At 42.6% G+C, this 144,179-nt stretch overlaps 1 protein-coding gene and 1 pseudogene across 1 annotated transcript; both read right to left on the reverse strand.

The window, feature by feature from the left end:
- Positions 1-5,974: 5,974 nt before the first annotated feature.
- On the reverse strand, positions 5,975-6,575 carry LOC147453136 (mitochondrial import receptor subunit TOM9-2 pseudogene; annotated as a pseudogene).
- A 26,533-nt stretch (positions 6,576-33,108) lies between these two features.
- Positions 33,109-74,752, reverse strand: LOC147453137 (pentatricopeptide repeat-containing protein At3g12770-like). The gene is made up of 2 exons (XM_086518622.1): positions 74,355-74,752; positions 33,109-36,483 (listed from the first exon to the last, which is right to left on the reverse strand). Exons 1-2 carry the CDS (start codon positions 74,585-74,587, stop codon positions 34,089-34,091), a joined length of 2,628 nt encoding a protein of 875 aa, XP_086374748.1. The 5' UTR covers positions 74,588-74,752; the 3' UTR covers positions 33,109-34,088.
- Between the last annotated feature and the right edge of the window lie 69,427 nt (positions 74,753-144,179).

The following is a 144,179-nucleotide window of genomic DNA, read 5'->3' on the forward strand; positions in this document are numbered from 1 at the left end:
ATATTTGTGGAGATACTATGAGTGGCATGAGAGAGTGTATGCTCTTGTTTTTGTGGTTTTTTTATTTTGGTATATTTAATACATGCACACACAAGGCAAGTCGACTCTACAGTGTCAAATTGGCTACTCAATATATGCGCTCGTAAGTTTGTTGTTTGAGGTGCTTCATGTAAATAAGTGAGATTTGAGTCATAAGCAAGAAAGGGGGATCCTTATTATCAAATTTCTTCAAGTTTTGGGCCATGGTAGCTATCAGTTTTTGCCCTCGACTAGCCTTCTCTACGGGTGATTGTGCTATGGCAACCTTCTGTTTGCACCAATTTTGCACATAGTTGTGTGAAACTTTGATCTGTTCATGTTCGATGGTTTTGTTACAAAGACTGCAAATAAAATTTCAAGCTTTAAAGGACCCCTCTAGGAGTTGTGGTTTAGAAGGCACAATTTGTTTCTCATATTGTACAAGACATGGCAACCCGTAGACAATTTGGTGTAAACAAAGTTATGGAACCATACATGTTTTTTTGAAGAAGCAATTTGTGAAGGGGGAAAGTCCTTTACTCAAGTGCATTGCTTGGTGTGTGTCATAATGTTGTGCCACAATAGGTGTTTCCTAGCTTTCGTGGTGGCCTTTTGGGTGGGTGTTCGTTAGAAAATCCCTGAAGGACTATTGGTATTGTGTGTAGCTAAGAGACACTTGCACATTACGTTTATGAGCTACACACCTAGTGCAAAAAAGCACCCCGCAAGAAGATGTAAAAGAACTTGGGATCAAAATGGGAATATCAAAACTACATAAAGCACAAGCACCTAGTGCATAAAAGCACCCCTCTAGCAGCTGCAAAAGAACTTGGGATTATCAAAACTACTAAACCACATGCCTTGATTTTGAAATTCCCAGTTATGGAGAAAAGAAGACAACTCTCAAGGAATTATTATTTTTTCTAACCAAAGGTCTTACACCTACACAAGAAGCACACACGAAGAAATTATGTCAAAGGTGTAGGGTAAAGGGGCCAATATAAGCCCACTTAAAACATGGGGGCCAATAGAGGGACATTCAATGTTGAACGATATGAATTATTTAATAGGTTTGACAGTTTTCAATGAAATTGATACAAAAAGATAGCTCATATTAAGCTCTTGCCATTCCCAATGCCATCCCAATCATAATTCTCATATTTTTTGGGGGTATTTTCCATTTACTTTGAAGGTGGCCTTGTTTTGGACCTCGGTTCATTATTGGCCCCTTTACCCTACAAGGGAAGACAAGGAAAGTGGACTCTCGATAGAGATAGGATGGTGATCAATATGCAACATTGATCAGCATGACAAAACATAACGCATGCAACCCTAAAAAGGATAGGAAGAAGTTGATTTCCAGATACATTTTGAGATAGAGGCATCATAGACACTACTCCCATGAATATCCCTGCACTTCCGAAAGGTGACTCTAAGGCTCTTCCAACACCTTGTGCAAAAGAAGCACAATTATCTAGACAAGCTTGATACAAGGGCGAGTGAGCTATTCTTGAAGCAAGATTGTAAGATGGCAAGGAAAAGGTTCCAAATCACTTACCCCTCAAAATGCGTGATATGTGGCTTGAGTATGCTACATCTTTAAAAGATGTATCTGACTTGCCCCTTGTTCAACTTCCCCCTCAGTAAAAAAGAATGAAATCTTTGCAGATGCCTACTCTCTTATAATTTTCTTGTTGCCGTACATGACTCCAGTTGTGGCAACATAAATTATTGAGCATCAACATTCATTATTTAGCCATTGTGTCAACATTGTGCAAGTAATCTAAAGCAAGTACTCGCTCTGGCAATAGGGAAAGGGGATCCTTAAGGGTGGTTGGGACCCGACATGCACCGACGTCTCTCTCTCTCTCTCTCTCTCTCTCTCTCTCTCTCTCTCTCTCTCTCTCTCTTTTATTGTATTCATTTCTCTCAAGTGAAGTAAAGTGACCTTGTATTTGTGCGAAGTACTTGACCTAAGCTACAATCCTTAAACCCTTCCGCTACACTTGACGTGCTAAGGAGCCTCCCCAAAAGCTCATATTTAAAGGCCACTGGCCAAAAGCATCAAATACAACAAGCTAGTGCTGGTTGCAAAGCAACTACTAATCTTGGCCCCCAGAAGCTCTTCTAGAATTGCGGCCAAGCTGCCATGTCAACATCTATATATCGTGATACATTCTGCGAACATCTGCTCAACTTGCCATGTCATCAGTTGTGATTTTTTAGCTCTTCCTTCAATAAAGTTGCCATGTCATCATTTTTGTGACAACACTCCTCCATCGTCTACAAGATGAAAAAAGATGGTACTCACGGTTTCTTTGCAACAATATCGCTAGAGTTTCATCCATCGCTGCGTCATGGTTCTTGTGTCACGTGCACATCTATCCCTATGTGTACGTAGACAAGCTACTTCATGACATGGGTTTAGTTCAATTAGATTAGGAAGTGATATGGCACTTTTGTGAGTCTGTTCGCAGACCGTGCATGTCCAAACACTTAGAGTAGATGCAAATCCTCTAGTTGCAGACAACATGACCATCATATTACAATCAAGACCCACCATGAGCATTTTTACAGTGCATAGACCTATTTTTCCTATTTTAGCCAATTTTCACTTATTATTTTTAAGTGACTTTTGTTGAAAACTGGGTAGGGCAATTTTGATAAGCAAGTATTATAAGAAACCTAGCGCTAGTACTTTCTGGCAAAAGAGGCAGTAGGAACCTTGTGTTCATCAGGCACCTTCTCAGCAAGACCCCCCCACCGAAACTCCTAGCGTTTTCAGCCTTGCAAAGCCTCCAGCATTGCAGATCCACCTGGTGACAGCAGGACACATCAGGACCTAGTGTTTTTGCATCAAGAACTCAAAACCAACCCTAGCATTTTTGGATCAGCAAGCAAGCTTAGTGTTTTGCAGATTCATCGCTACAGAACTCACATCTAGACCAGTGTTTTCAATTTTCAACATAGACACATCGCACTAGAAGTCCCAAACCTCGCAGATCTCACCTTCCTACAGTAGATCCTCGTCGCTCGGTCAGATCCAACATAGTTTGCAGATTCAGCTTGAAAAACGTAGATTTCAATATCTGCCTTTTCACTGTGTCGTCGTCGCATCGTCGCCATCAACATCGTCACCGACATAGAGTCAGAATTCAGCAGATAAAGATTTGCAGATTTCAGCCCTTAACGTTTTCAGATTTCAGCTCGTCTCGTCGTCGACGACATCGTCGACAAGTCCCAAGCATTGTAGAGATTTGTGCAATCAATAGTAGACCGCTCTCACCATAGAGTGGGGCCTTCGGAGGAGGGTTTGACAACATTCTTGTGTCATATTCTTCTCTCTATCTCTCAGTCTCAGTACCTTTATTCACAGTGTTTAGTACTTGTTTGTGATCACTTACGCTCTCTCTCACTGAAGGAACGGAAGATTCTCCCTTTCGTAAGTAAACCGAACCCTTGAGCATAGTTCGGAGTACTCATCTTGAGCAAAGTTCAACATTCACTTCCGTTGCACCTTAGGACTAGCCACCCACGGCATTGCATGTAGGATGCACGGCCAAACACTTTCAATTTGGTCTGATCGATTCTAGGGGCGTTTTTGCTCTCAACAACACCACCTTAGTTTCAACATCAGAAGACCGCTTGCATTGGAGGGAATCCGTTGAGCCCAAGGTGGAAAAGTACGTATTACATAGTATTTAGTACATGTTTATAATGTAAGGTAGATAGTACTAAACTATATGATTCTTGCAACAAGTGAAAATTCGTATCATGTTCCAAAAAAACTAACTTATGAAGTTGTTCAAGATATTCATAATGTTTTAAGAAACATATAAGAAAACAAACCATCACACAATTCTTGACGTGGAGAAGTACTCGAGTTAAATGAGAAGTCTCTAATGTCTTCTCTGTAAGACAATTGTCTGGATTAACATATACAAGTCTCTTTCGACTATTATATAAGACCTCCAATCCATTGTTGGTAGAACATGGTGCTTTTCTAAGCTACTAAGAGTGAGAAATGGTCAAATTCGTCATGGTTTTGTAATGAGATGTTTTAAATGTACCCACAGACAATAAGATTCGATGTACGGATAAACATGTCATATGAATGGATCTGTAAGTTCTACAACCTACCTTGATCAAGAATGCACTCAAACGCGTACATATTAGTCTTTACATACCTTACGATAAATACCATTGTAGTATTCAATACTTCACGTACTGGTTGTTATTCATACGCACACACAAACAGAGATACATGAATGCATGCATGTATGTATCTAGAGTTGTCTATGTATGATGTATACATGCATCCAAGTATGTATAAGTAGACATGTACGTCTGCACAACATGTTTTGACGTTTTTTTCGCACCACGCTTATTGAACTTGTGCCTTCTAGGGAGTCTTTCGTGGAAAAATTGCCCATTCAGTCTGGCATTTGCGGCGCTTGTAAGTTAAGAAAGCAACACACAAAGGCATGCTACCTCGAATCAAGCTTCGAAGCCCCTTGTCCTTACCATGCACACTTGTGTGGACCTTCGTATGTCTCAAACATTAGTGGATCCCTAAGCATGTTTGTGCTTCTAGATAATTTCAACAAGTACAATTGGGTTTTCTTCCTAAAACTCAGGTTGGAGGCTAGGTCTAAAGAAGTCTCTCCGACGAGCATGCAAACAAAGATCGTCCACCTGCTGGCTCAAAATCGCAACCACAATCATCCCTTCATGCGCTCCAGATCCACTAGGCATGGGACAAGCCTAGGTGTGGTCACGCGGAAGGCGAGAGAGAGAGAGAGAGAGAGAGAGAGAGAGAGAGAGAGAGAGAGAGAGGGTTGTGAGGACTAACTTTGCTATCACAAGAGACTACAAGGCTCGCACAATTTGCCTAAGTGGGACGCCCTCTCTCCTATATAGGTCTCACGATCTCTCCACATACCCCATAACCAACTAGGGAAAATGAAGCGGCACTCCAAATATATATGGCCCACAAGTGGCAATCCAAAAAAAATATGGGAAAATCCCCTATCATGCCTAGACTCTAAACAAGCTTCACAAGACCGACCACAGCCACAAACTAGATCTACATGAGAAACCCAAGAGATGACCTCCAAAACTCTTAAAAACAATAGGCAAGCAAGCACAGAACACACTCACCCATGCCACAACATAAGCAAACATGTAAAACACACGCCACAGAGCCAGACAATCAGCCAGGTAAAATTGACCGAATAAATTTGAGTTAGACAGGATTCCGGTGAGGCGAGTCATGTTACCCAAGCTGCAGCTCACACACTTGGTTCCTCTACCTTCATCTTCACCAAATACTCTTAAAAACTTGCCAAAGGAAAGCAAACTTGCTTGATTTCTTTTGCGGGAGGTTGCAACTTCTTATCTATGGACATGATAACTGCATCTAGAAATGTGCATTGACTCTCCACATGGTGAGAGATGACTTTTCACCTGTGTCCCGGTGCTCTTGCAACACATTGTCAAAAATCAATCAATCAAGCATTCAATCTTCAATTTACTTTCTAATTCAAGTTTAAGTCTCGAGCATGAGTAATAACACTTAATTCTAGAGCTAGTACAATTAATCCTCACTCAAGGTGACTCCAATGCCCCATCACTAGTTTGTGATGAACCCCTATACTTTGTTGTCTAAGGTCACTAGCAAAAAGGACTTATCTTCCAATTCCGCCACGAGATTACCACAAGATATTCCATACCACCTTGTTAATGTGAAGTGTTATCTCCAAACTTAACAAATACAAGCACTTGAGAGCGCCCTCAAGCTAATCTTAATAAAACAATTCATCTACACACACGATACATACAATGAGAACAATTGGGCTGCAGAGAAGACATGCTCCGAGCCCAGTAAGACACAATGGATGTCTAGAAGAAGTTGTGCCCTTCAACAACTACAACCATCACATAAAAAACACAACCAGACAGCAAGCTAATTACTTTATCGGAGGACGAGCAAAAATTTCATGTACAGATACATATCTCGCATAAAACTATTATGGTAATAGCTCTAGGGTATCTCCACTATACAAGACACTCTAGCACCCATGAAGGCAGAATAATCCATAGCAAAAAACTGACCAGAATCTAGCTTTGCTCCTTGTTTCATCTAAGCACACCAGGGGGCTGAGAAGGGGCACCAAGCAAGGTCGCCTGGTGACCTTCAAGCTCAGCGAGTTGGGCATCTCGGTCGAGCTCGATGATGAGGGGCACAACGAGCACAAGGACAGAAGTACCTGCAATCCACGCCGCCTTGCCGGTGCTCAATAGCAGCTTCTTTCCATAACCTGAGGCGATGGAGTGCACATACTGGGCTGTTTCGCGAACGGCGTTGTTCATGCGCTTGATAATTCCATCGTCTCCGCTTGATGCTTTAATGGCTGGCACATTGCGCTTGTTGCTGCGAGGTGGCGGCATCTCTCTCTCGCGCGCGCTCTCTTTCTGTCTCGCCCTCTCCTCTCCTCAATCTCTCGCTCTCCTGCACTCTTAAGGCCCGCACCTTAGGTTTTCCCTTGATGGAAATTCTGTGGAGATTTCAACTAATTTGTCCATACGATAATCTTTCTTAATCGTATAAGTTGGCAGCACCATGGGTAGCAAGCTAATATTTCTCTATTCCGCATACTCGTTCAATTGTAAAAAAATTCATTTCTCGTAAGATTCTCCTCCCCTACCCATTTCTCTCCCCTACCCTACAATGCTCTCATGTGTATCATACCCGTGGACCCTCCTTCCAACCCGCCTTCTCTATCTCCTCCTCCTCATACATCTCATGTAGTATGGCCATGGAGCAGCTCACTCAGAGACACAGAGAGGATGCCTCATCCACAGAGACAGAGAGAGAGTAGCTCGCACAGGAGCAACTCGTGCGCAGAGAGAGAGAGAGAGAGAGAGAGAGAGAGAGAGACTCCTTCACCGCTCTCTGCACTTTTGCCTCTTGCGAAGCTGGCATTCAAGGTGAAAGCATAGGCGATTGCATCTGTCGAGAGTCAATGACATGTGGAGTCGTGGACTGCTGGAGAGAGAGAGAGAGAGAGAGAGAGAGAGAGAGAGAGAGAGAGAGAGAGAGAGAGAGAGAGAGAGAGCATTGCCGTGAAAAAAGCAAACGTCGCCATGCAAAAGGACTAGAGAGAGAGAGAGAGAAAGCATCCGAGTAGATTCTCACGAAGTTCCATTTTTCAAAATGGTAGGCACATACTCTCTCCCTCTTTATCGCGTGTCTCGGAGCCACTCTTATTTTTGGAATCTAGCCTTCATCTCGCAGCTTGCGCCACATATACAGGGGACCCTTCCGCCATATTATGTTAAGTAGATAAGGAATGAACCAAGGGGAGTTGGCCTAGTGGTAAAGGCGAAGGGCTTTAAGCGTGCCCACTATGGTTCAACCCATTCTGACACACATGTGTGGGTGTGTGGATGCAATCCCATAAACTAGTCGATGTGAAGCATATGAAAAAAAAAAAGAGGATAACGGAACGAATTCCATTGAAGTAATAGAACACGTGGCAGCAAATGCCATGTCTAACCTTTCCCTCTCTCACCTCGAAGTCATCGATGATCCACCAAGTCATTGTGTTTGCACCCTCTCCCCTTCTCAACCCATTTCTACAACTTGCAAAACAATGATGACGATCCCTCCCATCACATCACGTACATCATCGATGCCACTTCATGCCTTGGCATTTCTGATGATGTTTGTGTTCTACACAGCAAGAGTGTTTTGTTAAGGGAGGTAAACTCTACCTTGCTTAAACTCGCCCCCATACAAATTGATAAGCATGCATTGCCTGTACAACCCCGAGCCACAAAAGCCCCACTCCTACCTTCTCTCGCCATATATACATGTAAGCCTTTACAAGCTTCCATTGATTGGTGCTTTTTACCAATAATGGGCATTGCATGTTGCCTCTTGCTCTTTAGTCCTGGATATTGTGATGAGTGCAGCAATCCTACAGTCTACCCTCTTTGCAATGGTAAGTAGTTTAGGATCACATGGAATGGGTGGTCCATATTACCCTAACTAGTTTATGGTCACTTGGAGTGGGTGGTTGATGATGGGTCTACTTACCATTGGTTAATATTTAGAATTTCTATTGCCCATTGTAGGAAAAGCATTCAAGAGCTTGAACTCTGCCTCCTTTAGATTTGCATCGTCACCTTTGCTCTACTCATGCAGCCTAGCTTTCCACCAATTTGTGCATGCAAAGAGATGGCTCATGCATGGTGCAGGCATGCTGCACGTTTTTGTGCACGCATGCGTGTTGTAAGAATTACTATCACTTTATACACCGTAGCCAAACCATCGTAATAAGAATAAACCAAAGCTCATAAAAAAGTGAGACCAAATACGTCACATATGACAAACCTACTACTTAATCCATTGATGCATCAAGCTAGAGTACAATGAAGCTTAAGAGAAAATAAAACTATTGGATCAATGTTCAACATGATCATGAAGTTGATGTTGAACTAGGTAGTAGCTTTAGTGAGAAGATCATCACCATGATGCCATTCGAGGGAAAAAAGCTATCCCTGTCACCATCCGACACACAAAACACCATGTCAGAAACCATGTTTGCCTAAAGGGAAGGCAAGTGTCACCCCCTTTTCCCACTTGTTATTGATGTCAAGTTTTGTAAATGTCAATAGCAAAGATAAATGGAGGTATAAACGTAAAATTCCGTGAATAATCACAAAGCTTGATATCAAACTAGCCATAGGTCCTATTCAAGCATAATTATAACTAAACAAAAAGAAGTATCTAACCCAAATGAATCTTAGCCAGTAAGTAGAGTCATCTCGAACACTAGCTTGCTTGTTGGCGAGATCTCGTTTTGTAGCATGACTCAACGGCTTGGAGTAAGACTTCTATGCTCACACTTGCCCTTAAGAGATGACAGAAATTCACTTTAAATTTTCGTAAATGAAAGAGCATTTTTCACATGCATGTGACTTAAAGCATCAGCATATAAACCACCACTTTTGTAAATCTCATTGTTCTACTAGTTCATTCTCATTGAGTATGGATCATTGCCTTTTGTCAAGCGCTCTCTCTCTCTCTCTCTCCGATGAGAGGCGCACCACATATCTCATTGGAAAATATTTTAACTTTGACCGGCCAGTGTGGGCGACCATGTGTGAATGGGCCAAACCCATATGAAAGGGCCATTATGACCTAAATCCCTCATTCTAAAGGGTGCATGCTAAAGAAGAGCGCTCTTGTCCTATCTCTATCTCCTTCTCCATTGTGTGCTCACGAGTGTGTGTGTGTGTGTGTGTGTGTGTGTGTGTGTGTGTGTGTGTGTGTGAGAGAGAGAGAGAGAGAGAGCGCAATTGAGCATTGCGGCGACATTGGTGGTGGCAAGGTGGTTGGGCGCGACGACGGCGACTCCCTGCGGCGAGGAATCCTTCATGGAGATGACGAGCGTAGAGCGATGAGTGACACACCCTTGCTCTCTTTGAGCTTGCTAGGTTAGCTTGGTTGTGTGCTTGCAGCCATCCGTGGCTCGCATACGGTGCTCGACAAGTCCCTAGCTCTGACACGTCAAGTAGATGTGCAGATTTTTGGCGGTGTTGTCCCGAGGAGTTGCCCTGCACCAAGCTCGAGAAGCACTTTGTGTTGCCTCGTGAAGTCACTCAGTGCATGTAGAAAAGATAGAGGAAGGTGCGTGTGTGTGTCGTGGGTACAAGTCTATTAAGAATAGTAGTTCTATTCTGTTCTATTAAGCTTTGTGCTGTTTTGTTCAGTTAAGCTCTATGTTGTTACGCTCAGTTTTAGTTTGTTCTGCAGTCCGTTCTGTCCTGGTTCTATTTGGTCCTTGCATGCGGCCGCTCAGTTCTGTGCGCGACACACACTTTTGTGCGCGTCGAATCTGCGTGTGGCTAGTGACCACCTTATCCTCAAATTTAAAAAAGAAAAAAAGAGAGAAAAAGAAAGCAAAGCGTGTATTCAAAAAAATGATCGGGATCATTGCCCAAGCCCAAGCCAAAGCCTCAATCCTCAGTCTTATGATATAATATAGACCCAAGACTATATATATATAGTCTACCCCTACAAGAGGGTGTGAGGGCATGTGGGACAAGTCCTCCACCCTCCCCTTCACACTTGCACCCTTGGACTTTCCATTTTAAGCTTTGTTCCTAACTAGAAATAGACTATTTTGAGGATTCCGAGGACATAAAGTAACCAAATCTTGGGCTGTAAAGCATGCCATGTCCCTCTGAACCGAGACGCTTATTTTGAGCTATCACACGCTACATTCCATAGCTTGGTAAAAAAAAAGGACCAGAGAGTAAAACCGGGTTGCAAAACACCCAAAAAACTAGGTGAGCGGGCTTCACGAGCACTCGCCAACACTTCTAGGGTGTCAACATCACATGCACCTACGCTCTGGTCGTGTGCTAGAGCACGAGCATATAGAGAGTGCTTCTATTTACACTAGCATCGATTATCCCTCCACATTAGGCTCTAGGCCCTTAGCGGGAACCCAAGGTAGTACTACCCAAGACCCCCACCTAGCAGCTAGTGACTCTTACTCTGACTCAGACGTGATGGAAGGTTATCCTATACAAAATCCTGAGAAAGAAGGACACGTGCCCATCGAGGCTTCACAACCTAGTGCTAGCATGTTTAGTCATTTTATGGAGACATTTAGTAGAGCTACTCGCTCCGAACCCGAGGTCAATGAAGTGTATGAAGGGGGTGGGGAAGTAGATTCTCTATTCACATCTCATGTGGACCCCACACCCCCTGAGAGTATCCATGTGGATGTTCTGTCTACCTCCTTCAATGCACGCCCTATCGAGCTACCTCCCTTGGAAGTTTCCTCTAAAGTACCGACCACGAAAGACAAAACCACGGGGAGCAACATTGCTTCCACTTCACAAGGGACCTCTAACACGTCAAGTCTAGAAGGGGTATTCCTTAATGAAAATTGGAAATATGACCTCCACACTGAGATGTTGACGGATCTATACTCTGGCCACTCATACCATGTAGGTTGGGTACAAATTGTACAATCCACATCTAGCGCCATTAATATTGAGGAGCAACAAAGAATGATTTGTGATGTCATTCATGGCATCATCCACTCGGAGAGGCAAAATCAAGGCGTAAACAAACCCTCAATCGGCCCCATGAGATTTTTGGATACGAGCAAGGCCAAACAGCCTACTCTATCACAAATGGAGACTCCTATCATGAGTCCCCTCATCTGTCATTTTGTATGGAGTCCCGATGCAGTCCGAGCCCACGAACAACAACTTTAGTTTTCTTAGTTTAGCTTGGGGGGAGTCCTTACTCATATCAGTATTTCGGATTCCTATCCTCTTAATTTTCCTTCCTGACATCTCAACTCTTTAGTTGAGGGATTGTATATACATAGCCTTATACTTATACTAACAAAACAAAAACAAAGACAAAATCAAAGACAAAATCAAAAAAGAAAGAAAAAACAAAAACAGTAAAAGAACAAGAGCGACTAGCAATGAGAGTGCACCCTATCCGATCTATCACATAGCCCAAATTCACCATATCACACCAACATCACAAGAAAATAACCCTTATGTTTTAAAGACCTTACCAAATCTATCTGTGTTCCCAAAGATGGCTAGTTCACCAGAGAAGTGCGCATATCACACCAACATCACAAGAAAATAACCCTTATGTTTTAAAGACCTAACCAAATCTATCTGTGTTCCCAGAGATGGCTAGTTCACCAGAGGAGTGCGCTTCTATTTTTTTATGAAAGGTACCCCTTTTATTTTTCTCAAGTGTTTCACATATGCTACCCTGAACTTTCTTGTGAATGGGATTTGGTAGAGAGATTCACGTGTGAGAAAAATTTTGAGGAGTTAGAATGGATGATACGTTTATAGACTACTAGTGATCCCTGCTCAGTAGAGAATGTTTCTTCAGTGAGTGACAGAAGCCTATTCTTTTGCACAAGATGAGTGTTCACGCATAGTGAAGTTCTTGATTAACATATGTGCACAAGAAGATGATGAAGAATCAATAATAGAGACCGAGGAAGACTATGGCCTCACTGAAAATGATTTTGTTTATCTACATGATGAGGATAGAGTCCTAGGCTTAGGGATGCCACCCGGTCTATATAATATGCTCTTCCCTTTATTCCATGAGTGGTGACAGATAGGTAGGTTAGGGGTCTAGATTTTGTTTCAGCTTGTTTTCCTTGAATTTTTTGTCTCTTCACACTAACATACCTCCTTGAGGTATAGTGCCTTGTTGCTGGATATTGTTGTGTAGGAGCATTGAGAAAACCTATATGAATCTCCATCCACATGGCTGAGGACATCTTCTTCAACAAAATGAGCTACTCCATATAGGAATAGGTGTAATTCTTCCATGATTGCATTCCTATTTTCATTGCCATTTGTTTTATGTGTATATGCTGCTAGTATGCCATGATCATATATTGTGAAAATATATTGCTACTTTGCCACATAGATTGTGGCTATTTATATTTGTTGATTGTGGTTTTTCATGGTTTGATTGAGTGCATTTAGTTATGTTTTGTTTTCTGTCATTCTAGATGTATAAATTTGTCTTTGCTTGGGTTGATTGAACTAGAGTTTTAGTCTTATAAATGAGCCTTGAGGTAAAAAGGCTATGACTTTATGTAACTCATTTACTTGACCAATAGTCCTAGTTGGTAAAATTATTGCGTGTTTTTGAGATCTTAAGAGTATTTTAGGCATAGAGAAGCTTGCTCACTTAAACAAAAAAAGACACTAGTGAGAATACAAAGGAAATGGAAGCAAAAAACAAAAGTGCCACAAATGTAAAATCTTAAGCTGGAAGAGAAATCACGGCTTGATTTGGTACTTCACTCACATGTATTGTCTATGGTACTAGAGCCCTAGAGGTTTCGAGTGTGGACGCTTTTCTTTGAGAAGCAAAAAGCCTTGGGCATACAAAATAAGCACACACGTCCATTAATTTTGAACCAAAGTGAAAGAAAGAAAAATGAAGTAAAAAAGAAAAAAGAAAATAGAAAAAAGACATGAAAAAGACTTCCATTGAGCTTAAAGTGAAAAATTCAAACTTTTGTTTGGAGTTGTGAGAGTTAGTTGGCTAATCAAAGCTCAAAGGCACAATTAGGAAATCTTGCATTTAGATAATCTTCCTAACTTAGCTAGTACTAGAGTAGTTGTTTTAACCTTAGTCATAGCTAACTAATCGATAGACTTATCCATAAGCCCAAAAATCTTGATTGATTAATTTCATCAAAGTGCAATTTATTTGTCCTTAATGGCAGTGTAGCATTTCATAATTCTTTGCATTTACTCATTTCCACATGTACTTCACATTCCCCTCATGATTTATTACCTTAGTAGTTGTGGGAGTTAGTTGGCTAATCAAAGCTCAAAGGCACAATTAGGGAATCTTGCATTTAGATAATCTTCCTAACTTAGCTAGTACTAGAGTAGTTGTTTTAACCTTAGTCATAGCTAACTAATTGATAGACTTATCCATAAGCCCAAAAATATTGATTTATTAATTTCATCAAAGTGCAATTTATTTGTCCTTAATGGCAGTGTAGCATTTCATAATTCTTTGCATTTACTCATTTCCACATGTACTTTACATTCCCCTCATGGTTTATTACCATATAGTTCAGCTTGCATACTCTCACTGTGACTTTGCCTTGCAGACATTCTACCCCAGATGACAGCCTTCACCTCACTAGCTTCCAAGGATGAAATCTACATCAGGAAGGGGGGAATGTTAACCGATGATGGATGCCTTAGCGCATTGTTTTGAGTCATTGGCCGGGCTTGTCGGTCCTATAGATGCTTGGGGGATCGCCGATGAGAGGCACCACATATCCCTTTGGACAATAATTTTACTTTGACTAGCCAGTGTGGACGACCATGTGTGAATGGGTCAAACCTATATAAAAGGGCCATTGTGAACTAAATCCCTCATTCTAGAGGGTGCATGCTAAAGAAGAGTGCTCTTGTCCTATCTCCATCTCCTTGTCCATTGTGTGCTCACGAGTATGTGTGTGTGTGTATGCTTGAGAGAGAGAGAGAGAGAGAGAGAGAGAGAGAGAGAGAGAGAGAGAGAGAGCATTGTGACGGCATTTGTAGTGGCTAGGTAGTTGAGCGCGTAGGCGGCTCCCTCTTCTTTGTGGCAAGTAATCCTTCACGGCAATCAGTGTTCAGCGGTGAGTGACACACCCTTACTCTCTTTGAGCTTGCTAGGTTAGCTTGGTTGTGTGCTTGCTTTGTGAAAATATAGAAAAAAATACTACTGAATCCACATGATATGCATTTTTTTATTGTAGTGACCCCCCAAGGTGTTTCAAAACTTACCAAGATTCTTTTGTTTCTCTTATGGGTCAACATAGATATACACATTCATTGCTCGGATAGCATCATTTCCCACTAATTTATGCCGTGCCGTATTGTCTACTGTCACTTTCATCGGCGCATGCTAGAAGTAGCCAAAGGACTAGTGATATATACCCCTGGAGTTCACTGCTTCAAAAACTTCATAATACTCCAATCTCCAACATGAAACATGAAGATTGTGAAACATTGTAAGTATCTGGAGTTGTAGATCTTATTGAAGGTGTAAAAAGAGGCATAGGTGCGTGGTTTGAGTGTGTTGTGTTGTGTGTGGGTGTGGGTGGCTTCTAGCATGATTTGATTGTAGTGCTTAATAAAGGAGTAAGTATGTGTGAATGTATAAAATGTAGTGTGTGTGTGTGTGTGTGTGAGAGAGAGAGAGAGAGGGAGAAATTGTACACAAAAGAAATTGGTTACGTGTACCTTGTATCTTGGGGTTGCGTTTTGATGTATCGAAAGGTACTTGTGGTATTTTTCTAACGTTGTAGATGTCAGTTTAGTAACAATTGAACAAAGATCTCCATTGTTTGCTTCTAGAAACATCTCCAAAATGAGTGTCGTGGCTATGTGTTGTGAGGATGATTGGGTAGGTGATGGGAGATTCAGTTCATACAAGATTGACTGTACATGTGCGTGATGCGAGCCTCAGTTTGTGCAAAAATCCCAATTAACCTCTTCTACTTGTAAGAAATAAACTCTACTTGTTCATCAAAGGTAAACAGTAATGCAAGACAAAAGCTGGTAATTACCACAATCACAAAATCGAGAAACCTTAGAATAGGTAAGAGGCATCTATCAAAACCAAACCCAACATAATAATATTGAGTAATCCATAGATGATTCTCAAACCCACAATGTACTTGGTTCTCAATATGAGAAAAAACAAGTTCAAAGTTAGTTTGAGGCAGTAAAGCAACCTTAGAAAACTGATATTAGTAGGGATTCAATTATTCGAGACCCTGACATAAAATCCATTAGTGTCAGTAGATACATGCATGCTATATTAGTAAAATATTTAGTAGGATCCATGAGGAAGAAGTGATATCAGCCCATCAAAAGCCTAAATGCCAAGTAAATCAATAAATTGAACATGAAAGTTCCACCGAGATACACAATATGAAAGTTCCACCAGTGCCATATCTATGGCAAGATGATAGCAATAAACCATTAGATTGGGGACATGAAAGCTCCACCAAAGCTATATCTGAGCCAAGGTGAATATAGTAAACCATCAGGTAAGCGAGCAAAAACAAGTGAGACGCAACCATCAGAACCACACTAGGTATAACAAGCAAGCAACACAATTTCCCATGACCGTAATCCACTAGATTCACAACAGGAGCATCCTATGTCCAAAGTCACAAGTAGGCCTCATAGTATTCATATACATTTAGCAAGGCCCTAAGAGCTAGACACTATATAAAATACTATCTACTTGCCAACACATTTTTTTATGAGAGGTAGGAGCCATAAGATAAATAAGCCCTCAAGGATTAGAGTTACAACAGAAAGTCGAAGGTATATCATCATCACCAGGTAAAGTTCTAACATTCATGGCCTAGTATACCGATTTGAGAGGAAGCTCTCAAAGCCCTTTAGTGAAATTAGTCCACACAATCCTCAAAGGACCCCAGTCTTTATTTCCAAAATGCTAGTTTGATGAAAAACCCAATTCAATACGTCGAAGTTCTTAGTAACCGATACCTGAAAGTGTAATTTTAAGCTGTTTAGAATACACATTGAAAAGCATACAGCTTAAACATGATGTGATCTTACATTGAAGGTAGCAAGAGGAAAAATGTCGTGCACAGATTGCACACTAAATCTTCTAGGGTCATCCGGTCCAATGCTTGCATCCAGGCCTATGTTCATGAGTGTGATTGTGACTCGCTAAACCTTTGATTCTTTTACAAGCTCGCACTCATCTAGCTTGATGACAAACTTTAGGACACCATTGCACTCCGAAGAACTGTACAATGTATGTCTGCAAGGCAATCAAATCCTAAAAAATATTGTTATACTTGTTATATACCACTTCCTCCACTTTTGAAAATATGTATATCGATTCAATGTGAAAAGGATTTGCCAATGTCTGAAGCACCTCCTTGTTCACTTTTCGTCTTGTCTTTTGAATAAAGAAAGGGTTTGGACATAGCGTGTGCTTGATGTGAATCTTTTTTATTTATTTTTGCACATACCTAAGTAGGAGGAGTCAAAAAGCCAAACCCTTTCCCAGTGGAATAACACTACAAATGACTCTATATACTTATAAATGGAAGCATATCCTTTATTCAAAATACTGGCTTCATCCAAAATGAACCAAATGTCTCATGCATAGAGTCGATTCTCCTTCAAAAAGTTGTCAAGCTGATTGGCATTGATCTTTCCGTTTAAAGCGCTTGTCATCCAAGAGACCAACAATGTTTTTTTAATTCATTATGAGGTAATTGTGTTGCACTCCACTTCCTTGTCTGGGTGTATTGAAGATTTGGGAATGCATGCAAAAAGTAAGAGATATGTCTAAGAGCTATGAATTTAAACTTAAAAAGGATAGATGGACTTGATGGATTGCACTCTTTTCTTAATTCCTCCCGAGTCAACCCTCAACCGTGGTCTATTTTCTCTTTGTCGAAGACCTAGCGCTGTTTTTTTCCTCTAAGTTGTTGTGTAAGCTCTATGATGGTCTCCTTATTGCCTTCAACTTGTTGAGCACATTGCACACTTTTTTTGGTGTGAGCGGCACATCCTCGTTGCATGCAATGTCTCTCTCTCACTATAGAACATCATTTCTTATGGTCAATTGCTTGGTGTAGCCATACAAACCATTGTGAGTATCTCCCACATAGTTCACCAAAGAGGTTATATCCTTGAAAGGTGGAGTGGAGTTTCTGACGGGATGCTTAAGATACATTCTTCCATCCATCCAAAGGTCCACATTTTTCATGCTTTGTGATATGAACTTCTCTTTTGAAGCTTCAAAAATGGTGTTTTGCTTGCTTTTGTTGCAGAGGGCTCAAACTCTCATGAGAGCTCTTTGTGCATATGATACATATCTCTCCGATTTCTTGTAGAAGTTCTATGTGGAGAAGCTATAAGCGTTGATTGCGACATGACTAATGGAAACTGAGTGCAGAAGGAGGTGAGGGCAATGGAGGAAAGAACATGTATTCACACGTAAGAGCGTCTAGGAGAAAATGAGGGGGAAGAATGAGCTAAAAAAGAAGAGCTTAGTTTACGAAAATGCAAAAGATTGAGATATTCGACATTGAATTCTTAGCTTTTACAAACACTAAAGTGCTATCCTGATTGGATTACTTTTTGGATTTTTAAAATAAACGTACTTGTAATGAGGATGGTATTTGGATTTTTGAAAAACATGTATAAAAAAAGGAGAAAATGAGTTTTCCATTATCTCTCTCTCTCTCTCTCTCTCTCTCTATGATGACATGGCATTTCTTACAAGGCCCAAATTTGAGTCCAAACTTACACCTTGAAACAAGACAAACAATACCCAAATATAGGAACCATTTTATGTATAAAGTGTTAGAGAGAGGGGGAAAAAGTGAAAAGTAAGCACAACCCTAAGATGCAAGCAATTCAAGTAGCATAGTGAGTGAGTGAGTGTGAGAGTGTGTGTGTGTGTGTGTGTGTTGAAGATATGTAGTGTTGCTCTTGCACCAACTGAGTGCCTCACGACTTGCTCTTAGGGATGTGCACTCCCTTGTGCAAGAATGATGAGTTGTTATTACTAAGACTATTTTTGAGCCACCAACCAAATTGGGTGGGAGCACTTCATGTGCATTTAAATTTTTCAAGATGGCTCTTACTAATTGCATATCTTTGAAGGTGAATTTCCCTAAGATATACTCCCTCTTTTTAAGTATATAGGCTTTGTATATGTAAAATATTTAGCTAAGAGCGAAAGAATTTATTCCTCATCTAGTGGTGGGATTTTTAAAATAGAGAGTCATCATTTCACATAAAATGATCATAAACAATATAGGTGTATAAAATCTAAACAGATTATGCTTGTGAAAAGTGATATTCCCCGAACATTTGCTCCTTTTTTTTTGGGTGTGTTGAAAAACTTTGCCCAATTGAAAGCTTGCTAAAGTGGGTGTACGATCCATTAAAGTAGGCATTATAATGAGAAAATTATTTGATATGCTGATCCGATCTGTAAATACTAATATGGAGTAGGAAATAGTGGACCATTCCTCGGAATGCAGGCGACCAAGTTGGCGACCAACAGAGGCTGAGAGCCAACCTTGGGAGCTTGATTTCAGGGGAATGGTGACTGACAGACCATTCCCATCCGTCAGAGGTCCAAGGAAGGGGGGCAAGCTACTGAAGATTGGAGCATGTACAGAGGACACTAGGCAATCATTATATCCCTTGTGGTGTTGACCTGCCAATGTGGACCTCCTCCTTTCATGCACACGTCGCCATTCCCAATGCTAACCTAGATGATGTGGACTTCTTCTTTCATGGAGACGTCACCATCGATTATTCCCACAGTTGACATGGAGTATCTTCCTTCACGCACAAGTCACCATCGATCGTTCTCAAAGCTGACTTGTCAGCAACAACAAAATTGATCCCAGCCTATTCCACGATCTCACAAGTCAAAACAAGCGTGATTTTAGAGCCCTTTTGATTGGACAAACACAATGAGATTATTGGGGCTGAGCTATCAAGCATCAACAATGTTTGATCGTGGATTACGGCAAGGAAAGGTGTCCAGATGGATGGCCTAGATCATCATCCCCTCGACCCTGGACTGTGTGACGATGTAGGGAATGGTCGTGAAGTGACCATTCCCTAAAATAACGGATGATGACATGGTGACTGACGAGGGAGGTCGAGAGCCATGGTGGGAGCATGTTTTTCAAGGAATGGTCATTGCACGACTATTCTCGACCATCACAAGTCGGGGGGCTAGCTAGTCGGTTCCAGCTCTGCTGAGGCGGAAAGACTGTAGAGTAGCCAACAATGCAGACAACAACAAAATACTCCATGCACTAAGGTGGCAGTAGTTCCAGCCGCTGACCTGGATAAATATCATTGGCAAGCATGCATAAAATTCTAGATGCTGACGTACTTATAACTCGTTGTATTACTAACTTGGAGTGGCATAATTGGCTTGCAATCTATACAGGTTCTAGGAGCTGACATGGTGGCCATCCATCAACTCCTCACTAGGATTCGTGCTTAGAATGGACAGTAGATGGAGGGCGTAAATCTACTGCCCCCCAACCCCCCACTGTGATGTGTAGGGAACGGTCTGTTGGTGACCATTTCCCATAGATGGAGAGTACATATCTACTACCCCCCAAACCCCGACTGTGACGATGTAGGGAATGGTCAGTCAATGACCATTCTCTGTAATAACTATGACCGCATGGAGATCGATGGGGAGCCAGGAGCCATGGCGGGAGCATTGATTGCGAGGGAATTGTCATTGACGGACCATTCCTGACCGTCAAGTGTCGGGGGAAGGGGGCCAAGAGTGAAGCAGGGTTGATAGTGCATCAGGAAGTGAATGGGGTATAGAAGGGCCTCTTTATTTGGCAGTTTAAGGGAATTTTTAAATCTTAAGCCAAGTTTGACCAAGCCTAAAAGAGAGGGAAAAAAGGCCTATGCCTGGATTTACAAAAATGCCATTTTCATATTTTGTCTTTGAGGTGGGTAAATGAATTTTAAAATGTCTTTTTCCCACCCCTCTCCTCTCTCTCGAACATATAAACACTCTCTCTCACTCAGATCTCATTAAAGGAAGCACTCTTCAGTCCCCTATTCAAAAAGCAAAATTTTCACATTGTCTCACTGTATTCTCTCTCTAAAACATGAGCCAACACTCTCTCTTTCTCCCCCTTTTCTCTCTTGTCACTTCCCCCTCCCAATCATTGAGGGGACATTCTTTGCTGCCTACTTCTGACAAAAAGTACAGATCCTCCAAGGTTGCAGATCTACTCTCTCTCCCAGTCTCTCTTCCTTTATTCTCTCTCTCTCTCTCTCTCTCTCTCTCTCTCATGCTTCTCCCACTCGAGCTCTAGATGAGAGCAATGGAAAACTCCATTACCTCTGTGTGCAACAACATTTCTCTCTCTACACTCATGATCAACAATTTGAATTCAAAGGAGATTGAGTTGCACTCCCTCTCTTTCTTCCCTCCACAACATAATCCTTTTCTCCTATCTCTGAGTACTCTCCACTTCTTCCCTACATAGCCAACTTCACCTACTTGTATCATGCAAGTACCTACCGATTGGGGGGCACCACCTGGTGAATTTTTTCAGAACCAGGTGACCAGGGGGGAGGGGGGGAGAGTACGGAGACAGCATGACAACCACGGTGCACGGTGGGATCGAACGGCACAAAAAACCCCCTATGCCTTTGTACATCTCCCCTCCGTTGCCAAAAATTCTCCGGGCGGTGCCTCCAGTCGGCAAGTGCTTGCATGGTCGAGGTTTTGTGCACGCGTTTGAGAAAATGACATTTATTGGAGAATATGAAAAAAAAACAAGTACAGAATGTTGACAAAAATCGATAGAATAGACAATTATTATGTATTGCTTTGGATATTACATCATAGCCGATTAGTTTTTCTACAAATTACCTATGTGGGTATGGCGCGAATGACTGACTTGATGCCAAGGGATTTTATAATTTTCTTTGGGTTTGTCACCCCTTGATCTAGTCTCAAGGCATAGTGGGAGAGGACTGCCTTAGGGTACTTGCCTGTAAAGGAATACAATGCCGCCTCCCGGTCCACCACTATACATTTGTGAGCATTAAGGGTGAGGGAATTTTCAACGATTATGAAACTTAATGCTTTGCACTTGAGAAGCTCCGCAGAACCATGCTTGGAGAACTTTGTGTGAGCAACTCGAAGAATCAATGGCCCCAGGTGGCTCAGGTAGTGAAGAGCGACCTATCCCTACCCATGGGCACATTGTGAGAACCTCCAGTACGCATTGCCAACTTATCAACATGGTATGCCATCTGCAAAGCATTTTAAACCATTTTAACACTTGTTGTAAGGAACAAATAGACAATCGACCAAGTTAAAAAATGTTATCTCAGTTTCTTCATCCATCATCACTTCAAGATTTTTCCTTGTAAGGTCGATGCTAGAGCGATCATCTCCACCCATAGCGATCAACGGTTTGTGTGGATGGAAAGCGCCTTCTGGCATGCTTTCGTAAAATGAGGCACATGATTTGATTTCCACAAGTGTATAACTTGCCACCATTTACACCAACTTCCGTCGTTTTCATTAAGGAGGAAAGAGAAGCTTGCTGGGAGACCTTGGTCTTCAAAGTCAATATGAAATTTGACTTTCTCTTCTATTCCCCTGGGATTCTTCATGCCCGCATAGACAACAAGCACTAAGAGCGACTCATCTTCTTTGAGTCCTAGAGTTTTGGCAATGTTGTCAAGGAACAAAAAGTGACGATCATCCATCACCACCACATGCAAAGTGAGAACTTGGAGGTCAGGGACTTCCTCCAACACCTCATCTCCCTCTATCATCCGATATTCCTCCTCAGTGGAGCTGGGCTCTTGCAATAGGACAAGTGCAATAGATGCTTCAGTCTGCCCATCAACCTCTTTGATAACTCATAGGCGATTTTTGGCTGGCCTTTTCCTTTCATTTTTCCTTACCCATGCCCTCAAGCACAAGTAAGGCCAGAACCATGTCCCAAGAAATGAATTGGGTGCCTATGCACCCCATGCCCAAGTCTATGAGATCATCCTCATCCTTTGTCCTGTAGTTCCGTTCAATGAGCCATCTAATAAACCTCAACAAGCCAAAGTAAAAATTTTTGTCGGTCGCATAGAGATGTGTAAAGAAATCCATTGATAGCTACGCCGTGTCAGATCCCTCAAAGACTAGGTCATATTTGTCCATGTGATACGCCATGTAGTCAAGAAAGCATTTGAATGCCTTTGTATGAAGGTTTGTCGATTGTCCCCTCGAACACATGGACTAGTTCATGTGCTCGATCCGCAACTCCTACCTTTTCTACTTGTATGAAGTGCATTAGAAGACGTTGCCGTGGGTTTGTTCGCAAAGAAGATAAGAAGAGAGCTTAGAGCTAGAATTTTGCAAATGCAAAAAATGAAGTTTAAAACCTAAAAAGTCACTTATATACCCAAGGTCACTTTTTAAAAAACACTTAAAATTAACGTCAAAATAACTTAAAACATAATTTTAAACAAAATCACGCGACAAAGCATTGAAAGACACGAACATAGAAAACATTTGCACTCCAAATCAAAGACATTGCACATTTCAATAAAAAACTTAAACAAATTGAGAATGAACAAGTATGCGCAGAGATGAGATTTAAAACATCGTATGTATTAATAAAAGTGAAATCCGCGTCAATTACAAGCTTTTACAAAAATACATTGCAGAAACAAAATATTCTCATACAGAAAGCTCTTCTGATTTCTGGAGTGAACAACCTTTTCATTGATTATAAAGAGATATTTCTTAGATAAAGTATGTTTGAGATTAAGATACTCAAGAAGGTGACTGAGATGCAAATCGTTATCCACTTTAATGTCGTGCACTGCATCATCGTGGAGACATATTTGCAGGTCAACTAATTCTCTAGCAGCAACATCAGAGTCTAGTGCCTCCCATTCTCCCATCACCAGCTTCCATCTTCTGTAGGAAAAGACCATTGACAAGCTTTGCTTCGCAATATGGTATCTGAACACCACATTCTCAGTAACTATAGAGCACTTGATTCTATCTCCCTAGAGGTTGACCACCTTAGTCTTTCATCCAACTGCAAGGAATCTGTTGATCGCACTTCTCCCTTTGCAAGTTGTTGTCCTGTTGAACACTCTGAGTCGAAAGATAAAACACAAACACATGAAGAGACATAAACCATGTTACCGTGGCTTTGTGGAAACCATAGGTGCACTTCATTGATGTTTGCACATCCGTCTCGATTCTCCTGTTGGTTGCTACAATCAATGCACGGTCTGGCTTAGGCCATTCCAAACTTTACAAGGTTGGCGAGTTAACTGGAGAAATATTACCATACCCATTTCGCTTAGTCGTGACATAAGTATGGTTGTAAAAGAAATTGTCCCGTGAGACAAGCTCAAAGGATGGACAGCCAGCATAGAGCAACTTACCAAGGTTAGCATCGTCAAAAGTGAAGGACTCTATTGGCTCCCACTCTACAAGACGCATGGGAAAACATCTGCAAACATGAACAAGCAATGAAAATCTTACAGTTATCAAAAGCAATGTACACGACAGAAATAAAAAATAAAAAATATAGAAACTTGATAGAAGAGTAAAATTACAATTTGCAGGAAACCTCGATGGAGCCACTGTTGTCTCTAGCTTCAATCACCTTCGCAAGCAGCTTGCCGTCTTGTGTTTGCTTGAACTCCATGATTCTTCCCTTTCAATGATGTGCTCGAGAAGCCATGTGTTTCCTTGAGACCTTGTGTACACCTCTTGAGCTTCGGCTGCCTTGTCACCCACATCAATCGTTTGAACTCCATTGTTACCCAACATCCGCGGTCATCTTGTACATTGCTGCATGAAATGGGTCAATGACACTTCAAGGTCGTCAACTACCTGATAATGTCATGGAAATAGTGGCACAATCTATAGACACACTTATGATTAATCATTGCAGATCCATGTTCTCAGTTATATAAAGAGCAAGATTCTTGATGGTACAAAGATGATTGATGCCACTTACTGCTATACTACTCCACCTGCTTGTTGGCTTAATGGGGAAGATAATGTTGCAAATCTTGAGAGGGAAGTAGATCCTCTCTAGAGAACTTAATGGAGAAGGAGCAAGAAACGTGTTGAGGAAAGAAAGAGGGAAGCTCTAGCAGAAGGATATGCTGCAGATCTTAAACATTAGGTAGAGGTGTTTAGTGAGGCTCATGGAGAAATGGAGAACTTCAATTTGAGGAGAATGCAGCAAGCTTGAGGAGGGAAAGGAAGTTTAAACTTCTGCTGGAGAGCTTTTGGGAAGGAAAAGTGAAAGGAAGGAAAGAGAAGCAACTTGCAAGGTGAAGTGAAGAAAAGTGAGAGATGGTACAATAGAGAAAGCGAGGGAGGGAATAGTCAACATGTTTTTGGAGGGACCTCCTTTTAGGAGAGAGGGGGGGAGAAAATGGCAGCCAATAGAGAGAGAAATGATTAGTTTTTATCCAACTATTTATAGAAAAGTTTAGCTTTTTGAATTTATAGGAGATTTTCTCTTTATATTTTATAAAAGAGTACAAGTTTGACCACTTACTTTTAGGCACTGTTATACCCACCATTTCAATCCACATGGCATCCACCCATTTGTCCCTTCCATAATCTCCTTTTTAATCCCATTGCAAATAAAGAGGCCCCCTTAGACCCCATTCCCTTTCTAATGGATACAAAAGCTAAACATGCAGTGGGACTAAGCAAAGCTGGGGAGAGAGAAGCAGGTGTTGAAGCTGCCTGTCTCACCCTAAAAAACTACCATCTCGTCCATGACTGTCTCCAGGGCAGTTGTGAATGCAGAGTACGTGGCGGCCTCCAAGTATGAAAAGGTCATGCTGACGTCAAGGTTATGTCAAATGACACAGTTCTGGTGAATGGTATGTTTTATTAGTGGTATGTATCTTTAGTAAAAAGGATAGGTTTACAAAGCTAGTACAAAAAGAAATGTCGCTATAAAATAATACACCGGATCATATATCAGAGCCAGTGTTGGGCTATATTATTGTAAAAACTAAAAAGTTAACACAAAAAGTTGATAGCGGTCTTTGCCAGGAGATGTCGTTACCTACATCGTATCATGGGATGATTTTGAATGTCTGTAATTATATGGAGATGCAAATCGTAATGAAGGTGTAAATGTTGGTATGAGAGGTTGGTTTCAATGTTTGTGTGTGTGTGTGTGTGTGTGTGTGTGTGTGAGAGAGAGAGAGAGAGAGAGAGAGAGAGAGAGAGAGAGAGAGAGATCTTATTTTGTAATAGTTACACTTCCATTTCTTGTGTGATTTCATGTTGTCATGGGCATCTTGCTAATGCTAGGGTCAAGTTTTGATTGCTCTCATGTAATATAGAGAGGTTTTTTTGTTGAATTTACACTTTCATATGTATGCGCAATGAGATTTTCAAGCATACATATGCATACATCAACACAAATACTGTAGAGAGTGAGGTTTGAACTCTCATGGGTTGTAAAAGTTCTTTTCTTTGTGAGGGTCGTCCTAGGCTAAATGCACATCCCATGGAGTGAGGGCAAAGTACCTTTTCTGTGAGGTGGGTCTGTAGAGCTTTGCTTGTATTTTGTGGCATGTGACTGAATTTACAAGATTGTGGAAGTCATTTAGCAACACTAGAGCTATATAGGCTCAACTTGGATACATATTGAGCCTTGTACTCGAATCAATGCAAACTCACATCCACAATGTGCTACCACCTTATCCACGTGTGTTTTCATCTCCCTTGCAACTGCTCATATGCATTCGTATGTTGCATATCGTTCCCATGCACTTTTTCCTACCATGGTCCACTTGCCCACATACATCCCCCTTTTTCTCCATGTTGAATTTGCATTCCATTCCCCACACTTAGTATCCTTAATTAGAGTGCCAACAATTTTGGTTACCTCAAACATAAGTGTATGGACGTTATACCCCTCTACTTTGCACTCCACCTTGTGACTTCCAATTCTTGAGATGTATTGCCACTTGATGAGAATTCAAAGCTTGCAATTCCCAATTTCTCGATGCTCTATTCTTGTCATGTTTTGGGCTTGGTGCTTTGGATTCACTTGATCATTTTGGTACATTCTCTCGAGTCCAACCTGTACTCAAAGCTATTCATAATTGTCGAGATCGGACTGAACGTCGTAAGTGATGGGTGATCACGTGCAAAAGTACAACCAGCCTCCATTGGGTTACAATTAAGTGTAGGTACCTTAATTAACTATAAACTTGAGTTCAACTGAGTTATGATTTAAGTATATTTGGTCTCAATTGTACTCAACTGGGAGCAAAAACCTATTGAGCTCAATGGGTCCAATTGAGGTGCAATTAGTTCCAGCGGGTTCGACTGAGTGCAATTGAGAGAAAATTAAGTGAAATGAATTCAATGCAAGTGCAAGCAATGAGGTCCATTTTCGCTCACTTGTGTGAAATTGAGTAAAATCGAATGCAATTGGTTTCACTTGAGTGGAAAAGAATCTAATTCTTTACATTTGGAAGTAATTGTACTTAGCAGCCTCATTGGCATGCACTCTTTTTTAAGATGTTTGGTCATGTATTTAACCACCTCTGGCTTTGTAACATGTTCTTCGTTTATCATCAATTAAGAAGGCAGATGCTAATGTTTTCCCGTGAATTTCTATCAAAGTTCTTACTCTTAATGGTTTTTTATGTTCAAACAATGCCCTAGTGATGTTGACAAAGTAGACCAAAGTAGTTGAAATGGTGTCTATGTGGAAAGATACCTTAGAAAAAAGATGCACGGTTTACATGCATGCTTTTCAGGCATGCTTTTCCAGTTCTTCATCTATAGAATTATAATGGGGGAAGGGATTCCGGCCCCTCCCCCCGGACACGTGTCAGTAGGACCTTCAACCGGCAGTGTCCCCTGTAACGCGCGCGCGCGCGCACGCACGCACACGCACACACACACACACACACACACACACACACACACAGAGATAAAATAAAAGTACTATGGGATCCTAAATGATAAGATGATAAAATAAAAGTACTATGGGATCCTAAACTGGTAGGTGTGAACTAAGCAGCTAGCTGAGATAGCTAAATCACAAGTCACAAGAAATCCAACATTGGTCGCTGTGGCAGGTCTCATCAATCTCCTCCCTGGACAGTAGTCTGATCGGGCGTCGTGCATGTCGGGCCAAAGTGATCCGAATCCTTTGATGTAGCCTCCGTCGATGCTGTGTAGTCCTCCGCAGTCGTTGGCGTCTGGATCTCCCGAGCTCAATCGTTCAATCGATCAATGTGCCTCTAGTGTGAGGCAACAAGATCTGCTGTGGTAGTAGCTCCTCTGGGTGTCCAGTGTCTGCTTTAAAGAAGTTTGTGATGTGTCTCTGAGACTGGCTAGCCTCTCCTCTCATCAGGCTCTCTCTGTGTCTGCGCAACTTGAGCAGGAACAAACCCAGGCATCTCTGATCCTCGGACCTCATGACTCTGGAGAGTGGTCCAAAGCCCTCTCTGAACAACAGTAGAAGCGGCCTCGTATCTCGTAGTAGACGGGGCACTGGCAGGTGTAGTGTAACTCTGTCTCAGGCTCCATGTCACAAAGGGTGCATGTCCTGGCCTCTGTTGGCACCCCGTTGTATCTCCCAGTCTCGATCCGCAGCTAGTGTGAGGATGTGTGTATCTGGCCAATGGTACACCGTATCCCATGAGACAATTGGGTGTCCATGTATCTGGGACACGTCACAAAACCGTTCGTCGTAAGCTGGAGACGATGCTCTCTGTAGAACTCCATTTTCGTGCCAGCTCCTGTGCTGGTTGTACCCATGTCCTCGTGGTGTGTAGATGAATCAGGTCCTAGCAGATGAGCCTGTGGTCTCGGATTGTGTAAGAGTCAGAGAGGGTGCATCCAGTGAGTACTGGAAGGGGGGCAATCTGTCTACACTGAATCCATGTGCGTGGAACCATGAAGTCATCTCCCCATACCAACATGTTGTGTCTCCTTGCCTGGCTAACTTCGAGAGGACTCAAGTGCAAGGTGGGCGTATGTGTCTCTGGGAAGTTCCCACAAGCGGTGTAGGAAGGAAACAAATATGGTGAGCGCCTCAACTACTAGTGGGGGGGGCACCTAGTTCTGCTCAAATGGCACGTGGTATTGAAGCCTTGGCTCTAATGAGCCGCGAGATCATAGAGACCAAGGCTTCTCCATGTCCCCCCATCCATCAATACAACCTGTTCTCCCGTGATGATCCAATGAAGGCCCCAAGTGATGTTGCATCCCATCCGGAGAGTCAGAGATCAACACAATATGATCAGCATATAACAATAGCGGAATCCATGTCCTTGCCAGCGGTGCACCTCTATCACCATCTCTCTCAATGTAGTCAGAAACCTCATCCACATACATATCAAATAGAGTAGGAGAGAGCGGGCATCCCTGCTTCACCCCAATAGTGGAGTGAACCTGTGTAGATAGACCCTCTGAGGTGCGTACATACCCTACTACTGATCTGTACAGTGCCATGATCCTCCAAATGAGCTTTGTGGGTACTCCCATCTCTTGTAATCTACGCATCAATATAGCTCTGGGTACTGTGTTAAATGCTTTGCGGAAGTCCACAAAGCTACAATAGATCCGTCTCCCACGGGATCTACCTTCCTCGATGATGGCCCTGAGTGTCAAAATATGGTCAGAGTAGAAAAACCTCTCTTGAACCCTGCCTGTCCAACAACACACATCCCCTCCCTCTTTGCCCATCTACTCAGTTGCTGCTCAAGAATGGATGCGTACAACCGTGCCAATGTGTGTCCAATCATGATAGTGCGATAATTTCCAGGCTCCATAGGGTCTCCTAACTTGAAGATAGGTACGATCGTAGACAAGCTCCAAGTATCAGGCAAGCCCTCACACATGGCACGCTTAAACGTAATTGCTAGAAGCTCTACTAGTAGATCTCTGGCATGCATGAAACGCTCAGCCACTAAGCCATCATGATCATCTGCTCTCCCAGTCCTCATCCTGTCATGGCCTTCTTCACCATCTCAGTGGTGAAAAAGGCACATGTGTGTGGGCATGGATCGGGGGGGTCGGGAAGGGGCTGTTGTCCAGAAACTGTGTACAAAGATGATGCGTACTGACCCCAGGTCTCTGTAGAGGTAATGGCAGGGGGGGAGACTGCTCATGAAAGAGCCTCCATGTCTCACGCGAGTCCTGACTCAAGAATAGCTGGTATAGATCCTAATCTAGTCGAGCCAAAAATGCCTTCTTCCGCCGCACTAGGCGTCGGAAGTCAATCTGTGACTGTCTGTGTGCGATGTCCCCCAAAAGCACTTCCCTCTAAAGTCTAGCTCTAGTCTAACGGCATTCCTCATCATACCAGCTGTTCTGAGGCACACTCCCAGAAAGACGTCTCTGCTCAGGCTATGTGTGTGGGTATGCCTTTGCTGCTGCATCATGTAATGTCTATGTCAGTATGGTAGTAAGCTTCTTCAGAGGTCGCCCCGGCTCCTCAGTGGATAGGCTCTTGTAAATCCAGTCTATGTATACAGAATCTGTCTCCCGCGTGAAGGTGTAGCGAGTAGGGGCTACTACCCGTGGAATGTGTGCTACATTGAATTGGAAAGAGATGGTCAGCGACACAATAGCATGATCCATTGCCACCCCAACAAGTCTAGGCCCAACTATCAGATCCTGTATACTAGATATGAGGCTCGGCTGTGCCATGACATAATCTACCGTGTTGGCTCCATGTCTGTGTGGAAAGCATGTAAAGCCTCCCGCATCAGGAAATCTCTGTAGGCCATTCAAGATGGCCAATCCATGTGCAGTCCCCATGTCTATCAAGTGCCGTCCATACTCAGTATGTTCCCCATCCTGTGATATTCTGGATAGGCCCGTCTCAGCAATATCCAGCTCTCTCAGCATCTCCTCTAAAGTATCATAAAATACCGTCTGATGATGGGCAGTCCTAGCATTGAAGTCCCCTAGAATGATAATGTTGCCATCTCTAGAGAGTTCCCATATGTCATCATCCAAAATAGAGAAGGGGGACTGTCCTCTGGGTGGTGCATATACTGACATACTCTGGGGAAAGTAGCAAATGGCAATGTAAAGATATCTACCAATCTTTGCTCTCAATCTCACCCACATGTACCTAGCTTGCGCATCCCTATGAGCTATATGTATCAATGGCTGCAACTCCTCCCTGAATAACACTGTCACTCCTCCTGAGCCCCGCCCTCTGTGCTCTGATCGTGTCTCCTGTCTACAAACTGTCTCCCATCCATATCCACTAATGTGAGGCATAGACTGCCCAGGGGCCTGATGTGTCTCAGAGTAGAAGATGTCTCTCCCAGTAAAACTCTCCCCGAAAGCACCCACATCAAGATGCATAGATCCATTACAATTCCAGGTAGCAACTTTGAGTGTGGTCCCATAGGAATCACACCGTCATGTGGAGCGTGGCTCCAATATCACCACTCTTTCATCTCGGTAAAAAGCGATCTTACCTTTTTCCCTTGCCGCTCTAATCTCTGGCATTACCTCCTGCATATGAGCGATCTGTGAGAGGGTAAGATCATCCCCGAGAAAGATGCCCGTTTTCTTAAGAGTTGGTCTCTTCTTCAAAAAGTCCTTCTTCGCTTCCATGAAGGAAGAACTAAAGATGAGTGCCCTTTCTTCCGAAGTTTCCTAGTTGCTTCCATTTTTCTTGTTGCCCACTCTCCATGCTCTTGAGTGCATCGGCTCATGAACCCCCATCAAAGCCATGAGTTCTTTTACCTCTTCGTCCACATTATCTTTGTCTTTAAGGCCACAAATTCTTACATGTAGAGAGCACATACGCCTTCTTTGCTCCTCTTCTAGTATCAGGTTAATTATGGTGGGTGTGGACGTTGTTGTTTTCTTGCTTTTCCCCTTCTTGACAACCTCAATCCATTTCTCGGCCTCATCTGCCTTCTGTTGAGTCTTTGTGATAACGTCCACCCAAGAGGTTGTCATTTCTTTGTGTTGCTCTTCCCCCTCTTTGATGGCTCGCACTTGTTCTTTGATCGTGTTGAGCTCTTCTATTACTGAAGATTTCAATTCTCCTTCTTCAAGCGTGTTTCGTGAGCGTACCTCGGCGAGCTCCTTCTTGAGTGATGCAATCTCTCTGTCTTGGGCCGTCAGCCGATCTCCCATTGCCGCGATCTTGCTTTCTTGGGCCGAAACACGATCCTTGAGCATTCTTATTGTCCCTAATAGTTGACAATTGATATTGTTAATGGTTTCGACCATTTCTTCTTTGCACTTTGAAACTGCATCTTCTAAGGGGTCGACCTTATCATTTTGCTTCCTCATGTTTGATCGGTGTCAAAAACGAGAAAAATTTGGCCTACACACACAGGTGCTTCCACATTATGCATACATGTTCCACACTAAGTATACATGGCACATTTTCTGCAATTTCTGCAAAATACGACCAAAGCAACAAAAAACCCCATTTTATGTAATTTTTGCAATTTTCTGTCAATTCTACAATTTTAAATTTCTACAGTTCCTGAATTTTCTGTAAATTCCCTGAATTCTGCAATTGTCTGAAGGCCTACGATTTCTTATGGTGGGTGTGGACGTTGTTGTTTCCTTGCTTTTCCCCTTCTTGACAACCTCAATCCATTTCTCGGCCTCATCTGCCTTCTGTTGAGTCTTTGTGATAACGTCCACCCAAGAGGTCGTCATTTCTTTGTGTTGCTCTTCCCCCTCTTTGATGGCTCGCACTTGTTCTTTGATCGTGTTGAGCTCTTCTATTACTGAAGATTGCAATTCTCTTTCTTCAAGCGTGTTTCGTGAGCGTACCTCGGCGAGCTCCTTCTTGAGTGATGCAATCTCTCTGTCTTGGGCCGTCAGCCGATCTCCCATTGCCGCGATCTTGCTTTCTTGGGCCGAAACACGATCCTTGAGCATTCTTATTGTCCCTAATAGTTGACGATTGATATTGTTAATGGTTTCGACCATTTCTTCTTTGCACTTTGAAACTGCATCTTCTAAGGGTTCGACCTTATCATTTTGCTTCCTCATGTTTGATCGGTGTCAAAAACGAGAAAAATTTGGCCTACACACACAGGTGCTTCCACATTATGCATACATGTTCCACACTAAGTATACATGGCACATTTTCTGCAATTTCTGCAAAATACGACCAAAGCAACAAAAAACCCCATTTTATGTAATTTCTGCAATTTTCTGTCAATTCTACAATTTTAAATTTCTACATTTCCTGAATTTTCTGTAAATTCCCTGAATTCTGCAATTGTCTGAAGGCCTACGATTTCTTATTTTTGGCGGACTGGCTGCTGCTGCTGTACCTACGAGGGCCGGGGGGGGGGGGGGGGGGGTTTTCTGTGGGCAGCGCAAGGGTGCAGCAGTGGGTGAGCGTGCAGCTTCTTCAACAAGAGGGCAGCACGCAGGTGAGACAGCGCGCAGACAGAGCAAAGCAGCAGCGCGCAGGCAGAGGGTTGCAGCGCAGGTGCAGCAGTGGGTCAACGCGCAGCTTCTTCAGCAAGAGGGCAGCGCGCAGGAGGGGGAGAGAGAGAGAGAGAGAGAGTCACCCCAAGAGGGGGCGCTCAATTTGAGAAGGGAGGCTGATTTTCCTTAGCTTAGCACCTCACCTGTAAAGCTGTTGTGGCGTGTTTATTAAACTGAAGTAGGACCTAGGTGCTGTGCTCTTAGTAATCTCAAAGTTTACAGACAAACTCAGAGAGTCACAATGGTGGAGAGAGAGAGAGAGAGAGAGAGAGAGAGAGAGACGGGTGAAGCCCGCCAGTCGTACTAGTTATCAATATAGAAGATAAGATACCACAAACATCCTTAGTGATCGAGGCACTTAATTGCAGTGGGACATTTTGCTTAACTGGGCATTTAGATTGCGACTTGGAGTGCTGGGCACATAGCTAGGGCCTACATAAACCTTAGGGATATGTGCAGACTATGCCATGTTACTAATCATGCAGCATTGAAGCTCATGAATTATTTTTTTTCATTGCCACGGTATGGAGGGCTTCAAGCACAAAGCGTGCTCCTACGAGCTTGATACAATATACAAACAACCACTGATCTTGGTTAACGAATGTGCTCCCCTTGTAATTTGTAAAAGCTCTCTTGTCTCTGCTCCAACCGCTTCTACTATTTGGTTTGGAAAAATGGGTCCTCTTTCTCGGAGGCACATTACTCCACACGGCATGTCCTTAATGTAACACCATCTCCACCAACTGCCCAAAAATTTCAATGCGCACCATTGCTTTGTAGTCTAAAATTTTGATCGGGCAAACGTGATGCTTTCCTCAAAAAATCTTGTCTGTTGCACCTTGTCTTCTCCCAGGTTCACAACTCATGTCACTCATGTCTGATAGTGATGCTGTTTTTCTTTCTGGCTTCCTTTTCTGCTAGTAGTTTTAGCTTTGCTCTTAAGCATGGGTGCAAGAACATGCCACACATTAATTTTACTTGTTCTAGTTATTCTTCAGGTCTTCTGAAGCACAGTTTATTTTTGTCCTGTCATATCAGAGGGCAAATTTGTCGAGACATGCACCAGAAGCGCTTGATGCCCAGCAAACAGCTTCATCCTTATTACCTGGTTTTTCACATCTCCCTTTTTACTCTCTTTGCTTCTGCCTCTGAGAATTTCTTTACGCATTCCACTAAGCTTGTTAGATGCCTTTCTTCTCCACGCCCTTTGGTGGTTCAATCTGCCACACCACTTTCTGCACCTTTCAAGTTTTTTCCATAGCTAGTCCTGAATTCCTTGACAATTTCAATCCTGTGGGCTTGTTGAGGACACTCATTTACCATAAGGGAGGTATTTATCACCTGCAAATTTATAGCAAGCTCACTTGGGGTCCATATTTCTCATATATAGGACTTCCAAAAATACTTCCAAACCCCATTGTCTCCTAGACATGCAGGTGTAAACAAAATTCTAAAACGAATCTCCACACGAGCACTCGCCATTTATGAATTTATGTACAAAGTATGTATCACTGATGATTATTGGTCGTGATTCAATTCTTGACATTCTTTTCGTGGCACTATGGCAATCTCTACAGACTTGTAGATTCTTAGTAACACGAATGGGAGTCCCCTCTGGAGCACTGAGGAGTCCAAAAGCTATTGCTAGTCTCTCACAATGCCCGCACATACCATCTTGCTTGCTCTTCCTTGACTTGGAATGAGGGACACAACCATCATCCATGTTATACTTCATTGACTGAAGTTTCGTGAGGATTTTATCTATTTGCGGGTGACTCATATCCCCAACAGAAAATTCGTGAATCTTATTCTTTACTTCAATCCAGGCTCTTCCGGGCTTCTTCCAAGCTGAAGCCTGCTTACGTTCCTGCTCCAGTTCATTCAGGTTCTCCCATAGCTGAGCATCAGCATAAATACTTGACATTGCCATAAACCCAGCACTTATGCTAGGATCGAGACGCATCACTTGATCAAAGGACCGCTTCCCTAAGCTCAACCTCCCATATTTTTTGCATGCAATCAACAAAGACATCCATCCATTTAAGTCTGGTGGAGTGGGCATCGCATCCAGAAGCTCCTCAGCCTCATCCAAATGACCTGCACGACCAAGCAAATCGATCATGCATCCAAAGTGTTCAATGCTAGGCATGATACGGTGCCTGTCTCTCATCGTTTTGAATTGCCGATAGCCTTCCTTGACTTGTCCTGCATGCCGACAGGCTGCCAAGACACTCGTGAAAATTCTCGCATCAGGGTGAAAGCCTTCTTCTTGCATGTCATTCAAACAACTCAATGCCAGGCCGTAATTCCCAGTGCGAGCGTATCCAGCAATAAGCATGCCCCACAACTCCACATCTTGCCTTGGCAATTTTCTAAAAACTATGCATGCCTCTTGAAGACTTCCGCATCTAGAATACATGTTAATAAGAGTACTTCCTACACGAACATCCGAGGTGAGACCATTTTCAATAAGCTGTTGATGAATGATCTTGCCCTGGCCCAAAGCCCCCACGCTAGCACAAGCGTCGAGTACTTCCATGAACGTGACTCTGTCTGCCTCCACCTTTTCTGATTTCATCTTCTCAAACAGTCTAAGAGCAGCAATGCTATTCCCATTTTGAGAATAACCAGCAATCATGGCAGCCCAGGAAACTACATTTCTAGCAGGTAGCTGATCAAACACAGCAAATGCATCGATCACGTATCCACATTTCGAGTACATACTCACTAGTGAGTTTCCAACCATTTGAACTAAATCAAGCCCATGCTTGACAACCTGGATATGTAATGACATGCCCTGTCCTACATTTCCCAAGGTAGCGCAGACCTTGATGGCACACACGAATGTAATATCATCGATCTCTGAGCATTCAAGGCCCATTTTTCCATAAAGTTCCATCGCAAGGGGCTCAAGACCATGCTGAGCAGCTGCCGCAATGATGGTGCACCATGATACTATATTGCGTTTTGAAAATTTACTGAACTCTATAAAAGCCTCATCCATCTTCCCACAACTCGCATACATGTCAATCAGAGTGCTGCCTATGTAAACATCAGATATAAGCCCACGTTCTATAAGCTGACCATGTATTGCCTTTCCCTGCTCAAAGGCCCTAACACAACTGCATGCCTTCAAAATACTTGGATATGTTGCGTTACTGGGCGATATACCTTCATTTTGCATTTGATCAAAGAGCTCAAGGGCCATTCGACCTTCTCCACGTTCTACAAACATTGTAATCATCACATTCCAAGACACAGCACTTAGTTTCGGCAGCCTCAGAAATTCAATGCAAACAGCCTCTACTAAATCACACTTGGAATACATATCTAATAGAGCACTTCCAATAAAAAAATCTGATTCTAACCCGCAGTTCACAATCTGGGAATGTATAAGCATGCCCTGTCTCAATGATCTTAGATGGCTGCAAGCCTTTATGATGCATGCATAGATATATTTATCTGGAACTATGTTATTCTGTAGCATTCTATAAAATAAGTCGACTGATTTATGATTGTGGCCATGCATGCTGTATGTTGAGATAATTGCATGCCATGTATATACAGTGGGATTTGCAACATGGTTGAACACATACTCTGCTTCCTCCAAGCTCCCACAACAGCCGAAGAGGCGAATAAGATAGTCTTCTAGAATGGCCGCAGAGTCCAGTTCCACGACTTGCAAGAGAGAATACACCAGCCTTCCCCCTTCCAGGTCATTCTTTCTGGTGCAATCCTGTAAAAAGGGTAGAAGAGCATTGCATGACATTGGATAAATCCTTCCATGTAGAAAGCTGGCACAACGTTGCCCTTCATCCAGGTTTCCGACATTTTCTGCAGAGCCACTGAACAGCACGACAACAACAAACTTAACTAAGGTAAAAAAAGTTATCACTCCAACAAAATTGCAGTAAAATCAAAGCTTTAGTAACTGTCCTGTATAGTTTGCCTATGGCAAAGATCTAGTTTCTACCCTAATAACTTCTATGTAAGAGATTAAACACGACGAAAAAGTTTAAAAGCCATAAATTTTCTATCACTTGAACAGCCTTCGTTGGAGCCAAGGTTCTTTTTTGCAACGGCGCTCTGAAGACTCGAACCTCAAACAATATCTTGTTTTGGTATTTGTTTCACGCCTTGTAATGTGACCAAAAAACACAGCAACCTTGGAAGCAAAGCTTCAACAAAGGAGAAGGCTCTTGACATGGCAAAACCTTCCTGTGAGCCTACTGTTTCATGTGCTATAGCATAAATACAATTTTGATGCATTGAAAGGAACCAGCCAAACTTCTCAGCCTTTGCCTTTCATCAAGCAACTATTGGGCTGACTGACAGAGCTAATCTGTCTCATCCTTGATCTCTGTTTGGCCTTTCCAGATTGCTAAGATATGCAAGCCTGTTGCTTAAGCTTACCCACCACTAAACCCAAAGTCACTTGTACATGGGCTCTCTTTCCATAAACAATCTGTACAAGGCATAGTCCGTTGACCGAGCGGTTTTGTAGGCATCCCGATGGCATTCACAAGTAGCCTGGGACTAGGAAAATACGCGGTTGCAGTCTTGTACCAGACACAACAATAGAGCATGATGAGCCAAGCATGTGTAAAGATAAAACTTGTGTGTTTCTGCAACTACTTACAATAAAAGTCAAACTCATGATGACTTAGTATTCAGCTTATTCAGGTTTTTAATCTTGAGGTCAGTTTACAAGACTTGAGGGCAAAGTCAATGTTTAAACAAGTATATAAATGTGTAACCAGCTTGGACACCCAAGTGAGAATCAATAGCAACACACGGGCACAAACTGGAACAAACTCAATACTGGAACTGAAAAGAGAGAGGAAGAGTCGACATAGAGCGGCGGAATTCCGCTTCCAGATGCACTAGCCCCAAAGTCTGGCGCCCCTTTCCGTACTTCTTTCTTTGTTGATAATCATAGAGTACAATCGCTGGAGGGAGAGGCTATGCAATGTGCAACCATGCAATGATCTACTGGTCTCCCCCTCAAGGCACTCTTTAATTACAAGAGACCCCTAAACTGGGCGCCCCCAAAAGCATAAGCCTGCTAAAGACAGAATGTTCGAAAAGCTGCCCCAAAAGCATCTGAATGCTATCCGTACACATGGCAGTTCCGTGATTTGTAGGAATTGCAGAACTGGCTGCCACATCATCAACAGCTAAAAAAACTGCCACGTCAGCCTTTTTGTCTGCACCTCATATGCCACATCATCAATTTTGTGACACACCCCCTTGAAAGAAGGGTAATCGCCCTCGATTACACCTGCAAAACAGAGAAACGACAGAGAAATAGCTCACTAGAACTGACTCTATGCACGCATGCACCAGACTATGCAAATCCTATAGTTGCAGAAAGACACCAGTCATTGACCAATCATCATCACCTTCACATCATTATTCCCATCGAGATCTTTGATACGAACCATGATCGTTGTACAGTAATTACATCTAGACCTCGCTGATCTTTTCACGCCTGTCTTGATCTACTAAATCTTGTTACTATTATATTCACATCACCCGTCAGGTGAACAGATAAAATGTTGCACTCAATTTCATCTTTCAAACACATATTCAAACAAACACATACATGATAAAGTAAATGTAACAAGTTCTTTCTAGGAATTCTCATCTTAAATGTACATGTTTTATAAACTCATTCCGTAAAATACCATTACTCCTAAAATCTCAGAGTGAAATTATTCTAGGCAATTTGTGACAAAGGAGGAGCTCCCCTCTTGTGGAGCACGCACCGCACTAGATTCAAACCCGCTGATTCGACGTGCACTTCTCGAATAGTTGGAGCTAGGCCAAAAGCCTCAAGGTACAACTCTAGTAAACAAGGAGTATCTGCTAAGTCCACCTCCTCCATCCACTTCGCATCAAGAGCCGGATAATTCCTGAACTTGACCAAATATTGATGGACTAGCTTACCTTTCACTTTCCTTTCCTTGAGTAGTAGGAGAATCTCTTCCAACTCTGGTTGTTGCTCTGGCTCTGTCCTCTGGCACCTGACCCTTGAAAGGTCTCAAACGACTCACATGAAGAGCATTGTGAATCCTCCAAGTATCTAGCAACTTAGGTCTAAAGGATACATCATTGATCTTTTTCTGAATCTGGAAGGGCCAATAGTATTGCATACTAAGCTTTGGGAAAGCCTCTCCTTCCCCCTCCTCTTCCCTAGGCGTGCTTTCTCAACCAAAGTAGCACCCAATCACTTTCCTTCAACTGCAAGTCGAGTCGATCCTTGTCCGTTGCCTTCTTATGACGTGTGAGACTTCTCCTAAGCCTCCTTCACCTTAGCCTCCTTCACCTTAGCCTCCTTCACCTTAGCCAAAGCAGTCTCCATATCCTGTGTCTATTGATTTGCTTTAAAAAAAATTCCTTGGTGCACAAAACCGATGGAACCTTTCTAACACTCTCGACGATCTCAAATGGTGCCTTCATTGTAGATGTGTAAACAGTGTTGATGTAAGCAAACTCCACCAATCGCAAATACTTTTCCCACTAAGTCTTGTAAAAAATATAGGACTTCAACAAATCCGAAACCACTAAATTGGTTGTTTCCGACGAGTTACAACCCATCGGTCTATGGATAAAATGACGAAGAGATTTTAAGTTGTGTGTCAGTATTCTCCCACATTGCTAAACAAGCTCATGAATTTGGGGTCTCTATCAGACATTACAAATTTGAGCATGCCATGTAATTTGAAGGTATGCGAGACAAACAGTCTAGCCACGTGGTCGACCTTCACTATCTTCTTTACTAGTATGAAGTGAGCCTGCCTTCTGAATTTGAGATGGGTGAACATATTGTCACAGTTCCATTTCCAGAATCGTTAATCTCAAGGGAAAGAAGAATTTAGTGGCCAATGCATTATCTCACAAGCCACCGATATCCGCTATCATGCAGTGTATAATCAGAATTTTGAGGAAATCCTCGAGATAGATATAGATTTTGCAAACATCTTTGACAAAATACAGAGTTGCGAGATAGCTGTAGGATTTTCTCTCAAGTAGGGTTATTTGATGCTAAAATCCATGTTGTGTGACACGTAGATTGAGGAAAAGGTGTTGACGGAGTGCCACAATCATCCTTTTGTAAGGCACAGGGGCATCAAGGCGACCCAGAAGGGTGTTGAAAAGCATCTACTAGCCTCAACTCAAGAAGGATGTGGACAACTTTGTGCACACTTTTTTAGTGTGTCAATGAGTAGAATTTGATAGGCACAAAGTGGCAGTACTCCTACAACCTTTTACCTATTCCGGACCGACCCCTGGAAAGTATAGCAACGGATATTATCTTTGATCTCCGAGGTCTCAGAGTGGATCTGATGGTATTTGAACCCCCCCGCCCCCCAAGGTGCACCCTAGTTGGATGCGGAACGGCGACAGCTAGTCCACCGCTCAACATGTGGTGATAGTGTGGGCTGGCGCGGTAAGACAAGACTGAGCTTTTGTTGGCTCACCAATGCCGCCACGCCAACCGAGGGACAAAGCGCACACCACTCATGTTGAGCTTTATGCACCTACACGCTCGAGATGCTGGCGTTTAGGGCTTTCCATCCTATTTGTCTTGAAACACAGACCAAGGAGTAAGCGAGCCGGTAGGTGGCAAACCCACAAAGGTGCAAGTAACCTCACAGGTAGGATCCCCCTCGGGGGTGCACCATCGACAGACCGTGATCTTTTGTGAAAGGTCTGAGTGGGAGCGTATCTCCTGAGCTCGAAAGATAGTGAGCTATGCCTGTCATGTGTGCATTGCACTTGAGCTACCTGAACAAGCTACTGCTGCACGTTAGCGTCAATCTTAATTAGCTTAGGATAGGCTCGCACTTTGTGTGTAAGGTGCAGCAGAACGAATGATGAACTTTGCTCAAGATGAGTGCTCCGAACTGTGCTCAAGGTTCCTTTTACTTACGGAAGGGAGAGCCTTCCGTTCTTAATGAGAGAGTGCAATGGACACAAACAAAGTGAATGCACATTGTGAATGGAAGTGCATGAGACTGAGAGATAGAGAAGAGAATACGACACCAGAGACATTGTAAAACCCTCCTCCGAAGGCCCCACTCTCTATGGCGAGAGCGGTCTACTTATGATTGCACAAATCTCTACAATGCTTGGACTTGCCGACGATGTCGACGACGATGAGGACGATAACGAGACGGCTAAAATCTGAAAATGCTAATGGCTGAAATCTGCAAATCTTTATCTGCTGAATTCTAACTCTATGTCGGTGACGACGACGATGACGACGATGCAATGATGACGCGCTGAAAACGCAGATGCTGAAATCTGCGTTTTCCGGGCTGAAACTGTAAACCTGCGGAAACTGACCGTGCGGCGAGGAACTGCTGCGGGAAGGTGAGATCTGCGAGGTTCGGGGCTTGATCTGCGGTGTCTAAGGGCTGAAATCTGAAAACGCTGGTGGTTCTTGATGTTCCGTTGCGATGATCTGCAAAAACGCTGAGGTTGTGATATGCAAACCAAAAACGCTAGGGCTGAAATTGTCTTCTACTGTCGCCGGATGTCCTGCAAATGCAAAACGCTAGGCTGATCTGCTTTGTCGTGTTGACGCCGGGCTGATCTGCTGTGCACAAATCGCCAAGGCTGGTCTTGTAGATGAAAAACGCTAGGGTTGTCCTGCTGATGCAGAAAACGCTAGGCCTCTTGGGTTCTGTGAGAAGTTGCATGCTGAGCGAGTGCTCCTGCTGCCTCTTCTGCCAGAAAGTGCTAACTCTGGTTTGCCTATATATTAACTTAGCAAAATAGCCCTACCTACTTTCCAACAAAAGTCACTTAAAAATAATAAGTGAAAAATGTCAAAAATAGGGAAAATAGGCCTATGCACTGTAAAAATGCTATTGATGGCATCTGATGGGAATCTGATGGTCATGCTAGGTGCAACCAGAGGATATGCATCTAAAATAAGTGTCTGGACATGCACGGTCTACGAACAGACTCACAAAAGTGCCAAAACACTTCCTATTCTAGACTAACTGAACCCTGGTCATGCTGTAGCTTGTCCATGGACACATAGGGTTGCATGTGTCACGTGACATCCCCTCCTTTTTAAAGTGAGGTACTGGTACCGAACTATATGGCGTCGAGGGAGATCGCCAATAGCATCCGGAATCCTGGAAGGGACTCTTCGCCGGCCCACTCTGATGTATGGGTCGTGCGGTACTTGAACTTCATAAAGGTCTGTAACGCTTGCTTCTTTGGGCCGCGCCGAAAGCGACACAAAGTCTCCTGTGGCTCCTTCGATGCTTCAACTTCGTCTAGAGTCATGCTTCTTCCATCTTCAAGAATCTCCACTGCTGAAAATTCCTGAAACCACTTCCAACAGAAAAACATGAACATATCCATTCCATGTAAAGTGAGTGGAAAAAATCTTGTCTTCCTCAAAGATTGTGCATGCAATGTAGATGAACCAAGAAACGGAGTGCCAAACCGTTCACCACACACACGCAAACAATGAGATCGAATCTTTCTCTTCTGATCTAAAGCAAACAACTATGGCAATTCACAACGGAAATGCCCATGCTTGGTGCTCATACTTTCATGTGTTCTTTCTACGACAGTGTCGTGCCAAGGAAGAGACATGAAATGTGACTTCCTTGAATGCATACTTTTCAGCTTTCCATGAACAATCCGCATACATTCGTGCTCATTCATGAGTCAAACGTGCTCAACGTACAATATGTCATGCCTAGAAAAAGGGATCACATAAAGACGCTGACGAAAATACAAGAAACGATCACGAATGAAACACTCGAACAATGCGTGCTGACGAACCATTCGGACACATGGTACTTCCTGTAAGGGTTCTTTGGACCTAGGCTCGAGAGCCAAGATCGGTTCTTCGTGATTGATTGAATCTGCAATGAGGTTAGCTTCACTAGAGAAAGTATCCACTAACACATCATCCATGTGAACAATCACATCATCTTCATACAAATCATCATGCTTGTGAGAAATCACATCTTGATCATGCAAATCATCATGCTCATGAGAAATCACATCTTGATCATGCAAATCATCATGCTCATCATTATCATCCAAATCATCATGCTTATCATTGTCATTCAAATCATGTGTGTCATGCTAGGGAGAAGAAGAGACTGAGAGAGTCTCCTTTTCCTGGTTCTGTGCAAACTACGCCTGCACAATAGAAAGAGTCGCAAGAACTCTTTCATGTGTTGGTCACTCTGTTCTTGTCTTGCTTTGTTCTCGCGATCAAATTCTGCTTCTCTTTCTTTGTTCTCGCGACTCAATTTGGCTTGACTTTCTTTATTCTCGCGATTCAATTTGGCTCGACTTTCTTTGGCTTCCAAGTCGTACTTACGCTCTATGGCTGCCACGCTTTCTTCGTAGTCACGATCTATGGCTGCCATGCTTTCTTCGTAGGCCTTTCTTTCTGCTTTTCTTGCTTCGCATTCTAATTTCCTTTCCATAAACATCTGCCTCAATTCCTCCGTAGGAGTTAGTGCAATCCTTGGCGTAGATGGGGAAGGGGGAGGGTCGGAAAAACCTCCTGGTGGGGAAAATTCTTCTTCGCCTCTCTCATGCTCATCACCTCCAAGCGAAGTATCCATTTCGCTTCGAATGATGACCATCCACTGAAGTCTTTGGTTCTAGTGGGTTCTAGTGGGTTCTTGTGGTCTTGGGTTCTTAAGTTCACGAGGAACTTGGGTTCTTGTGGGTCTTGGTTCTTGGGGTTCTTGAGGGTCTTGAGGTTCTTGAGGTTCTTCTTTAGCTTGCAATCTGTGTTAGAGAAGGATCTTCTCTTCACCCGAGTTCTGCTCTTTTCCGCGTGCACACCCCTTAGCGGCCTTGCGCTCACACCAAGGTTACTTTATTCCACCTCACGTCGACTAGCCAGCCGCTAAGTGCACGGTCCGCTCTCAATGAGTGAAAAGAGGCACAAGGGGAGGCTGGACAAGCCCTTCTTTCCTGGGATTCCTGTCACTCTTCAAAAACACGATTAGGAATCAACACGCCCAAGCGAACTTGGGTTTGTGCGACCTCAACAAGCAAAAAAAAACATGTGGTTCTTTCCTTGAGTGATACAGAACACTGCCAAAGCTCTGATACCAATGTAAGGTGCAGCGGAATGAATGATGAACTTTGCTCATGATGAGTGCTCCGGACTGTGCTCAAGGTTCCTTTTATGTCACGTGACACAACCAACCCTATGTGTCCGTGGACAAGCTACAGCATGACAAGGGTTCAGTCAGTCCAGTCAGTCTAGATTTAGAAATGATCTGGCACTTTTGTGAGTCTATTCGTAGACCGTGCATGCCCAGTCACTTAGTGTAGATGCATATCCTCTGTTTGCACACACCATGATCATCAGTATTCCCTTCAGAGTCCATCAGATTCTGTCAGGGGAATGTTCCAATGCATTTAGCCTATTTTCCCTATTTTCGACATTTTCACTTATTATTTTTAACTGACTTCCCAACAAAAGTAGGTAGGGCAAATTTGCTAAGTTAGTATATAAGCAAACCCAAGTTAGCACTTTCTGGTAGAAGAGGCAGCAGGAGCTTCCCGCTCAACAGGCATCTTCTCAGCAAGAAACCGCAGTATCCTCAGCACCCACAGTACTTCAGCAACCCCTTGGCGTTTTTGGTCTCTCCATCCTCGTTTACATTCAGCCTAGCGTTTTCAGTTCCCCCATCGCCCACAGACTCTCTAGCCATGGCGTTTTCCTTGCAGTGATCGCCATCAGTCCCATAGGCCAGCGTTTTGCTAAACGCTACACAAGGACATCAGCAGTTCCCAGATTTTGCTAGCGTTTTTCAGATCTGCCAGAGTTTTGGTTTTCAGCCCATTCTGCAACAGAAGAGGCATCGTTTTCAGCAGTTAAACACGGCAGTAGATTCAGCCCTAGTTGGTTGCAAATGATAGCCATTTTCAGCCCTCAAAAACGCAGCCAAAACAGTCATTTTCAGCCACCGAAACAGCCCCGAAATTCAGCAATAGAGAGACGACATATTTCAGCCCTAGAGTCGTCGTCGTCAACGACATAGTCCCAAGTTGCATCAGTCCATTGCATCCGCATTGTACCACTTGTGCAATCAATAGTAGACCACTCTCGCCGACAAGAGTGGGGCCTTCGGAGGAGGGTTTTACAACGTCTCTGGTGTTGTATTATTCTCTTCTCTTCTCTCTCTCTCTCTCTCTCAGTCTCATACACTTGCACGCACAGTGTCGATTCACTTTGTTTGTGATCATAGCATTCTCTCATTAAGAACGGAAGGCTCTACCTTCCATAAGAACAAAAGGAACCTTGAGCACAGTTCGGAGCACTCATCTTGAGCAAAGCGCAAACAATCATTCCACTGCACCTTACATTGGTATCAGAGCTTTGGCAGTGTTCTGTATCACTCAAGGAAAGAATCACAAGAATCACAAGAATTTGTTTTGCTTGTTGAGGTCGCACGAACCCAAGTTTGCTTGGGCGTGTCGATTCTTAATCGTGTTTTGTTGAAGAGTGACAGGAATCCCACGAAAGAAGGGCTTGTCCAGACTCCCCTTGTGTCTCTTTTCACTCATTGAGAGCGGACTGTGCACTTAGCGGCCGGCCAATCGACGTGAGGTGGGAAAAAGCAACCTTGGTGTGAGCACAAGGCCGCCAAGGGGTGCATCCGCAGAAAGGAGTAGAACTCCGGTGAAGAGAATATCCTTCTCAAACACGGTTTGCAAGCGAAAGAAAACCTCAAGAATCTCAAGAACCAAGACCCCCAAGAACCCAAGTTCCTCGTGAACTTAAGAACCCAAGACCCCAAGACCCCAAGAACCCAAGTTCCTCGTGAACTTAAGAACCCAAGACCACAGGAACCCACAAGAACCCACGATTTCAGAATGATCATCACTCGAAGCGGAATGGATACTTCGCTTGGAGGTGATGAGCATGAGAGAGGCGAAGAAGAATTTTCCCCACCATGAGGTTTTTCCGACCCTCTCCCTTCCCCATCTACGACACCGATTGCACTAACTCCAATGGAGGAGTTGGAGCTGTTGTTTATGGAACAGAATTTACAGCGCGAAGCAAGAAATGCCGCAAGAATGGCAGCCATAGCGCGTGAGCGCCAGCAAGCACGCTTGGAAGCCAAAGAACGACAAGCCAAATTGGATCGTGAGCGCGCAGAAAGACAAGCAGAATTTGATCGAGAGAACAAAGCAAGACAAGCAGAATTTGATCGCGAGAACAAAGCAAGAAGGAAAGAGTTCTTGCGACTCTTTTCTCAAGCTCAGGCACAGATGCAAGAGATTCGGGAAAAGGAGACTCTCTCAGTCTCTTCTTCTCCAAAGCATGACACACAAGATTTGCATGATTGTGTGAAGCATGATGATGATTTGAATGATATTGATAAGCATGATGATTTGGATGCCAATGACAAGCATGATGATTTGCATGATCAAGATGTAATTTCTCACAAGCATGATGAGTTGCATGAAGATGATGTGATTGTTCACAAGGATGATGTGTTAGTGGATGTTATTTCTACCGAAGCTAACCTCGTTGTAGATTCGATCAATCACAAAGAATCGATCTTGGCTTTCGAGTCGAGGTCCAAAGAACCCCTACAGGAAGATTCGATCATTCAAGAAGAACCGATCTTGGCTCTCGAGCCTTGGTCCAAAGAACCCTCACAGGAAGTATTATGTGTTCGCATGATTAGTAAACACGCATTGTTCAAGTGTTTCATTCGTGACCGTTTCCTGTATTTTAGTCAGCGTCTTTATGTGATCCCTTTTCCTATGCATGACATATTGTACGTTGAGCACGTTTCGCTCATGAATGAGCACGGATGTATGCGGATTGTTCATGAAAAGCTGAAAAGTATGCATTCAAGGAAGTCACATTCCATGTCTCTTCCTTGGCATGACACATTCGTAGCAAGAGCACATGAAAGTATGAGCACCAAGCATAGGCATTTCCGTTGTGAATTGCCACAGTTGATTGCTTTAGATCAGCAGAGAAAGATTCGATCTCATTGTTTGTGTGTGTGTGGTGAACGGTTTGGCACTCCGTCTCTATGTTCATCTACATTGCATACACAGTCTTTAGCGAAGACAAGATTTTTTCCACTCACTTTACATGGAATGGGTATGTTCATATTTTTGTGTTGGAAGTGGGTTCAGGAATTTTCAGCCATGGAGATTTTTGAAGAAGGAAGAAGCACGACTCTAGACGAAGTGGAAGCATCGAAGGAGCCACAGAAGACTTTGTGTCGCTTTCGGCGAGGCCCAAAGAAGCAAGCGTTGCAGACCTTTATGAAGTTCAAGTACCGCACGACCCACACATCAGAGTGGGCCGGCAAAGAGTCCCTTCCAGGATTCCGGATGCTATTGGCAATCTCCCTCGACGCCATATAGTTCGGTACCAGTACCTCACTTTGAAAAGGAGGAGATGTCACGTGACACATCCAACCCGATGTGTCCGTGGACAAGCTACAGCATGACAAGGGTTCAGTCAGTCCCAGTCAGTCTAGATTTAGAAGTGATCTGGCACTTTTGTGAGTCTACTCGTAGACCGTGCATGCCCAGTCACTTAGTGTAGATGCATATCCTCTGGTTGCACACACCATGATCATCAGTATTCCCTTCAGAGTCCATTAGATTCAGTCAGGAGAATTTTCCAATGCATTTAGCCTATTTTCCCTATTTTTGACATTTTTCACTTATTATTTTTAAGTGACTTCCCAACAAAAGTAGGTAGGGAAAATTTGCTAAGTTAATATATAAGCAAACCCAAGTTAGCACTTTCTGGCAGAAGAGGCAGCAGGAGCTTACCGCTCAAAGGCATCTTCTCAGCAAGAACCCGCAGTACCCTCAGCACCCGCAGTACCTTAGCAACCCCTTGGCATTTTTGGTCTCTCCATCCTCGCCTACAGTCAGCCTAGCGTTTTCAATTCCCCCATCGCCCACAGACTCTCTAGCCATGGCGGTTTCCTTGCAGTGATCGCAATCAGTCCCACAGGCCAGCATTTTGCTAAACGCTACACAAGGACATCAGCAGTTCCCAGATTTTGCTAGCGTTTTTCAGATCTGCCAGCGTTTTGGTTTTCAGCCCATTCCGCACCAGAAGAGGCAGCGTTTTCAGCAGTTAAACACAGCAGCAGATTCAGCCCTAGTTGGTTGCAGATGATAGCCATTTTCAGCCCTCAAAAACGCAGACAAAACAGTCATTTTTAGCCTCCGAAACAGCCCCGAAATTCAGCAGTAGAAAGACCACAGATTTCAGCCCTAAAGTCGTCGTCGTCATCACCGTCGTCGTCACCGACATAGTCCCAAGTTGCATCAGTCCATTGCATCCACATTGTACCACTTGTGCAATCAATTGTAGACCACTCTCACCGACGAGAGTGGTTCCTTCGCAGGAGGGTTTTACAACGTCTCTGGTGTCGTATTATTCTCTTCTCTCTCTATCTCTCAGTCTCATACACTTGCACGCACAGTGTCCGTTCACTTTGTTTGTGATCATAGCATTCTCTCATTAAGAACGGAAGGCTCTACCTTCCATAAGAACAAAAGGAACTTTGAGCACATTTCGGAGCACTCGTCTTGAGCAAAGCGCAAACAATCATCACCTTACATTTTACTTACGGAAGGGAGAGCCTTCCGTTCTTAATGAGAGAGTGCAATGGACACAAACAAAGTGAATGCACATTGTGAATGGAAGTGCATGAGACTGAGAGATAGAGAAGAGAATACGACACCAGAGACATTGTAAAACCCTCCTCCGAAGGCCCCACTCTCTATGGCGAGAGCGGTCTACTTATGATTGCACAAATCTCTACAATGCTTGGACTTGCCGACGATGTCGACAACGATGAGACGGCTGAAATCTGAAAATGCTAATGGTTGATGTAACAAACTTGGAGGCACTCCAAGTCAAGAATCAACCGCGACAGCACCAAATAACCACTTCAAAACAATTCACAGATCACAATAGATTTGCACTGGCCCGGCGGAGTTCCGTGCCTAGAGATATTGGCCCCAAAGACTGGCGCCCCTTTCGGTATTTCTTTTTGTATTAATCAATCATCAAAGTACAAGAGAGCGGTTAGGGTTTCACTCTCAGACTCTGCGTCCAGATGCTCTGAGAAGTGAGGCCCTCACCACTAATTTAAAGGTTACAAGGGATGCCCAAAAGCAGAGCCCCAAAAGCTTTTAAAATCAAAAGCATCAGTTCTCTCTCTCTCTTAGAGAGTCTTTTCTCTTTTTTTTTTATAACAAAAAAAGCAAAAGCAAAATTCGCGTCGCTCATCATTTTCCAAAAAAAAAATAAAAAATTTAATAATCCGCCTCCGCGATTTCCGGAATTTAGGGTTTTTGGCAAAAATTAGGGTTTGCAGGAATTTTAGGGTTTCTGGCAGAAATTAGGGTTTCTGCTGTCCGCCACGTCATCACTTTGTGACATACCTCCCTCTTGAAAGCATTGTAATCGACCGCGATTACGCCTGCAAAACCGACAAAAGCCATAAACCGTCTTAGCAGACACTGACTGTTAGTACCTACGTACTAGGAACACACATCTAGCACATGTACAAAATCGACAGTCACATCACACGACATCACAGGACATCAGCAGACATCACAGGACATCACATGACATTCAACATTCATTCGGATCTTAGACCATGATTTATCGGCAATGTAGCTAGCAATCACATCTAGGTCCAATCGGGACCTCATCGATGTCCAATTGACTAACCCCTATTGCAACCATGTCTATTCGAGATCAATCAGACCAAAATGCTGCAGTCATTTCGGCTATCAGTTCCTGCACTCACAAGAAGTCAAGAACAAATCAGTATCATAATCAGGAATTCCATTTCATAAAGTCATCCAGCAGAATACTGTCAGCTCTCAGTATCCCTGAAGCTCAAAGAGACAGCAGTGACTTTAGTATCAAAATCGAGGCATCTGTTGACAAAGGAGTGGAGCGACTCCCCTCTTGTGCATCCCACTGCACCAGATCTTCGGCCAAGCTGAGTTTCTGGGTTCCGTTTGGAGTAGACTATGCTAAACCAAAACATCGAGGTAAAGTTTCACAATCCGAGGAGTATCTGCTAGGTCCTCCTCCTCCATCCACTTCGCATCAAATGCAGGAAAGTTCTTGAACTTAACCAAGAACCGCCTTCGGACTTTACCCTTATTCTTCGTATCGTTATGTGCCAAAATCTGTTCAGGAACAAGGATCTCCTCGTTTTCTTCCACTTCGGGTTGCTCATCAGGCTCCCCATCATCAGGCACATCACCTTTAAAAGGTTTCAAGAGATTCACATGAAATGCATTGTGAATCCTCCAAGTATCTGGCAGTTTCAATCGGAAGGAGACTTCATTTATCTTGTCAGTAATCTGGAAAGGTCCCTAGTATCACATACTAAGCTTTGGAAAAAGCCTCTCCTTTCCCTTTTTTTTTTCTTAGGCGTGCCTTCTCAAAAGTAAGAGCACCCAATCATCCTCCTTCAGTTTCCAGTCGCGACGATGGCGATCCGCTGCCTTTTTCTGTCGTTCTTGAGACTTCTGTAAAGTCTCGCGAACCTTGGCAAAAGCCGTATCCAAATCTCGCGAATATTCATCCGCTTCAAATTTCTAATCTTTCGTGCTCAGGAAGGATGGAACCTTCACAGCAGTTTCAACAATCTCTCATGGCGTCTTCCCCGTCGAAGAGTGTATCGTGTTATTGTAGGCAAATTCCACCAAAGGTAAGTTCTTTTCCCATTGAGTCTTCTGATGCGAGATACAAGACTTCAATAAATCTAAAATCACTGAATTGGCAATCTCAAATTGCTCGTCAGTCTGCAAGTGGAACGATGATGAGAACTGCAACTACGTGCCAATGTTCTCCCAAATTGCCTTCCAAAACCAACTCATAAATCTGGGGTCTATGTCGAAGAGAATCGTCTCAGACGTGCCATGTAATCGGAAAATCATCGTGATCATTCTGTATTCTCGGGAGATCAAAAAAAATGAAATCCATTTCAATATTTTGCCAGGGGCGGGTGGGTATGGGTAAAGGCTGTAACAATCCCTGTGCCTTATGCCTGTCAAACTTGACCTTCTAGCATACCAAGCAACTGCGCACAAACTCTTCCACATCCTTCTTCAGTCTCCGCCAAAAGAAATCTCTCTCTACCCCTTTCATGGTGGTAGCAATGCTGCGGTGACCCGTAAAAGGTGGACAGTGGCAATCAGTCATAACCTTTTCCCTCAACGGCTGTGTAACGCACAACATAGTCTTTTTCATCAAGTAGCCTTCCTAAAGGGAGTATCCAGCTACTGTCTCCCCATCCCGTATCCGTGTGAAAATATCTGCAAAATCTGTATCTGTGGCTCACTGATCGACCATATCCTCGAAGCTCCTATGATGTATCGCGGAAATAGCCAGAACCAACGGTTTCCGAGACAAAGCATCTGCCACCACATTCTTCTGACCCTGCACATGGACAATCTGGAAGTGAAACTGTGACAAGATGTTCGCCCACCGCATCTGCTTTTCCGAAAGCTGCTTCTGTGACAAGAAGTAGCGCAAACTCTGATGGTCTGTAAAGACAATGAAATCCGCTCCGAGTAGGTAATGCCGCCACTGAGTAAGAGCGTGGATAACCGCCAAAAGCTCTTTCCCATAGATCTGTGCTGTCATCTCCGGCCTAGAGAACAAACGGCTCTCGTAAGCTATGACATGGCCTTCTTGCATCAAGACCGTACCCAAACTACGACCACAAGCATCACAAAATACTTCAAATGACTTCTGCAAGTCCGGCAAAGTCAAAATAGGTCCCGTAGTCAATTTCTCTTTCAATGTCCGAAAGGCAGTCACCTCTGTGGGTCCCCACGAAAAAGGTACTCCTTTCTGTGTCTAGGTATGCAAAGGGGAAGCAACCTCTGCAAACTTTCGTATGAACCGCCTGTAGTATGAACATAGTCCCAAGAAGCTTCTAACTTCATGGACATTCCTCAAATCGGGCCAATCACGAATAGTCTCTATCTTGGCCGGGTCCATTTGCACTCCTGTTGTGTTGCTGACACAATGTGTCCCAAAAAGTGTATCCATGGTAGGAAAAAATTCACTTTTCTTTGCATTAATCACTAGCGTGTGATCTCGTAATGCCTAAAAGACTTGAAGCAGATGATCTCTGTGTTCTGCCTCATTCTTCTAGAAAACAATGATGTCGTCAAAGAAAGTGCCAACAAATAGCCTGTACTCTCGAAAAAGCCTGTCCATCATCCGGTTAAATGTCGCAGGAGCATTGGTTAAGCCAAAAGGCATCACCAAAAACTCAAATAACCCAAAAGTCGTCCGAAAAGCTGTCTTGTAGACATCTCCTGGCGCTATCCTGATCTGATGATATCCACTCTTCAAGTCGATCCTGCTAAAGCACGAGGATCCCTGTAACCTGTCGAGTATATCATCGATCCTAGGAATCGGAAATCTGTTCTTGATGGTGATTTCGTTGAGAGTGCTATAATCGATGCACATTCTCCAAGATCTGTCTTTCTTCAAAATCAACAACACTGGAGAGCAATACGGTGAAGTACTAAGCTGGACAAGACCCTTTTCCAAGAGGTCTTTCACTGAGTTCATAATCTTTTCATTCTGTACTCGGCTCACACAATAAGGTGGCCGATTCGGTGGTGTGCTTCCAGATATCAGATCAATGGTATGATCTTCAGGGCCTCTCAAAAGCAATCGGCATGAGCGTGGAGAAAAAAAAATCTTGGCGTTCTTTTCTTCAGGTCAAAACATATTCAACCCTTATCCATCGTTCAGTTCTCCCAAAAGAATGAGTAAGAAAACTGAAGTTCATCAAGTACAATCTCTAAGCCCTTCAGTTATCAAAGTCGCTTTCTCAGCCCGGTAGTCAACCACGGCGTAGTTCTTGTGGTACCAAGGGTTCCCGAGTAGAACGTCACTCACGTGCCCTGAACACCCCTGTCATTGCAAACGAAGTTTGTCAACGCTCGGTGTAATGGCAACATCCCATCCGGGTGCCAGTCGAACTACCTCCGCCTGTGGCGTCAGTCTGTCGGGCGCAGTTCCAAATCGAGCCGCCAATTCCAAGTGAAACGAAGTTGGCCTTGGCTCCTTCAAAAGAGCTTCCTGATCCTTCACTTTGCCCCAAAAAAAAAACGGCAAAGTTTGTACTTTCATTCATTTGATTCGGTGCAAGTCCCACGCCATGTGGTACCAGTTCTGCTTTTCTATCTGCCTTTTCTGCCACATTCCTCAGCTGCTCTCGAACTCTCAGACCTGTCGTCGTCTTTATCATTCTGTTCTTTCTGTGCCTTATCAGGGCACTTTGCGGAAATATGTCCATGTTTCCCGCATCCAAAGCACTTCCCCTCTCTGATGAAGCGAGCTCTCTCCTCAGGAGTAAGCTTGGGTCGTGCATCCTTTTTTTTTCTCTGGGTTGCTCTTTTTCATTCTACTTTCATTCCCAGAAGTCTGTTTGGCTCGTTGTGTCATGGCCTCATCTGTGGGGTAAGTCAGACTGCCAGAGTGAATGGCAAAGCCCCGCTTCGCATGACTCATCAACTCCTGAATAGAAGCTGACTTCTGTTCCAAGCAGTGATCTCGGATCTCTGTAGGTAGACCCAAGGTAAACCGCTCAATTTGTTCTCTGAACGAGATCTTCTTGAATGAAGAGGCGGGTAGAAAAGAGCTCCAGAATCTTTCACAATAAGAATTCACTGTATCGCTCTTGGTCATCCGGAGATGGTTCCAAGCAGCTCGTATATGTCGCTCAAACTCTTGAGTCAACCAAGAAGAAATAAAAAGCCTCTTGAATTTCAGCCATGTAACTGGCACAGTCTTGCTTAATAGAAGCGTGGACCACCAAGTAGGAGCATTCCCCTCAGAGTAAGAGGCAGCTCTCCGAATCTTGGAGTGCTCTGAATAGCGTCCTCTCGCGAAAGCGATGTCAAACTGCTGTATAAGAGACAAAGCCTTCGAAGCATCTGAGTATCCTGAAAAGTATCAAACTTGATCGAGTGGCCACCTTCCTTAAACTCTCGGACTTTCTTGCTGTTATCTTCGAGAAAGTCATACTGGTTGGCTTTGTAAAAATTCTTCTTGTTCGCATAAAACTTTCCGTCATCGGAATCTGAGCTGTCTGTAGACGAGTCCTCAGTAGAACTGTCAGTCTCTGGGCGAGATGTAGCCTTCTTTGCCTTTTTCTTGCCCGTTCCGAAGCTTTGTGTCTTGCTTCGCTTTTTGCTTTTTTTCTGTCTTCTTCGCTCTAATCCGAGGAGCTAGAAGAACTGTCAGAAGAAGAAGAAGAAGAACTGGGTACTCCTTCAAATCGAACACGCTTCTTCCGTTTCTTTGCTTTGTCGAATGTCGACTGACGACCCAAATATCCCGGGAAGTCAGTACCTTTGTTCTGCTTTTTGCCGTGCTTTTTGCCTTTCTTTTGCACGTCGAAAAGCTGAGCAATCCGTGCATCAACCACGTTCTCCAGTTCCTTCTCCGTATATTTCTTGGAGGTAGAAGGTTTCTTGAGAGCGGGTTTCGGGAGTGGTGTTGTGGTTCTCTGCCACTCCATCTGTACCTCTTTCAAAGAGGTCTGGTTCATATATTTTACCATCTTCGGGTCCTTGGCAAAATTGAGCATCATCTTTGTTGCATCGCCAATCAATTGACGACGCTCCATCTCTGTTTGCTCCGCCTGAGTAGGCTGAGGCGGGCCATACTCTCTGTCTGAATCTTTGTTGTGATCCCAGCCCGCATCTCCAGATGCAGAGGGAGTCGACTGATCATTGCCTGAAGCCATAGGTGCCGCGGAAAAAAAAAAAATCGGGGATCGTATTTCCCGTAGAAGAGAAATCGGCCGTGCTCTGATACCACTGTAACAAACTTGGAGGCACTCCAAGTCAAGAATCAACCGCGACAGCACCAAATGACCACTTCAAAACAATTCACAGATCACAATAGATTTGCACTGGCCCGGCGGAGTTCCGTGCCTAGAGATATTGGCCCCAAAGACTGGCGCCCCTTTCGGTATTTCTTTTTGTATTAATCAATCATCAAAGTACAAGAGAGCGGTTAGGGTTTCACTCTCAGACTCTGCGTCCAGATGCTCTGAGAAGTGAGGCCCTCACCACTAATTTAAAGGTTACAAGGGATGCCCAAAAGCAGAGCCCCAAAAGCTTTTAAAATCAAAAGCATCAGTTCTCTCTCTCTCTTAGAGAGTCTTTTCTCTTTTTTTTTTATTAAAAAAAAAAAGCAAAAGCAAAATTCGCGTCGCTCATCATTTTCCAAAAAAATAAAATAAAAAAATTATAATAATCCGTCTCCGCGATTTCCGGAATTTAGGGTTTTTGGCAAAAATTAGGGTTTGCAGGAATTTTAGGGTTTCTGGCAGAAATTAGGGTTTCTGCTGTCCGCCACGTCATCACTTTGTGACAGTTGAAATCTGCAAATCTTTATCTACTGAATTCTAACTCTATGTCGGTGACGACGGCAATGACGACGATGCAATGACGACGCGCTGAAAACGCAGATGCTGAAATCTGCGTTTTCCGGGCTGAAACTGTAAACCTTGCGGAAACTGACCGTGCGGCGAGGAACTGTTGCAGGAAGGTGAGATCTGCGAGGTTCGGGACTTGATCTGCGGTGTCTAAGGGTTGAAATCTGAAAACGCTGGTGGTTTTTGATGTCCATGGACACACAGGGTTGGATGTGTCACGTGACATTGTGAGCCTCTGGGACGTGCATGATTAGGCAGGTCATAGTTGCATACCCTCACTTGCACACTTAAGAATATAGGCATATGAACAATTACTTGATTCATTTATTAATCAATGACTTTGACACGACATTTATAAAAAAGTATGTAGAGAAAATGGCTAAAAAACCTATTAAAGCATCACTTGGCCTTTACTTTTTAAGATATCAGAACCCAGTACCCGCAAGGGCATCCAGCACCTCAACACCTGACGATTCCATCCCTGACACCCCAACAATATCAGCGTTTTTGCATCAGTTCTTGTTATAGTCGACGATGCAGAAGTGTAGAGACCAAGGGAGTGAGCACGAGAGAGAGAGAGAGAGAGAGAGAGAGAGAGAGAGAGAGAGAGAGAGAGAGAGAGAGAGTCTCCTGAACCAATCAACCTTGGCAATGAATAACTGAATGTTTATAAATGAAGGCAAGGGGTTGCTTGTATAGCAATCTCACTAAATTGCCCTACCCAAGACTCTGACAAATAAGTAAAATAAATACCTAAAAGCCAAACTAAATAATGAGATCACATTGAGCAGTTCCCTTGAGATGCCAAAACTTTAACACCCTCTATGCAACTCATAGTGGACATCAATAGTGAGACCAAGTCGAGAAGAAGCTACCATGGACACCCCAGTAGTGGCCACCAATTGGATACACCTCGGTGTTGCTCTCCTCAACTTTGTACCTGAAAGTAATGCCATCTTGAGCATCGGTTGCCTTTGTAGAAACTTTGAAATGTAGACCATACTACGTCCAATAATCCCCATTCGTGAACTGCGAACACATCACGTCCAAAATATAAAACTCCAAGAGAATGAACTATTGGAACACATCCTGTTCATAATCTGACCAACAAGAATGAATTGGCGCGCCCATCCATAGTGTTTTAGATGTCTGTTTGGTTCCCTGCCAGATGCATGTGCATTGAACTCCGACCTACAGGTCCAAACACCAATAACTTGAACTCCAAGACAAGGGTACAAATTAATTATAGGGAGCATTGCTTGCCTCTCTCTGCCACTCACAAGCCTCTCTGGCTGAAGCTAGTGGTGCCACCTGTCATTTGACTAGAAATCTGACATCGAGGCCACTGTGGCTACAGCCACGAGTGCCATGCTGGTCTCCTCTGTCAAATCTTTATTAGCGTAATCTTTGTCCAGCTTGCCTTTATCCTTGTCTTCCTGTGAGTTCCTGCTTTTGCCTTTGGCTTCAAACTCTCGAGCCAAACAAAGCGTCGAGTCACATTCATGACAATTGTGATCGTACCTCGTGGATACCAAGGCAGCTAACTGAGAACTGGTACTGCCATCCTTGTCCGGCTTGCCTTTGCTGATGTCCTCTAGCAAACTCCTCCATTTGCTTTTGACTTCACAAACTCGAGCCAAGCAATTTGTCGGGTTCCTTGAGAATTGTGCCTTGTATAGGCTACTAACTAGATGGTTGACGATCCGTTATCCATAGCTTTTGGTTGGTTTTGGTCATTGTCGTCGGCCCTGGGGGGGGGGCAAGTTGAAGTTGCAAGATCTGGTAATCTTGCACCTTCTCGCACTCCAAGGGTGGCCGCAACAAATCCCAGGTCGCAAGATCTCCAATATGTCCCTCTCTTCTGCTACTATCAAGCTGCTCCGCACTCTCTGCAATCCAGTTTCCCGCCTCTTTCTTCTCCCAAGCCGCACCAAGTGTCTCATGTACACTCTGCTCACCAAGTGCCTCTCTTCCAACAAATGGCTTTCCAAACTGCTCCAGGGTACAAAACCCTCTCTTCAACTACAAAGTCGCTCGCCTCGCCGTCTCCGCTCCACAATCCGTCACATACACACCACCAAGGCAATGCCAACCGGCTCCCTCTGTCACGTGACACATCCCAACCCTATGTGTCCGTGGACAAGTACACCACAACAGGGTTCAGTCAGTTCAGTCAAGTCTAGATTAGCAGTGATCTGGCACTTTTGTGAGTCTATTCGTAGACCGTGCATGCCCAGTCACTTAGCATAGATGCATATCCTCTGGTTGCACACAGCATGATCATCGAAATTCCCATCAGAATCCATTAGCATCAGTTAGGGAAATTTTCCAGTGATTTAGCCTATTTTCCTATTTATTGATTATTTTCACTTATTATTTTTAAGTGACTTTCCAACAAAAAGTAGGTAGGGCAATTTTGCTAAGTTAATATATAAGCAAACCCAAGTTAATACTTTCTCGCAGAGGAGGCAGCAAGAGCTTCCCGCTCAACAAGCAACTTCTCAGCAGTACCCCCCTCATGGCCCCCCTAGCGTTTTTGCATCCTGAACCCATCCTTGGCGATCCCTTCCACAGCAGGCCATCGCCATCCATCTTCAGCCCCTAGCGTTTGCAGATCCCCGCCATCGCCAGCAGATTCATCAAGTTTCCCTAGCGTTTTCCCAAGACAGCCCAACCAGCGTTTTTGGATTGCAGAGCCAAATCAGCCTAGCGTTTTTGGCTAGCAGCAGGACCCATCAGCGTTTTTGGTTTCAGCCTCTTACCGCAGCAGATACACGGAAATTTCAGCCTAGACACAGAAGCATATCAGCCCCCAAGTTGGTTGTAGATATTTCCCCATTTTCAGCCATAAAAACGCAGCCAAAACAGTCATTTTCAGCCACCGAAACAGTCCCGAAATTCAGCGATTAGAAGATCTCAGATTTCAGCCATCAAGTCGTCGTCGTCATCACCGTCGTCGCCATCGGCATAGTCCAACTTGCATATGTCCATTGCATTCGCATTGTACACCTTTGTGCAATCAAAGTAGACCACTCTCGCCGACGAGAGTGGAGCCTTCGGAGGAGGGTTTTACAACCTCTCGGGTGTCGTATCTCTTCTCTCTCCTTCTCTAAGTCTCATTCACTTGCACGCACAATATCCACTCACTTTGTTCGTGATCATAGCACTCTCTATAAGACAGAAAGCTCTCTCTCTTTCCCTAAGAACTAAAAGGAACCTTGAGCAAATAAAGATCACTAATCTTGAGAAAATACAACATACATTCCGTTGCACCTAACATTGGTATCAGAGCTTTGGAAGTGTTCTGCATTACTCAAGGAAAGAACCACAAGAACCACAAGATTTTTTTTTGCTTGTTGAGGTCGCACGAACCCAAGTTTACTTGGGCGTGGCGATTCCTAATCGTGTTTTGTTGAAGAGTGACAGGAATCCCAAGAAAGAAGGGCTTGTCCAGCCTCCCCTTGTGTCTCTTTTCACTCATTGAGAGCGGACCGTGCACTTAGCGGCCGGCCAATCGACGTGAGGTGGGAAAAAGAAACCTTGGTGTGAGCGCAAGGCCGCCAAGGGGTGCGCCCGCAGAAAAGGGTAGAACTCGGGTGAAGAGAAGATCCTTCTCAACGCGATTTGCAAGCGAAAGAAAACCTCAAGAACCCCAAGAACTCAAGAACCTCAAGAACCCAAAATTCTCACGAATCAAGGACCTCAAGAACCCAAGTTTCTCGTGAACTTAAGAACCCAAGAACCCACAAGAACCCACGATTGCAGAATGGTCATCACTCGAAGCAGAATGGATACTTCGCTTGGAGGTGATGAGCATGAGAGAGGCGAAGAAGAATTTTCCTCACCAGGAGGTTTTTCCAACCCTTCCCCATCTACGACAAAGATTGCACGAACTCCTATGGAGGAGTTAGACCAAGAAAGAGAAGCAGAAAGAAAGGCTTACGAAGAACGAAGGGCAGCCATAGATCGTGAATACAAACAAGAAATGACAGCCATAGCGCGTGAGAGCGAGCAAGTACGCTTGGAAGCCAAAGCAAGAGAAGCAGAATTTGATCGAGAGAACAAAGAAATGCAAGCCAAGTTTGATCGCGAGAACAAAGCAATAAGGCAAGAGATGTTGCGACTCTTTTCTCGAATACAGGCACAGATGCAACAGGATCGGGAAAAGGAGACTCTCTCAATCTCTTCTTCTCCAAAGCATGATACACAGGATCGGGAAAAGGAGACTCTCTCAGTCTCTTCTTCTCCAAAGCATGATACACAGGATTTGCATGATTGTGTGAAGCATGATGATGTTTTAATGACCATGACTTGCATGATGAATTGAATGATATTGCTAAGCATGATGATTTGAAGGACAATGATAAGCATGATGATTTGGATGCCAATGATTTGCATAATGATTTGGATGACAATGACAAGCATGATGATTGGCATGATCAAGATGTGATTTCTCACAAGCATGATGAATTGCATGAAGATGATGTGATTGTTCCAAGGATGATGGGTTAGTTGATGCTTTTTCTAGTGAAGCTAACCTCGTAGATTCGATCAATCACCAAGAATCGATCTTGGCTTTCGAGTCGAGATCCACAGATCCCCCACAAGAAAATTCGATAGATCCCAAAGAAGCGATCTTGGCTCTCGAGCCTTGGTGCAAAGAACCTTCACAGGAAGCATTATGTGTTCGCATGATTGATACGCACGCATTGTTCAAGTGTTTCATTCGTGACGGTTTCCTGTATTTTAGTCAGCATCGTTATGTGATCCCTTTTCCTAGGCATGACATATTGTATGTTGAGCACGTTCCTCTCATGGATGAGCACGAATGTATGCGGATTGTTCATGAAAAGCTGAAAAATTTGTATGTAAGGAAGTCGCATTCCACGTCTCTTCCTTGGCATGACAGTTTCCGAACGAGCACATGATAGTATGAGCACCAAGCATGGGCATTTCCATTGTGATTTGCCACAATTGATTGATTTCGATCAAACAGAAAAGATTCGAGCGCATTGTTTGCATGTGTTTGATGAGCGGGTTGTCACTCCGTCTCTATGTTCATCGACATTGCATACACAGTCTTTAGAGAAGACAATATTTTTTTCCTTTCACTTTACATGGAATGGGTATGTTCATGGTTTTGTGTTGGAGATGGTTTCAGGAATTTTCAGCCATGGAGATTCTTGAAGACGAAAGAAGCAGGTCTCTCGACGAAGTTGAAGCAAGAAAGGAGATTCAAAAGACTGTCGCTTTCGGCGCGGCCCAAAGAAGCAAGCGTTGCAGACCTTTATGAAGTTCAAGTACCGCACGACCCACACATCAGAGTGGGCTGGCGAAGAGTCCCTTCCAGGATTCCGGATGCTGTTGGCGATCTCCCTCGACGCCATACAGTTCGGTACCAGTACCTCACTTTGAAAAGGAGGGGATGTCACGTGACACATCCCAACCCTATGTGTCCGTGGACAAGCTACACCACAGCACGGTTCAGTCAGTTCAGTCAAGTCTAGATTAGCAGTGATCTAGCACTTTTGTGAGTCTATTCATAGACCGTGCATGCCCAGTCACTTAGCATAGATACATATCCTCTGGTTGCACACACCATGATCATCGGAATTCCCATCAAAATCCATTAGCATAAGTTAGGGGAATTTTCCAGTGCATTTAGCCTATTTTCCTATTTATTGGTTATTTTCACTTATTATTTTTAAGTGACTTTCCAACAAAAAGTAGGTAGGGCAATTTTGCTAAGTTAATATATAAGCAAACCCAAGTTAGTACTTTCTGGCAGAGGAGGCAGCAAGAGCTTCCCGCTCAACAAGCAACTTCTCAGCAGTACCCCCCTCATGGCCCCCCTAGCGTTTTTGCATCCTGAACCCATCCTTGGCGATCCCTTCCACAGCAGGCCATCGCCATCCATCTTTAGCCCCTAGCGTTTGCAGATCCCCGCCATCGCCAGCAGCGTTTTTGGATTGCATAGCCAAATCAGCCTAGCGTTTTTGGCTAGCAACAGGACCCATCAGCGTTTTTGGTTTCGGCCCCTTACTGCAGCAGATACACGCAGTTTTCAGCCTAGACACAGAAGCAGATCAGCCCCCAAGTTGGTTGCAGATGTTCCCCCATTTTCAGCCATAAAAACGCAGCCAAAACAGTCATTTTCAGCCACCGAAACAGTCCCGAAATTCAGCGTTTAGAAGATCTCAGATTTCAGCCATCAAGTCTTCGTCGTCATCACTGTCGTCGTCATCGGCATAGTCCAACTTGCATCTGTCCATTGCATTCGCATTGTACACCTTTGTTGTCACGTGACACATCCCAACCCTATGTGTCCGTTGACAAGGTACACCACAGCAAAGTTCAGTCGGTCCAGTCAGTTTAGATTAGCAATGATCTGGCACTTTTGTGAGTCTATTCGTAGACCGTGCATGCCCAGTCACTTAGCATAGATGCATATCCTCCGGTTGCACACAGCATGATCATCGGAATTCCCATCAGAATCCATTAGCATCAATTAGGGGAATTTTCTAGTGCATTTAGCCTATTTTCCTATTTTTGGTTATTTTCACTTATTATTTTTAAGTGACTTCCAACAAAAGTAGGTAGGGCAATTTTGCTAAGTTAATATATAAGCAAACCCAAGTTAGCACTTTCTGGCAGAAGAGGCAACAGGAGCTTCCCGCTCAACAGGCAACTTCTCAGCAGTACCCCCCCTCATGACCCCTTAGCGCCAACCTTCCCTCATCCCTGGCGTTTCCATCTCCAGTAGCTATCGCCATCATCCCCCAGTGCTTGGTGTTTTATCCTTTATCGGCAGCAGCAGCAAGCTTTCACTAACGCTAGCTACCCCTTGCAAATCTTCAGCGATTTCAGCCCCAAGGCCAGCGTTTTTGATTCTCTTACCCAGAACTGCCTAGCGTTTTTGGCAAGAGATAGATTCAGCCAGCGTTTTTGTTTTCAGCCCTAATCTGCATCAGACCACAGCGTTTTCAGCAGATACACAGTAGCAGATCAGCCCCCAAGACGGTTACAGATGTTCCCCTATTTTCAGCCATAAAAACGCAGCCAAACAGTCATTTTCAGCCACCGAAACAGTCCCGAAATTTAGCGATTAGAAGAGCTCAGATTTCAGCCATCAAGTCGTCGTCGTCATCGGCATAGTACCATTACATCAGTCCATTGCATACGCATTGTACACCTTTGTGCAATCAAAGTAGACCATTCTCGCCGACGAGAGTGGGGCCTTCGGAGGAGGGTTTTACAACCTCTCGGGTGTCGTATCTCTTCTCTCTCCTTCTCTCAGTCTCATTCACTTGCACGCACAATATCCATTCACTTTGTTCGTGATCATAGCACTCTCCATAAGACGGAAGGCTCTCTCCTTCCCTAAGAACTAAAAGGAACCTTGAGCAATAAAGATCACTAATCTTGAGAAAATACAACATACATTCCGCTGCACCTAACATTGGTATCAGAGCTTTGGAAGTGTTCTGCATTACTCAAGGAAAGAACCACAAGAATTTTTTTGCTTGTTACGATCGCACGAACCCAAGTTTACTTGGGCGTGGCGATTCCTAATCGTGTTTTGTTGAAGAGTGATAGGAATCCCAAGAAAGAAGGGCTTGTCTAGCCTCCCCTTGTGTCTCTTTTCACTCATTGAGAGCGGACCGTGCACTTAGCGGCCGGCCAATCGACGTGAGGTGGAAAAAAGCAACCTTGGTGTGAGTGCAAGGCTGCCAAGGGGTGTGCCCGCAGAAAAGGGTAGAACTCGCGTGAAGAGAAGATCCTTCTCCAACGCGATTGGCAAGCGAAAGAACACCTCAAGAACCCCAGATTCTCACGAATCAAGGACCTCAAGAACCTCAAGAACCCAAGATTGTCACGAATCAAGGACCTCAAGAACCTCAAGACCCTCAAGAATCCAAGTTCCTCGTGAACTTAAGAACCCAAGACCCCAAAGATCCCACAAGAACCCACGATTGCAGAATAGTCATCACTCGAAGCGGAATGGATACTTCGCTTGGAGGTGATGAGCATGAGAGAGGCGAAGAATTTTCCTCACCAGGAAGTTTTTCCGACCCTTCCCCATCTACGACAAAGATTGCACGAACTCCTATGGAGGAGTTAGACCAAGAAAGAGAAGTAGAAAGAAAAGCCTACGAAAGAGAAGTAGAAAGAAAAGCCTACGAGCGCCAGTACCAAGAAAGAATGGCAGCCATAGCGTGTGAGAGCGAGCAAGCACGCTTGGAAGCCAAAGCAAGAGAAGCAGAATTTGATCGAGAGAACAAAGAAATGCAAGCCAAGTTTGATCGCGAGAACAAAGCAATAAGGCAAGAGATGTTGCGACTCTTTTCTCGAATGCAGGCACAGATGCAACAAGATCGGGAAAAGAAGACTCTCTCAGTCTCTTCTTCTCCCAAGCATGACACACAAGATTTGCATGATTGTGTGAAGCATGATGATGATTTGATTGACAATGATAAGCATGATGATTTGAATGTTAATGATGAGCATGATGATTTGCATGATCAAGATGTGATTTCTCACAAGCATGATGACTTGCATGAAGAAGATGTGATTGTTCACCAAGATGAGGTGTTAGTGGATGCTTTGTCTAGCGAAGCTAACCTCGTTGCAGATTCGATCAATCACGAGGAATCGATCTTGGCTCTCGAGCCTAGGTCCTAAGAACCCCTCCAGGAAGAACCGATCTTGGCTCTCGAGCCTTGGTCCAAAGAACCATCACAGGAAGTATTATGTGTTCGCATGATTGATACGCACGCATTGTTCGAGTGTTTCATTCGTGAAGGTTTCCTGTATTTTAGTCAACATCGTTATGTGATCCCTTTCCCTAGGCATGACATATTGTATGTTGAGCACGTTTCTATCATGGATGAGCACGAATGTATGCGGATTGTTCATGAAAAGCTGAAAAGTTTGTATGTCAAGAAGTCACATTCCATGTCTCTTCCGTGGCATGACACAGTTTCCGAAAGAGCACATGATAGTATGAGCACCAAGCATGGGCATTTCCATTGTGATTAAAAAGATTCGATCGCATTGGTTTGCATATGTTTGATGAACGGGTTGTCACTCCGTCTCTATGTTCATCTACATTGCATACCCAGTTTTTAGAGAAGACAAGATTTTTTTCCTTCACTTTACATGGAATAGGTATGTTCATGGTTTTGTGTTGGAGATGGTTTCAGGATTTTTCAGCCATGGAGATTCTTGAAGGAAAGAAGCAGGTCTCTCGACGAAGTTGAAGCAAGAAAGGAGACTCGGAAGACTTTGAGTTGCTTTCGGCGCGGCCCAAAGAAGCAAGCGTTGCAGACCTTTATGAAGTTCAAGTACCGCACGACCCACACATCAGAGTGGGCCGGCGAAGAGTCCCTTCCAAGATTCCGGATGCTGTTGGCGATCTCTCTCGACGCCATACAATTCGGTACCAGTACCTCACTTTGAAAAGGAGGGGATGTCACGTGACACATTCCAACCCTATGTGTCCGTGGACAAGCTACACCACAGCAGGGTTCAATCAGTCCAGTCAGTTTAGATTAGCAATGATTGTCACAAAGTGATGATGTGGCGGACAACAGAAACCCTAATTTCTGCAAGAAACCCTAAAATTCCTGCAAACCCTAATTTTTGCCAAAAACCCTAATTTCTGGAAATCGCGGAGGCCATTTAAAAAATAAATTAAAATAAATTTAAAAAATGAAATGATGAGCGATGCGAATTTTGCTTTTTTTTATATAAAGAGAGAGAGAGGACTACTGCTTTTGATTTTAAAAGCTTTTGGGGCTCTGCTTTTGGGCATCCCTTGTAACCTTTAAATAAGTGGTGAGGGTCTCACTTCTGAGAGCATCTGGACGTAGAGTCTGAGAGTGAAACCCTAACCGCTCTCTTGTACTTTGATGATTGATTAATACAAAAAGAAATACCGAAAGGGGCGCCAATCTTTGGGGCCAATATCTCTAGGCACGGAACTCCGCCGGGCCAGTGTACATCTATTGTGATCTGTGATTTGTTTTGAAGTGGTTATTTGGTGTTGTCGCGGTTGATTCTTGACTTGGAGTGTCCAAGTCTGTTACAGTGGTATCAGAGCACGGCCGATTTCTCTTCTACAGAAATCCGATCCCCGAAATTTTTTTTCCATGGCACCTATGGCTTCAGGCAATAATCAGTCGACTCCCTCTGCATCTGGAGATGCGGGCTAGGATCACAACGAAGATTCAGACAGAGTATGGCCCGCCTCGGCCTACTCAAGCGGAGCAAAGAGAGATGGAGCGTCGTCAATTGATTGGCGATGCAACAAAGATGATGCTCAATTTTGTCAAGGACCCGAAGATGGCAAAATATATGCGTCTTTGGAAGGTACAGATGGAGTGGCAAAGAACCACAACACCACTCCCGAAACCCGCTCTCAAGAAACCTTCTGCCTCCAAGAAATATACGGAGAAGGAACTAGAGACCGTGGTTGATGCACGGATTGCTCAGCTTTTTGACGTGCAAAAGAAAGGCAAAAAGCACGGCAAAAAGCAAAAGAAAGGCACTGACTTCCCGGGATATTTGGGTCGTCGGTTGACATTTGACAAGGTAAAGAAACGGAAGAAGCGTGTTCGATTTGAAGGAGTACCCAATTCTTCTTCTTCTTCTTCTGACAGTTCTTCTAACTCCTCGCATTAGAGCGAAGAAGACAGAAAAAGCAAAAAGCGAAGCAAGACACAAAGCTTCGGAAAGGGCAAGAAAAAGGCAAAGAAGGCTACATCTCGCCCAGAGACTGACAGTTCTACTGAGGACTCGCCTACAGACAGCTCAGATTCCAATGGCGGAAAGTTTTATGCGAACAAGAAGAATTTTTACAAAGCCAACTAGTATGACTTTCTCGAAGATAAAAGCAAGAAAGTCCGAGAGTTTAAGGAAGGTGGCCACTAGATCAAGTTTGATACTTTTTCAGGATACTAAGATGCTTCGAAGGCTTTGTCTTTTATACAGCAGTTTGACATCGCTTTCGCGGGAGGACGCTATTAAGAGCACTCCAAGATTCGGAGAGCTGCCTCTTACTTTAAGGGGAATGCTCGTACTTGGTGGTCCACGCTTCTTTTAAACAAGACTGCGCCAGTTGAATGGCTGAAATTTAAGAGGCTTTTTATTTCTTCTTGGTTGACTCAAGAGTTTGAGTGAGATATACGAGCTGCTTGGACCATCTTCGGATGACCAAGAAAGATACAATCAATGCTTATTGTGAAAGATTCTGGAGCTCTTTTCTACCCGCCTCTTCATTCAAGAAGATCTCGTTCAGAGAACAGATTGAGCGGTTTACCTTGGGTCTACCTACAGAGATCCGAGATCACTGCTTGGAACAGAAGTCAGCTTCTATTCAGGAGTTGATGAGTCATGCAACGCGGGGCTTTGCCATTCACTCTGGCAATCTGACCTACCCCACTGATGAGGCTATGACACAACCAGCCGAACAGACTTCTGGGAATGAAAGTAGAAAGAAAAAAGAGCAACCAAGAGAAAAATGATACACGACCCAAGCTTACTCCTAAGGAGAGAGCTCGCTTCATCAGAGAGGGGAAGTGCTTTGGATGCGGGGAACAGGGAGATATCTCCGCGAAGTGCCCTAATAAGGCACACAAAGAACAGAATGATAAAGACGACGACAGGCCTGAGAGTTCGAGAGCAGCTGAGGAATGTGGCACAAAAGGCAGATAGAAAAGCAGAACTGGTACCACATGGCATGGGACCTGTACCGAATCTAATGAATGAAAGTACAAACTTTGCCGCTTTTGGGACAAAGTGAAGGATCAGGAAGCTCTTTTGAAGGAGCAAAGGCCAACTTCTTTTCACTTGGAATTGGCGGCTCGATTTGGAATTACACCCAACAGACTAACGCCACAGGCAGAGGTAGTTCGACTGGCACCCGGATGGGATGTTGCCATTACACCGAGCATTGGCAAACTTTGTTTGCAATGACAGGTGTGTTCAAGGCACGCGAGTGACGTTCTACTCAGGATCCCTTGGTACCACAAGAACTATGCCATGGTTGACTACCGGGCCGAGAAAGCGACTTTGATAAATGAAGGGCTTAGAGATTGTACTTGATGAACTTCAGTTTCTTCCTCATTCTTTGGGAGAGAACTGAACGCCGGATAAAGGTTGAATATGTTTTGACCTGATCAAAAGAACGCCAAGATTTTTCTCCACACTCATGCCGATTGCTTTTCAGAGGGCCTGAAGATCAAACCATTGATCTGATACCTGGAAGCACGCCACCGAATCGGCCACCTTACCGTGTGAGCCGAGTACAGAATGAAAAGATTATGAACCCAGTGAAAGACCTCTTGGAAAAGGGTCTTGTCCAGCCTAGTACTTCACCGTATTGCTCTCCAGTGTTGTTGGTTATGAAGAAAGACGGATCTTGGAGAATGTGCATTGATTATAGCACTCTCAACGAAATCACCATCAAGAACAGATTTCCAATTCCTAGGATCGATGATATACTCGACAGGTTACAGGGATCCTCGTGCTTTAGCAGGATTGACTTGAAGAGTGGATATCATCAGATCAGGATAGCGCCAGGAGATGTCTACAAGACAGCTTTTCGGACGACTTTTGGGTTATTTGAGTTTTTGGTGATGCCTTTTGGCTTAACCAATGCTCCTGCGACATTTAACCGGATGATGGACAGGCTTTTTCGAGAGTACAGGCTATTTGTTGGCACTTTCTTTGACGACATCATTGTTTTCTAGAAGAATGAGGCAGAACACAGAGATCATCTGCTTCAAGTCTTTTAGGCATTACGAGATCACACGCTAGTGATTAATGCAAAGAAAAGTGAATTTTTTCCTACCATGGATACATTTTTTGGGACACATTGTGTCAGCAACACAACAGGAGTGCAAATGGACCCGGCCAAGATAGAGACTATCCGTGATTGGCCCGATTTGAGGAATGTCCATGAAGTTAGAAGCTTCTTGGGACTGTGTTCGTACTACAGGCGGTTCATACGAAAGTTTGCAGAGGTTGCTTCCCCTTTACATACCTTGACACAGAAAGAAGTACCTTTTTCGTGGGGACCCACAGAGGTGACTGCCTTTCGGACATTGAAAGAGAAATTGACTACAGGGCCAGATTTGACTTTGCCGGACTTGCAGAAGTCATTTGAAGTATTTTGTGATGCTTGTGGTCATAGTCTGGGTGCGGTCTTGATGCAAGGAGGCCATGTCATAGCTTACGAGAGCAGTTTGTTCTCTAGGCCGGAGATGACAGCACAGATCTATGAGAAAGAGCTTTTGGCGGTTATCCATGCTCTTACTCAGTGGCGGCATTACCTACTCGGAGCGGATTTTACTGTCTTTACAGACCATCAGAGTTTGCGTTACTTCTTGTCACGGAAGCAGCTTTCGGAAAAGCAGATGCGGTGGGCGAACATCTTGTCACAGTTCCACTTCCAGATTGTCCATGTGCAAGGTCAGAAGAATGTGGTGGCAGATGCTTTGTCTCGGAAACCGTTGGTTCTAGCTATTTCCGCGGTACATCATAGGAGCTTCGAGGATATGGTCGATCAGTATGCCACAGATACAGATTTTGCAGATATTTTCACGCGGATACGGGATGGGGAGACAGTAGCGGGATACTTCCTTCGGGAAGGCTACTTGATGAGAAAGACTATGTTGTGTGTTACACAGTCGTTGAGGGATAAGGTTATGATTGAATGCCACTGTCCACCTTTTACGGGTCACCGCGGCATTGCTACCACCATGAAAGGGGTAGAGAGATACTTCTTTTGGCCGTGACTCAAGAAGGATGTGGAAGAGTTTGTGCGCAATTGCTTGGTATGCTAGAAGTCAAGTTTGACAGGCATAAGGCACAGGGATTGTTACAGCCTTTACCCATACCCACCCACCCCTGGGAAAGTATTGCAATGGATTTCATTTTTGATCTCCCAAGAAAACAGAATGATCACAATGATTTTCCGATTACATGGCACGTTTGAGACAATTGTCTCCGACAGAGACCCCAGATTTATGAATTTGTTTTAGAAGGCAATTTGGGAGAACATTGGCACGCGGTTGCAGTTCTCGTCATCGTTCCACTTGCAGACTGACGGGCAATTTGAGATTGCCAATTCAGTGATTTTAGACTTATTGAAGTCTTGTACCTCGGATCAGAAGACTCAATGGGAAAAGAACTTACCTTTGGTGGAATTTGCCTACAATAACACGATACACTCTTCGACGAGGAAGACGCCATGTGAGATTGTTGAAAGTGCTGCGAAGGTTCCATCCTTCCTGAGCATGAAAGATTAGATATTGGAAGCGGATGAATATTCGCGAGATTTGGATACGGCTTTTGCCAAGGTTCGCGAGACTTTGCAGGAGTCTCAAGAACGACAGAAAAAGGCAGCGGATCGCCATCGTCGCGACTTGAAACTGAAGGAGGATGATTGGGTGCTCTTACTTTTGAGAAGGCACGCCTACGAAAGAAAAAGGGAAAGGAGAGGCTTTTTCCAAAGCTTAGTATGCGATACTACGGACCTTTCCAGATTACTGAAAAGATAAATGATGTCTCCTTCCGATTGAACCTGCCAGATACTTGGAGGATTCATAATGCATTGCATGTGAGTCTCTTGAACCTTGTTAAGGGTGATGTGCCTGATGATGGGGAGCCAGATGAGCAACCCGAAGTGGAAGAAAACGAGGAGATCCTTGTTCCTGAACAGATTTTGGCACATAACGATACGAAGAAAGGTAAAGTCCGAAGGAGGTTCTTGGTTTAGTTCAAGAACTTTCCTGCATTTGATGTGAAGTCGATGGAGGAGGAGGACCTAGCAGATACTCCTCGGATTGTGAAACTTTACCTCGATGTTTTGGTTTAGCATAGTCTACTCCAAACAGAACCCAGAAACTCAGCTTGGCCGAAGATCTGGTGCAGTGGGATGCACAAGAGGGGAGTTACTCCGCTCCTTTGTCAACAGATGCCTCGATTTTGATACTAAAGTCACTGATGTCTCTTTGAGCTTCAGGGATACTAAGAGCTGACAGTATTCTGCTGGATGACTTTATGACATGGAATTCCTGATTATGATACTGATTTGTTCTTGACTTCTTGTGAGTGCAGGAACTGATAGACGAAATGACTGCAGCATTTTGGTCTCATTGATCTCGAATAGACATGGTTGCAATAGGGGTTAGTCAATCAGACATCGATGAGGTCCCGATTGGACCTAGATGTGATTGCTAGCTACATTGCCGATAAATCATGGTCTAAGATCCGAATGAATGTTGAATGTCTTGTGATGTCTGGTGATGTCGTGTGATGTGACTGTCGATTTTGTACATGTGCTAGATGTGTGTTCGTAGTACGTAGGTACTAAGAGTCAGTGTGCTAAGACGGTTTATGGCTTTTGTCGGTTTTGCAAGCGTAATCGCGATCGATTACAATGCTTTCAACAGGGGGGTATGTCACAAAGTGATGACGTGGCGGACAGCAAAAACCCTAATTTTTGCAAGAAACCCTAAAATTCCTGCAAACCCTAATTTCTACCAAAAACCCTAATTTTTGGAAATCCTGGAGGCCATTTATTAAAAAAAAAATTAAAAAAATTAAAAAAAATGAAATAATGAGCGACGCGAATTTTGCTTTTTTTTATATAAAAAAAGAAAAGACTCTCTAAAGAGAGAGAGAGAGGACTACTGCTTTTGATTTTAAAAGCTTTTGGGGCTCTGCTTTTGGGCATCCCTTGTAACCTTTAAATAAGTGGTGAGGGTCTCACTTCTAAGAGCATCTGAACGCAGAGTCTGAGAGTGAAACCCTAACCGCTCTCTTGTACTTTGATGATTGATTAATAAAAAAAGAAATACCGAAAGGGGCGCCAGTCTTTGGGGCCAATATCTCTAGGCACGGAACTCCGCCGGGCCAGTGTACATCTATTGTGATCTGTGATTTGTTTTGAAGTGGTTATTTGGTGCTGTCGTGGTTGATTCTTGACTTGGAGTGTCCAAGTATGTTACAGTGATCTGGCACTTTTGTGAGTCTTCGTAGACCGTGCATGCCCAGTCACTTAGCATAGATGCATATCCTCCGACTGCACACAGCATGATCATCGGAATTCCCATTAGAATCCATTAGCATCAGTTAGGAGAATTTTCCAGTGCATTTAGCCTATTTTTCCTATTTTTGGTTATTTTCACTTATTATTTTTAAGTGACTTTCCAACAAAAGTAGGTAGGGCAATTTTGCTAAGTTAATATATAAGCAAACCCAAGTTAGCACTTTCTGGCAGAAGAGGCAACAGGAGCTTCCCGCTCAACAGGCAACTTCTCAGCAGTACCCCCCCTCATGACCCCCTAGCGCCAACCTTCCCTCATCCCTGGCGTTTCCATCTCCAGTAGCTATCGCCATCATCCCCCAGTGCTTGGCGTTTTATCCTTTACCGGCAGCAGCAGCAGACTTTCACTAACGCTAGCTACCCCTTGCAAATCCTCAGCGATTTCAGCCCCAAGGCCCAACATTTTTGGTTCTCTGACCCAGAACTGCCTGGAGTTTTTGGCAAGAGATAGATTCAGCCAACGTTTTTGTTTTCAGCCCTAATCTGCATCAGACCACAGCGTTTTCAGCAGATACACAGTAGCAGATCAGCCCCCAAGACGGTTGCAAATGTTCCCCCATTTTCAGCCATAAAAACGCAGCCAAACAGTCATTTTCAGCCACCGAAACAGTCCCGAAATTCAGCGATTAGAAGAGCTCAGATTTCAGCCATCAAGTCGTCGTCGTCATCACCGTCGTCGTCATCGGCATAGTCCCATTGCATCAGTCCATTGCATACACATTGTACACCTTTGTGCAATCAAAGTAGACCACTCTCGCCGACGAGAGTGGGGCCTTCGGAGGAGGGTTTTACAACCTCTCGGGTGTCGTATCTCTTCTCTCTCCTTCTCTCAGTCTCATTCACTTGCACGCACAATATCCATTCACTTTGTTCGTGATCATAGCACTCTCCATAAGACGGAAGGCTCTCTCCTTCCCTAAGAACTAAAAGGAACCTTGAGCAATAAAGATCACTAATCTTGAGAAAATACAACATTCATTCTGCTGCACCTAACATTTGTGCAATCAAAGTAGACCACTCTCGCCGACGAGAGTGGGGCCTTCGGAGGAGGGTTTTACAACCTCTCAGGTGTCGTATCTCGTATCTCTTCTCTCTCCTTCTCTCAGTCTCATTCACTTGCACGCACAATATCCACTCACTTTGTTCGTGATCATAGCACTCTCCATAAGACGGAAAGCTCTCTCTTTCCCTAAGAACTAAAAGGAACCTTGAGCAAATAAAGATCACTAATCTTGAGAAAATACACAATACATTCCGTTGCACCTTACACCCTCGCTGCAACCCAAGAAGTGCTCACCTTGAAGCTCACGGCGTTTCAAAACGCAGTCAACAGAGGCGGTGTTGGGAGGCAGCAATGTCTCAAAACGCAAGTGCGAAGGGGGGTCACACTAGACGTTTCAGAACGCTACGGGAGGATAGGGGAGAAAGCGCCGCCAAGGTGCTGGGCCACCCACGTTTTGAAACGCTAGGTGCCTGGCTGTCGTCACACAAGGGAAGTCCGCCTAGCGGGTGCTGCAAGGCACGGCATTTCAAAACGCACGTAGTGGAATACGGATCATTTCTGGGTTTTCCAGACACTGAGTAAGCATAAATTGCTTATAAATATGAAAAATAGCGAATTTTTTTTGTCGGAGATACACTTTCTGAGACACATCGTCTCAGCAGCAGGAGTATAGATGGACCTAGCCAAGATTGAAACTATACGTGAGTCGCCTGATTTGAAGAATGTTCATGAAGTTAGAAGCTTCTTAGGCTTGTGTTCTTACTACTGGCGATTCATTAGAAAATTTGTAGAGGTTGCTTACCCTTTGCACATTCTGACACAGAAAGGAGTCCCTTTCTCGTGGGGACCCACACAGGTGATTGCGTTTCAGACTTTGAAAGAGAAATTGACTACAGGACTAGTTTTGACTTTGCCGGGTTTGCAAAAGTTATTCGAAGTATATTGTGATGCTTGTGGTCGTAGTTTGGGTGCGGTCTTAATGCAAGAAGGCCATGTCATTGCGTATGAGAGCTGATTGTTTTCAAGGCTTGAATTGACAACACAGATTTATGAAAAAGAGCTTTTGGCGGTTATCCATGCTCTTACCAATGTAACCGCGAAACGTTTCACCCTGAAACACGACGTTTCACCACGAAACGTTTCAATCCAAAATGAGAGCACAGCGAAACGTGAGACCGAAACGTGCGTTTAGCGACTTTGAAACTAAAACTATGGTAACTTGTTGCTAGTGAAACGGCTTGTGTTTCATTTGGTGAGCGAAACGTTTCAAGGTCCGAAACGTTTCACCTATCCTGACCTGTCGAAACGCGTTTCATGGTGACGCTGGCTCTTACTCAGTGGCGACATTACCTACTCGGAGCCAATTTTATGGTCTTCACTGATCATCAGAGTTTACGCTACTTCTTGTCACAGAAGAAGCTTTCGGAAAAGCAGATGCGGTGGGCTAATAACTTGTCACAGTTTCACTTCGAGATTGTCCATGTACAGAGACAGAAGAACTTGGTGGCAAATGCTTTGTCTCGGAAGCCGTTAGTCTTGGCTATTTCCGCGATTCACCATAGAAGCTTCGAGGATATGGTCGATCAGTACGCCATAGATCCAGATTTTTTTGATGTACTCACTCGAATACGGAATAGGGAGGTAGTAGCGGGATATTCCATTCGGGATGGCTACTTGATGAAGAAAACGATGTTATACGTTACACAGCCGTTGAGAGAAAAGATTCTAACTGAATGCCATTCTCCACCGTTTACGGGTCACCGTGGCATTGACACCACCTTGAAAGGTATAGAGCGTTACTTCTTTTGGCCAAGACTCAAGAAGGATGTGGACGACTTTGTACGCAGTTGGTTGGTATGCCAGAAGGTCAAGTTTGACGGCATAAAGGACAGGGATTGTTATAGCCTTTACTCATTCCCACCCGCCCCTGGAAAGGTATATTCACATGCTACCTACCTAATGTGAAGTTGCCTGTTTAATGTCGTTTAACATTTAAAATGAGAGACTTTGTAAAGCCATTGCTGGTCTTAGAAAATAAAGTTCTGTACCTGGCACCAACTGACTGGAAAGGTAGTCTAGAAACAATGGACGCACCTTAATTCTTCTTCATGCAGCAGATATTTATTGAAGAAGGAACCATTTTCAGATGCAATTGAGCCTTTCTGAACCTGCGACGATGACGCCAATGACATGGGGATGCTGAACGATGAAATGCCACTGTTGTCTCCATAAGTAGAGTCATGAATGGAGATAAAATGAGTGCAGTGACCAGATGAATGGCATAATGGTAGCGAAATCTGGGGAGCAGAAGGAGTTCCCAACAGCATGGTTTCGGCACTGACGTAGCAGTCATTACCTCCTTTTTCAGGCTCTGCGAAGTGCGTAGCTCACAACTCTCACAGAGAGTGAATAAGTCGTAGCTGTGAGAGAGAGAGAGAGAGAGAGAGAGAGAGAGAGGAGAATTTTACGTCGTAGGAAGCTATCCCAATAGACCTCATCCGACGAGAGTTGAACTCAAGACCTGTCGTTCAAGAGGGAAATGGCATAACTAGAGTACTTCGTTAGCCGCAGAGTCCGAGCGTAAGAGAAAACAAGAACCTCTAGAAGACAAAAACTTGGGGGCAGAGAGAGAGAGAGAGAGAGGTGTATTTTTTATTGTCGTCCTAGATGGACAAATATGACATGTAGGACCAAAGGTACATGTGATTTTTTATTATCGTTTTGGGTGGTAAATATGATGTATGGGACCAAAAGATACATATGATGAACTATATGGATAAGTGACTCTCAATGCTCAAGGATTATGTGACGAGACACAGTGGAGAGCCCACGCTATGGCTGGAGTGGAATGTATGTAGGTATAGGTCATGGCTGAAAATCTGAGAAGCAGTTTCAAAATTCGAAGGTAAATTCTTTCCAATCTAATTCATCACAAATATGAATGTGTTCATGATGCTCAATAAAAAGTCTACCAAATACTACAAACCATTAAGTTTGCAATTTTGGAGGACAGTATTGGTCATTGAATTTTGGATTATCTGCCTTCAATTGCATAAGAGCTTCTATACCACTCTTGAACTTGTGAGGAGCTTCTCCCAGAACGTGTGCATCCCAACCTCTTTTTACGACATTCCAATCATTCTATTTCACAACATCCCAACAAAACTAACTCTTCAAGACTGCATTGCAGACCCAAATCAAAGTGAAACAATCAGCAACGAAAATTTCTATTGATCCTATTCCTATTGATCTTGTCTTGGCTCTTAAGGTGTTTGCACGGATGCATTAAGACCCATATTGAAATCTTAGCAAGCTCTTTCAAACCAAAAGACAGCTGTCGATATTTGGTAATCACAAGGACCTCATAGCGATCCATAGTTACATCCATACGCCCCCCTCCAGATGCCAGTGAGGCATCCTCTCCTTGTTGCCGTAACTCTTCTAAATCTTTCTCGAGCAAAATATTGGAAACTATATATGCCATTTCAAAATTTCTCAAGTAAAAAAATTTATGAAAGGGAGAGAGATAGAGAGAGAGAGGCCACCGATTTCCGTGGTTCAAAGGTGTACCTCGAAAGAATGAGATACCGATCGTAGTGCTTCAAAGGGGTACCTTGAAGAAAACCACGAGGAGGGTTAGAGGTTTGTCAAGCTCAATGTTCGTAATCATACAAGATGTCAATGTTATTAATTGTTTGTTGTTCCAATTTTTATGTTTCAAAAAAAAAAACATGCAAGTTTCCTTGCATGGGGGAGTTTGCACAGTCCTCCCCAATTTTTATAATACGAGGGAACGTGCCATTCCCACGGCAGCGTGCAATTCTCATTGTGTTCATTAACTGTGTTTGCAGTGTCAAAAATGTCAAAAATCACAGAATGATAATGCGTACTCACCGCGCAATTGAATGTCTGTCGACAATGCACCTTGCATCAACGATGTTGGGCATCTCCTGCTCTTAACCCGCTGCAAGAGACGACAATGGAGAATGAAGGAGATAAGCTTGCGACTATTTGGGTGGAGGAACTTTAGGAAGAAGCGGGATTTTTTATATTTCAACTTGTGTCCTTGCACGGGGGAGTTTGCACATTCCTCCCCAATTTTTATAATACAAGGGAACGTGCCATTCCCACGGCAGCGTGCAATTCTCAGTTTGTTCATTAACTGCGTTCGCAGTGTCAAAAATGTCAAAAATCACAGAATGATAATGCTTACTCACCACGCGATTGAATGTCTGTCGTCGATGCACCTTGCATCAACGATGTTGGGCATCTCCTGCTCTTAACCCGTTGCAAGAGACGACAATGGAGAATGAAGGAGATAAGCTTGTGACTATTTGGGTGGAGGAACTTTAAGAAGAAGCGGCAATTTTTATATTTCAGCTTGTGTCAATTCAAAGCCTATCAAAATTCACTCGTCGCTTCATACGTCCAAATCTGGTGGAAGCAAGAACGATGGTGATCAACTGTGGAAGGCACTTTGCATCTGATGAAAACAGCCAGGCACTTCCTGGCCCTGATCTTGTTGGGCATATCCTGCAATCAATGCATTCCAAGAGACTGCATCCCGGACATAAAGCTCGTCAAGAACTTGTTGTGCTTCGGAAAGTACACTACACTTGGCATACATGTCAACCAAGGCATTACCAAGCATGACATTTTTGTTGAACAGTCCCCGACTAACAAGCTCATCATGAATTTGTTTTCCTGTGTCGACGTCTTTCAAAGTGCCACATGCCTTCAAAATGCAAGCATAGGTGATTGCATCTGGAGAGAAGCCCTCGCTTCGCATCCGCTGGAAACATCCCAATGCTTCTTGGCCCTGCCCCTGTTGGGTATAACCTGCAATCAATGCATTCCAAGAGACCGCATCCCGATCAGGAAGCTCGTCAAGAACTTGTTGAGCTTTCAAAAGTACACCACACTTGGCATACATGTCGACCAAATCGTTGCCAAGCATGACAGTTCTTTACAACAGCCTCTGATTGACAATCTCAACGTGAATTTGTTTGCCCATACAATGTCTCACATAATGCCACATGCCTTCAAAATGGGGATGTATTTGGAATGCGACATTCCATACAGGAAGCTCCTCATGCAATTTTTTTGCTTTCTAAAGCGCACCACATTTGTCATACATATCGACAAAGATAGTGCCAAGCACGACATCTTTCCCAAGCACACGAGATTTGGCATACATATCAACCAAGACAATGCCAAGCACGAAATCTTTTTTCAACAAACTCAAACAAACAATATAATTGTGAATCTTTTGCCCAAATCAGCATCTTGCGCCACATGCCTTAAAGATGCATGCGTAGGTGATTGCATCTGCTGAAAACAGTCTAGATCTTTCTATTGTGGGATAATGTTGCAATCTCGCTATATAAATTTGAATGCATACGATAGATAAAATATGTCACCAAGGCATTGCCAAGCATGACATCTTTTTTCAACAACCCTTGACTAACAATATCTGCCTGAATGTTCATGCCCATATCAGTATCTTGCATAGAGTCACATGCTTTCAAGGCATTGCCAACTATGCTCTACACATTACAGTAGAGCGAGTTCACCATATCGTCGTGCTCTTCTTCTCGCACTCTCTCTCGCGTCGCACTTCCGCTCGTACTCCTTCAGTGATTGCATCAGGAGAGAGGCACTCGCTTTAAACAGCCTAGAGATTTTTTGCCCTGCTCCTGTTGTGCGTATCCCACGACCTGTGCATTCCAAGAGACGTCGTTCCAAGTGATTCTTACGACACGTTGCAAGTGATGACATCCCGGAGAGAATACCCATCAAGAACTTTTCATGCTTTCGTGATGGTACCACATTTGGCATACATATCAACCAAAGCATTACATGGCATGACATCCTTCCCAAGAGCATTGGGGGTAGACGTACTGCTTGTGAGGATGCATTGCACGCTGACACTAATGGACTGATGCTGCTTGCGAAAGTGATGATCAAATTCGCTATATAAATTTGAATGCATGCAAGGCATGCCAAGCACGACATCTTTTGTCAACAACCCCTGACTAACAATATCAGCCTGAATGTTTATGCCCATATCAGCATCTCACATAGAGCCACATGCTTTCAAGGCAGTGCACGAAATCTTTTCTCAATAGCCCCTGACTAACAATATCAACCTGAATGTTTATGCCCATAACAACATCTTGCATAGAGGATGCACATGTATGTGATTGCATCGGGAGAGAGGCCCTAAAGTTTGGCCCTTTTTGGAACAGATAGCATTCGTGCTTTTGGTAACTTGGTTGGAATCTAGTATAAGGTTGAGCTATTGGCCCTGCTCCTGTTGTGCGTATTCCGCAACCTGTGCATTCCAAGAGACGTCGTCCGGATTCGTTATATAAATTTGATGCACGCGATCGATAAAATAAGCTGGGTGCAAGACGCCACGTGGACGAATCTCCAGCCAGAAATTTAAATTTGCCTTCTACGCTAACGAAGTAACCAATCTACCACACTTGGGTAATAGAAAGGTTATACCGATTTTCTCTTCGTAGCTGTTCTGTGAGAGAGAGAGAGAGCGCTTTAGGTACCTTGTTGGAACAAGATCTATCTGACAAGTCTTGAGACTTGAACTCAAAACCTGTTCGTCAAGATTCGTTAACACCTGTCTGTTAATGAATAGAAGTAGATTGTGCACTTCTACATGCCTCCATGGTGAAATTTAAATGCTGCTTTGTAAGCACCTTCATTGATTTGTGATGTGATTGTGCTACATTCTAAACGTTGATTAATATGCCTCCTCTTTGAAAGCTCGCTTTAATCTAGTTCCTCTCTAGATGTCACCTCCCAAGTTACGAGGGTCTTAAATTGACACCTGTTTTTCTTGTCAAGAGCTATTTTGTCTGTCAAAATAGGTGCTTCAAGAAAACCTCATGTCATTTGGCATGCTAGAATCTCGAAATTGCCTGTCATTTTTTGTGTTCACACCCTTAAATTTACATTATATATGGCAAATTATGTAAGTTGATCGTATTACACAAAGCATCTGAAAGGGGGCTTGAAAAATTGCACGTCAAAAGAAATTTCTACTATGCTTGTTAATTTTAGGCCCGCTCCCAACCTCTTTCAATGTTGCGTATGCCATTGGAAACACAATGTGGCAATATATCCTTTGGCATTAAATGCTTTTGCACCCTTGCAAATAGCTTTATACAGAGCGATGGCACGTCGTGGAGTGAACTTATATAGGTGTGAATAGGTGTTTTAATTACTATATGTCTTTTGGTAGATGTGTGTTAATTTAGCTTGTGCATCTCCACTTTATTTGGCTAAACTCCAATTCAACACACATGAAGAGAACAAAGCAAGTATAACTTTTCCCTGGCTCTCCATAAAATATTATTTCTTTCAATGCATTCTCAACCCTTGTGTTCACCTGTTATTTGTCTACGAATGTACGTTTCTACCTTGTGGTTGTGTCATTTCAACACTTCTTGATGTATTTTAGGAAAAACCATATGAGGTTGATAATTTTTTGTAGATTGATTTTTGTAGCTATTGTGCTCACACAACACACAGGCAAATTAGAGAGCACATGTGCTTCCTTTTTGGCAAAGCATCTTAGCTTTCTCTTGATATAATAGTGTGTCCATGGTGTCAAATTCAACACGCATACCTAGTAAAAGATGAAAATAAGGGTTAGAGATTTATCAAGTTTTAAGCTTTTAATTTGATTATTGTTTAATGTGTGCAGTTCCACTTTCTTTTATGTTTCAAAAAAAGACAAAAAGGAAAAAACGTGCACTTTTCATTGCATGGGGGAGGTTATGCACCCCTCCCCAAATTTCTTTGATACGTGGGAACATGCCACTCCCACAGTAGTATCCTCTTGCTCTAGCTTTCAATCGTCACCCGTCATGACAATTGCAATATTGTATGAAAAACTTGGTTGGATCAAGGACTTCATTAGGTACACCCACAAAAAACTTCGTAGCTTAACTTGAGCCTCCTGGGGCTGCCCTTGTTGGGTATATCCGGGAAACATGCAAGACCAATTATGGACAATCCTCAAGAAATGGCCTAAATGTCAATCGAATCATTGGCAAGGCATCAAATAATTTTCAACAACCCCTATTTTTTATTTCAATTTGTGTAATGATATTGGCGCACTACACAAGTTTGGCCCACAAACCTAGTTTGGAGGTTAGTGGAAAATTTTCCTTGCCAAGACGATTGTCAAAGTGTGTGGCAATAAAATTTTCCTATGTAATTTCAACAATGCAGCACCTTGTAATGTCAATTGGGCTGCTTACAAGTTCCAATTTGTTGTTGCAATGCCAAATTATGATTCTAGATAATTATTTGTAATGAGAATTAGCTCTAGAAGCCTTGGGTGCATGGGCATTGCCAAATCAAACCCTCAGTACAAAGAGTAACTCATAAATATGAACACCAGTTTTTGAGGGGGGGGGGGGGATTAGAGAGAGCATGGCTCTAGAGTTGTGAGACGAAGGGAAATGCCATATTGATCTCTACACAACCAATCCTTAAATAGCCCTTGCTACTCAAGCCTTTGAACTACATGTCATGTGGGCTCATAACCCCTTGGCCATTCCCTACTTAGAATCCTTGTCCTCAACCAACGTGAGTCGATGGGAAATGGCATATTGATCTCCATCCAACCAATACTTAAATAGCCCTTGCTATTCAAGCCCCTGATTTGCATGCCACCTGGGCTCATAACCTCTTGCCCATGACCCTTGTCCTCACAAGATTTCTTCTTCTTCAGTGACCTCTTTCCTAATTAATAATTGTATGTTTGTGAGTGTTGCTAGTGTAGCCAAGGCATTAGCATCCTTGCTTGCTTGCCTAAGCATCATAGGGACTCATCTCCAAGCATGCATGAGACTAGAGTACAATAGAGTGTGCCCATTATTCCTCTAGGAATTTCTTGCACCTCTTTTTCTATTCCATGTATGTGTGCTTGTCATAAGGGTGTGCGTAGGAGGAGTGGCAAGATAGCGCACATATTGTTGTGTGTGTGTGTGTTTGTTGAAAGTGGTAGGTTAAGATGAAGAGGGAGGGAAGCATGTGCCATGGCTTCACTTCTACCTTCTTCTTTGCTCACAAAGTCCTCTTTCTCATCTCTATGGATGATGCTTTCTCACTGATGCGAAATGTTTCCATGCCCCATCTGGATCTATGCTTGTTGTCGGTCTTGTGTGGTTCACTATGTTACGATTAATTACACAACCTTTTTGGTGTCGATTTGAGATAGGCATTGCCTAAGAAGACTCTAAATTTATAATTTGCATGGTAATTTAGGAGCTTAATTGGGTAGAATTAGTGGAATAGAAGAGGAAAATTGATGAATGATGGTGATTTTGTCCCCTTCATAAGTTAAGTATTGCTCCCTTTTTCATTAACTTTAGATCTGTTTTCATTAATTAGAGACTAGAGACTAACATTTCAATTTGGGTCTTCTATGTCTCAATGAGGGTACACTTTGATCACCACTAAAGATACTTGAAATTTTTGAATACCTACACCCTTTCTCTCTCGCTCTTCTTTTATCCCTCGCTCTTAATCCTTAGGCATTTCTCTCTTTTATTCTCTCTTTCTCTTCTTTAGGAGTCATGGACCTTGTGCTTTCAAGTTGCATGAGCTTTTACAAAAGGGATACCAAGTTTGCTAATCTTACACTTCACCCACACCTTTGACCCTCCCCTAACTTCCACGCTTCCTCTCCTCTTTCTAGCTTTTTTTCATCTCTTTCTCTAACTCTCTCTCCCTCCTTCCCCTCGTGACGTGGATTCCTCCATTTGTGTGTGTGTGCACCCCTTCTACTATAGCCATTGTTCGCTAGACTCTTACTCGTTGTTGTGTACTCGTGTTTCCATCTCATGCTCCTGTGTGTCTGGCCAAACTGTTCGCTTTTTTTGTCACGACGTTGATGCTCAAATGTCTTATGTGTGTCACTGTCCCATTTATGTATCCACCTGCTTGCCATTGTTTATCACCCTCTACCCCTTTCTTGGTCTACACTATAGCCATACTTGTTGGCCACCACTCATCTTCAATTGGCCCAACGTTTGAACTTTGTGTCGCTATACTGCCTTGCCTTTGTTGTCCGTGCTTGTTCTTGCACTAAATGTGAATGTCCTCCACCACTCTACTTTTACTGACTTTAAACTTTGTGTAATGGAAATTTATTTGGTATATTTTGTTGATGATACAATATGTATAGACAGGTATGGTAGTGTTGTGAATAGATTAGTGAGCGGCTAGGTGCAGGATGCGTAGCGATTGGAATTGGATGTTTGACTGTATGTCAATTTTCTATTTGAAATTGATTTTCTTGATGGTATTGATGGCTTCAAATTCTATGTAGCAGATAGCGACCAATTATTATTAGACCTTTTATATGTCTATTGTAAATAGAGTATCTACAATTGCCAAAAGCACAATGCCTTGTAAAAGAAAAGCACACATTGAGAGAGAGTAGAGAGAAAACCAGCATGCACCTCTCCGTACCAGGTTGCTACATGTGCACGTGTAGAGAAAGATGTGATATTAAAAGCAGAGGGGAGCAATACAAGCACTGTGGATAATCCCCCCCGGGATTCCCTCCCCTTCCTCTCAATGACATGATCTTGACCATGGTTGGTTGTTCTAGCAAGCAAACATACTTTGTACCTGGTAAGAAGGCCTTGTCTACAACTTAGACTGCTAAACTCTTCCTTAAAACAGTTTCCTCCATCATGTCTTTTTGAAAGCCATTCTTTTTTATCGAAATGGCTATTTCTCCAATCACTTTTGAGTTGCACTTGGTAAAAGCTTAGGCTTCAAGATGGACTTCACCTCCGTCTTTCACCTTGTAAAAGCATGTAAGGGTGCAAGGCTATTTGTGCTATCATATATCAAAGCATGGAAACAGAGACATGGTAGTTTTCTTACAAAATCTATTAAAATTTATTGGAGCTTGAATTTTCACATTGTACTCTAAAATAATTATTTGTTGATATATAACGTGATGGAGATTCAATACAACCTTGTATAGAAAACATGGAATCATGTTTTTTTAGCATGTTTCCATGGACACCTACTATGTTTGAAAGCGCCCATTTTGAATACTTGAAAAGATTAATGACAATGCATTTTGTTTGGACATTTCCTCACATTGGAAGATACACAAGTTTTTTAATGCCAGTTTATTTAAACCATACAAGGGACCTATTCTAGATAGTCCTATCACAGATGACTCCCCCTGATTGAGGATGATGAAGAAATTATGATTTCCAAAAAAATTCTTGACCATGATCTCAACCCTATCCGAAGGAGGTAACCAATACAAAAGATATTTAGCAAAATATAAAAATCACTCTTTATAAATGTCAGTGGATATCAAGAGCATCGATAAGTCTGCATTATCACCACATAATACTTGCATGTCACACACTTAGGGTTGAACATAAAGTGGTTTAGGCAACGATCTCCTTTCATGGTAAATTTGATAGCTTAGGCAACACTAGTGTAAATCCACCGATCTAGGCATCATAACCATAGTACAAATTTTTCGTTTTAAATTGAAATACCACAATGAAAATTCATCAATTAAGCATCACAAGTATAGATTTGCCACTTTTGGTAGCACATTCTGTCAGGATGTGAAGACATATGGCACTAACATGGTAAGTGAGCCAATTAGTATATATAAAAGCACTAGAAGCAAAGATGGATCCTTCTCCTATGCATGCTTATCTCTTAATTCCATGTGTGTGTGTGTGTGTGTGCGTGCGCGCCCGTGTGTAGACAAGAATGTGGCAAGAATGTGTGTCGCTTGAGTAGCAAGAAGCACACATAGACGTGTGCATGTGTGTGAGTGGTAGACATGTGGTAGACAGTGGTTGTGAGAGTGAAGTAGAAGAGAAAAATTGGCTATGATTCTTCTCTAGCTTCCATTCTCCAGGAATCCTCTTTACATTTTCTCTTTCAAGAGCTTTTGCACTCTTTGTGTGATGTCTACTTGTCCTAGCCATGTCAATGATCTTCATTGATTGACAATCTAGTTATTGATTTATGGTTGCTATGTGACTGTTACCATTTACATGTGGTAGTGATGTGTGTGAACATACTTAGGACCGCCGGGGCATTTTTTCTCTCACTAGGAGGGTATTTCCCCCGTTCATTGTATATACACCCATCACTCTAGGGCTATCTTGTCTTTCTATTGCACACTAAGTAATACACTCTTTGTTGTGTGCCTTGAGTTTCCTTCGTCTTCTCCAAGCTATGTGTGTTTCCCTGCAACCTTAATTCCAACAATTAGTATTAGAGCAGGTTGCGTCCTCCCAGGCCTAGTCGCCAGCAGCTCCAATCCATGCTTGCTCACTTTCTTCAATTTTTGTGAGCTTTGGTGAGTGTCAGCACATTGACAAATACTTTGGGTTAGCTCGTAGAGCTGGGTCTCCTCAGATTTTTGATTCGGGATCATTTCAGCCTCCGTTTCCACTACAAGCAGTGCTAAGCAAGCAATTTTGTCATTTTGTGCAAAATTTTTGTCAGTGTCATTTTTTTCATAACATGTCTCTTATAGTCTTCTATGGGTTGTGCTATATAGCACGTGTTGATCCCGCTTTGTTTCCCCTCTTTTTGGGAAGTTTTCACATCAGGTGCACGCATTCGCTATGGCTCACAACAACATAGATGTGTTCAAGATGTTTGTTGTTGAGGATAGATTGAATGGGACAATAACCCTATGTGGGCTTACATGGTGCAACATGTGACAAAGGACATCTAGAATATTGTGTAGGGCATTGATGTACGTCCTGGTTTTGAGGTTGTAGGCGATGTTGAGGATGTTGCAGGTTTTGGTGGCAGGGTTGTTGCTGCCGGAGCTACTTTGCCTATGGTTGAACAAGCTTATTGGTATGTTAGAGATGCATAGGCTCATGCATTGATTGCATTATCCGTGAAGCGTACTATTAATCCTCACATTTGGTCAGCTACATTTGCAAAACACGCTTGGGATATTTTGGTTGGTCTTTATGCAAGTTGCAATGAGGCTAAAATTGCATTGATGCATAAGGAGCTGGAGTCAAAGATTATGCATGAGGAAGATGAGACGGACACTTTCCTTGCTGGTGGCAAGGATATTAATGAGCTTATTTTTGTAGGTGACATTTCTGACAGTTCCCTTGTGCAGATTGTTCTTGATGCTTTGCCAAATTCTTACCAGATTTTTGCTAGTACTTGTAGACTTATTATGACCCAAGGGAATCCAAAAGTTGTCAAGTTTGATGCATTATGCACATTGTTGCTGCAAGAATCATTTTCTAAAAAATAGGGCTAAATAGCATGTAGTTGAACATTCCTTCATTGGTGCTCAAAGAAAAGGTGGTAAAAGTAATGTAGCCACTTCTCATGGTTCTTCTTCGAGTGGTAAATCACTCATTCCTAATGCTTTTGCTGGTAGCAATTCGTTTGGGAATTCTGGTGAAAAGGGAAAAAAAAAGATGCATTGCCATTATTGTAAGGCTAATGATCACCCGATCAAGCAATGTCCTAAGTTGAAGGCAAAAGAGGCTAAGAAGAAAGAGGTTGGTTTCACAACAAATGCAGCTATTGTTGAGTTTTCAATGAAAGGAGATTGTGATGCTGATGTTGATGCAGAATGGGCTCTTTATGAAGAGTGCAATTATGATCCTTTTGTCCATGATGCATGTATGTCAGTTGATGCAGATACTCATGTGTGGTGCTTTGACAGTGGTGCTACAAAGCACATTACCTCTCATCGTGACTTTTTTACCTCTCTTGAGGATGTCCCTCATGGTAATCCAGTCACTTGTGCCAACAACGCCTCTTATCTGGTCGAGGGAGTTGGAAAGATTGTGCTGACTGCTGCTGCTGCAAATGGCAGTTATTTCACACTTGTTGATGCACTTTATGTACCTAGGATGAAGAAGAACTTTTGTCTATCTGCACTTGCTAGACTTGGTCTTCTTGTGAAATTTGTGGATGACAGATGTACAATTCATGATCTTAGTTTTGGTAATGAGATTGTTGCATCATGAATTTTATGCCAAGAGCTATATAAGCTCCCTTTGTATGACAAGTGTGGGCAAAATTTTACAAATGTAGTTGTGGATTCTAAGGCTATTTCAGATGCAAAACTTTTTCATGCATGTTTTGGGCATTTGAATTTTGCCAGTTTGATGCGTTTGTAGAAATCTAATATGGTTGCTTCTTTGCCGCCTCTTGAAGCACTTATTAAGCATGTTTGTGAAGGCTGTATTTTGGGTAAGATGCAGCGTTCAAAGTTTCCAAAGGATAGTTTAGTTAGGGCTACATGCATGTTGCATCTTGTGCATAGTGATGTTTGTGGGCCCATGCAAACTCCATCCTTGGGAAATTACCTTTACTTCGTGACTTTCATTGATGATTTCTCCAAGCATGCATAGGTGTATCCGCTTAAGGCAAAGTCCGAAGTGTCTATGTGCTTCAAGAAATTTTTGGATGTGGCTAAAAATGTCTCTAAATGTACTATGGGCACCCTCCGTTCCAATCGAGGGGGAGGGAGTATATGTCTCACGAATTTAATGCATGTTTGGCTAGTCATGGGATAAAACACCAATGTATAGTTCTGTATACGCTTCAACAAAACGGTGTTGTTGAAAGGAAGAACAAGTCGCTTATGGAGATGGCAAGATGTATGGTCAAGAGTCAACCTTTTCCACATTCGTTTTGGCTTGAGGCCATAATGTGTATTACTCAACAAGTGTCCTACAAATATCTTTGCAGTCTATGACTCCATATGAATCATGGCATGATAGAAAGCCATCTATTGATCACACACATGTTTTTGGGTGCTTGGCTTATACTTTGTGCTAAGTATGCAGCTTGATTTACCCCTTGTAATTTTTTGTATTAAAAACGCACATTTGTAGGCCCCCGTTATAAGGAGAAGCCATCATGCGTGAAGAAAAATCACTTTTCGGAAACCAAAATTTTCAAGTCGCCCAAATATTATTTTTGTCGGAATATTATGGCCGGCCCTTTCTAGCCGGTGGCCAAACAGTGGTCTAAAAACGGCGGATCGGTTGGCCGATAGCCAATGACCGGTGGCCAGTGGGTCGAAAGTCAATGGCCAGTGGGCAGTGGTCAAATTCAATGGCCGATGGCCTATTTCAAGATGGACTTGTCTTCTCAAGGGCTGCCATACATGGGCACGTTGGAGAGTCCAAGTCAGACTTGTCAACAGAAGGGTGGCCACACAGCTACCTCTCATGAGAGAGGGCAGCCCTTTTGGCCTATAAAAGGAGGCCTCTTTTACACACAAAAACGGATTGTGAAGCATTGTGGTGCATTGTGAAGTTGATGTGAGGTGGTGAGAGTGAAGCAAGGTGGGAGCTCCAAAAGGGTATAATCCTTTTGTAATCTACTTTTTGTTTTGAAGTACTCAAGCCGTTGAGTGGCTACTTTCCCGTGGACGTAGCCCACATTGGGTGAACCACGTATATCGTGTGTGCTCTCTCTCTCTCTCTCTACTTTGTAATCTCTCATGTGTGAAAATTATCTCTCTCCATTAAGTAAACTACTCAATAATATACTTAGCTACGTCATATTTCCTAACAACTCGTATCAGAGCAAGGTTTGCTCGTAGCTAAAGTATTTCAAGGAAAAGATTCCTTGAATTGAGTGGGAGTAATGGCGGAGGAAGGGAAGGTCAAGATCAAGAAATTCAAAGGCAAGAACTACCAACACTAGAAGATGAAGATTGAAGACTATCTCTACCAGAAGGACCTTTATTTTCCAGTAGGCGGTCTTGCAAAGAAGCCCGCAACAATGGTAGATGAAGCATGGATTGTCCTTGATCGAAAGGCATTAGGAACAATCCGGCTAAGCTTGGCGTCAACGGTGGCCTTCAACGTTTTGGAGATGAAGACCACGGAGGACTTGATGAAGTCCCTTGACGGCCTCTACGAAAAACCATTGGTATCCAATAAGGTATTTCTCATGAAGTGCTTGTTCCATCTAAAAATGACAGAGAATGGTTTAATTGTAGGACACCCAAATGACTTTAACACCGATATAAGTCAACTTTGATCGGTGAAAATCAGTTTTGATGATGAAGTGCAAGCTCTTCTTATACTATTGTCTCTATCAGATAGTTGGGACAGCCTTGTGATGACTGTAAGTAATTCTATCTCTGGTACACATACTCTTAAGTTTGATGATGTTGTGGGTATTCTCCTAAGCGAGGAAATGTGAAGAAGAAGCACAAGAGAATCATCAAGTGCTGCACTATCAGTGGAAACAAGAGCAAGGCCTAAGGAGAAATTCAAAAACCAAAAGGGTCGTGATCGCTCCAGGCGGAGCAAGTCACGCACAAAGTCAGTTCTTGAATGTTGGAACTGTGGCAAGAAGGGCCACATCAAGAAGGATTTCTGGTTCAAGAAGAAGAAGGAGTTGGAGTCTCAAGACAACAAGCCAAGATCGGAAGCCAATGTGGCAGGTAAAGCTCTAATTCTCTCATTAGACAATGTGTCTAATTCCTGGGATAGTAGATTCCAAGGCTTCATTCCATGCAACACCACACAAAAAACATTTCCAAGATTACACCAAAGGTAATTTTGGGTATGTATACTTGGGAGATGATGAAGCTGTCGGCAAAGGTACATTTTGTGTCAAAATTGCTAATGGAAATGAATGGAAGCTTAAAGATGTTAGGCATGTTCCTTCTCTTCGCAAAAAAATTGATCTCTACAGGACAATTGGACGATGAAGGTCACAACATTGCATTTGGAAACAAACGGTGGAAGATCTCAAAGGGATCTTTGGTGGTTGCCAGGGGAGAAAAGGTCGGTACACTTTACTTGTGTATTGTCAGCACACAATTTTCAACTTATGCAATAGCTACAGAAGTCAACTGTGCGGTGTGGCGCTATCGGCTTGGGCATATGAGTGCCAAAGGAATGCAAATCCTTCATTCAACTTCTCTCAGGTTTGAAAGAAGTGGACTTAGAGTTCTGTGAAGATTGTGTTTATAGTAAATATGGTAAACAAAAGAGGGTGAAATTCCTAAAAACAAGAAATGAAAGAAAAAATAAAAAACTTGAATTGGTTTATTCTGATGTTTGGTACACCATCCCATGGTGGCTCATTGTACTATGTAACATTCATAGACAATGCAACTAGAAAAACATGGGTTTATTTCATGAAGAATAAATCTGACGTGTTTTCCATATTTCAAAGGTGGAAAGCCTTTATGGAGAATGAAGTAGGTACCAAGGTTAAATGCCTCAGATCCGACAATGGAGGTGAATATTGCAGCCAAGCTTTTGAAAGCTTTTGTGCTAGCAATGGCCTTTGGAGGCAAAGGACAACCCCAAGGACACCTCAACAAAATGGAATTTCCAAAAGGATGAACAAAACAATCATGGAGCAAAAATGAAGCATGCGTCTACATGTAAGCTTACCGCTTGAGCTTTGGGAGAAAGCAGTAAGTACGTCTGTGTATTTGATCAATCATTCACACTCAACGACATTGGATGGGGGAGTTCTAGAGGAGGCATGGACAAGTAAACCGTTGAATTATTCATTTCTCAAAGTGTTTGGGTGTGAGGCTTTCATGCACATAGATAGAAGCCTAAGATCAAAGCTTGATGCAAAGTTCAGAAAGTGTTTCTTCATTGGCTATGGAGAAGGTGACTTTGGGTATCATCTATGGAATCTTGAAGATGGTAAAATCTTTAGAAGTAGGGATGTAATTTTCAATGAACAAAATATGTACAAATATTGCTTGGAAAGAAAAAAAATCAAACAAATAGGTGATGAGTACATGGACCTTGAGGACGGTGAAGACTCAACGAGTGCAAATGGTGACAACGTACAACAACATCAACCAAATGAGGAGCCTCAACCTATTTCCCGAAGGTCTACAAGAGCAAGTAGACCTCCAGAAAGGTTTTTTCCTTCCTTCAACCACCTCTTGATCTCAGATTGTGGAGAGCTGGAATCATATGAGGAAGCTATGCAACACGAATCCAAAGAAGAATGGATAAAGAGCATGCAAGTGGAGATGGACTCATTACATTGCAACCAAACATGGGAGTTGGTTGAGTTGCCTAAAGGTAAGCGGGAACTTCAGAAAAAATGGGTGTACAAGCTGAAGGAAGAGGAAGGCGGGAAGAAAAGGTACAAGTCTAGGCTAGTGGGTAAAAGGGTTTTCTCAAAAGAAAGATATTGACTTCAGTGAAATATTTTCTCTTGTTGTAAAAATGAACTCAATTAAGTTGTCTTAAGCCTTGTGGCTACTCATGATTTAAATCTCAAGCAAATGGATATAAATACGACATTCCCTCACGGTAGTGACTTAGAGGAGGAAATTTACATACTTCAACCAAAGGGGTATGAAGTACGGGGTAAGGAGAAAATGGTTTGCAGATTAAAGAAGAGCTTGTATGGTCAAAGAAAGCATCAAGACAATGGTACTTGAAGTTTGATTGATGTATGCTGGATCATTGATTCAGAAGGTGCAACTCAAATCATTGCGTCTACGCGAAGAATTTGGAAGATGGGAAGTTCATCATCCTAATGTTGTATGTTGATGACATGCTAATTGCAAGTGCTAATATGCACGACATCAAAGACCTAAAAGAGGAGCTATCTAAATCTTTTTCAATGGAAGATTTAGGTGCTGCAAAGAGGATACTTGGTATGAAGATATCAAGAGACAGGACAAAGAAGACAATAAAGCTATCTCAAGAGGATTACATCAAGAAGGTACTAGAAAGGTTTACAATGAAAAATGCAAAAAATATTTCTACACCTTTGGTTGGTCAGTTTAAACTAACCAAGGATATGTGTCCAAAGACACAAGAGGAGATAACCTATATGTCTAAAGTTCATATGCCGCTGCAACGATAGGTTCTCTTATGTATGCTATGGTCTAGACAAGGCCAGACATTGCACATGAAGTGGAAGTTGTAAGAGGTTCATGGACAACCCAAGTAAAGAGCAATGGCAAGCTGTGAAGTGGATACTTAGGTATCTAAAAGGGACAACAACAAATTCTTTGTATTTTGGAGGAACTGATATTTTTCTTCAAGGGTATGCTGATGCAGATATGGCAAGTAACAAAGATACTCAAAGGAGCACTACTGGCCATGTCTTCACAGTTGGAGGCACAACAATAAGCTGTGCTTCAAAGCTACAAATAGTGGTCTCACTTTCTACCACGGAAGCAGAGTATGTAGCAATGACAGAGGAAAGCAAAGAAATTTTGTGGCTTCACAAATTCTAAGAAGAGCTTGGATTCAAACAAGACAATTGTTTCTTGTACAGTGGTAGCCAAAGTGCTATCCATCTTGCAAAGAACTCAGCCTTTCATTCAATGACAAAACACATTGAGGTGAGATATCACTTCATACACACACTTTTGAAAGAGGAACACCTATAGCTAGGAAAGGTGCATAGAAGTGAAAATCCTGCAGACATGTTTACAAAGGTGGTCAACAAGGACAGTGAGCTTTGCTCACTTCAACTGGCATTCAAGGATAAGAAGCCAGGATGGAAAACAGTCTCACAGGTTTGGGGTGGAGATCAATCTCCAAGTGGGAGATTGTTAAGTATGGAGCCTGCTTTACCCCTTGTGATTTTTTGTAATAAAAATTCACATTTGTAAAGCCCCTGTTATGAGGAGAAGCCATTGTGCGTGAAGAAAAATCAATCACCGAAAACCAAAATTTTCATGTCGCCCGAGTATCCCTTTTTTGCCGGAATATTATGGCCAGACGCGATCAAAAAGTGGTCAAAAAATGGTCGGTCAGTTGGCCGGTGGACCAGTAGTCAATGGTCGGTGGTCGGTGGCCGGAAGGCAATGGCTGGTGGGTGGTGGACGAATTTAATGACCAGTGGCCGATTTCAAGATGTACTTGTCTTCTCAAGGGCGGCCACACATGGGCGCATTGGAGAGTCCAAGTCGGGCTTGTCAACACAAGGGCGGCTATACAGGACTGTCTCTCATGAGAGAGGGCATCCCTTTTTGCCTATAAAAGGAGGCCTCTTCTACACATAAAAACGGATTGTGAAGAATTGTGGTGCATTGTGAAGTTGATGTGAGATAGTGAGAGTGAATCAAGGTGGGAGCTCTGTTGGGGGTCCCATCGTTGCATAGCTCCAATGACCAACAAAATTATCAATCCGGAGGGATGAGCTACCTGGCTAGGGCATGGAAACACTCATACGATTAGTGAGCTAATCATGGCAACACGAATGGTTGACTCTACCATGTGAGCTTCTCGGCCTATGGAGGAGCTAAGCCACAATGAAGGGCAATCTCCTCATCCACTTCTCTTCACCTCCAATCAACCCAATCACACACACTAACGATTGCAAGATGCACACAACACTAATCCTATCATGCAATACACTAATCGCAAGCACACACACATAGATCTATCGAGCACCACACTCCAATCAAACCTATATGCACACACAAGCAAAAGAGGGCAATCACACAAGATTAGAGAGGGATTAACCACTAATTAGTTACGATCTAGCTAATCTAAGCATCATAGGCAATCATAAGAAGCATAAGAGAGGCATAGTGAAAGAGAATTAAACATTGATTAGTGTTAACCAAGTCACATGAGTAAGGAGAAGCTTAAGGACTTCAAAGCCACACACCTCAAGAGCTCTCACCAAAGAGTGCTCTCAACAAATGAGCTTGAGAACCCTAATTTCTTTTACATGTTGTCTTATATACCTAAGGTAAAAATATGCAATGTCCGGGCACCCAAGGCCTTTAGGGCTCCACCACTTACTGAATCTGCTACCTAAGCACACTAACTGACCTGTTCTTTACAACTTGGAACTCCCATTGAGCCCATAACACATTCAAATATTACAATGGCTTGAAATAAATCGAGAATTTACAATACGTGACCATTTTGGAAAAATGTGAAAAATGTGTAACTCCAATCTTCACTGATTCTTTGTATTCATCCTCGGTGTGCATCCTACGTCTTCAGTCTTTAGCAACTCCTGTTAAATGACGTTGACTCAGTTAACATTCCCACCCTCCGATTTTAGTGCCCGTCTCCTTGGGCACTGTTGAAAAGTGTCCGTGGAGGATGTGGAAGGTTTATGATTGGTTGTTGATGGGCTGATTGTCTTCATTTTATCATTGCATTTGTTGATAAGGTTAAATTTGTTGCAGCATCTTCATTGGTCCGAATATGTCTAATGTGAGAGATGATGTTGTATTTGTCCGTTGTAATATCATAATGATGAGGCTGCTGTTTATTTATGAAAAGTATGTATAAGGGAAGTAGAATGATGAGGTTCTAAATTAGGGTCTAATACTTGGATGATCAAAGGAAAAAAACCCAGTGGGAAAAAAGTGACTTTGGGATATGCGCATTATTGAAGTACTTATTAGCATGGAAAATATTAATAAAGTACTCAACGGATTATTTGCTGATAGATATGGAATTAAAAAGGCAGCAAATATGAAAGGGTAGCGTGATGCAACATTGGTTTGCCTGTTGTAGTCTACTTAAGGTGCATAGGTGGAAGCAAAAAGAGTATCTAATGCATATGTCCAATGATGGGACATCCTATTTATGTATACACAGAAATGCATGGAAAACAATATGCTGTGCAAGAAAGATTTTGAGGGGTTCTTCAGAAAGATGGTGTAGCTATAAAAGCATATGACATGGATTTGCAAGCTGGCACCCCTTTAAGAATGGTTTTCGTTGACAAGGATATGTGCTCTCATCTTACTGTGCACTGTGCGTGAGTGCTGAACTCTACGACACTCCACCAATTTTAAGTTAATAGACTTTGACTCTTATGTCATCCAGCATGAGCAACACAACTTAGATATGCTCAACTCTTTCAGCTTGAGCATAAGCCTAATAACTACAATTCTTAGCACATAGTTTATGTAAACCCTCATGCACATTCCTGTCACCTAAGAAGGACACCGTATTATTTATTTGGTAGAGTCAACTATCGGGCTTGTCGGTCCAATAGAAAAAGGGTAAGAGTGATCGCCGATGAGAGGCGCACTCTAACTAGAACATTCAAGGGATTAGTTGGCTAAGCATGGGTGCCCAAGTGTGAATGGGGTGAACTCATATGAAAGTCAACTAAACCTAAAATTCACTCATTCTTTCATTTGTGCAATTGAACAGTGCTCTTGCTCCATCTCCATCTTCTTATTCTTCATCTCCTTGTGTGTGTGTGTATGCGTGATAGAGAGAGAGAGAGAGAGAGAGAGAGAGAGAGAGAGAGAGAGAGAGAGAGAGAGAGAGAGAGAGAGTCTGTGATCTAGCATTGCGACGGTGGCACGATGGTGGCGAGGCGGTTGAGTGCGGCATAGCGGCGTCTCCCTCTTCTTCGTGGCAAGGAATCCTCCACGACAACAAGCATAGAGCGGTGAGTGACACACAATCGTCATCTTTGAGCTTACTAGTTTAGGCTAGTTGCATGCTTGGAGCCATTTGTGGCTCGCACACAGTGTATAAGTCCCTTGCATTGACACGTACGATAGACGCGCATATTTTTGGCACCGCTGCGGGGGAAATGCCATACACTAAGCTTGAATGGCACTCTGTGCTTCTTTGTGGTGCAATTTCAATTGTAGGAAAGGTAGAGAAGTAAGGTGTGTGTGTTGAGAAGGAGTTTGTTTTGCTACTATGGATTGTTTTGTTAACAAGGAATTGAAAGATACTGTGTTTTTTCTGTGATAAGGTGTTAGGATTAAGGTAGTAGATCCATAATACTAGTTCTGTGTAAATACAGTAAGTAGTAAGTAGATCTGTTAGAGATAATGAGTTACTATATTAGTGTGTTAGTGTGTAACAATAGTTGTATTAGTTGTAAGTAGGTAGGTTAGGTGTGTGTGTGCTCCCGCGCACAGCGCGGCCGCGGCGACCTTATCCCAAAAAAAATAAAATAATAATAAATTTAAAATTTTAAAGGTAGGACCGAGATCGGGAATATCCCCCAGACCCAAGCCCAAGTTCACGCTCAGGCTGAGGCCTTAGGCGCCCTTTAAAGTTACGTATTTTAGCCTCACATGTAGGTAAAAATTGACCTTTTTGAGGACCAACGAAGCTTCGAGTAACCGAACACTGTGCTGTGAAGCACACCATGACCCCCTAAGCGATATGCTTGTTTTGAGCTATCACAAGCTCTAATTCAAAAACCAATCATTAAAAAACATCAAAAAACGAGTGAGAATGGACGCCTAAAAACGTAAGCGGTTAACCTTCGAGGTTATTCACCGACGCTTGTAGGGTGCCAAAGACACATGCATCTGCGCTCTGGTCATGTGCTAGAGGCCAAGCAACTAGAGAGCATTTCGACTTACGCAAGTTCTCAATATCCACCTACCTTAGGTTCCGGGCCCTCGACGAGGACCCAAGGTAGTACAAACCAAGACCCAAACATAGCGGCCAATGACTCTTCCTTTGACTACGACGTCATGGAGGGTTTCCCAATGCCTAATCCTGATAGCTCAAGCCAAGACATGCATGCTATGGGCCCACGGTCTGGGCCGAGCGTGCTTAGCCGCTTGAAGGAAACCTTTAGTAGAGCCACTCGCTCCGAACATGGAGCTAATGATGTAAATGAGGGGGTGGTGAAGTAAATTCTCCATTCATGAGCAACGTAGACCCTATGCCCTTAGAGAATATGCACATGAATACTCCATTCACCGCACCCTCTGACTCTTCAGAGCTATTCGCCTCCGAGGTTATATTACCTGATGGTAGAAGCCTTGCCAAAGTGCAAGAGGTTGATCGATATATCATCGTGGCTAGGGAAAAGGAAATTGAGAGCTTACGCAAGGCGGAGCAACGAAGAGAGTTAAAAGCAAAAGTCCCTATGTCAATATCTTTGCTAGGAGAGCAATCGAGTGCTCCTGAATTAGCGACCACTAAGGGTCAACCCATAGAGAGAAACATTGCATCTAGCTCAAAGGACACCCCTAGCACCTCAAGCCTAGATGGAGCGTTCTTAAATGAGAACCGGGAGTACGAACTACAAACAGAGACTCTAACCGATTTATACACAGGTCACACCTATCACGTGGGTTGGTTAGATGTCCTACAATCCACAACGGGTGCTACTAGTGTGGAGGATCAACAAAAAAGAGTTTGTGAGGTCATCCATAGGGTTATTGAGCTAGAGAGACAGAACAAGGGGATCCACATGCCTTCAACGGGTCTCATGAGATTCTTGGATACAGGGAAGGCTAAACAAGCAACCCTATTGCAAATGGAGACTCCCTCGGTAAGTTTGATGGATCTTCCATATGTTGTTTCGCCAGGGGTCTCAGTGCAATATGAGCCCACAAGTGATAGCTTTACCTTTTCAAGTCTAGCTCATCTTTCCTTTGATGACACCACGGCTACCATGCCTACCCCAATGATGGGCATGCCGAGAAACACGCCATGGAACTCATTTGTTAGTAAAGCACCGCTACATGGTAGCTCAATGCCTGCAACAATACCTACAAGTGTGTACCAATCGTATACACCCATGGGTCCTCGTACTCATGTAGTTCCTACCCCTCCCATTGTGTCAACAACCTATGCTACACAACCACAACACCCAAGCTCTTATTTCCATGGGACCATACCGTCTAGCATTAGCATGTCACATCCGATGTTTGCTATGACCAGGGCCACCCATATGAACTTTGGGCCGCCACATGGCACAACACTGTACCAAACGTGGAACCCAAGGGCTTCCTATGCACCAAGCCCAATGCCAATACCTACTCCACATGTAGTCTCTGGAGCGCCTTTACCCACAATGCCTGCTCACTTAGGTGATTTGGCAATGTTTGCTCAAGCTATCGGTCGATCTATCGCTGAGAATATGCGTAACATGCCTGATAGAGAGCCTAGAAGTAAGGTAGTACAAATAGCCAAGCTCACACAAAAATTTAGTGGAGACAGGCATGTGAGAAAGCATATTGAAGTGTTTGAACAAATATGTGATTCTCTAGGAGAACACAATGACCTGCATAAGAGTAATGCTTTAAGCCTAACCTTAAGTGGAAAGACTGGGGATTGGTATAGAACCCTAAGGGTGGAAGAAAAGATGTTTTACCCTACTCTTAGAAGACTGTTCTTGAAAGAATACATACGAGAGGGAGTGCTCTGGGGGTAGCCTCTGAGCTCCAGAAAGCCCAACGAGAGGAAGGAGAGTCGACGAGAGACTTTATTAGTCGCTTGAAGCATTTGAATTCTCGTTGTAATCCAAATGAGCGCTTCAATAATAATCAATTGTTTGATAGATTCATTAGAGGATTACGACATGAGGATATCTACAATGGTCTAGTCATTAGAGGTATCACCACTTGGGAAGCAGTCACCACCAATGCGATCCAATTGGAGGATAATTTAATGATTCAAGGAGAAAGAGTGTATGTTGAGCCTAAATCTATTAGCTCGCAAGCATCGGGGCATCAGCCAATGACCCTTAAGCATATTGCTAAGGAGCCAAAGATATCTGAGATGACTTTAGCAGATCTCACCAAGGCCATTAAAGAGAGTCTTAGAGATAATTGTGCTCCGCAAAACAATTATATGTATCCAAGAAGGGAGCAACAATGGTGCTCAATATGCTATGGACTACATAGTACCAGTGAATGCCCTACTTTTAGAGTAACATTCAATGGGAATTGCAATGCCTGTGGGAGGTATGGCCATCAAGCTAAGGATTGCATAGTATTTAAGTGCGCGATGGCCAATAGATCAACCTTAGCATGGACAGACACACCTCGAGTGCCTGCATTGATGCCCGCCCCACCTCTTGAACAAACAACACAACACATGGTCCCTAGGGCCCAAAATGTTGTTCAAACAACACCCTTACCACCTCCAGTGCTAGGACCGCAACCACCACATCTGAGAACCACTTCTGTGAATCAAGTGGGTTGTGAGTCGTCTATTGCTTGTTTGGAAGGCTCTGAGAAAATTATAGATCCTAATATTGCCTATGGGATTGATGTGCTTGAAGAAAGTCCACAATACTACATGGAGGACTATTGGGGACAAGTCAAACTGCTAAGAGACCACCTCTTCAATGCTATGAGTGTGGAGGTCCACATCGTGTGGCCGAGTGTCCTATTAGGCTACAAAAGAAAGCCACACTAATGCAAACCAATCAAGCGAGCACGTCTACAATGCCGATACTCATGTGTAATTGATGTGGCATAGATCATTTGATTGCCCAATGTCCAAATAATCCAAATGCACCGAAGATCACACCATTAAACTTGATTGAGGTTACCAAGGATCCATCACAAAGTACACCTGTGGTATCGGTAAACGTACTCACACGATCGATGCTCCGAAAACAAAATTATATTCTTGAGAAAGAGACACGACATCAATTGCCCAATCTTAGAAAAAGAAGAAAACACGAAGGAAGAGATCGCAAAAAGCAGCGAAGTCAGACCCCAGTTCAAAGACCAACATAGAGACTGGTAATGACCCCGTATATATGAAAGACGCTGAAGAGGATTCTGATTCAGGAGAAACCATGGAGACCAAAATGATCACTAAGATAGAAACCAACAAGGAAGATCTTCATGAGCCACAATGGCCAGGATCCAATAAGAAGATAGGAACTTATCCAAACCCTAAAGAGGAGATCGAGCGAGTCAAGCAATTATGGAGTTTGGTAGAAGATACCCAAAGGGATCTAGAACCAACACCTAGGCAGATCTAGATTACAGACACCGTGTTCCCTATGCAACAACAACCTCACCAAGTCCATAGACCCTTAGCCATACCTAGTGTCATCCAAGAAGAAAGTGACTTAAAGTCATGGGAAAGTGGGCGTACTCACTTCTTGATGGAAAGAATGTTTACAGAGGGACTACTTGATCCTATCGAAGAAATGGAGATCCCATCTTCCCCATGTCAAGGGGCTAAAGCCCAAAAGGTGCCGTTAAACATCGCCAAATTGATGGATTTCATGTCTTCAAAAGTTAGAACCACCATCATGTCCAAACTATATAAAGACCCTGAGCTAGTCTCAGCTCTTTGAGCTTTCCTCAATGGAGAACTAAAGTTTGGGCTACCACAATTTGCACAGATCGATGGAGCTGGGAAGATGCCAATAGAGGAGGAACACTTAGATCCACAACCCAACCTAGACGAGAACCTTGTGGTAGAAATACTTTCAGGGTGATGAATCCAATGCGACCATACCAATCACTACTAAGGGATTAACTGTAAAGGGAATCCTTGATGGTGGCGCTGGGGTTAGCATTGTGACTAAAAATTGCTGGTAAACTATGGGAAGACCTCACCTTGCGACCACAACCATAGTAGTGAAGATGGCTAATGGGTCTATTGTTAAACCTATTGGGATGCTAGAAGATCTCAAGATCAAGGTCTTTGGACATAAAATAAGAGTTACCTTCATTGTTATGGATTCCTCCAAGCACATTATGGCATCTGAGATGATCTTAGGACGTCCTTTTATGAGGGAAGCAAAAATGGTGCATGACTGGTCTAAAAACCATGTCTACTTGCAATTCCAAGATTTTGTCATTCGAGTGGATCTTGTAACTGGTCGAGCACATCCCCTAGGAAAGAGGTTTATAATTGATCATAGATCTAACACCACATTTCACTCGGCCCCACTGCAATATTGTTACACGTGTAAAGCGGACATTGATGTTGGGGAAGATTCTCCTTATATGGATGTCCTACCTGGGATGACTGAGTCGGACAATGTGGATTGGGTCCACCTAGCAGAAACCATAGACACTTAGGGAAACAGGGGGACGGCCTGGGTGACACCTGAGGGGGATGAAATGCAACCACTCATACCCTTAAATATGCTAGAAGCAATGCATATAGTTTCTAACAAGACTCATCCTCATATAACAAAGAAAACATACAAGTGGGTCCCTAAATCTTCTTTAGCGACCATAGCTAGTGCTCAAAGACAGGAGCCTGGTAAGAGACGTCCCACCCGACCCAAGAAATGTAAAGAAAGGTTGCATTGGATTCCTAAACGACTATTGGAAGCCCAAGGCTACTATCAAGGAAATGATCAAATCTGGGTGCCAAAACGTAGATTGTGTTCTTACCTGTCACCTGACCCATGTGCACCCAATCCTGTGGCTCCAAAACAAATTGACGATCATGGAAAGAAAAAAATTACAGAATGCTACACACCAGCTCCAGAGCTACTTTGGGTACCAAAGAAAGAACAACTTGTTCCACCTAGCTCAGGAAGGGGGGAGTCCCATGAAGCTTCTAGCTCCTCATGTAATGCATCCATAGAGGTAAAAGCTTCTCCACATCCTCCACCTACAATAGTGGACCTCCATAAAGCTACAAAGGAATTCACACCTCCCAGTGTTCAAGAATCACCTGATGAACCACTTCAAGTTCGATTTTGGGAGAGTACCTTACCACCCTTGCAACTCAACGAGGCACCTAACGTAATAGAAAACTATTGGCAAATTTTTTTCAAAGGGTGACGAGCACATTTCAAACGGTATGATCTACCCAAGGAAGGGGGAAGTGTTTCCTGATAGTCATCATTCACTCACTCCCCTTTCAACCTTCCTCCCTGACCTCCAATCTCCCAATATTAGGGAATGTATATATAAAGCCTTTTACTCACAAAAAACAAAAAAAATAAAGAGCAAGAGCAATTAGCAAACGAGCATGCACAATAAAAGTCGAAACATTGACCCAGACCTACACATTCACATCCGGTACACTGAAACAGAAACCTATGTCATAAAACACCTTTGATCCTCATCACTCGAGTGATGGAGGGTAGTTAGGATTAGTACGATAAGAGTGTTTCTGTTTTAGAGTTTAGTGATTAGCAAAGTTTTTTCTTCCCACTGATGTGCCTCCTAGAGGTATTCTTTGTGTTTCCTCGTGTGTACAAGAACATGTTGCTGTGGTTAGGATTTGAACCTTCATGGAATCTTTCTCTCATCCACTTTTCAAATCAAGTGCGATCATCAACACAAATAGGTGTTTCTTGTCCATTAGCATGGCCCCTTATCTTTTCTGCATCTATGTTTGTCTGCTTTAATTATGATTGGTAGCATAATATTCAACGCATTTGCTTAGTATTAAACATTAAATTCAATGTAATTTTTTGTCATAATCACTTGTGTAGGTTTAAAAATCAAGCAGTCCGACTAAGCTAGTTGGACCAAGCTAGGTGTTACAGATCTTCTCTTAATACCATGGGGAATGCCTTCCTAATAATCCATGGTTACTTAGGTTCTTAATCCGATTTAAGGAGCATTGTGTGCAATGTAATAGGGCTTTCTAGTGGGCTTAGTCCCTATTGACCTTTAGCTTAAGTATTATAAAGGGAGTTTACTAGTGTGATGAGCCTGGGGAGGGTAACAATGTTATATGACCCCCCAAAGTTACAAAATTAAAATGTTGAAAACGTACAAACAAAAAAAATCAAAGTGCCACAATGTAAAATCTTAAGCTGGAAGAGAAATCTCAGCTTGATTTGGTACTGTTGGAATTAGGGTTGCAGAGAGACACACACAGCTTAGAGAAGACGAAGGAAGCTCAAGGCTCACAATAGAGAGTGTGTTACTTAGTGTGCAATGGAAAGATGGATAGCCCTAGAGTGATGGGCGTATATACAATGCACGGGGGAAAAAACCTCCTAAAGAGGGAAAAAATGCCCCGGCGGTCCTAGTGTGTTCACAGACTAGGATGTGTTCACACACCTAGTGGTAGTGATGTGTTCACACACATCACTAGCACATGTATATGGTAACAAACCCCCCCTAGAGTTTAGTGGCTTTGAGATGTAAGTTTCAAAAAATTGTCTACATATTTGTGAATAAATTCGTACGGAGAGAGCTTCAAGCTTCGCCATTTGGTGAGCACTTTGTCTTTGGCATCAGTAGCCAAAAACTGTTTCATGATGGAAGCTCTTAAAGCTTTCCATGTTTGTGGAGCTTCACCGTTTGCTTGTAGGCTAGACCACCATTGCCTGGCGGACTTTTGAAAATTAATAGATACATGGTGTAGCTTAGAGGACTTTGTGAAGCCCTCATCTCCAAATGCCACATGGAAATGTTGGATGAAGGCTAGGACTTTGTCCGTAGCACCAAAGGTTCCATCGTAGGTAAGAAAAGAGATTTTCTTTCCTCCCTCGTTGAACTTTTTGAGCTTGGACAACCTCTTCCATGCGGCATAGGATTTCCTATGGCCTCTTCTTTTAGGTGGTTCAAGAGCTACACCATCACTTTCTTCAGAAGAGGAAGAGTATGAGGAGGATGGAGAAGAGGGTGACCTCTTTCTTGCCTTTTTCTTCCCTTGTTCCTCCTTCTCTGCACCATCACTTTCTTCAGAAGAGGAAGAGGATGAAGAAGATGAAGAAGATGGAGAAGAGGGTGACCTCTTTCGTGCCTTTTTCTTCTCTTGTTTTCACTCGTCCCTGTTTGAATTATGGTGTAGAGAAGTATGTGATGGCCTTCTCCGTTTAGGGGGTGTTGGAGAGGGTTTTGCCCGCCGTCTTTGTGGAGCCATCTCCACCGAGGTGGCAAGAGACTCACTTCTTTCTTGTTCTTTTGGTGGGGGCTCTATTGTTGAAACTTGATTTCTCCTTTGGAAAGGAGATGCGTCGTCAAGTAGTAGATTTTTGAGCCCTTCGTAGGGATCCTCTTCTTCCTCTCTTATCGGAGAGAGGCCTCTTTTGGAAGTATCACATGGAGGCTTCCTAGGTACTCTATCTTCTTGGTGGGGAGTTTGGAGCTGCCGTTGCACTTCAACTTGGAGGGATGGATTGCCCATGGCTTGTTGAAGTCTGGTAACAAGGTAATTAACAAGCATAGGGGCATCATTATTAGCCTGTTCATTTAGCAAAATCAAAGCTATCAACATTAATTTCACTCTCTTTACTTTGTCAGCCATTCTAACAAATTTTAGGTGTAAAAGTTTTAAGTGTATTTTGGCACTTCAAGCCCTAGTTGCTACTCCTCTTAATCCTTTAGAAAAGCACTCAAGCTCCTATACCCGTGGCTCGAATATCATTAATTGCAAGGAATAGAAGATAGGATTTTTAACCACCAAAACAACACCGGCTCTTGTCAAGCCTGTAATAGCTCAATAGTGGTTAAGCCATAGGCAAGCCTCGCAGGACTCCACTATTAAGACCATAGCTCTTGACGATGATGCCCCGTTATCTGCACGAAGCAGGCGCACTGCAAGGCTGAAAAATCCCTATTCTACTTACTCAATTGCAATTAATAATACCAACCATTTATAGTCAGCTTGAGGACCTCTCATCTTGAGTAAAAAAAGAGAAACCAATAGCTTTGATACAAATGTAACATTTAATGGTCTAGTAACTTGTGTGTAGCGGAAAACAACATAGACATAATGAGCATTTCATTAAGAATAGATTCCTAATGAGCATAACAAGGGTGCTTGGATGGAGAGAAAAACAAAGCATAGCACCTAGTTAGATAGGCATGAATGATACTTCAAAAAGAGAGACAAATTAAGATGTTGACAATAGTTGAGAACCGGATTTACATGGAGCCGCGGTCCCCCCTCCAAAAGGCTTTGTATTATAGGTTTCCCCCATCAATGCAGACATTTTACAATACAATACTTTGTCCTCCAATAACTTGCTGGTGCAATGAAGATGGAAGATTCAAGCACCAAGCTTACACTTGAAAACACAACTTTAATTCCCTCACGGTCTTAGACCCAAGACCTCACACACCTTCAAAGATGGTGAGAGCTAGCGGGGTATGAGAGTAGATCTAGAGGAAGAAGAAGTATTCTTACGAGAAAGTAGTATTTCTCCTCACATAATCACTCTTAATAGCTTAGCATAGCTTAGTAATTAGCACTATAGAGGATATGAGCATGCATTGGAGCTTGGCTCTTGGTTGGGTTTGCATCACAAAGCTAAGAGTTGTCGGTGTAGGCCTCCCTTCTCACAAACTTGGAGTAGATGATGAGCTTTCCATTAAATCTTGAGAAAGAGATAGTCTTCTTTAATTTACACATGAGTTTGTGTGAAATAATGCCTTGAAAAAATCAGCCCCCCCCCCCCCCCCCCCCCCCTCTCTCTCTCTCTCTCTCTCTCTCTCTCGGTCGACCCCTCTTGCTATTTCCTCTTGCTAGCCCCTCATTGGCTCATGCCAAGCTTAGCCAATAGGAAAATAGAGGTCAAATGGAGAGCCTTGTGACAAGTGTCCCTCTTTCCCCTTTAGTGAGAACTTTAGGTAATTAAATAATTCAATTAAGCTCTCATTGGACCTCTTAGTCTTTTGGCCAATAGGAATCAGGCAAGCCATCGGGTTGCTGAATGCTCGTTGGACCCCTTGGTAGACTGTCCAATAGTCTTCTAGGGAGCTTAATTTTCATTGGTTCTTTTATCAAGTGTTTTTAAATGAATTAAACTAAATTTACTCTAGCCTAATTCTCATTGGTCCACCTCTATGGCCATCCAATAGGATTTGAATGCACTTTGGGGGCGGCTGGTCTAGGAACCTGACATGTGTCCACTATGCCCTTTGTGTAAAGGGATCTTGGAAGAGTGTGTGCGTGCTTCTCTCTCATCCCCTACAAAAATGGCTCGCCCCCTCCTTGATAGGGATGTGGGAAGACTTTTAAGTCTTCCCACAAGCATCCAAACTTCCCTAAGGCTTTACCATTGAACATTTCACTTAATTTTGGAACCTAAGCTTTTTGGAAGTCTTAATGGGTTGAACCTTAGAGTCTTTGAAGCCCATTGATGCACATTGCTCTTTTGCAAATGGTCCCTCTTTGGATCCCTATTTTCCCTCCTTTGGATCCCTGCTGAGATCGGTCTGCCATCCTTACCAATATTCTAGCTTCTTCTCCCCTGATACTTTCCCATATTAAATGATCAATTTAACATGAGAATATCATTTAGGAGAATTAGATATTAGTTATTATGACAATATAGACAATGATTTAGGGTATTAATACTCATACTTATTACCTTACATTTGGTTTTCAACTCCGACTAAGGGGTGTAGGACCTACTTACTAAATGTCATTTTATGCTATAGGCGACTCCAAAGTATAGGTTGACTGCATGTATGAGCACTGTAACTGACCCAAAAAAATAGCAGCCATTAATGCCAAACTTTGTAAAGTCAAGAAGCAGGTTTATGTTGCCCACTTCAAGTCTAAAATGCCTCATAAAACTTGTCTTGAGCCTTATCTCATAATAGATTGTAAAGCACAAGGGGTTTCATATGTTTTTTCCCCTTGTAAATGATTTCATCTCTAAATATATGATTAACTTGACCTTTCTTATTATTTATCTATGAAAGCAATCTAGTTGGATGACATCTATAACATGTGGGATACCCATGTATCACCTGCACAGGACTCTCTCTCCCTCTAGAAAAAACTATGGAACTAAAAGAGGCAAAGGGGTTTTGCCTGCTACATGCATTGTCATGTACACCTGGGAGAGCACATATGTGTCTACCCATATAGGATTTGACCAATAAAGATGAGATTTTGACCCGGTGGTCCTGATCTCCGTACACCTCTGGACTGAGGTGTGCGGAGATTGGGCAAGGCTAGAGAATGCGAGGTAGTTTACATTGTGAGGAGTATATATATTGAAACAACATTCATAATCGTTGTAGATGGCAACATCATCAACTAACATGGAGGAAAAGATTGCATGCTCGTGCACGCTTTGCAAGTATCAAATCCTGCACAAGTGTAGGATATGTAATGAGCATGTGCACAAGTACAGAGAGTTTGCTAGAGAAATCGTACATAGTCTACGATACGACTCCTACGGAACGGGCATTGAATTTCGCGACATAACATCTACATCTGAGAGAGAGAAAAAGGATTATGCGTGAAGGTCCGACCAATCTAGAGCCAAGGATGGAAGCAGAGGAGGGCTTGTAGACAGAAGACGACGGTATGGAGGAGATGCTGGATGTCTTCTTCCAGACAAGCGAGGAGAACGCTAACGAAGCAGCACCAGAAGACGTGCGCCTATCTCCTAAAGACATGTTTTAAACAAATTTGTTCTGACGCTTTCTTTTACTTTCTTTGTGCAAGACTTTAGTATGGCAGACCAGTCGCCAGATCCCGCTTCTATGAGTGCGGATGCATTTATGGGCTTCATCACACGGATGACGCCCACTCAGATGGCAGATGCATCTCAGTATTGGATAGCCAGAGGTACGGGTACCACGCCTCCGGGCTTCACACCTGAGGCTCCGACGCCTATGAGGGGGACGCCTATGGGGGGGGATACCTATGGGTACGACACCTTTGAGGTCTCCCATCACGTCCGCTTTGACACTTAGGGGTATGACAGAGGCGGGTATGTCAGCATCTCCGCAACACAGGCGCACTCGTCGATCTCGGTGATTGTCGGGTGGAGGTGGTGGTTGCTATGAGAAGGGTCGGCAGATGCTTCGAGCCCTCCTCGCTCATGACCCTCGTCCTACCCAATCACACCTCTCGACACACCTCTTAGCACACCTCAGACACCTTGGGGGGCACACGATCCTAGTGTCTCCAAGGTCTATACTGTACGGATAGATGGACAGGTTGACATGGATAGCCGAGACTGAGATGAGACAGCGGGTTCGCGAGCTCGCGGAGCTGTAGTTTTCTACCACCATTATGACGTCTTGGCCTGATCAGGATCGCAACAAAATCAATTATATAGTGGAGACCATCATGAGAGAGTATCATCCTGCTCTGGTTCAGAGGAGCTTCCGAGGAGGTGGATCACGAATGTTGCATGGGACACCGTGAAAAATTGTCGAGATATAGCTCGTCGGGCTTTCAAGCAAGGCTCGCCGAAGCCTTCGGGCATCTCACACGAGTCGTGGCAGCAGATGAGGGAGGATGAGCAAATAGCGGACATGAGGTTCAGACAGCAGTGTCAGGATGCGGAGGTACGTAGGACGACCAGGGGCACATCTCATCTTGGCAACGGAGGCTTCGACACCTTTCGCTAAGAGTTTGTGAGTTTCCAATCCAATCCTAGCTATGGCGTTTAAAAAAAAAAAGTGATGAATCATGTATTCTTAATTACTTTGGTTTTTGTATAAACGCAGAATCTTGCAATGCATCGAGCCCTGACACGCTAGGAGGAGACATATGGATATCGGAGAGGCATTTATGAAGTATCGAATGATCTTGCTGCCACCACAGGAAAGCCTGTAGACTGGGACGCCTTAGAGTCTTTCTGATTGATTGAGGTGAGATGTTTAATCGAGACAAATAATATGTGTGAGTTGAATTAATTAATTAAGTATATGTGAAGTAATATCATACTAATTTTGTGACTTGTCCCTTTATGTGCAGGTTGTGACGCTCGAGATCAGTGGATTTCTATATATGTTTTGTGAGACACAGACACATCTTTGTGTTTCTTTCTTGTATAGACATGGTTATGGTTATTGTTTATTGTTTATGGACGTTATGGTTATGGTTATTGTTTTGTTTATGGTTATGTTAACTTTATGGTTATGGTTATGGTTATTGTTTTGTTTATGGTTATGGTTATCGTTATGGTTTTGATCAATATGGTTATGGTTATGATTTTAATTTGGTTATGGTTTTGCACAGAGTTCATTTCATTTCTTCCATCAAGTTGTGCCTTAAATCTCATGTGAGATCCTACATGGATATCATGTAGGAGGCGTATACATATGGTTTTTTTGAAAAGTTTATGTTAAAACGAAGGGAACTTTGCCGAAATTTCTGCAGGAGCACGGTTGATTTTGGTGCTGCTTGCTTTCTTGGGTAGAGGACAGGCAGTCTGGCTGTGGCTGTGTCCATCTTTTCACTAGGCATAGGCTAGGCTGCCTGTCCTCTACCCAAGATTTTTTTTTTTGATATGGTCGTCGAAATACGTGTCGATACACGCGTCAAAAATAGGTGCCTTTCCACCCAGATATGAACGCATATTTTGACGATATCACAGGGACAAAGATTTCGATGCAGGTTTTGATGGCTCGCGTCGAAATCTGCGTCGAAGGCACCTCTTTTTGTTGTAGTGAAGCAATGCATATAGCTTCTGATGACCTACAAGATGAAGGTTAGAGACTAGCATTGGAACTTGTAGCATTTCACAAGACTATAGCCCACACAATTTGGGGTCAGAATCATCAATTGAAATTGACTTTGAGAATGAGAAATTTGAGTTAAATATTAGTGCAAATGTGGGAACAAACCATTCAGGGCCGAGTGGTACCCTAGATGACAATCTTTCCAAGGGAGCAGAAGACACAAGTAGCGATTCATCTAGTGACTCTTCACTAGAGATTGGCCGTAATAAAAAATTAGACAAGAAGAGTAAGAGATATAAGAGGCGACGGTATCGAGAAAATGTGCGTGCTAGAATAAATGAAGTTGAAACCATTGGATTCTTTAATGGGAGTAAATTCAAAAGGTACTATGATCCTCTAAGCTAGGAAGAGTTACAAGCCATCCATCAAAAGAAAGCAACCAAAGAACAAGCAGAGCTCAAAAAGATCCAAGCAAGAGTTGAGGCTTGAGAAAGACAACAACGTCTTAGATGCCAATGAGAGGCTAATCTAGGAATCACGGAAGCATTTTTTGAAGACACTGATGACTATTCATTGTAATATGATGCACCTCTACGATATCCAAGTGAGCTTAATAGCCTCTATGGGAGAGTACTATATAGCACATTATTGGATACAAGAGCTCAACATAATTTGTTATCCTATGGAGTTTGGTGTCAACTAGGAAAACCACCCCTATCCACATGCACCATCCAAGTCAAGGGTGTCAATAAGAAGAAGACCACTGTTTTTGGTATCCTACACAGTCCTGTTATTTATGACAATGGAACCGTGGTTCAAAGCGTTTTGGTCATGCCTGTTGGAGCTATGGAGGGTAATATAAACTTGGGGTGCAAATGGATGTCTGCAGTCAAATGTAATATCGATTGGGAGACCGAGAGTATCACGATGCAAAAACCAACTCATGGCCCTATGGCTCAAGGAATAACACCTGAAATCTCAACTCTTCATAACAAAAAAAACAACAAAATATTGCCAATCCAACACAACATCCTTGCCAGTAGCACTACCCTCTAAAGCTTCAACTTCCATGGCTACGACAGACAGTCCATGTGATCTGACTAAGGGTACATAGCAATGGGTCCCCAAGGTATCGTTATCGGACCCCCCTATGGTTCAAGTTAATTCAAAAAGGAAACCTTGAAGGAAGGCATCCACTCAGGTTTAGAAGGTAAAAACCAAATCATGTTGGATTCCCAAACAACTATTAGAAGCCCAAGGCTACTATGATGGAAATGATCAAATTTGGGTATCTAAACGTAAATCATGTCCTTTCCTATCCACTACAAAACATGTGAGTCAAACCTTGTGATTCTAAAGCCGATGGAAGACCGTGGGAAGGGAAAGATCACAAAATGCTACACACCTATTCCAGAGCTAGTTTGGGTTCCAAAACCAATCTATTCGGCCTAGCTCAGGAAAGGGGGAGTTCCATGAAGCTTCTAGCTCCTCATGTAATGCATTCGTATAGGTAAAAGCTTTTACACAACCTCCACCTACCATAGGCAGCCTCCATGAAGCTAGAAAAGATTCAACACCTCCCATTGTTCAATTATTACCTGATGCACTACTTCAAGTTCGTTCATGGCAGAGTACCTTACCACCCTTGCAACTCGATGAGGCACCCAAGGTAATAGAGAAATATTGGTCAAAATCCTCACCTATTACCAATTGGAATAACTGGTTCCAAAAGGTGATGACATCCTTTTAAAGTAAGATCTACCCAAGGAAGGGGGGAGTCTTCATTCACGTCAGCATATTGAATTATTTCCGTCTTACCCTTCTTTCCCTGACCCTTGAGTTTTTTGATTTTAGGGATTGTATATATATAGATATATAGTAACTAACCACCCTAGTTTAAAAAGAAAAGTAAAGAGCAAGAGCAATTAGCAAATGAGTGTGCACAATACTAGTCAAAACATGGCCTTACCGAAGAGGATTACAACTACCTTGATGATGATGATGGCGGTTTAGCCTAGAGCTACCGACCGAGCTCTCCAACCTCCACTTACTTTGATCCTCATCACTCGAGTGATGGAGGGTAGGTAGGATTAGTACGATAGGAGTGTTTCTGTTTTAGAGTTTAGTGATTAGCAAAGTTCTTTTTTTCCACTGATGTGCCTCTAGAAGGTGGATGTTTGGTGGTGACTACTGTGCAGTTTGTGACTACATAAGGATGCCTTCAAAGGACAACGACAATGGATGTTTACATGTTACAACGGATTTTCTCCATTATATCAGGTGTACCACTTCCTTTTATCTATGCTTTCCGCAGTTACATGTTTGCATCTTGTCATTTGAGTTTCTAACAATGCATAAATTTATGAACTTGTGACATTGAAAATTTAGATGCTATAATTTTTCCAAACTTGTAGTACCTTGTTCTTCTCTTTGAGTTTGGTCTATTAGTTGGCTTTAAGTAGGTATCAGGACCTTAGGCTAAACTAGGCCACTTAATTGCTGACTTTAATTCCTAAATAGTCTATTAATTGTAGTAACTTGAGTAATGTTTTAGGCTATGAGGATATAGTTATCTCTAGCTTATTCTACCTAAGTGTGACGTGTTGTGGAAGTCCATGTGTTAAGTTGGTATTTGAGACCTCAAGTCTCCCAACTAGTTTATGCTCAAGCTGGTATTTGAGACCTCGAGTCTCCCAGCTGCTGGTAATTTGAGACCTTGAGTCCCCTAGCTACTTGTAGCAGCTATAACAAAAAAAAAGAAAAAAAGAAAAAAAGAAAAGAGAAAGCAAATAGCACAAACTTCCTTGTATTTTATTTTGATCACACTTAAGTGGTATAAGTGACAAGATCACTAGTCTTTAGACCTCGACAAGCATTCCTAGGGTTAACTACTCTTTAGTCGATATTTTTCAATTAACGTTGGTCAATCTAGTACTTACTTTAGCCCTAGATCTTGTGTACTTCCCTTAGAGTCAACGTAACAGACCTTAACTCAATTGCATTTCATTTAGGTACTACGCTTGTTCTAGTTGGCAATGTTACAATTCATGATTTTTTTTTGCTTTTTCTAGAATATCATGTATGCTTCTCACTTATTGCACGCCTGCACATGGTGCCTTTGAGCTTTCACAATGCTGTTTTTCTGCTGCTAAACTACAGGTATTCCTATCATGATCCCAATACTGCACTGATATATTTCGAAGGTGGAATCTACATCAGGAAGGGGGGCATGTTAACCACCGGCATCCATTTCTAGTAGTCATGGGCCGGGCTTGTCGATCCAATAGGAAAAGGGTAAGAGTGATCACTGATGAGAGGTTCACTCTAATTGGAACATTCAAGGGTTAGTTGGCTAAGCATGGGCGCCCAAGTGTGAATGGGTGAGCTCATATACAAGTCACATGAACCTAAAAATCACTCATTCTCTCATTTTTGAAATGGAAGAGTGCTCTTGCTCCATCTCCATCTTCTTCTTCATCTCCTTGTGTTGTGTGTGTATGCGTGAGAGAGAGAGAGAGAGAGAGAGAGAGAGAGAGAGAGAGAGAGAGAGAGAGAGAGAGAGAGCATTGCGATGGCACGACAGCAGCGAGGCGGTTGAGCACGGCACGACGGTAGCTCCCTCTTCTTCACGGAGAGGAATCCTACACGAAGGCAAGCGTAGGGTGGTGAGTTACACACCCTTGCTCTCTTGAGCTTGCTAGATTAGTTTAGTTTTGTGCTTGCAGCCATTTGTGGCTTGCACACAGTGTACGGCAAGTCCCTTGCTTTGAAACGTGTGACATACGCACATAGTTATGAAGAGGGGCTACCTGACTCTAACTTTTCCGTCTTCTTTTGCGTAATATCATTGTGGCCCCCTTGTGGGTCTGTGCTACTACACTATCTTAGGGTCCTCTTTCTCCTCCTCTTTATTCTCTTCCTCTCTCTCCCCCTCTCCCCCCCTCTCTCTGTACAAGATGGCAAGCTGTATCTTCTATCAAATTGAAACCGGGCCCGCCGCACTGTTGTGAAAGAATGAGGCCTCTATATAGGGTGGAAATACTGTATCATCTCCCTCTTGAAGCAAGGCCCACCACACTGAAGTAAGGAAATATGGCCACTAGCTCCCAACCCTATAAAGGAGAGCTTCCATGCTCACTTAGCATTGTTACTATGTGTTTCGGAAGAGCATGTGTGTTCTTGTGTACATTGGGATTGTGAGGGTTTTACCTGCAAGGGTGTTGTGTTAAGTAGTCGGCTATATGGCAAAAGGCAAGGATAAGCAGGCTATTGTGGAGGTGGTTTCTTCGACTCAATCTCAAGTGACTGATAGCATTAATATGGACTACTGTCTGAACTGTGTGATGGGTTGTGAGTCACTTGTTGTTATCCAAAATTTTGTCATGCATATACGGGTATATATGACTGGCAACTTCTACTACACTGTTTGTATCTATGGAACTGGTTTTTTGTTTCACATTGCAAGCTAGGTATTGCTTTCTTGAGTAGGGGTATGAGTACCCTTTTGGGGTCTGCGGATTTGGTTTGTAATTCCCTCTTGATTTTAAGGGGTATCTGGCAATGCACACCTAAGGTTTGTCTTGGGCATGTAAATAATCTTTCATTTCCTGGATAATTCTTGCAGTGATTGTGGTGTTTTTTTCAAAAAGGGGGGGCAATGATTGGTTTTATTCTTAAAATACCTGGTGAATGACCCTATATGGTGGAGTGGATATACTTGGGGGTGTTAGACATTGGCCTGTAATTTTTGGTAAGGCTGCTATGTCGGTGTACTTCTGTTGTTAAGCCTCTGGGTTGGTTAAAATACCTGCTGAATGACCCTATATGGTGGGGCGGATATACTTGGGGGTGTTAAGACGTCGGCTTGTAATTTTTGGTAAGGCTGCTGTGTCGGTGTACTTTTGTTGTTGAGCCTTTGGGTTGGCTATCAAGCTTACCTCTCTTGCCATTTTAATGTTTTGTATTTAAAATTTCAGCAGGATTGCTCATACTGGTCGAGTATGGTTGGTTGGGAACATGGTTATGATTGAAGGTGGCCGTTTGTGGTTCTGAATATGGGTATGATGGGTTGTGGTATATGGTTGATATGAGCTCTTCTTGTGGCATAAGTGGTTGCTTATTGCATCATTATTATGGACCTTGGCAACACACGTTCCTTGCTTTTGGAACAAATGAGGAAATATGGAATAACACATCTATATGGATCATGATTTAGGGTATTAGTACTCATATTTATTACCTTACATTTTGTTTTCGACTTCCGACTAAGGGGGTGTAGGACTTACTTACTAAATGTCTTTTTATATTACAGGCGACTCCAAAGTATAGATTGACTGAAAGTAGAGCACTATCATCACTGACGCAAAAAAATAGCAACCATTAATGCCAAACTCTGTAAAGTCAAGAAACCGGTATATTTGGCCCACTTTGAGGCTACAATGCCTCATAAAACTCGTCTCCGGCCTTATCTCATGAGAGCTTGTAAAGCACAAGGGGCTTCAATATGTTTTTTCCCCTTGTAAATGATTTCATCTTTGAATATATGATTAGCTTGACCTTGTTATCAACAAAATAAATTTTTATATTTTACATCAACAAAACCCTCATTCTCTTTGTGGTGAATCAACTATGGCGGCAGCGTGAAAAGAATAAGAAGAAGAATGGCGGTCACTTTCGACAATCTACGCACGGGTGAGTTCAAAATTCCTCAAGGATTAACCATCTAAAGGGTACATCCATCTCATTCACCCCTCGTTTCTTATCCTTCAAGTCATTCTACCCATGTAATTATATTACTTACATTTTCTAGTGTTTGCTAACACCAACTGCTAACCCTTTCTTGTAAATTGCACCCAATCTACTCTACCTTGGAGTAGGCAACCTCACACAAAAATCACTCATCTCTCTAGAATCTTCTCTATTTCACCTCAATAATTCTCTCCTCTTGAGCCCACATCCATGTGACTCAAGAGACAAGAGAGCCTCACTCTCATAAGAATATATAAAAAATTTTATAAACATGGTTTTCTATGTAGATGTTGATCAGGAGATAATCCTAATAAGGGCTCTCCTCACCTATAAATAGATCCCTTTTCCCTTTGTAAATGGCATGATCTCTACAGTATTGCTCACTACTTTGAGCATACCATTCTCCATCTTAGTTGTAGGGAGAGAGAGTAAGCTCTCTATACACCACTACTTGTGGTGTATATGAAAGCTTCTTGAGCTAGTTGTAGCATTGCAAGGGAGTGAGTGATTCATAACTTCCAATCAAAGTTGTATATACTCTTGCACATTAATTGAATAAAAAATTTGGGTGCAATTGCGGTTTAAAAATCTCTTGAGTCTCTCCAATTCAGGCTTGGAAAACTCATTTCGTTTGGTTTAAGGTGATGTATTCTCATTTTGAGATTCTTTTGTAGTATTTGCTCGTATGTGACTGAAGAGCTTTTGTGTTTGTTTTTGTTTCTTGGGAAAACATTATAAGAGGGCTGTATGGTGAGAGAGTTCCCATAACAATAAGATAATGGGTAGATCGCAACATCATCAAAGCTAATTGTGTTTCTTGACTCTCTCCAAGCTATTTATACACCCACGTCAATCATTTAAATTGAAGCTTATTTCTTGCCCAAGTCTCTCTCTCTCTCTCTCTCTCTCTCTCTCTCGCGGTGTTTGTTGTGTGTATTTTTAGCATTGATATTAATGATAGTGTACCCTTCCTTCTCACTTCTATTGCTCAGGAATTCTCCTCTTTTGCATCCTAGTTTGCTCTATAACTATGTGGTGCCCCTTCACTTGTTTGGATGTAGGTTTGTTGTTGTTTCTTGCTTGTGGTTGCCCCAACCCGAATTGAGTAGCATGGGAGCCTTGAGGGGTGTTTAGAGGTCGCCTCTCTTGTTGCCCGCCTCGGACCGCCTCAATTTTGGTGCCCCCACCACGGAGGACGGCTTGTGTATTTTTTTGTGTATAGTCAACCGAATCACGAGAATTGTATGATCCTTTCATTCCCATTGCAAGGCAAAAGATACATATCATTGTTAGTACTAAGTTGCAATTTCAACGTGAAATGTGTACAATTTTAGGTCCTCTTATGTTGGCCGAGATAAACACTTCGGTAAATCCTTTTATTTTGCCTCTCATTAGGTACGATTTTAGTTTGGACGTATATATCTTTGTTCTTTTTTAAGCATTAGGTCATGCATAAACCATAGATAATGGCCGAGGAATGAAGGTTGTTCCCTTTTATTTCACTCCACACACTAGAATAAATGTTGCAATTAGTAGAAAAATCCATTTTCAGCAGCGTATGGTGTTCATGTTTGGTGCTCAAAGAGTCGGAGAAATTCTCCCATCACCAAACCTCGTCATCTTGCCTCTTGTTGACTATCATAGATCATTTGATGTATTTTTATTTTGTTGTAGAATAGATAAAAAAATGTTAGTGTATAAATCTTTTTAAGAAAGAAAGAAAAAAATATGTTGTTACTTTGAAATTGATTCAATGGAGGCCCAACGCCAAATTTTAGGATATCCTCTCTTTTTGGAGATCCTAACGAGGATGTCGATTTATTTGTAGCAAATTTCAAAATGGCTTCCCACATAAAAAGAGTGAAAGGAGACGAGGAATGCTTAGATATGTTTAAGGTAGTTCTAAGCAAGGATGCGAGCACTTGGTTTGACTCTCTATCTCAGGAGGCTAAGGGAAGCTATAAGGAAGTTGTTGATCATTTCAAGAGATACTTCTTTGACCCCCAAAACACTCAAAAGCTATGGCAAGACATTGTTTCTCACAAGCAAAAAGACTCAGATGATTACTACATGTATAATCAAGAGTTTCTACGTCTTTGGCCTGTATGGGTGAGAAATGTTTCTAACCTTGGTGATGGTGCAGAGTTCCTTAAGAAGGAAAGTGTAATGCCTATAGCTCCGCAGTGGAGATATAAGCACTATGGGAATGGATACCCTCACACTTCCTTACATTAGATGAACAACAATGTATATGAAGACAGAATAGAAGAGAATACATAGGAACAGAACACCATCTTCTTCATTGATAAGTAACCAAACACAGGATTGCATGAGAATGATATATTGATTGATTAAGATATATCCACAATGACTGGTATGCCCCCCCAAATACACCCGTTGCTCCAGTGCAGATCGAGAAATGATGTAAAACCCCGTCCTATCCTATGAATAGGTAAAGGGCAAATATTGTGTAAAACCCTATTCATACTCTAAACCGGTAAAGGGCAAAGAGGGGTATGAATAGGGTAATATCAAGCCAAATATCGGTTTAGAGCAGGCCAAAATGGTGGACATGGCGGGAGACTGAGTGAAAAAGAGTGAGCAAGTGTCTCCACCCAAAAACAGACTCTGCACTGCTCCTTACGAAGACAATGAATGACTCGCTGCAAACAAGAGACATGGGCTTGGGCTTCGGCACGTTCTTCTGTAGCTTTTGCCCAATAAAAAATATCAAAACTTTCTTGTACAATGCCCTTACATGTGTCATTAGTAGGCGACTCAGGCTGACTCACCACGAGTTGTTGAGATGGTTGCTGAGTTACCACCACATTGGATAGCATAGACCTCCAATTTTGCATTTGACCCTCCAAAAAATTATGCGGGTCCTGCTATATTTCCACTGCTAGTGCATCAAGATCATTCAAATTGATCATTACATCACCAGGATGTGATGCTAAATAATTTGCCAGGCTATCCTACGTTTGCAAGTAAAGAAGTTCATCTTGAATAGAGGAGACAAACACAAAATTAGCCTCCCTCAGATTTTGCATTTCACCAGCATGCTGCTGGGTTGTACTATGCAGTGCTGAGTTTTGGCCCACCAGCTCCTCATTGCGAGCTTGCAAGGCAACCACCTACGATTTGAGCTCGGTGACCTGTGCCTCAGTTGCCAATGCTGGCCAAATTGACCGCAAGGAATTCGCCATGCGTTGCAAAAAGGTTCCCCACTCTTGGAGCTGATCCGAGGGATTTGTGGTTTGAGCTTCCCAAGCTAGAGGGATTGGATTCACTCCCACCGCATCTATAGCTACCCAATTAGCATCGAGGTTTTTTGGTTGCGAGGAAGTGTTCGCACGTGCAGAGCTAGTTCCCTTAGGATTTGAAGTTGTAGCATGCTCCTGCATTCTTCGATGTTAGTGTGCAACTGTAAAATCCTCTGGCAATCGGCCTCTGACCAGAGACGACGTCTGGGTAGGAGGTGGTGTGGAAAGCAAGACTTCCTCTTCTTGGATGGTGACTTGTGGGCGTATCAAACCACATATAGGGAAGCCATAGACTTCACACAATTTCACTTGGTCTATGGTCAAAAGGCTTTACAACCAATTGAGCTCAACATTCCAACAATGCGACTTCACGGCAAAGCAACACAAGATAATCAAGAAGCATGGATGGATGGACTTCTTACCTCAGCTGAGCTTGAGTGGAAAAAAGAATCAGCTTATGAGTGCTACAAGAGGAAAGCTACACAAGTAAAGGAGAAGCTTAACAAGAAACAAAAGGAAAAGGGAAGGAGATCTTCTGCTAAGGTATGACAATCAACTTGCCAATCATTTTGATGCCAAGTTTGAAACTAGATGGTACGGATCGTACGTAGTCAAGAAGAATTTCAGTTCAAGTTCCTACCAACTCATGGACCTCAATAATAAAGAGCACTCCAAGAAGGTAAATGGGTATCGGCTAAAGCCTTATTTGAGTCGCCTTCTACCTAAGGATCTACCAAAGATCTGTCAAAAGGAAACTATCTCATGTAAGTTTTGTTGCATGAAGCACATTAGGAAAAGTTTGGACTCAAAAATGGGCCTTGTAAGAAATGCCAGGTCAGCTTAGAGAGAGATAATAAAAAGTCCCTAATTTCATTTTTGATATTCACTTTCAAAAAAACTCGGTTATCAGATTTGGGGGGTACGTTTATTAAAACTCTCAAAAAGTGTTCAGACAATGATAACATACGACGGATCTAAATTGAATGCCGATTGTCTCAATCTTTTGGAATTTTCAAAACTAAGATTTGACGCTCAACGAGGTGCATTGAATGTTATTCTTCTTCTCATTTTCGCGTCTCTCTTGCTTTTCGCCTGCGCGTAGTCTCCTCCCTTGAGCTCTCTTCCATTTGCTCCACTCTTGCGCTCTCCTCTGTTTTGAGCTTTCTCATTTACCAAGTCATCTCAATGACATTATCATCTTCACACAGAACTCAGACGAGGAGTCAAAACGATGTGTATCATATGCATATCGAACTGTCCAGAGAATACGAGCCCCTCCACAAGAAGAATAAGCGAGGCATCCTTTCCGAAGCTTCAAAAGAGAACTTCAGATTTCAAGGTAAAAAAAGCGTCGATCTTTGGGTGGATGGCAGGATATATCCTGAGCATCCTATCACCAACTCAACTCCACCATTCAGAAACATAACGTCATTGCTGAACTATGTAGGAAACGGTTATTCTGGTTTATAGATTTCAAGGTAAAAAAAGCGTCGATCTTTGGGTGGATGACAGGATATATCCTGAGCATCCTATCACCAACTCAACTCCACCGTTCAGAAACATAACATCATTGCTGAACTATGTAGGAGACGGTTATTTTGGTTTATATGGCTACACCAAGCATTTGGCGGCCAAAAGTGATATTCTTAAACTTGAGAGAGACCTTGCACACAAAGAAAACTTTTGCTTGAAGCAAACTATGACAGAGTGCACTCAACAACTGAAAGGCAAGGACGAAAGCATCACGCAGCTCACGTAGGATCTCAGAGAAAAAAATACTGTCTTGGGTCCTCGGTTAAGAGAACGACGCTTACGAGACATTGAACAACTGAAGGTTGGTTCTGGGGGTTTGAAGAAGAGGGTTAAAGCAATCAAGTAAGATTATCATTCAAGCAGGTTTAATTCATCTTTACATTTGTAGTTTTATATCTTACTTTTCATATTTATGCTTAGATTGTTGTTACATCCTCAGTCAAATATTGACAGCAACACACCAACTTCTTCAATTCCTTATGGTCTCATACTAAAACGCAAAGATGTCGCCCGACTTTTGGACGATAAGCGCTACTGTAAGATTGTTGCTAAGCAACTTGACACTCTTTTGAAACAGAATCAACTCCAAACACGTGATGTTCAGTCAATTCTGGATGAAGCCGGAATATCCAACAAAGGTTATTCTGCAATTTTTAGGTATGTCTGGTGTTTGAATCAATTGTTTTCACCTGTCAAATCAAATGTCTGCAATTTTTAGGTATATTGGATATGTGTAGCATTTGAAAACTTGAAAATAGTCCATTTACTTAATTTTCTGTTTACAGAACTATGCAGCAACAAAGTAGGAAGTTCAATCTCAAGCACACGTTGCTGCCAAATCCTTTCTCCATTCGAAAGACAAGACTGGAGGTCAACCAGGAAGTGCTTCGGACATTGGGCACTCCTTTTCACATTGAAGCAATGTACAGATCGCCATCAGCAGAGGAAGTGGTCTATGACAAATACAATAATATATTTTATGATTTAGTAGCCTTGCAGACATATATTGTTCAATTGTTTGAGGTTTCTCAAGAGGAATGCAATGGAGTTTTGAATTTTGTGCTTAAACTGGATGAGTGCGAGCTAGTGAAAGAGACAAAGGTTGAGCGTGTGACAATAATACTTATGAATAGAGCATTAGATGAAAGAATTGCTTCAGACTACCCTAGAAACTTTAGCGTGCAATCCGAAAACAATATTGTCTTATTAGCCACATTCAAGGTTTGATATCAACAAGTTTTTGCTTAAAAAAATGTCTAAACATGTTTCATTTGATTGGTTTGGTTTTCCCATTTCAGGTGCCTGCAGAGAATTTCGATATTCTTAACTGGGTTTTCCATCAAACAAGTATTCCTGAAGTCATAAGCGAACAGAGAAATGGAAAGACACTTGATGTATTAGGCATGGATTCATACACAGTAGAGTGGCATATGGCTGGAGATCTCAAAACCCTAAAGTGTATGTACAACATCTCAAAAGGAGCAACAAGTAAAAGCCCTTGTTTGTATTGCATGGGAGGAGTCATTGATCTTGACAAAAGAAATTGGAGGAGAGCACCGGACAGGCACTTGTAGGACCTTAACTTCCGCCCAGTGTTGGATATTCCACTATCCAGAGTACATATTTTCACGATGCATGCACTCTGCAGAATCATTGAGAAACTTATGTTTCTGTACATTTGTTTTGCTTGGACCACTCGGCCAGCATCAGCAAAACAAAGGGCTATATTATCATGGGAAACAGTTTTCTCAGATATGGGCTTGCATGGAGGACATGTGAAAATAGAGCAGGACGAGAAGAGGTCTAAGAATGGTCGAGATGTGCCAAAGAAGTTGTCTATTGGCGGTGTGAAAGCCCGTCTCTTCTTGTCGATGCCAACAAGTGGTAGACAATGCAAAAGCCAAAGTACTCAGGAAAGGTTGACATTGAGATGCAACCGGTGGAGAAACCTGCACAATGCAGTGGTTGACCACGTAGACAATGGTGCAGCAAGGACTCGCAAAGCGAATGTGTGGAAAAGTTTGGATTCCATATTCAAGTTTTTTGAGCTCAATACTTGGAGAGATACTGACTATACATTGTTTCAAGACGCTCTGGAGACCTTCCACAGGTCTTTCATAGCTGCATGGACAAATCAACACATAACTCATTACATGGTATATTACTTTATTTGATAAACTTGTGATTATATATTTACATATAAACAATAGGTTGGGTTTTTTTTGCAGCATATCATATGCAACCACATGCCTTGGTTTGCTAGGCAGTATGGTAGCTTGGCTATATGGTCTACACAAGGTATGGAGAAAACTCACTACCAAGCCCGTACTGGCTATTTCAGCCACACTCGTCACGGAGGTGGTGCAAACAAAGCCAACAGTTTGGAGGAACTACATCAATGGACTTATAGAAAACTTATGCATAGAACACACCGAAAGGAATGTGTCAAAGACAGTCAGATTGGCCAAGCAATGAGATTAGCAAGCAAACGATGGAAGAAGGAAATATGGGAGGCATCTTCTGCGGCATCACAACATGCAGAGTGGCTACTTCAAAAAGAACGCATTGGAAAAACTTGGACAACTCCGACCCAAGTTGTTTGAGACTTCCTAAAGATAGCGCATTGTAACACAATATAATTTTTTGTGCCAAGAGAAGACAACCAGTCAAAAGTGAGAAAAATAATGTACTCATTGTTTTGATAGAAAATGTACTATTTTTTGGCATCGACAATATACATTGGAGCTTCTCTATTCTTCATCTTCGTGAGGAAAAGTTACAAAATATTCTGGCCTTTTTGCCTGCTGTGTGTTATCGTCTTCTTCTTGCCTTGGTCTTTTGCAACCTAGTCCTGCAGGTACGTTTGTCGACAGTACATTTGTCTCCACCTCCACAACCACAAGAGACATTTCTTCAGTAGGCATATGCGCAATTGGTTGTTTATTGCGAAACATAGCATGCTTGTCATACTCTAGTAATTGCGCAGGGTCAGTGATTCCGCATGCCAAACCATATGCTGCTTGGGTCAAAAAATAGCGACTACGCAAACCATACATTCCTGGCCCTTGGCCAAACATATACAATGCGGCCTTTTTTTCTAAAAGCATTATTTTATCTGCGTTCCACCTGATGACGGCCCCTCCTAAATATCTTGATAGTGTCTTCAACGTCATCAAGGGTAGCTCCGCGTTGTCATTGGAGAAGGACGAATGGAAGACCAAAAAACTCGGATACTTAAGATTCTTTAAGTATTATCCGAGAGAGGAATTCTTCCCTAAATCTCCCATGCCTCGTCCATGAGGGCGAGGAATGAAGGTATTATCATAGACCACCAACTGCAACAAATTAAAGTTATGAAATGAGATAAGTAGAAACCAACAAGGTAAGGCAAATTAAAAAATATTACCTTCTGGTTTTCATCTTCCTCAAGTAAGTCCTCATTCCATAGGTTGATGCCGCCCTCACCTCCAGTGGGCGCATTGGAGGTTGAGGCCAAAGATGATGAAGAAGTGCTTGCCTTACCCATTTCTTCAATCCCTAGCTTTTTTTGCACTTTCATGAACTCCTTTTCTGTTGGAAGCGTGCGCTCATACCTAGCAACATCATTGTAAATCATCACAAGTGCACTTGCGGGGTCAACGAACTCATCGTCATTTACATGGGCATCTATAACAGAATACTGGTCGTGCTCAGGGTCAATGACAACATCATCCTCTTCGAGATTCTGTGCCACAATGGCAAGGCAATAGTCCTCTCGAAGGTCAAAAGCTCCATAATGTCGTTAAGCAAGACACATTGCAAATCACCAATATGTATGGTAGGTAGAACACTAGTAGGCAAAGCACCCTCCGAAAGGTGCACTCCCTCTGAAACCTGCAAGGCAAGGCTTCCCCGAGACTTGGGCTCTTGACCCTCCCCAGTCTGATCCTCTAGCGAGGCCTCTGCAGCATCAACATGCTCATCCAAAATTAAATGCAAATATAAAATAAAACCTGCATAATATTCAGCCACTCGACACTTGCGGTTATGAAGTGTACACTTGTAGTTTGTTATCCGCAAGTGCACTGGCAGCTTAAGGCAACTCCTAGAAAATATGTGTTTCTTGGAGGAGTCCGAATTGATATCCTTCATGTGAACAAAACGATTTCCTTGTATCTCGACAATGCCACCAGAAATTTACTGCTGGTAGGTCTGCTCAAAACCTGATAGGTTGCGCGGAGACAATCCACTCATGCAAAGAAAAATCTGGATTGAACATCGGCCTGATCTGTGTCTCGCGCTGCTGAAGCCCAATGCGGTATAGAAAATGAGATAGTTTGTCTTGGGGGGCATCCTCATAGCAAGGCACTTCCTCCTCTGCTTCAACATTGAAGGGGTCCATAACGGAAATTCAAAAGCGAAGATAGACGAGAGAGCACAACATCCAAACAAAGGGCAAATGGGGGAGCAAGTCATATTTATAGGACTCCCGAGGACAATGATGACATCGATTGATGTGCATCATGGGGCCGGCGTGCATCATGAAGTCGCCGTGATGATTACGCCACATGTCAGCCCCGCTGTGGAACGGTCGCGCCACAATGCGAAATCGGTGCCGCCACACCAGAAAAGCACCGCTATCGCGTTTTGGCGCAACAACTTGTTGTCACGTCATAACGCGATACGGCCAGTCAAGAGTGCTGCGGTCCGCCTCCTCGCATTGTGCTGCGACGCCTTTTTTGTCGCGCCACGTGTGCATCATGCAGTCTCCGTGATGATTACGCCACGTGTCAGCCGCCGTGGAACGATCGCGCCACAACGTGAAATGGGTGCCGCCGCTCCACAAAAACACCGCTATCGCGTTCTGGCGCGACAGCTTGTTGTCACGTCATAACGCGATACGACCAGTGTAGAGTATTCTGGTCCGCCTCCTCACGTTGTGCCGCGACATACCATTGTTGCTAGGGCAACCTGTTGGGGAGCTTCTTTCCTCGTTGTGCCACATGGCGTAATCATTATGCTTGCACGCTTCCCGTCATACCTTGCGATGTCATGATTAATGCAGCCGCCTCTTCTCATTATACTTATTCCGCTAATATAAACACCCCCCCCCCCTTTTTTTTTCACCGTTTTTTTCGAAGTGTCTCTAGTCACTCTGCCTTTTTACCCACATCCAGATTTACATATTTCCTCGCATTCTCCTCATTCAGGTCATGGCCCGCACAAAGCAAACAGCAAGGAAGGTTTATCCTGGCCACTCTATTCCGCAGGGCCAGGCTAGCTCGTCTTCAGTGCAACCGTCAACATCGCATGTGATTCCGGGCAAGACCATGCCGCAAGTACGCGCAACAATGCGAAGAAGAAGATACGAGTAGATTAGGAGCGTTCTACTCGAACTTCGTAAGCTCCAAAAGCACATTTCATTGGCAATACCTAAACTGCCATTCCAGAGAGTTGTTCGCGAGATTTGTGAGCAACACATCCTGAATTTCCGGTGGTCTCGAAGTGCAATGGGGTGCTTGCACGAGGCCGCCGAGGATTTTTTTGTGGAGCTTTTCCAAGACGGCTACATCCTCACGGCCCACGCCCATAGGACAACATTGATGCTGCGAGACATCAACACACTTCGCCTTCTCAGGTTCAGGTATGACAAAACAATACCGCCTGCCGGTATTTCAGACCGAAAGATGGACATTTTTCTTAGAATACCACCTATTGACAAGGTCAAAGTTCATGAAGTGTCTACACAAATGCATCGATACAGCACCCATATCAACACCGAGCGGGACACAACAGAAGACGATAGTGAGAGATTGGAGCAGTTATGCCTTGAGATGATGGAGGAACAAATGGCAGATGCCATCAACGACGCCAACATTGATGATTTGTCATTGCTGTTTCCCTATTTCCATGTTGGCCTTCCTGTGTGGGGACGCATTCTGTATTTTCCTTATCACCCCCACGAGATTGCAATTTTACAGAACCGAACGAGGGAACTCACAGCCTCTATCATCAATTGCTTGCTTTGGTGCATGCTATTCTTTTTTTCACAACAAATTCTTTTAATATATTCAATTTTGTATGACACGAATTTCTTTACAGTTTCTTAGTTTCAAATTTGCCTAGGAATATGCAAGATGATGTCGCCGTCCTTGACTCGAACCTCTCAGTCGTTTTGACGGCCGAGGATACATCTTTAGTGGAAGTAGTTGACTGGTTCCAATCAGTAAATATGGATACGGCAAAATTTTTTGTTCTCGCTTATCATGAAGGGTACACAATGTTTTCAATAGTGAAATTATTTTATCTTGAACTCTAATTTATTGTGATGACATATGTTTTGCTTATGTTTATTTGTAATAGATCTCATTGGAGTTTTGTTCTCTTACACCTTGAACGAAACTGGTGCTACCTTGCTAATTCATCCCATGGATTTCATGGTGAAGTACGTAGGTAAGAGGTTTTGTATTTTGTTCGACATCGCATAGAATTTTGTTAAAAGTCGCTTATGAAATTTAATTGTATTTTGCGCAGATCTGTTCGGAAGCTTGTGTCTGCTCTTGAAGCTTTAACGCAAGAGCAGATATATGAGAATCTTACGATTATTAGTTGCAAAGTCCCTAAGCAGGACGATGCCTACTCTTGTGGATGGAGGGTCTTATTCAATGCAAAAATTTTGTTAGTGGTCATACTTGATGGAAGTCGTAGAAGTGTAAGCATTTGACACTCGTTTACAGATTTGTATCTTAATAAGTTAGTAGCTATATTAATAAGCATGATGTTCTTAACGCAGGTAAGAAATTTGGCAGATTATTCAAAGGCTGATGTTTCTTCGTTTAGAAACAGAATGATTGAAAACTTGATCAATTGCGCGACCATGCGTCCAGACGGAGCACGTGATGCTTTTATCCCGCCAGCACCAAGGCCCACGCCTATGACTCCGCCGACAAGATACCCCGTGTCTGCCACACCAACACAAGCACATATCAATATCTCCCCAGATGCCTCCCTAACCCAAGCTCCCACCAGCTCTCGTCTTGAAGAATCAGCTCCAGAACCCTCAAACCCCCCACCCAACACCTCTCCTGCTCATGAAGCAGCTCCAGAGCCCTCAAACCCCCAAGCCACCACCTCTCCTCAACCTCAACCAACAGCCCCCACATCACCGCACGCACAAGATTAGAAAGAGATTATGAAATGTACTTTTGACAAATTGATTACAAGCAGTGGATCGAAATTTGACTTTTGTTTTGATTATGGTTCAAAGTTTACAAAATGTTGAGTACAGTTTTCCAAAAAAATGGGAGAGTGAGGATCCAATGGTGTTTGGTAATGTAGAGAGCTGCCTTTGTCGAGTAATCTTTGAGAATAGTATTTGAATCATTGTGTAAAGTTAGTTCACTATTTCAAGTCTGTCGCTGGTAATCTGTGCACAAAGAGTCGTTTTTTCTTGTCTGTGAGGTACGTGCAATGCAACGTACGCGATAAGACATTGGGATACATGAGCATGATAGAGACATCAACGTATAAAAGTAATACATTTAGCTTAGTACCTTTCGCATGTTACACTTGAAAACAAATTTTGAAGGCAAATTGAGATCGGACTCATTTAACAGATCCTCTCGAACCTGTCTTAAAGTGACATTTGATCTAACCACAACAACTGTAAGCAAATAATTTGAAAACCATATCTCGATGGACATCAAGGGATTAAAAGAATCGTCACTTAAATCTTGATCCATAGCTACCAACTGACCATTCACTTGATGCCACCTCATGTAGTAGAAAGAAACTATAAAATTCTGTGATGCTATCATACACTTGCACACAACTGAGCACTTGTCAACTTTGCAGAAAATGCCTTCAGAATCACTGACATCCCAATTATGATCCAAAAAATCAAGGCAAGTTTGGGATTTGCAGATGAATATGGTTTTTGTTTTTCTAACCTCCTCATCGTGGAAGAAATCTATAAAGACATGTAATGGCATAAATAGTCTGACTCGTACTTGCCTGCTTGCAATGTTTGGTCGCAAACACTTCAAAATTTCCTGATGAAGCTTGAGTTTAAAACACTCAGAGGTTTGTGAAGTTGGAACTGGCCACTTTGGGGAATCTTGTTGGGGAAGAGGGAAAGGTTTCAAAGTGCCAAATCCATGGACAGAGCAAGGGGCGTTGTAAAAGTAGTCGTAAAAGAAAACTCCCCTCTCTGCGAGAGCGAGAGCTCTTCTCGCACTAGTTCTGTACATAAATTCTCCCACCAAAGCATGAAAAGCATAAAAAATACCAATTATGCACTCAACTGGTTGCCAGTCTTCTTTGTTAGAAGGATAAATATCTGCAAAAACAAAAGATAAGAGAATGGTCACAAGAAATAGTCAACAAAATAACTTGAAGGATCTTTAAAGACTTTTTAGCAATATAGTAGTCACACAGTTTGGTCTATGAGCAGGAAACCCCAAAGGTGACTGTTGTAGTCGTAGTTTGGAGTGCATATATGCATGCTCAATGAGCACCTCTTTCACTGTCTTTCCCGTTTGAGACAAGCGAAAATCTTTCACACGTCCTTTGTAGCTGTTGATGAATTCATTTGACATCCGTTTTCTTCTTCTTGTTTGAAGCAGAACCCAACTACCAATGGTGACTGTGGTAGACATCCAACGACCATGGTCTAAGTCAAACTATTGAATAGTTCCAGAGATTTAACAAAGGCGGATGGTCATCGTGGTCATCTTCCTTCCATCTCTGCTTCTATTAGCTGCAAAGTGACACTACGCAAAAACGATAAAAGAAAAGAGGCTCACTAGTTTACACAAGAAGTAGTAGCTTGAAAAGTGTTCATCAAAAGGCGTGCCTCATTGAATGTGAGTTATGGCACATTCGGCGTTCGTCGCCCATGACAGGAGAATAATTTGCACAAATCGCGTCGTATCTTCTTATTGAGATCTTTTTAACAGAAAAAACTCTTTTTTGAAAACGCACAAATTTAAGATAAAAATCAAATAAATTGGAGCTACCGTTGTGGTGACTCAAACTCTATTGGTCGAACAACATTCTCTCTCTAACGCCAAAAAGTCCTTTTTTGAGTCCAAACTATTCCTAATGATGAGTGTAACTCGAGAAAAAATGTCAAGGGACCAAACAATGAAAATCTTGTCAAGGACTTAGAAGCACTCTCTTTGGAAAAGATGCTTTATGATGGTACATGAATATACCATCCTCGGGGGGGGGGGGGGGCGCTAATGATAGCCATTTTTTTGCTATCCTAAATTGCCATAGTGAGCTACCTCATGCCCTATCAAAATCACTCAAACACTGTGGCTATCCTCACCCTTTCACTGTACATAGGCGTGTGTGAGCTAGGAGACTTACATCTCCTTAAAAACCCTCAATTAGCTATTCATTGGGCTAGTTGAGCCAAAAAATAATAAAATAAAAAAGAAAAGTATATTATGGACTTTTTGTGTGTAATATTTCATTGTATATAGGGCCTAAATATAAGAATTTTTTAAATATTTATATCTAGGTGTGTATTTTATTAAACCTATGTATGCCTTCTTTCATCCTCTTGCACCATAAGTATATTTTTTGCCAATGTGTATATCCTATAATCTCATATTTTTCTTTTGTACAAATCACCCCCACATTTTTACTCTCACCCTTGTGAAAACAAAAAATCGATTTCTACTCTCTTAGTCACGTTTATTATATAATTTTCATTTACTTGCATACTTTTTCCTCTTTCACCCAATATCCATAATTCTTCCATATATTTTTTATTATGTATTCATTATTCTATCACCATGTGTTCATTGAACTAAAATTTATGAATAGTCCATATAGTAGTCCCACCATGTATATATTTATTTATTCACCAATGATCCTCCTCCATGCATGTGTAAAGATAACTTGGATGCTATGTATCATGATATGACTCAAGGAGGGGCCACTAGGAGACTCTTGCACGCATAAAAAACTATCTCCACTTGGATTTGAAGAAGTGACCATGAGCTGAGTAATCAGCTCAATTGCTTGCATAATTTTTGAAGCTACTATTGATGAGATATGAATTTTATGGTGGATCCCAATCTGCCCACTTTTTCTCACAAGTCACTCCTAGTCTTCTCTCACTTCTTTTCACACTTTCACACACACACACACACACACACACACACACACACACACACACACACACACACACACACACACACACACACACACACACACACACACACACTCACTCACTCATTTCTCTCCATCCCTCACTCAAACCTGCACCTTCCATGGTTTCTCTTACCCTCCTCACCATTACTCTCCCCTCTCACACCCATAGATCCCTTTTGAAGCTCTACCTACATCCACAATCTCTATATCTCTCTCCATTACTCTCATATTACAATTTTATTCTACCCTTTCAAAACTCCATAAAAAATTAGCAACCTAGCGATACATAATCTCTGTAGAGTGGGGACTTTTATCAACAAAACCCTCATTCTCTTTGTGGTGATTCAACTATGGTAGAAGCGTGAAGAGAGGAAGAAGAAGAACGGCGGTCACTTTCAATAATCTACGCACGGGTGAGTCCAAGATTCCTCAAGGATTCACCATCTCAAGGGTACACCCATCTCATTCACCCCTCTTTTCTCATCCTTCAAGTCATTTTACCCATTGTAATTATATTACTAACGTTTTCTAGTGACTGCTAACACTAACTGCTAACCCTTTCTTGTAAATTGCACCCATTCTACTCTACCTTAGAGTAGGCAGCCTCACACAAAAATCACTCACCTCTCTAGAATCTTCTCGATTTCACCTCAATAATTCTCTCCTCTTGAGCCCACATCCATGTGAATCAAGAGAAAAGAGAGCCCCATTCTCATAAGAATCTATAAAAAAGTTCATAAACATGGTTTTCTATGTAAATGTTGATAAGGAGATAATCTTAATAAGGGATCTCCTCACCTATAAATAGAGCCTTTTTCCTTTGTAAATGGCATGATCTCTACACTATTTCTCACTACTTCGAGCATACCATTCTCCATCTTAGTTGTAGGGAGAGAGAGTGAGCTCTCTACACACCATTACTTGTGGTGTATATGAAAGCTTCTTGAGCTAGTTGTAGCATTGCAAGGGGAGTGAGTAATTTATAACTTTTAATCAAAGTTGTACCTACTCTTGCACATCAATTGAATCAAAACTTTGGGTGCAACCACGGTTCAAAGCTCTCTTGAGTCTCTCCAATTCAGGCTTGGCAACCTCATCTCGTTTGGTTTAAGGTGATGTGTTCTCATTTTGAGATTCTTTTGTAGTATTTGATTTGATGTGACTCAAGGGCTTTTGTGTTTGTTTTTGTTGCTTGGAAAAACATTGTAAGAGGGTTGTATGGTGAGAGGGTTCCCATAACAATAAGATAATGTGTAGATCGCAACATCATTAAACTTAATTGTGTCTCTTGACTCTCCTCCAAGCTGTTTATATACCCGTGTCAATCATTTAAATTGAAGCTTAATTCCTGCACAAAACTCTCTCTCTCTCTCTCTCTCTCTCTCTCTCTCTCTCTTTCTTTGTGTGTGTGTGTGTGTGTGTGTGTGTGTGTGTGTGTCTCTCTCTCTCTCTCTCTCTCTCTCTCGGGGTTTGGTGTGTGTATTTTTAGCTTTGATATTAGTGATAGTGTACCATTCCTTCTCGCTTGGGTTGCTCAAGGATTATTCTCTTTTGCATCCTAGTTCGCTATATAACTAGGTGGTGCCCCTTCACTTGTTTGGATGTGGGTTTGTTGTTGTTTCTTGCCAGCCCAAATTGAGGAGCACGGGAGCCTTGAGGGGTGTTTAGAGGTCGCTTATCTTGTTGCCCGCCCTGGATCGCCTCAACATCATGAGGTTACATATTTCACATTTAGCTTACACTCGAGTGTAGAGTCATTGAATGATTACCAGTAGTTTCAAAATTTAGGAGTTGTTATATAAAAATCAATTTATTGGTCCTTTTATGTTGACTAGTTGGCTAGATTGTCGTATCAACTGGATGACTATTCAGGATTAGCTACATTGTATTACGGACATTTCTTTGAAACATAATGTTTCTTGGTTTTTTGATGACTAACCCATCTTTTTGGAGTACTAGAGATGCTTACCATAAGGATAAGCAAGAACGTGCTTTTTATGTGGATTTATAGGACCTCAAATATTTTGAACAACATAGTTGTAAACTGTTCAGATTTCTCATATGTTTTAGGTTGGAACAAGTGATAAAATCACAAGGTCTACTTATAAGGGCTAGGGTAGCAAGGGAAGGCACAAAAGGATGTGCAAGTTATAGTATCCTGGATTCTTTCTCAAAACCCTACAAGCACTCATGCCAATTGGAAGGCATTAGGCTATCTTTCTAGAAGAAAAGTGCATCTTCTAGTTCTTTGAAGTCCATGTGGTGAATGTAGCCCCCAACTCCATGATATTCATGTTTGTACTATGTAGCCTTAAGACACTTCCAAAACAAGACGAGAGAGAGAGAGAGAGAGAGAGAGAGAGAGAGAGAGAAGAGAGAGAGAGAGAGAGAGAGAGAGAGAGAGAGAGAGAGAGAGAGAGAGAGAGAGAGTCACTCATAGATTGTGTAGGTGAAGCGCGGCCACATAAACTATTGGTGCAATGCTCTACTTCAAGGCTCGTTCAAGGAGACCATCACACCTTAAGGAGTATGGAGAGAATGTGGTGTTATGGATGAGCATTGACTACCCACCCCATGCCCCTCTAGTGCAAGGTGCCCATCATCGTATGGTTTTGCTAGCGGCTATAGATTGGCTACTTTTCATGCTACTACATCTACTCCACCCTAGCCATATGTCACTAATAAGCACTATCTGTATCCATGTCGGCTTCTTCTAGTTGCCCATCATTGTTCTTCTTCATATTCTGCTACGTCTCATCCCCTAGACCTTTGGTGCTGCATGTATAGCAAAAGAGCAGGGCAATTCCATTGAATGAGACAGTGAAACCAGTAGTAACAATAGACGTGCCTACAAGACGGGGGGAAGTGTAGTGCAACTAGGGTCATCTGATTTTATCAAAAATTTTCTCTTTTGCTCTATATTGCCAGCTACAATATAACCAACAAGCAAGGCAAGGAGTGTTGCCAGTCTTGCTAATTCAAGCAGCACTAATAGCCATGGAAATGTAACTTCAACCCAAAAAAGGAATTAAAGTAGATTTTGTTGTAACAAGATTTAGGCTCTAATCCGAGGTCTAATTTTGACACTAAGAAGGGTGTTTACCTACTGCAAAAGTAGTGCTTTTTTCCCCTTGTATTCACCTACGACTAGCATGGTTTCATATGCAACAGTTGTCCTAAAAAGACTGAGATGTCTTCATTCAAAGGAGTTGCCCATCATCTCAGGAGCTCCAAAGTTTACTCAGTGAATAGTGCCCAATCGCCTTTTTTTATGAGATCTATTATTTGGAGAACTCAAGAACACTATTATTTATTAGATCTATTATTCTGAGAACTCAAAAATACATTGTGAGAACTCATAAGAAGTGTCTCGTAGATTGAACCATCCTACCACTATCTAGGGCACAAGCTAGAGATGCTATCCACCTCCAACAACAAGGAATCCAAGGATAGTACCAAACCGTACAATCATCTGCACAACATACCTAAGATCTAGGACTCAAAAAATAAAATTTAAGATAGAAAAATCACGAACTCCATGTACATGCTTGCACTCTATACATGAGGCTCAAAAATTGCAGCTCAAAACGTGCATAGAGTCGCTCAAAACATGCGGCACAAATTTGCAAAGAGATCTGGATAAAGGAAAATTAGAGCTGTGCAAAAACACACCCCTAAGAGATTAGGAAGAGCATTCATAACACAAGCACTTGACTCTTGGGCATGAAACTCTGCAACCTAACAACAAAAACTTAGATAGGGTAGATAATTACTAAAGTGTTCGAAAACACACTGAGGCAGACGCTTGACTCCCAACTCTGCAAATCTGCAAATCTGCAAACGAAGAGCAAAACGTAAACTGGGATAAATCAAACTAAAAAATTGAAAAAGTTTGAAGGAGTCTCACCATGCATGAATCTAGTAATGAAGCCTTCCAAAACAGGATTTGATCCATGAGGTAAGTGCCAACAAGCAGCCCTTTGGAACCACCAATGCTATGAGCAAGACATCAAGCTGGGTTGCAAGCACGCATAGGGCTGCAAGCGCATGGATTGAAAAAGGAGAAACCCTATGCGGTAGGCCATCACTAGCTAAACAAAAGGATCAGGAGAGTCATGAGCACTCATTCATGAAGCCCTAGCAACCCTAACTTGCCCTCAAGGCTCAACTGCAACACCTCATCAAATAAAGATGCAGCAACGATGTGCATCAAGTCCCTGGGGTAGCTTCGTCAAGTCTGCAACATCGCTACCTCGTGCCCACCCTCATCTCCTCAAGGGCTATGCCAAATGTCTCCTCAATGTTCAAGCATTGCAAATTTCATGGCTCATGTACCACCTAACATTGAAACTCCATGTTAACTTAAGCTAATCATACGGTAGCATAGAAGCCCAAAATTCTTTCTTGGTAAATGAGCATTCATTTCATATTTCAAAACTCAAGACATGTTCAATCATTAGATTTACACACTCTTCATTTAAATGTATGTCCACTATCTTAGTTCAACAAATCAACGTTTTTGGTTTGTCAAAAAATGCTTGAAGATATAACTCAATCTTTTTTCTATTTTAGTCAGCAAAAAGAGAAGGCATCACTATAGCTTTTCTCTTTGGGCAGACCAAAAACATGCTTTTTTGTAGTTGATGCTGGCCTTTTTCACATTTATGGTGGTAGGTATATGATTATAGCTGTATGGCTGTAGTTAAGTATATTCACTTTACTAAATTTAGTATTGGGAACTGCTTTTCAACACTTTTCTCTTTGTTGAATAGATGCATAACTTTTGAAATTAGTGTTAGTGTTTTACTTTGAACACACTCCAATGCTTCTTAAAGAGCCTTAATCCTCACGTGAGGGTCTCGGACGAGATGGCATTGGATTGGACTTTTGAAAATTGATTCAAATTACAAAGGAGATGCTATTTGATTTTTCCTGGAAGTAAATGATACCAATATATGACTCAAATACTTGATCTATGCTAGGTTGTTAGTTTTTGTTATAATTCTAGAAACCAATAAAAAGGGGAGAAAGTTGTTGACACCTGTCTTCCCGATTATTGGCAGTATTGATGGACTTGCATTTTTGGATGGTGGCAGGTAAGAGGTTTCCTCCTTGGGATTACAAAGACAACTGCGGCAATAACAAATGATCACCCATTGTCCACTTAGTTGTATAATTGATTGATAGCCCTTGTATATGCTTCTTTGGTTATTTCATATATTGACAAAGTCTAGTCTATATGTTAATTGTAGTCTTATCGCTGTCAATTTTAAAGACTACTTCTTATCTAATGTAGACATAGTTCTTGGCTATTATATACACTTTGTCTGGTTTCTATTCCCATTGTGTGGTTCAATAGTTTGTGAAATCAAACTATTGTTAGATAATCATTCTTAAACACACACACACACACACACACACACACACACACACACACACACACACACACACACACACACACAAAAAATATCAAATAACAATTATGAAAATCAATACAATAACCACACTAGACATGAATGCTGAGGGATGCATGCTTAATGAGGTTCATTGAGGGGCTTCATACTCTCATTTACTCACAATCTATCTATCCACATGCTCCTTGTAGGCATACAATACACACACATAGACAATGGGTGAGGTCTCTTGGGTCTTCTCAACACTTAGTGACTATAAAAATTTCCCATATTTACTACTACTAGTTGGGAAAAATGGTTTTGGTGAGACACTCCCTAAGGAGTAGATGCATTCTACCTAAAGGAGGTTCCACCACTGGGGATTGGTAGGTATACCTAAAAATGTAGGGAATTGAAGGGCCACTAAATGGTATTAACACATGAAATCTTTAACCTTAACCCTCCTTTTTAGAAAATTGTTTTTTCTATGGAGCACACGATGCCCTTCAAGCTTGGTAGAGAAGTGTTGATAAAGAGTGGCCTTCTCATCATCTTCTCTCTCTCATACACACATACACCTGCACACACCGTCTCTTGCTCTTTCACATGCAATAATCCATCTTTCTCCCTCTTAGCAAACAAGTTCCCTCTCAAAAAGTTATCACCCATGCTTCCCACAATTATGATCTCCTAAAACACAACGTGCAATCTCCCCGTATCTCTCTGTTTTGCAACATATGGGTGTTTACATGTAGTTTTTCACAAGCTCTCTCTTATTATTAGATTCATGCACCCATCCATTGTGAAGATTGGTGGTCCCTACAAATGTCTTAGTAAACCTAGGTCAACAAACTCAACCTAACAAGACTCCCTCATACGTTTGCAACAAAGCTTGGGTTAGCATCTAATTGTAATGCCTAGTATTGACCTTTGAAAACCTGACAACTTAAAAATCCTTTGATGAAGGATGATCAACCATTTTTAGTTGGAAACATTTTGATTCAGGTAGGTGTTTATGCACGTACTTAGTACTAGGTTTTTTGGCTTGTAATTTTTTTGTCCTATTAGTACCTAAAAAAAGAAAATGCTATTGAGGGTTTGCAAGGCCTATGTACACTCAGATTTTGTTTTTACATTTGACCTCAGATAAGGACACCTAATTCATAATTTTTCATTTTTAGTATAACGTAGGAAATTTCTTTGATCTTGTGTCTTTGGTGATATAAGACTTTGGATAAACACTAGGCAATACAATCATTTTGGTATGACCAAATAATATACTCACTAGATTGTAATGCTACCTTTTCGATTTCCATATGTTGGGCAATCTCTTGCTTATACTTGAATAATCACTCTAACTGGTTCGTATTGCTGCCTTTTAACTTTCCTTCTATGGTTTCTTTGATTATAGTAAATGGATTTAAAAACTCCTATGAGGGGCTCTAGTGAGTTGGCATGGCATGATGTGGAACATTATAAATCTTACTGAAAAACAGGGGAAGTGACGTCCAAAATTTTGCAATTTTTAACAAAGGCTAGCATATTTAATACAGAGTATACGGTAAAGTTGTTGATGCTTCTTCTTGATCTGGGCAGCCCACAAAGGAAATGCATGTGGGTCTCGAATGGACATTTTTTAGTTATCAAAATTTTTGGTAGTTTTAGCTCCCATATTATAGACGCAAGCCTCATGTGAGGATATTTTTGGAAATGGCTAGGATTGGAGTTTTGGAAACCTTTCTTTAAAAAAAAAACTATTAGACTGAGGAGACTAGAGGTTGAGACTCTCCACCTAACCATGCCCTATATAGGCCCTGCCTTGCTAATAATAAGCTCCCCTTGATCGCATGGCTCCATCCTGGCCCTTGGCTTGCTCGGTCTTACCCTAGGCTTGACATTACTCCCCCCTTGGAGAAGCTTTTTCGTCCTCAAAAACAAAAGTGGTTGTATCTTCATAAGAACACTAATGTTTTCCACAGTGGCATCCTTCATGGATCCAACTGTTTATTTGATCGAAACACGGTTTATGAGGAGGTTCAATAAAACCAAGAGTATTATCTTGATTTTCCACAATGTTGTCCCTTTTCAACCGTCTTGTGTAATCTGCTCATATACATCATATCATGTAGACTCCATTTAGAACTCACTTGAGTATGCTAAACGAATTATCACAACTAAGATGTACCCAAAAGAATGCCTCTTTTCACTTTCCATGAAAGTAACTGGCTGAAGTAACTTATCAACAAAATATAAGTACTTGACTTGTTATCAATTTTCATCAATAAACAACCCCACCATAACTAGTGTTCAAGGTTGAGAACCTGACTTAAACATGAAGGGACTATACCAAGTCACAAACATGATTTACCTTATAGTAAGAAAACTCCAACTAGAGTGATACATGCTTGCTAATTGGATTGCTTCCAGTGCTAACTTTATGCACTTCACATATCCTTTACACAAGATTACACTTGTAATCTACCTATAATCTTTGGATAACTGATAGTATTGACGTGTGCTTCCCTCGATTCACAGACAATCTTCCAAAATGAATGGTATAAACAGGGATCACAATGTTGTACAACATTGCAAAGGAATCAACAATGTCATGAATAACCATCTTGGTTAACTTGAAAGATCCATGAACACCCAAATCAAGCAATGACTCTATTGGTGATTTGTAGATCCAAAAGTAATCTCATTAGAGATAATGCACATAGAGTACAAAATGCTTCATAAACAGCTAATGTGATGAATATGCATGCCACTCCCAATCAGGCTTTGCTAAACACTAGGGGCCATAACACCTAGTGTGCATGCATTCATTAAAAATAGATTGGAACCTACATATCCATGACCATCTTGGCCCCTGGCTTGCCGACCAATCTTATCCTAGGCCTGGAATTACTTGCCGATGCTTATGGCGAATGTGATGCTCATACAACACATAAAAAAGGAGTGTAAATAGTTCTAAAAAGAAACTAAATCCTTTTTATTGCAATCATTTGCAAGCTTTGTTGATACGTTTGAAACATAATAGAAGGTGAAACATAAATCACTTCTAGGTACAAACAATGAAACATTTTCATTAACAACACATAGCCTTGTTATATGCATGAACAACCATCCTCTAATATTGTTCAACACTTGTAACCTTAACAAGTCGTTTTGAAAATGGTCTATAAAATGGATTTGACTATCACACAGGGGCTAGTCATGACACATAATTGAAATAGTGGGCACCAGTGTTTGTCCCAGAGACACATATTCTCCACATCTAGAATATTTCTCAACTAAGGATGTCTGGGAAAAGAACATCCTTCAAGTTTGAGATGTACTTGTGTGCAGAGCTAACCGCAAACACTCTATGATAGGAGTGAGAGGGACCCTCATTAACCTTGCTTCACACTGGCTAAACCAAACTCCTTGAGTTCGTAGACCATGTTGTATCACATGTGACAATATGTGCCAAAGAAATCCCTACATATTTGCTCCTACATGACCTTGTCATGTCTTGTAAAGAGCAAAATGAATGAAAACATAGAAGTTTATGCATCTTACTTGGAAAAGTAAACAAAAACATATTCAAAAAAGAAATAAAAAAAATCAAATGTGTACGTGGAGAGTGAACATAGCGTTCACTTACCCGTAGTCAAGTGTACCTACCCAAATTTCGCGCTTGCAAAGCCATAGAAACACTAACAAAAAATTAGTGAAATTCAAGTAGTATTGTACATGTAACCCTGGGTGTTACCTTTGCAATTGAAACCCCTTGGTTAAAATCTACATTGTCCAACTCCTTGGTTAGACTTTGTAAGGAAACTCCTCAACTAGTATCCAATAGTAATTGAAGTCAACTCTGGAAGTTGAAATTGTCTACTACCCCTTGGCAGCTTGTGGACTTCTTTCCTTGAAAGTGCAAGTGTGAAGGTTCCAAGAATTGACCATCAACACTTAATAAGTGATTTAGTAATCACGAGTTGGGTCTTACCCCAAAACTTTACTCGTATAGACACTCTTAGTGCTATAGATAAAATAGGAGATCCACTCAAGTTGGAATCATATTCACAACTGTATCTTTTCTAGACTCGAAAATCCATAATTTGGGTTTTTATGAACATCCATGCTGTCTGAAATACTAGCTTCATCTATACATCTGGGTAGAGATAAGCCTTTACAAATTTAAGATGTTCAAAAATTCAACTTGATCTTCACACTTAAAGTATGTAGTGCTAAAATAATACCCAAAAAATTAGTAATGGTAAGACTCTTGCTTGTCCATTATAATAGATGGGTATGCAACTGGAGAGATTGTTTGATCTTGAAATCAATCACTGATGGATTACAAATAGATGGATCTTAGCCATTTCCAAATAGATGGCTCTTAGACCTTTGAAAATAGATGGCTCTTAGCCCTTCTTCTTACTATATTGACATAAAAAGATTTTAGTAAAATCATGCCTAGTTTCACTTTTTCCATAGAGAATTATGCTAGGCTGAGAAAAATCCCTTATTCCACTGTGTTGTATGTCCCATGTGTATGTCTCTGTGTAGACAATGGCTGTGTTGTAGCTTATTCTATATGTTAGGAAATAAGACGTAGCTAAATAGATAATTGAGTAGATTACTTAATGGAGAGAGACAGATTTACATACACGAGATTATAGAGTAGAGAGAGAGTACACACGATATACGTGGTTCACACAACGTGGGCTACGTCCACGGGAAAGCAGCCACTCAATGGCTTTAGTACTTCAAAACAAGAAGTAGTTTACAAAGGGATTATACCCTTAATGGAGCTCCCGCCTTGCTGCACTCACCACCTCACACTCACCTTGTTGCATCAACTTCACACTATGAAATGTGTGTAGAAATGGCCTCCTTTTATAGGCCAAAAGGGCTACCCTCTTATGAGAGGCAGCCATATGTAGCCGCCCTTGTGCGAATAAGTCCAAATCGGACCCTCCAATCCGCCCATGTGTGGCCGCCCGAGGCCTCTAAAGTTGCCCCTGATTCTTGTCCGTGAAAATTTTGGTTTCCGGTGAGTGATTTTCTTTCATGCACGATGGCTTCTCCTCATAATGGGGGCCTTACAAATGTGCGCTTTTACCACAAAAAATTACAAGGGTAAATCAGGCTCCATACTTAACAATCTCCCACTTGGAGACTGATCTCCAAACCAAACCTGTGACTGCTTTCCATCCTGGCTTCTTATCCTTGAATGCCGATTGAAGATGAGAAAAAGCTCAACTTCTCCTTGTTGCCTACCTTTGTAAACATGTCTGCAGGATTTTCACTTGTATGCACCTTTCCTAGCTTTAGCCGTCCCTCTTCCAAAAGAGTGCGTATGAAGTGATATCTCACCTCAATGTGCTTTGTCCTTGAATGAAAGGCTGAGTTCTTCGCAAGATGGATAGCGCTTTGGCTATCACTGTACAAGACACAATTGTCTTGTTTGAATCCAAGCTCTTCTAAGAACCTGTGAAGCCACATAAGTTCTTTGCTTGCCTCCGTCATTGCTACATACTCTGCTTCCGTGGTAGAAAGTGAAACCACTTTCTGCAGCTTTGAAGCTCAGCTTACTGCTGTGCCTCCAACCATGAACACATAGCCAGTAGTGCTCCTTTGAGTATCTTTGTCACCTGCCATATCTGCATCAGCATACCCTTCTAGAAAAATATCAGTTCCTCCAAAATACAAAGCATTTGTTGTTGTCCCTTTTAGATACCTAAGTATCCACTTCACAGCTTGCCAATGCTCTTTACCTGGGTTGTCCATGAACCTACTCACAACTCCCACTGCATGTGCAATGTCTGGCCTTGTCGAGACCATAGCATACATTAGAGAACCTACCGCTGCAGCATATGGAACTTTAGACATATAGGCTAGCTCCTCTTGTGTCTTTGGACACATATCCTTCATTAGTTTAAAATGACCAGCCAAAGGTGTAGAAACTCGTTTTGCATTTTGCATTGCAAACCTTTCTAGTACCTTCTTGATGTAATCTTCTTGAGATAGCTTTATTGTCTTCTTCGTCCTGTCCCTTGATATTTTCATACCAAGTATCCTCTTTGCAACACCTAAATCTTTCATTGAAAAAGATTTAGACAGCTCCTCTTTTAGGTCTTTGATGTCCTGCATGTTAGCACTTGCAATCAGCATGTCATCAACATACAACATTAGGATGATGAACATCCCATCTCCCAAATTCTTCGTGTAGACGCAGTGATCCGAGTTGCATCTTGTGAATCCATGATCCAACATCCATCGATCAAACTTCAAGTACCATTGTCTTGATGCTTGCTTTAAACCATACAAGCTCTTCTTTAATCTGCAAACCATTTTCTCCTTACCTTTTACTTCATACCCCTTTGGTTGAAGCATGTAGATTTCCTCCTCTAAGTCACCGTGAGGAAATGCCGTATTTACATCCATTTGCTCGAGATTTAAATCATGAGCAACCACAAGGCTTAAGACAAGCCTAATTGAGTTCATTTTTACAACAGGAGAAAATATTTCATTGAAGTCAATACCTTTCTTTTGAGAAAACCCTTTTACCACAAGCCTAGACTTGTACCTTTTCTGCCCACCTTCTTCTTCCTTCAGCTTGTACACCCATTTGTTTTGAAGTGCCCGCTTACCTTTAGGAAACTAAACCAACTCCCATGTTTGGTTGCGATGTAGTGAGTCCATCTCCACTTGCATGCTCTTCGTCCATTCTTCTTTGGATTCATGTTGCATAGCTTCTTTGTATGATTCCGGCTCTCCAGAATCTGAGATCAAGAGATGGTTGAAGGAAGGAACAAACCTTTCTGTAGGTCTACTTGCTCTTGTAGATCTTCGGGGAATAGGTTGAGGCTCCTCATTTGGTTGACGTTGTTGCACATTGTCACCGTTTGCAGTCCTTGAGTCTTCACCGTCCTCAAGCTCCATGTACTCATCACCTGTTTCTTTTGTTGGTTTTCGTTCCAAGTAATCTTTGTACATATTTTGTTCGTTAAAAATTACATCCCTACTCCTTACGATTTTACCATCTTCAGGATTCCATAGGCGATACCCAAAGTCACCTTCTCCATAGCCAATGAAGAAACACTTTTTGGACTTTGCATCTAGCTTTGATCTTAGGCTTCTATCTATGTGCATGAAAGCCTCACACCCAAACACTTTGAGAAATGCATAATTCACCGGTTTACCTGTCCATGCCTCTTCTAGAACTCCCCCATCCAATGCCGTTGAGGGTGACCGGTTGATTAAGTACACAGACGTACTTACCGCTTCCGCCCAAAGCTCAAGCGGTAGGCTACCATATAGCCGCATGCTTCGTGCTCGCTCCATGATTGTCCTGTTCATCCTTTCCGAAATCCCATTTTGTTGAGGTGTCCTTGGGGTTGTCCTTTGCGTCCGAATTCCATTGCTAGCACAAAAGCTTTCAAAAGCTTGGCTGCAATATTCACCTCCATTGTCGGATCTGAGGCATTTAACCTTGGTACCTGTTTCATTCTCCGCAAAGGCTTTCCATCTTTGAAATATGGAAAATACATCGGATTTATTATTCATGACATAAACCCATGTTTTTCTAGTCGCATCCTCTATGAATGTTACATAGTACAATGAGCCACCAAGTGATGGTGTACTTGCAGGACCCCAAACATCAGAATGAACCAACTCAAGTTTTTTATTTTTTCTTTCATTTCCTGATTTTTGAAATTTTACCCTCTTTTGTTTACCATAAACACAATCTTCACAGAACTCTAAGTCCACTTCTTTCAAACCTGGTAGAAGCTTCTTTGTTTGAAGGATTTGCATTTCTTTGGTACTCATATGCCCAAGTCGATAGTGCCACACCGCACTATCAACTTCTGTAGTTGCTGCACAAGCTGAAGGTTGCGTGCTAACAGTACACAAGTAAAGTGTACCGACCTTTTCTCCCTTGCAACCACCAAAGATCCCTTTGAGATCTTCCACCGTTTGTTTCCGAATGCAATGTTGTGACCTTCATCGTCCAGTTGTCCTGTAGAGATCAAATTTTTGCGAAGAGAAGGAACATGCCTAACATCTTTAAGCTTCCATTCATTTCCGTTAGCAGTTTTGACAGAAACTATACCTTTGCCGACAATCTCACAAGCTTCATCATCTCCCAAGTATACATACCCAAAATTACCTTTGGTGTAATCTTGGAAATGTTGCTTGTGTGGTGTCACATGGAATGAAACCCCGGAATCTACGATCCAGGAATTAGACACATTGTCTAATGAGAGAATTAGAGCATCTTGCTCTACTTTACCTGCCACATTGGCCTCCGATGTTGGCTTGTTGTCTTGAGACTCAGTCTCCTTCTTCTTCTTGGACCAGCAATCCTTCTTGAAGTGGCCCTTCTTGCCGCAATTCCAACATTCAAGAACTGACTTTGTGCATGACTTGCTCCGTCTTGAGCGATCACGACCCTTTTGGATTTTGAACCTCTCCTTAGGCCTTCCTCTTGTTTCCACTGACAATGCAGCACTTGATGATTCTTCTGTGCTTATCCTTCGTATTTCCTCGCTTAGGAGAACACCCACAACATCATCAAACTTAAGAGTATTTGTACTAGAGATAGAATTACTTACAGCCATCACAAGGCTGTCCCAACTATCCGGTAGAGATGATAGTATAAGGAGAGCTCGCACTTCGTCATCGAAATTTATTTTCACCGATCGAAGTTGACTTATGTTTGTGTTAAAGTCATTTAGGTGTTCTGCAACTGAACCATTCTCTGCCATCTTTAGATTGAACAAGCGCTTCATAAGAAATACCTTATTGGATGCTGATGGTTTCTCGTAGAGTCGTCAAGTGACTTCATCAAGTCCTCCGTGGTATTCATCTTCGAAACATTGAAGGCCACCGTTGACGCCAAGCTTAACCGGATTGTTCCCAGTGCCTTTCGATCAAGGACAATCCATGCTTCATCTCCCATTGTTGCGGGCTTCTTCGCAAGAACGCCTAGTGGCAAATAGAGGTCCTTCTGGTAGAGATAGTCTTCAATCTGCATCTTCCAATATTGGCAGTTTTTACCGTTGAACTTCTCAATCTTGAGCTTCCTTCCTCCGCCATAACTCCCACTCAATTCAAGGAATCCTTTCCTTGAGATAATTTAGCTACGAGCAAACCTTGCTCTGATACCAGTTGTTAGGAAATAAGACGTAGCTAAATAGATAATTGAGTAGATTACTTAATGGAGAGAGACAGATTTACATACACGAGATTATAGAGTAGAGAGAGAGAGAGAGAGAGAGAGAGAGAGAGAGAGAGAGAGAGAGAGAGAGAGAGTACACACGATATACGTGGTTCACCCAATGTGGGCTACGTCCACGGGAAAGCAGCCACTCAATGGCTTTAGTACTTCAAAACAAGAAGTAGTTTACAAAGGGATTATACCCTTAATGGAGCTCCCGCCTTGCTGCACTCATCACCTCACACTCACCTTGTTGCATCAACTTCACACTATGAAATGTGTGTAGAAATGGCCTCCTTTTATAGGCCAAAAGGGCTGTCCTCTTATGAGAGGCAGCCATGTGTAGCCGCCCTTGTGAGAATAAGTCCAAATCGGACCCTCCAATCTGCCCATGTGTGGCCGCGCTTGAGAAGACAAGTCCGCTTTTGAATTTGGCCACCGGCCATTGAATTCGGCCACCAGCCACCACCGGCCATTTACTTTCGACCACCGGCCACCGGCCATTGACTACCGGCCACCGGCCAACCGACCGGTTGTTTTCCGACCACTTTCCGGCCGTCATCCGGCCAT

Source organism: Adiantum capillus-veneris, chromosome 8, assembly GCF_014529385.1.
Source record: "Adiantum capillus-veneris isolate H3 chromosome 8, ASM1452938v2, whole genome shotgun sequence".
Classification (NCBI taxonomy): Eukaryota; Viridiplantae; Streptophyta; class Polypodiopsida; order Polypodiales; family Pteridaceae; genus Adiantum; species Adiantum capillus-veneris.

Excerpts from the sequence above, each read along its gene's own strand:
- LOC147453137 (XM_086518622.1), bottom strand. The coding sequence starts at position 74,587 with ATGCTGTTGGGAACTCCTTCTGCTCCCCAGATTTCGCTACCATTATGC. Across the intron at positions 36,484-74,354 it reads CTGCATGAAGAAGAATTAAG|TGGCTCTGCAGAAAATGTCG; the intron begins GTGCGTCCATTG and ends CGTGCTGTTCAG.